This window comes from Pinus tabuliformis, chromosome X, assembly GCF_031772625.1.
Source record: "Pinus tabuliformis cultivar Carrire ecotype Pingquan chromosome X, CPIR1, whole genome shotgun sequence".
Classification (NCBI taxonomy): Eukaryota; Viridiplantae; Streptophyta; class Pinopsida; order Pinales; family Pinaceae; genus Pinus; species Pinus tabuliformis.
In genome coordinates this window covers 337,078,993-337,223,171 of record NC_142308.1, presented here as the reverse complement: position 1 = coordinate 337,223,171, position 144,179 = coordinate 337,078,993, and the positions used below count along the sequence as shown (strand labels likewise).

General features: G+C 39.5%; 2 protein-coding genes and 1 pseudogene across 2 annotated transcripts; all 3 read right to left on the bottom strand.

Annotated features, from left to right (window-relative positions):
- Positions 1–1,962: 1,962 nt before the first annotated feature.
- On the bottom strand, positions 1,963–11,191 carry LOC149139841 (DNA-directed RNA polymerases IV and V subunit 3B-like). The gene is made up of 5 exons (XM_089450832.1): positions 11,012–11,191; positions 10,064–10,125; positions 9,800–9,949; positions 2,826–3,063; positions 1,963–2,393 (listed from the first exon to the last, which is right to left on the bottom strand). The coding sequence occupies exons 1-5, from the start codon at positions 11,189–11,191 to the stop codon at positions 2,121–2,123; spliced, it is 903 nt and encodes a 300-aa protein (XP_089306958.1). The 3' UTR covers positions 1,963–2,120.
- Positions 11,192–30,495: 19,304 nt separating this feature from the next.
- On the bottom strand, positions 30,496–143,397 carry LOC149139839 (DNA-directed RNA polymerases II, IV and V subunit 3-like). Its single transcript, XM_089446602.1, has 3 exons — positions 142,527–143,397; positions 31,385–31,622; positions 30,496–30,950 (listed from the first exon to the last, which is right to left on the bottom strand). Exons 1-3 carry the CDS (start codon positions 142,958–142,960, stop codon positions 30,678–30,680), a joined length of 945 nt encoding a protein of 314 aa, XP_089302728.1. The 5' UTR covers positions 142,961–143,397; the 3' UTR covers positions 30,496–30,677.
- Positions 124,162–127,054, bottom strand: LOC149139840 (replication factor C subunit 2 pseudogene; annotated as a pseudogene).
- Positions 143,398–144,179: the final 782 nt, after the last annotated feature.

The following is a 144,179-nucleotide window of genomic DNA, read 5'->3' as shown; positions in this document are numbered from 1 at the left end:
ATTCAAATATATGGCAAAATATATATATATATATATATATATAGCTAATGTAAAAATAAAAAATGAGAGCTTAAATCGACCAATGTTTAAGGTTTAGTAGAGAATGCTAATAATCAGGATGAAGCTTTAATTTTCCCAAGGACACAAACTACAATGCGAATAAGACAGTTAAAAATTTATGTTGGTGATTCTCTAAACATTATACAATAAATGAGAAGCCTGACATTCACTAAGTCATCAAGCTTAGATGGACTGATGTTCAGAATTCGAAGGATTGCCAGGGATTTTTGCCTTATTGGAATATTTCCGTATCCTTCAGAAACATAATTCACAAGCAGATTCTTGGCAAATAAAAGCATGCTCATGAACCGGATGAGAAGTCTATCATTAGCTAAGTCATTAAGTCTAGATAGACTGATCGACAGAATTCGATTACTTTGAAATATTTCCATATCCTTCATAACTATAATTCCCAAGTAAATTCTTGGCAAAAAAGAGCATGCTCATGGAACAAGGTTTGTTGTAAAAAAAAGGGGATCCATAATTCCCGAGCAGATTCTTACAAGATAAGAGCATGCTCATGGACTAAGGTTTGTTGTATAAAAGGGGTTTCCAGGTTTGTTGGCAATAAGAGCATGCTCATGGAACAAGGTTTGTTATACAAAAGAAGCGGTCCATAATTCCCAAGCAGATTATTGGAAAATAATAGCATGCTCATGGACCAAGATTTGTTGCACAAAAGGAGTTTTCCAGGTTGATAGAGGTATGGTAATCTAGGATCGTGTGGCCGGACCCATTTCATCTTGCCTTTGTACTGGGAGGCTGAAGAGTCTTGGGATTTAGTCTTATTGGTGTTCTTATTATTCTCTTAAGAATGCTCCAGTGCAAACTATGGATGGATAACATCACCCCTGTTGTTGTGGCCCACGTGACACTAGAATTTCAAAGAATTATTCGGAGATTGGACCATAGAATTTCGAAGAATTATTAGGAGATTGAAGAGGAACTCCAAAGAACGGTCTCACAACTCAAAGGCGTGTGTATGCCCAATTTGAAGCATTGAAGGGGAAAAAAATGCAGTTTTCCAGGTGAGTGGCAGCTCAGAGAACTAAAATTGAAAGGATGACCTCTGACATAACATGTTTGTACAGCTGATTCCAGATTCTGTTAGAATCCCAAAAGCCTCAGTAGGCTCTCCCAAAAATGAAGGAATGGAGGAAGATATTGTCCATCAAGTTGTGGGAACCAGGTGAGACTGGCAGCTCAGAGCACTGAAATTGGAAGGCTGACCTCTGACATAGAATATTTGTACAGCTGATTCCAGAGTTCTGTTAGAAGAACAAAAACTTCAGTAAGCTCTCCCAAAGATGAAGCAATGAAGATAATGTCTATCATGTTCAGGGAAACATGGCAATTGAAGAAATTGATATGGACAGAAAAGCAGAGAACAATCAGAACACTTTAAAGATATTGTCCATCAAGTTCAGGGGAACATGACAATTGGAGAAAATGATATGAAAACAAAAGCAGAGAACAATCAGAACGTCCCCGCAATGGACAAATTTTCCATTAACTCTTGCCGGTTTTATGTTTTGTATAGAATTTTATGTTTGGACAGTTTGTTCGAATTCATACCACTAGGACTAATATTTTTTGAAGAATTTTAAACAACTGACATTTTTTTTGAAGTTTCAGAATTGGACACTATTTAAATTTTAGATTGTATTAATTTCTTATAAGATGCAGGAAGAACTTCCTTTTAATATAATTTTATCCATTTCAATTTTTATTTTTTATTTTTAAAGAGTAAATTTAAACATGTAATTTTCAAAAAATCATATACAATAAAATTCTCAAAATTTAGGTAAAACTTAAAAAATAAATATATATATATATATATATATATTTTGAAGAAAAACTCATATAAACTGATAAAAATAAATTAGAAGATATTGCTTTCTATATGACCACTTACTATGCCCGTTGTAGAATTAACTAATTTCCTTTCACACGCAGTACTTACAAGAACCAGCTAATTACCTTTCACACATGTTTATAAGTTTTTAAGTTTCAAACCTGTTACTAATATAATACATTAAAAGCAGCTGAATTAAGTCAATTCATTTGAAGGCATAGCCACTCATATGAGCATTGAATTCACCAAATTCCTCATCGTCTTCCAACATAGGTCGCACATTATCAAGCTTTTGCCTTAAAACACTAATAGCATTAAGAACCAACTGCGTGGCCGTAAGTACACCGGTCGTTTCAACACTGAAAACAAAATGATCTTCCTTAGCAACAATGCTAACAAGCCCTGCCACGCCCATGGCCTCTGCCTTCTTTAAAACCTCTTCATCGTAGGTGTAAGCTTCAGCATTCTCCACCTCTATCTACTTCAAAATTAGAGAACACAAGTTTAGTTTGATCAATTTAAACAAAAAAGAAAGAAAAGAATAGACGAGCTTTTGTTTAATCGTAAAGTAAGAGAAAACTAAGTTACAGAGTATAATAAGAAGTAAATAATTGATATGAATAAAAATGAGCTTACGACCTAATAAAGTTATATGATCATAAATTTTGGAGTGAACACGACCTTGTGATCTGATAAAATGGTTGATGATAAATTTTGAAGCAGGTTACATAAGATAAACTATATATATCTTCAACCATATTCACAACTATGCCAATATAACAAGTTCAACTATTATTTGGAGTTTTTGCTTGATGTGGACGACTGTAACTATAATCTGGGTATTTAATATTGGAAGAATAGAAAGAACTTGAAAAAGAAGTATAAAAGGTGAAATGGGAGTTGCACTCACCTCTTCGGTGTCGGGGTTAATATTAAAAACTTGAGTAGGACTGCTAAGCACAAATTCTTGCTTTTGCTCGAGCGTTAACGTATTTGCAAGCTCATGATTTATATGAATTTCAGGCACTGCAAGAAAGCTGACTGTTGCTGCTGGCGACCACTTTGCATGGTCCTTCCCCACCCCTTTCCTCGCTAAGCAACGCAACTTCAGTTCTTGGCCTTTGGCCAATTTGACAATGATAATCGGCCTGTACAAATTCATTTTCAAATTATTATAAATTTTATTGATATTATCTAGGCGGAGTGTCCACTCAAAACGTTGGACATTTCCAAATTTCAGACACAATTTATCTCACGAAAAAACTGCTACAGTATTTTTTTAATCTAGTATAATGGATTCTAAATTTATATCATTTTATAAACTTACACCATTTTAATATGAGTTTAGTTTATTGTCTCATATCCTTACTCCGAAAATAACGAAGGAGGTGCTATCAATTTTTCTAATTTTTTTTAAATAAAGACAATTATATTAAAATGAGGAAAAATTATCTACAATAAATTGCAACATAAACTGACATTTGATGGGTGAGTGGTAATCCTGTCGCACAAATTGATGATACGGGCCTGGGCCTTGGAATTTTGAGACTGCATGCATACAATGTATTATCCTCGTTTATTGAAAATGTTAATGTTAATAACCATATATAATATGGCAACTGTAACAACTGCCAAGTCTTGGACTTCATTCAGATTTTTTAATGCAGCAAACATCCATGGCGGATGTTTTAAAAAATTCTGGGAATGGATAGTTTTTAATCTTTTGGGTTTATTTCAGAGAGGACTGAGATTCTTCTTCAATAATGGGAACTGTGGAATAATTGAAGCAAGTTGATAACTTCTAGTTACGAAGCCCTTTACAAACAAAATGCAGACAGAATGGAGAGAACTTTAGCCTTTTAAAAACTATCAGAGATGATAAAGGAGAGTTCTTTAGTCTCCTGGGTCAATTACATGAATTTCTTTTTCAATAATTGTAACATCGGAATAATTGAAGCAAGTTGATCACTTTTCGTTAGACCTGAACTTAACCGGATAGTAGACTCCAGTCATCAGAGGGCCCAGCCACAAAGTCAAAAGTCAACCATTGACTTTTTGGCTGGACCCTCCGATGACCTAAATCTAAAATTGGGTTGATGAACGTTAGTTAGGAAGCCTACCTTTAAACTGTTGACTTCGTGGCTAAGCTCTTCGATGATCCAAATAATGACCATTAGTTAGGAAGCCTTTTAAAAACAATACCTAAAAAGAGGATGGGGAATTCTTTAGCTTTTTGAAAAAAATTAGGGATGATAATGGACAGTTTTTTAACCTGTTGGGTCAATTACAGACAGGAATGAGCTTCTTGCCCAATAATTGGAACTCTGGATTAATTGAAGCAAATTGATACTTTTAATTAGGAATCCTTTTACAAACAATATGCACAGAAAGAATGGAGAGTCCTTTAGCTTTATAACAACTTTCAGCGAGATAATGGAGAGATCTTTAGCCTTTTGGGTTAATTAATTACAGAGAGGAGTGAGCTGCTTCAATAATCAGAGAGAAGATATTTATAGTTGTAAATGTCATTTCAAGACATAAAAGAATTATGCTTGAAGCTACTTTGCTTCGCTAGTGGGCTTTGTTACCACTCAAACCAGCAGGAGACCTAAGGGGTTCCTAAGAGGGCAATTGCTAGGTTAAGGGCAATGGTAGAGGCTTAGCCCACTGTCATCACAGCTAAGTCTCCCTACTCTTTACGGACTTTCACCAATTGGAGGAGTCCCGGTAGTGTAGGGATCACTTGTAAAGTATATGTCAATGAATAAGGTGGAAGGTGACCCTAGAAACCCTTTTCCGAGGATAAAATGAAGAATGGAACTTGCTTCCTCTTTAAGCAAGGGACTTGGTCTTCCAAAGGTAAGGGGTGAGGATTGGAGGGTTGAGGGAGAAGGAATAGACTTACGGAGGATGTTCTCCATCCCTATAATCCTTGCAAAACTTGGATTCCCAAATGGTCCTTGACAAATAATTTTTATTGAGAAGTGGGACCACACAGGGCGAAGTGGACCCAGCCAAGGTTTGGGGATGGAATGCAGCAACCAATGATGTTCCTATCCTAGACAAGGTGAAGCGAAAGGACCAAACAAGAGTATTTACTTCAAAAGGTTGAATTGATCTTGTTGAGGTCTAGCCTTGGGGATGCCTAGGCGAAATTTGATCCTCGAGCTAGGGCTTGGGATTCCCGAAGATTCCACCGTTAGAATTGCCTCAAATTTGGAGGAGAGGGAGACGAGACCAAATTTTTTCCTTGGGTCACTTCACAGGAAATTGATGCCCTAAGTGACCTTTGAGGGCTAGACCTAGGAAAAAGTGATAAAAGGTGAAAAAGGTGAAGGGGATGACCACCCTTTTTAGGGATCAGTGCCTAATTCACTTTGGGATATGGAGTCAAGGATGATGATGAGTAAGAACTTGGTTTCTTGATCAAGGAGGCCCAAAAAGTCAGCTTCATCCAATGTTGAGAGAAAGAAAAGAAAAGTGACCTTCAAGCATTTATACTTCAAAGAAAACGATGCAAGCTTATCGAGACAAATAATCTCTAGGACATTTCATTCATATAACATTGACCCATACATTAAATTAGCTAAAACAAGCTCAATTCCACATTTCAATCATGTGGCAACTAGCCATAATTTTAGCAACAACAAGAATAATAACATCAAAATTTACTTACAACATTATACATTTCATTCCCATAACATTGACCCATACATTAAATTAGCTAAACCAAACTCAATTCCACATTTCAATCATGTGGCAACTAGCCCTAATTTTAGCAACAACAAGAATAATAACATCAAAATTTACTTACAACATTATACATTTCATTCATATAACATTGACCCATACATTAAATTAGCTAAAACAAGCTCAATTCCACATTTCAATCATGTGGCAACTAGCCCTAATTTAGCAGCAACAATAATAATAACATCAAAATTTACTTACAACATTATAGAGTATATCCAACCAACGTTTCATTTACAAGACAAAGCTCTAAGACAAGATAAATAGCCCAAATCCATACGTCAAAATTCATCCGTCTCCAAAAAATATCCTCCAAGGAAAAAATGTGAAGTTCTCTATGATTAGAGACATCCCAAGTCAAGTGATGATCCAAATGAATGCATCTAACATCAGTATATAGCCTTCTAAGGAGTTTGAATTAGCCTATGGGTCTACATTAGCCCATAAAGATAAAATAATATGCAAATAAAACCCGTATTGGTGACAAGCCCACCAAACTAGCTCACAAGTGTAAAAATAAGCCTCACAAGGGGCCAAATAATAATATGTACATGTCTTAAGGCCTTCCAAAGGCTCAGTAATATCTTGAAGTTCCATATTGAGGAATAAATTCCTCGGAATATGATGGACAAGGGGGTGGCCCCTTGTTCTCCAAGTAGTAGACTTGTGATACTCCTAGTGGATCTAAAGAAACATAAATGACCCCATGGGTCTCCATATGACCAACCTTACCTTGGACCCACCGATTTGCGATATCGGCGATCGACCGATCACAGACTTCGATATCTTCCATTACCACTGCTTCAGTAAAGCCCCGATTGCGATCTACAATGAGCCTGACCCTTAGCCATTTTTCCTTTTTTTTTGGCTTTTAAAGGGTATCTTCAATCTGCCCTAACATCTGATCCAAGAGTCCGTTTTTGGACTTCCACCTACAGTTGGAAAGCTTATTCCAAGCACTATCCAGTCAAGAGGGTCTGATTTAGCCTTGAGAGTTTATGTGGCTTAAAATATGGCTGCAAACTTCTATGTTCTTTGGTACTCTTTGTACAACTGGAACTCTGTTTTCAGAAGGTGACAACATTGGCTCCACCTGGGGACAGTGCCTTGCTAGCAAGGTGCTGAGAACCTGCAAACTGTGAACTTCTCCTTTGGGCATGGAGTCTTTTCTAAACAAACGATAATTTTGTGAAAGTGGAATTTTCAACATAAACTGGAAATTTCATATAACAATTACAATACACACACCGGTATCTACAATGAGTGCAAGACAGGTACCTCTAGTTTTGGAAATAGAGTTTGAGGAACTGACCATTTACCAGCAGTTCCAATGATTCACCATCCAGATTTTCAAGCAGGTACGTGTTATTTCCTCTCTCTTCCGCAATCTTGAAAGGATCGAACCATAGCGGATCAAATTTTTTGTGGTTGCCTTTGTCTTCCCCTTCAACTTCCCATTGGAGAACTAAATCTCCTAGTTGAAGAGGTTGATCCTTGGCCTTCTTGTCAAACATGGATTTCATCTTTTATTGGTGATTTTACAATTTGGCCCCCACCTGTTCTCTGTTTTCATGAAGTTCGACGAGCTGATTTATCCTTCGTATCAGGGCACTTGGCTCTTCCTCAGCGTCTTGTAGTAACTTCGCCACCGGCATAGCTAATTGGATCTGAAAGACTGCAGCGTTACCATACACTAGCTCAAAAGGTGATTTTCTAGTGGATCGTTTAGGAGTTACTCAGTTGGCCCATAGGGCGACCTTCAATTGGGAGTCTTGGTTCCTCTGATTCTCGGTGATGATCTTCTTCAAGACCTAAGCATTGTTAGTGATAATTTTGATAGGACAACCAAAGCGAGGTAATATTTTCTCCTCCATAAACTTAATTACCACTGAGTCTGTAGCGTTTCTAGCTCGAATGGCCTCTACCCACTTGGTGAAATAATCCGTGGCCGTTAATATCCATTTGTGTTGGCCACTGGACAGTGGGTTTATTTCTCCTATGAAGTCTAGTCCCCACTGTTTGAAAGGTTCTTCCACATGCACTGGAATCAAGGGGAGAGGAGAAAGCTTTTCTCTCAACAAACACTTGGCACCGTTGGCACGACTTGACCTGGGAATGAACATTTCCAAATAGTGTAGGCCAGTAGAATCCTGCCTTGAGGATTTTATGTGCTGTGGTCTTCCAACTATAATGACCTCCACAAACTCCTCCATGAAATTCCTCAATCACTTTATGGGTTTCGCCCTCTACCAAACATAACAACAATACTCCCACCGGGTCCTTCCAGTAGAGTAGACCATTGGATATGATATATTTTTGCGCTTGCAATCTCAGAGTTCGGTATTTGGATTTATCCAACCCCAGCGGGCACCTCAGGAATAAGAGATAATGAATGATATTCTTATACTAGGGTGATCCTTCTGTTATCAGGTTTATCCCTAAAGCTTGGCGATTAGACTCGGATAAAACCTTGGCCAACCCCTGGCCTTTTATGAGCTTAGTAGGATTTATGTCTAGCTCATATTCTTGTATCTTTGCTATCCACCTACCCCTTTTTCCTTCTCCTTGCACCAAGATGTCCTTGACCGCTATCATTGGGACAAATGTTGTGATTTCCGATTGTAGCACATACATATGAAATGCCTTAAAATCCTTGACTAGTGCATAGGCTTGTTTCTTTAAGATGTTATATTTCAACTCAGCATCCCTCGAGACTTGGTTGAAGAAGGAAATGGGTTGTTCATAACCATCTTTATTCTCCTGTAGCAAAACTGCGGCAATAGTATGCGGAGAAGCAAAAGAGAAGATATTAAAAGGTGTTGAATAGTCGAGGCTGACTAGTACCGAGGCTTCAGCCAAAGCTTCTTTAATTCTAATGAAACAATCTTGGGGGGCAGGGCTCCACATGACTTCATTTTCCTTCTTAAGCATGTCTGTAATACCCTTGACTATTTATGCATAGTTGGGTATGGACCTCCTCAAGAAATTTATTCTCCCCAAAAAGGCTTGGACCTCTTTCTTATTCCTGGGTAGAGGAATATGGTTGATGACTTCGACTCGTTTAGGATTGATCTTCACTCCTTCCTACGCTACTATGTGTCCTAGTAGCATAGCTTCCCTTCACTCAAGACGAACTGAGATTTCTTAGGATTCAAAGAAAGACCATACCTCCTGCATTTCTCAAAGGTGAGCTTCAAATGGAGGATGTGTTCTTCATCAGTCTTAGAAAAGACTGTGATATCGTCTAAATAAACCAGCACGCATTTGTCTTTCTCCCCTACGAAAGTTATATCCATAGCTCTCTGAAATGTGGCCCATGCCTTAATAATACCGAAAGGCATGCGAGCATACATGAATGTTCCCCACAGGGTGGTGAAAGTAATCTTCTTCTAATCATCAGGGTGGACTGCCACTTGGTTGTAACCAGAGAACCCATCCATCATGGACATTCTGACTGAGCCAACCACCTTCTGCAATATATTCTTAGGCAACAAGTAGTCATCTTTCAACGATGCCATGTTTAGGTTCTGAAAATCTACACATAGCCTTATTTCTCCGTTATTTTTCCAGACAGGGACTAAGTTGGCCACCCACTCAGAGTACCATAAAGGCACTATGAATTTTCCCTGTCAAAGCTTCCTCACTTCTTTTTCAATGGAGGGGAGTAAGAGTGGATTTATCTGCCTGAGTTTCTGCTTGCATGGTTTTATTCCACTCTTTAAAGGAATCTTATGCTGAATGATGTTAGTATCAAATGTTTTTAAATTCTCATAAGACCAAGAAAAAACATCCTTGTAGATTTTGAAAAGATTTAGGTACCTTTGTTTATATTGCAAGGGAATTCTTTTTGATAGCTTGACCATCTGGGGTTCATCCTCTAAGCCGATATTGCAATATTCTAATTGATCGTCCATCTCTCGAGCCATTGGTTTGGAGATTACGCCATCCTTATTAGAAAGTCTTTCCAGTGGGACTAGACCATGAGGAATGGTATTCCCTTTCAATTGTAGAATTTTGCGCCCAGCCATTATGTCTTCCCACGAAGTGGTTTCTTAATTTGCCTATGTTTCCTCTTCTTGATCAATGGTTGAGTTAGCGAACTCCCCAATGACTTCTATATATCTTTTCACCTACTCTCCGTCCTTGAATACACGCCAGTGCTTGACATTATCAGGTATAAAAGGTCTGTATTTGACTTCCACCTCATACCTGAGGAGCAGATTTTGAGGGGGCTTGAAACTGCTCGCTGCTACAGCAAGGGAATCAGCGATTTTGTTTCCTTCTCTGGGCAGAAATTGAATATTAAAGGCCAGGAAGAAGTTATCAATTAGATCCCACACTTCATTTCGGTAAGTCCTCAATCTGGGGCGTTTGGCCTGGCACTAATTTCTAATCTGCCTTATAACTAGCTCAGAGTCTCCATAGACCGTTCGGCATTCAATATTCATATTCTTTGTCATCTGTAGTCCAAGGAACAATGCTTCATACTCAGCAACGTTATTGGTTGCCTCAAACTCCAGCTTGAATGAGGGGTATCAGGTTGCCCTCAAGGGATACCAACAATACTCTTGCTCCATTTCCCTCTTTGGAATTTGCTCCGTCAAAGTATAATTTCCATACTTTGTTTTCATTTGCGTGCTGGTGTTCTAATTGCCTTGTTAGGTGTACTGATGTTTCTTCTAAGATGGTCTCATCTTCTTCTAGGAACAGGTAGGAGAGGTCGCTTTCTTTTCCATGCACTAGGGAGTTTTTTGAGCCTTTAGTTGGGGTCACAATTTTTACAAATTTGGACTCTCTGTACAACCTCCTTTGTTTGCCTCCAAAAGTGGGAATAGTGGCATAAGTTAGATCTAACTTGATAGAGCCCCCCACCTTGGAACCCCAAGACCTAGATAGGAGCATGCCGAACCGAGGGGGAATATTTGCCACTACTATGTCCATTACCACACTCTTCACAGGGATCTGAGCCAGGTTTACCACCAGATCTTTTATCATTCCTAAGCATTTGACCCTCTTAGAGTCAAAGGAGTATAGGTCCTTGTAGGGCCTGGTGATCTGCAAGCCAAGTTGTTCCATCACTGCTAATGGCATGAGGTTGTGTGAGGCTCCAGAGTCCAACATGCAATTATGCAATAAAAGGTCATGGATTACCAGGGTCACATAGAAGGGTGCAGTAGAAGGATCAAGTTCTTCCACATGAGGCCCAAAAACAACCATTGGCCTTTCTTCTTGAAGGTTTAAACAATCATGGGTGGGTGAAGAGGTGGATGGATGCATGAATTGAGAGACTTGAGCTTTATAAGTAGGCTGCTTTAGAAGCTCAATCAGAGGAACATGAATCTTTACCTTTTCAAGCTCCTTCTGAAGATTGAACATAGGTTGGCCTTTTTCTATACCTCCTGGCTCTGCTTCTTCTTTACCACTGGCAGTTTTTAGCAGAACCAATGCCTTCTTTTTGGTGTGTTCTTCGAAACTATTTCTCTCCTTATTTGAGGAGACTTTTGTCTTGGACAAGTCAAGATTCATCTTGCCTTTCCCTTTATCTAGTACTGGGGGAATATCTTGGGGAGCAGTTCCCTCTTGTTGTTTTGGTTCCCTCAACCTCTTTCTTGAAGATCTTAGATCATACCTTTGGTGTAGTTGTGCTTGCATGAAATCTGCAAACTGTTTACAATAATAATCTATATCCTCCTCATTTGTTGTTGCTTCTCTATCATGACTTGTCTCCTGGTGAGCCATATTTTCATGTTCTTCTTCAGAGAAAGCAGAATACAAGTTTCCCTGCATCTCATGTGTATCTGATGATTTTTCATCAGGGTCATCTTCTAAATATAGAGGATGAGGGATCTAATCAAGTTGTTCCTTTCTTTCCCTTGGAAGTATCTACAATGGAGGCCTTCTATACTATGGGTTATAACCCGAGTTGTTGCCTTGAGCATTCTGTTTAGAGAGACTCTTGTTCTGAAGTTCAAGCTTTCCAACCTGATATGATAAACTCCTGATGAGTTTATCTAGTTCATCCCACTTTAGATCCGATGATTCTTTAGCTTGACCAGAGGAGGATGCTTCTTCTTTCCCTCTTTTATTCTCAATAGGTTCCTACTTTCCTCTTGACTTCCCTGCCGAGGTGAGATTTGCTTCCACCTCAAGAGCATCGACTTGGAGTTGATCTAAAATGAGAAACTTCCTTTCTCTTAAGGTAAAACCAACGTCGGATTCAAAAGCTCCCAAAAAAACTACGCGAGCAACAGCTAGAGGAGGCTTTATCTCACCAAGCAAGTTATTATACTACTTGTTGAACCTTTTTATAAATTATGTCTTTCGGCTTCTTCCTCATGGCATTAAACTCTGTCAAGAGGTACTCATGATTTCTCTTTTCACCCCATTTTTGTGTAAAAGAGTTTTCCAGTTCCTCCCAGGTAGTGATGGAGGCATTAGGTAGGGCTTTAAACCACTTACTGGCTTCTCCATCAAGGGATTGTACAAAGAGTCTCAAGACCACATCCAGTTCTTCTACGTTTAAATTCTCAGCAAAAGCACAAAAGGTTTCAATGTGTCCCTGTGCACTATTTTTATCCTCCCCATTGAACCTAGGCAGAAGCTTTAAGTAGTCCTGAGGCATAGCACTTAGGGGCTAAGGTAAATCAAGAGGGGCATACTTATTTAGCAAAAAAACCGGAACAACCATCTGAATTAATGGAGAGGGATTGAGATTTCCCTGAGGAAATTGGGCCACAACCACAGTGGTCGAAATGGCTAGACTGAAAGCAGGGTATTTCCTAGAGGATTCCATGTGACAAGATGCAGAGCTCGACTTTGAGTTTCGGAACACCTTTCCTCTAATGGACATTCGACTTGACTTGAGAAAGCGCTAAATGAAGTACATTTCACTTTTCGAGGAATTAAAGTGCGTGTGTGGGGCACTGAAGATAGCGTGGTGCATCTGGTGAAATCTTTTCCCTTCGGCTGTGGAAAAAACATTGAAAATTTATCAAAAACAAAACCCTACACCATTTTGACTAAGCTTTGTGGTGATGGACGAACTGAAAATGGCTTGCTCTTCTGGTTAACTATTTTCTTAAAATTTCACCCGTGTTGTGGAAAAAAACTATTTGCCTAGTCTTGGTTACTCTGGTTAAAGATTTTAGCCTGTATTGTGGAAAAACTACTTGCCCTAATTATAAAAGTCGGTATGTGTGGTCTGAAGATAGCGTGGTGTTCTGGTCAAATATTTTCGCCTCCGTTGTGGAAAGAATACTAGCCTTAATTATGAAAGTCTGGATGTGTATGTGTGGCCATTTGTAGATAGCGTGGCCGTTGGGGTCAAATCTTTTCGCTGTGTCGTGGATTCTTTTAAGTCGTAATTAATCTGGTTTCAAATTTGTTTCGAAAATCATGGAAATTTGTGTAACTTTGTATAAAATTTTACATAAATCTAGATTACAATTATCAAATTTCAAAATTTTTGAGCTACTATATTTAAAAAAATAATCTGTTTTAACTGTCCCCACAAAAATGCAATTGAGTAACAGTTTTGGTAAAATATTTTCACCTTCGTTATAGAAAAAGAGTAAATATTAAAATATATAATTACTTAGACAAATAAATTAATAATTAACTTCCCATATAATATTTAACAAAAAGAACTTCCTCTCTTATCTTTAATTAGAGAAGACATCCATCCTAATAAATATCCAGTATAATTTCTCATGGAACTTTGGAATAAATATCATACATACAAAACCGAATACGCCCAATACGGAGTCAATCAAGATGCACCTGACCTAAATTTTTCCATTTGAGCTATCTGGTGGGAAGCATGGTTGGGGTTTGACAGGTCGTCCTGGGATTTGATGGGGAGACATGGTTCTCGTGGAGTATTTTGCTATTTAAATATAATTAATATTTATAGTAAATTAAATAAATTATATTAGAAACCAAGTAAAAGGTTAGCGTAATTTTTTTAATTTTTTAGTAGAGAGAATTGGTAATTTCTTGTTTAGATATATAAGTATTTATAATTTAATTACAACTGAAATTTTATGAAGTGCGAAAGTTTACTCTTTTAAATGTTAAATAGAATCTTATTATATCAACTACACATAATTCCAAATCAATTAAAATTAACATTTTAGACCTGATCTAAAAATAACAACCTATTATCTGATATGATCTATTCTGTTTATTTAATTTTATTTTTTAAATATTAATTTTTAGACCTGATCTAAAAATAACAACCTATTATCTGATATGATCTATTCTGTTTATTTAATTTTATTTTTTAAATATTTGTAATGAATTGTTATTTTTTTTGGAATGTTATTATTCCAACCACACATAATTCCCCAAAAAAAACCAATATTAATAAAAAATCATTTTAGAAACGATCTAAAATGACGACCCATTATATCATATGATATATTTTATTTATTTAAGTTGTTTTTTAAATATGTGTGATGAATTGTAATATGTTGATTTTTTTAAATATTTATGATGAATTGTTATTGAGATGGTATAATTCAAATATAATAAGAATTTAATATTATGAAATAAATATCTATAATTTTATTTTTTTTTATAAAGAAATTTTAATAATAATTTTTTTTAAAAATATAATTATATAATTTTAAATTTTTTTATTGTTAAATTATTTAGGATTTAAACTAATGACATTTTTTTTGTCACTTTTTTAATAATATACTCATTCACCTTCAATTTAAAATTTTGTGGACTAATTTAAAAAGTCATATTATAGTCAAATAATGTAAAATATATATATATATATATATAAATAAACTTTTGCATCCGCCAAAATGGAGGCTACACAGAACGAAGAATGCTCCACCATCAGTGAAATCTAAGAACCTCGGAAACTTTCAACCGTAAGATGTTTACAGAACCAGAAGATGAAACACGCGAAAACAGATTTTATATCAACAATATTATTGACTCTGTGTTATTAAATTCCGCATAGCTACATGTCTGTCTTTGTACGAAATTGACTGAGAGGAGAAATCGCTTTATATCCATTGAATCCCGGTCGATAGCTGAAGCATATTTTTTCATTTTGGGAAAAAAATGAAAAATAAACAAGAACTGTAAGATATTGTTAAAATTTCTCGCTAATTTATTTTTATGTACAGGGAAGATGAAAAGTATCAATAATCCACTGGGCCAATAAAATTCAAATCTTCAGGCCATCTGGTAATTAGCCCACTTAACCAAACAGCTGAGTATCTTCTTTCTTAATCTGTCATCTGTGAATCTAATAAGTTATTTGGAGTGGCAGGCCTTCATAGATATCGTCGGTGTCTTGGATGTGAGGGTTGTCGATGAGAATGAAGGGGGCGTTACATTTCACGCTGATTGTCTGCAGAGTTTCTCCTTTCCCAACGATGTATATCTCCTCGCAGGGCCGTTCCTTGTAAAACATCGGCCTGGCTGTAGCCAGAGCTGTCATAGACAAAATGGCAAACAAGAGGAACAAATTCAAAGCGAACGATCTCTGACTTACTGCTGCAGCTGCCATGATTATTGAAAATAAAATATATGATTACAGAGGAAAGATATACAGAATACGTAAAATCCAATTTATCTCTAAGTCTTCTAAGTCTTCCAAACCTTGTCGAAATCAGTTGCAGAGGTTCTATGAGAAGCCAAGAATATTTGTAGGCAGAGGAGGAAAAAATATGGACTGAGTCCGGGGATGAGGGTTAACGGAAACGTCCGGGCAAGAGATTAATGCGTGGACTGAGGAGGGGGAGAGTCGTTGGCTTCAACACATGTCGGGCGGCCATGGCCGAAAACGAGTCATCGAGGATTTTGCTTCGTTTGATCGGTGTTTAGGGGGGAAATCAGGATATGCACGGCACCCAGGGAGGTTGGGTTTAAGTTTGTCTCTTCTGACGTGTGGGTTTGGTTGATGATCTAAAGCTGACCATTTCATTTTTTATATTTTCTTCGCTTTGACGTTCTACCGCATTCTAGTTAGAGTTGACTTTTCAACGTATCACTTCAGGAATACGCCAGTCCGAGCGTTAGAAAGCGCTTTATGGACCCAAAGCAGTGTTTTCCGCCAAATGAATGAAGGATTTGGGGCTTACTGCTATGTAGCATTACGATTCGTATTTCGATTTCTTTCTATAGATAGATAGATATGAATGAGAATCTATATTGATTCATCTATTGGGATATATCTTCTATTTAGATACATGGATCTCTTTCATATATAGTCATATAATAATGTGTCATTTTCGCTTAGCACCTCCGCTCATTGAACGATGCTGCTGTAATGGATGACAGTGTAGTTGCTTCCACAATAGTTGTGTTCTTCTTTTCTGCTATTCCATTCTGCTCCGGATTGTAGGGCGTTGTCCACTCTCTTATGATGCCCTGCCTAGTGCAAAAATCGGTGAAGTCCTTGTCGACATACTCTCCACCATTGTCTGAGCACAACACTTTTATTTTCTTTCTTGTCAGATTCTCCACTAGAGCCTTAAACTCTTTGAATCGACATAAAACTTCATCCGTGGTTTTCAAAAAATAAATCCAAGTCTTCCTGGAGTGGTCATCGATGAAGGTGATGAAGTATTCGGCACCACTAAGAGATTTTGTAGACATCGGTCCATAGATATCTGAGTGTATCAATCCTAGTACACCCTTGGCCCTATTGTTACTTCTAGGAAACGTTGTTTTGGCATACTTGCCCAAAGCACGCCCTCTGCATACATCATCTCGTTCAGTACTAAGATCTGGAACTCCTGTTATAGTTTTCCTGAGAATTCTGCCAAAGCCCCATGGTGCAAATGTTCCATCCTTATATATATATATGTGTGTTTAAAAATAAATTAATTAATTAATTTTAAAAATATATATATTTTGGATTAAAAAAAAAAAACATTTAAAAAATAATAATAAAAACATATAGTTTCAATTTTAAAAATATAAAAAATCATTTAAAACTTTAAAAGACATATACTTATGATTAAAACTTTAAAAAACATATATGCACGCAGCTCCGCCGCCTAGGGTTGCGCCCCCACGGGCAATCGGGTCCACGGGCGGCTCTCTGATTCTCGGAATCAGATAGCGATCCCCACAGGCGGCTAAGCAGTCTTGCCACCCGTGGAGGTGGCTATCCGATTCTCGGAATTGGATAGCCACAATCCGACCGCCCGTGAGGGTGGTTATTCGATTCTCAAAATCGGATAGCCACCGCCCGGCTGTCTGGGGGGCACGACCCTGGGCAGCGAAGTTGTGTGTTGCTCCGCCGCCCAGAGTCGCACCCCCATGGGCCGTCGGGTGGTGAATCGGATAGCCACACCCACGGGCAGCCGAGCAGTGGCTATCCAATTCTCAGAATCGGATAGCCACCGCTCAGTCGAATGGGCGCGCAACCCGGGGCGGCGAAGCTGCACAAAGCTCTGCCGCCCAGAGTCGCGTCCCCACGGGCGGCCGGGGATGGCTATCCAATTCCAAGAATCAGATAGCCACCCCCACGGGTGGTCGGGAAATGGTTATCCGATTCCAAGAATCATATAACTACCCCACGAGCGGTTGGGCGGTGTTAAATATGTTAATTGTATTTTTTTTTAAATAATAATAATAATAATAATAATTTTATATATATTCGTAAAATATATATTTTTTTAATATTTTAAATGTTATTTTAAAAAAAAATCAAAAAAATATTTAACTTTTTTTTAATTTTAATGTTCTTTTAATTTAATTTCATATTTAATTCCAAAAACTTTATTGAGTTGTTTCATTGCTTCATAAAGGGTTCAATCAAGTTCTAAAACGATATGAAATCTAAAGGTCTAGAGAAATAGACATCTCTATCAACCCACATGTTATCTTTCTTATTTTCTCATTTGGCTTGCTTATCTTCATCTTTAGGTTTATACTCTTGGCCTGAAGCTATTCTATAAAGACCTTTACTTCTAAGTAAATCCATAATGTAGGATAACCATTGGAAGTAGTTGGTGTTGTCAAGAATAACTTGGCATGGACTTTCCATTTTAACATAAACTGAAGTTGTAGATGTTGAAACTAAGTGTTCCAATGGAAAGATCTCGAAAAAATAAGCCGACTTAAAAAACGGCTCTGAAAATTGTTTCTGGATGAAGAAGTTATGACTTTTTGAAGAAAAGTTGTTGAAGATGCTAACGAAAGTACATGAACGTTCGAAAGTGAACGACAATGTTATGTTTTTAAAAAAATCCCCTCGCTCTCCCCCCGCCCCTCCTTCCAAACTTAATCTAATTAGATCATCTTTTAAAAAAGATTACTCTATGAAACCCACTTTTATTAATTAGTGAAAGTCACTTTTACAATGGTACTTTATGAGCTACCCACTAAATTGTAACTTAAATAAAATATAAATTGACTTTAGAAATATAAGTTACTCATTTTATAATGGGTGAGAACACTTTTACATAAAGTAATTTTAAAACATAAGTTACATGTGTTTTTTGAAATTTTGAAAAAATAACTCAACAAAAAGAACTTGAACCCAAGACCTATATTCTCATAAAGTAACTTTGGACCAAGTGGGCTAGTTTAAAAAGTTAGTAATTTTTTGAAAACAAGAGGATTTTTATTTTTATTTTTTCACTGAAGTTTGAAGTGCGTGCTTACATGGAGAACCCCTTTTTGCCTAAAAAAAAAAACCACAAAAGCTCCTTTTTGCCTACAAAACAAAAAAAAACAACACACCCAAAACGAACATTCAAATAAAACAAGTCTTATGGCTTTAAGCTAGATTTTTCCATAAACTAAATATTTTCTTCAATGTTTCTGATTTTCCGAGATCACACTAAGGTGCGGCGGAAAAGAGCATACGCATGAGAAAAACCTTCCTTTCTGTTTCTGATTTGTCCAGATCGCACAAAGTCGTGGGGAAAAAGGCATATGCAGAAATGAAAGGTATAGATCTGGTAATAAAAACATAGAGATAAATAAAACGAAATAAACAGAGAGATAAAAAACTAAAACTACGAATACAGAGTGTATACCTCCTGATCTTAAAAATGATGTAGCTAGGGCTACCGGGAACCTTTTTGCATGAAACGAAAGGGGTTCCTCACTGGAACAGATGCTCCCAACACAATAGAATAGTCCTCTCAGCCCAAAAGCGATTAGAAACAATTGATCTAAGAAACGACAATCGAATGCAGTTTATACCGGAGTCAGATTTGGATCACCAACGAATGCGGCCCTCAAATAGCTCTGATACTATGTAGGAATTTACAGGTTAAGTTCCTTAGATAGAACAGCAAGGGACACTGCTCACAAACAAATCACAAATCAGTACACTAGTATTTTTGACGTGGTTAAAACCCTCAAAGAGGGAAACAGTCCACAACCTGAGCCAACGTAGCCACTTCAGGCAATTTATTAATGTAAAATAAAGAAAATTTACATAAGCTTCTCTCATGAACGGTCACACTACAAATGACCCTCCATGCTCTTAAAATAGAGATCATGAACCAATCGGGTGTTAAGCCACGGATCAAATGTCGTTAATACCGAGGAGAGAATGAATTGTCAGATCACTTCATGTCTAAAACATATCGTGACCGTCGGATTGTAAGTTACAAAAGTATATAGTAAAAAAACACGCTTTCCCTAAATGTACACCAAACCAAGTTATACTTAACTATTTCCTATGTGTCAGAATATCCTAACAAATGGGAATTTCCATGTCAAAATTTTAATTGGGGATATGACAGCTTCTTTCGGCTCTCTTTGGGCACATGGCAGTAAACTCTTGTCCCAAAGATGCGAAAGCGAAAAACATTAAGGTTTTCTCCTATGAAAGCTTCCTTCGGTGTGACTTGTCTAAGTACTCTGTGTGGACTCGTGTTTTGCAAAAATAATACAGTGTTGCATGCATCTGCCCACAAGAACATCGGTAGCCCCTGGTCATGCAACATGGCCTTCGTCGCTCCAACTATGTTGCAGTTCTTCCTCTCATCCACCCCATTCTTCTAAGGGTTATGGGGTGTAAGCTCTCTCCTAATTCCCTCCTTGGCACACACGTCCTTGAAAGCATTGGAAACATATTCCTTGTCATTGTCACTCCTCAATGCTTTAATATTCTTCCCGGTGTGGTTTTCTACCAAGGCCTTAAACTCCATAAACTTGGAGAAGACCTCCTCCTCCTCCTTCATAAAGAAGATTCATGTTTTTTGAGAATAATCATCTATGAAAGTAACATAGAACATGTTGTTGAGGAATCTAAGGAAAATGAAGTCAATGAGATTCTTCTAGTCATAATAACTATTTGTGAGATGTTTTTAATTTTTCTTAGTAGCACAATATTTAATATTAGAGTGTGTCTTCTTAGTTCATCAAATAGTTACCAAAACAGAGAGACAAGAATACAAGATATTGGTTTTCTGTCAGGGCCAAAACCTCTCACTCTTTTAGAGGAAAACTCACACAAAATTCTTCTTATAGAGATTCCAATTGACGAATGCCAAGACCAAGACCCTTGACCTAATAGCCACTCCAAGACCAGGACACCAATCCTCTTCTTTGTCATTGTTGAGATCACCATCACTACTGCAACACCGAGATCATCACTATTGCACCACCGAGATAATTATCGTTGTGCCCTCACCAAGATCTTCTCTATAACAACGAGATCTGAGATATATATATAAGAGTTGCACTTAGATTCACTAAGATAATTATCTTCTCCATCAAGGTCATGATTGTATCTATACTGAGACCATAATTACATCTATGTAGAGATTATGACTTCTTCTGGACTATATGCCGAGACAGAGTGTGTCATTATGAGATCGCTGAGATCCTCCTTATCACAAGTATGTAGAGACTGTAAGGAGATAGGTCCGAACTTCACTGTGAGAACAACGAGATCCTTTTCATCATAGATATGTTGAGACTACAAGGAGATAGATCTGAGCCCTTTTCTGTGGCATCCTAGGTTGCTTCTGTAGGCCAAGACTGTGATCACCGAGACGAAGAGGAGGCCGAGACTTCATCTTTGTGACACCTATATGAAACCAGAGAGATCCGAATTCTTTGAACTGTGGACAGATCTCTGAAACTTCTTCACTATGACCTCTGAAATACTTTATGTGACTGCTCCTCTGAAACTTCAGAAAGATCTGAGTTCTTCACTGTCCTTTTGCGAAGACCCTAGCTGGGTATTTATAGTAGTTCAACCCACATATTAAGCCGACATGACAGTGTCAAGAGATGTGTCTATTGATGCAAGCCGACATGATCTTCCTTTAATTCAATTTGCAGGTCAACTTCTTCAAGAGGGATTGTGCTTGTCTTTGGAGGGCTTTTAGACATTTCTATAGACTTGTATACATTGAACATAGGCTCAAGATCTCTTCATACATGACATTGACTCCTTGACTTATCAATAAATCCCAAGGCCCTCAATGGGAGCCACTAACAAATAAACCTCTTGCTCATGAAACCCATATAGCAAGGCATACAAAAATAATTTATTTCTTTTATTTCATCATTTACAAAGATCATGTCATTATGAAAACCAAACCTAGTTACACTTCCTTCAACACATGTGTCTCATGAGGGATGGAGAACAGAAGTGATCCAGGTGGATGTGGGTGGCGACCTACCTATCCCACTTGGACCCCCACAAATATCTCTTTCAGTTTTTCAGTTTCCGTAATTGTAGCACAATTTACTATTTTTAGCAGTTTTTTGGGTCCTGAACTTCTAGAGCCGTTTTGGGGCAAAACGAAGTTTTTTGGGAAATATGGGAGCCACATGGGTTCATGGACTGATGTTTTTCTTCCCAAAGTTGTAGTACTCAGATAGATCTTTCTAACGAGCTATTGTACACGTCAAACGGAGATCGTATGCCAAAGTTACGGCCCCGGGAAGTTGATATACCAATTTACCCAAACGGGGCCCACAATTTGGCGTTTCATCTTCTAGGGTTAGGTTTTTGGATGTTAAGGGTTTTTCATTGTTTCTCAACAATAAATAGCCTTTGAGCCTCATTGTAACATAGTTCAGAGGCATGTAGCCGCCACATCTCTTCTCAAAGATAAGCTACCATCGCCCTAGCTGGTTTATTTCCATTTCTGTTTGTAAGCATATTTCAGTATTTTATATTAATGAAATGAAGCATTATTTCCACTGCGTCTCTGTATTTATGGTTATCTGTGTATTTTATTGTGTTTCCTATTTAAATCCGGATCAGTGGTATTAGAGCGGTCTATTTTTTCTCTGTTTTTCTTTGCATGTCCCCAACGAGGTCGGGATATAAGGAGTTAGGGCTTGAATTGGTCGAACCTTTGCAAGACCAGCCTCACAAATCCCGACAGCCTCCCATGGCGGATGAAAAGAAAAACGAGGGGGTAAAAGATCCTATCAAAATCTTGCTCGAAGAAGCCCTCGAGCGACAAAGGAACGCGATGATGGACAGCTTTGCCCAGATCCTTCAGCAGCTACCCAGAGGCAATGCATCGGCTTCTAACAGTTACTCTGGAAACACCACACCTTTTAAGGTACAAGTTAATTTTGAAAGTCCCATCTTCGAGGGTCAAATAAACGCAGATGCCGTAGATAAATGGTTAAATCTGCTAGAAGGGTATTTTTCTGTTCATTATTTTTCGAATCGGGAAAGGATTATTTTCACTCTTCTCAAAGCAGCCCCCCACGTCAAGGACTGGTGGGAAACCTATTGCGAGCAAAAGGATGAAAGTACGAGCTCACTATTTTCAGCCACACCCACTTCGTATTCATTCTGAGATGCCATCAAGGAGCAGTACTACCCTATCAAAAGCTACGAGGACAAATACAAAAAGTGGACCATGCTGCGACAAGGGACGAACCAAGATGTGCCAGAGTTCACAAACATTTTTCATACCCTTCGCACACAGTTGGGTATCAAATATTTTGAGTTGCATCTGGTACTCAAATATCGTGGCTGCCTACACAGATACATCCAGGAAGAGATGGAGTTCCTGAACATCTCCTCGCTCAGCACGGCGTACCGATACGCTATCAAAATCGAGCAGAAGCTTAAATAGAAGAAGCGAGACTTTGGATCTGCGAATCCAAAGCAAGGGAAAGGTTTCTCCAAATCGCAGAACCAAGGACAAAGCCAAGGCGAGGCAACCCAAGGCAACCCGTCGAAGCCACAAGAAAATAACAACACCACGAAGTCGAACAAGGACACAGGAAAGTGTTGTGAGTTCCACAAGATCCCCACTCACAACACAAGTGAGTGTCGGACGAAGCAGTTGCTAGTGGCCAAGTTGAAGGCTTCCGAATCAGATGCATGTTCCGACCCAGAGTCAAAACCCAACAAGGGGAATGGAAAAGGGAAGCAGATCATTGACGCGGAGCCTAGCGCCAATGTTGCCACCGCCAAGATCCAGAGGAATGAGCCCGAAGATCCAAAGGAGGGGAAGCATCTTTTCCACTCACAGATGTGGGTGAAGGGTTCACCGCTGCAATTCATTGTTGACAGTGGGAGCCACAAGAACCTCATTTCAGCAGAGGTCGTGAAGCGGTTGGGCCTACCGACTACACCACACCCGCAGCTATACAGTATCGCGTGGCTTCACCAAGGACGAGATCTTCGAGTTTGCCAGCAGTGCCGCCTTCCCTACAGCATCAAACCCTTCACAGACGAGGTATTGTGTGATGTTACACATCTGGATGTTTGTGATGTATTATTAGGCCAGCCATACTTGTGGAGGCGACATGCTGTGTATGAGTCAAGGCCTCGCATTGTTATTATTCCTTTGGGTAATTCATTATACAGGATATCGGAGGTAGCCCCACCTACCGCCACCTCTTTGATCACTGCTAAGAAAGGCAGCAAGCTCATCTCACAGACTAGGAAAATTATTTTTTGTCTAGTTCGCTCCCAAAGTAAGGGGAAGATCGTTGCCACATCCATGACCCCCGCGAAGGGTTCCTCCACACAGCAGCAATAGCAAATGGATATGGTCATGACAGAACACAAGAACAACTTCTCCTCACCCACAAGGGTACCACACAAGTTTCAGGTGGGCGACAAAGTTTGGTTACATTTGCAGAAAGAACGCCTTACAAGAGCCCATCAGAAGCTCAGACCACTCTGACATGGTCCTTACAACATTACCAAGGTTGTGGGAAACAATGCTTTGGAGCACAACATTCCTCCATTCCTTTTCTTGCACAAAGTGTTCAATGTGGAACGCCTTCGACCATTTTTCCCACCATTACTGGACACACCAGAGATTGCAAAACAACTTACTAGGGACCAAGTTCAGCAGATGGAGGAACTCAACGCAATGGGGGCCATTACTTCCTAAGGGGGGAGGAATGATCCAGGTGGATGTGGGTGGCCACCTACCTATCCCACTTGGACCCCCACGACTATCTCTTTCAGTTTTTCAGTTTCCGTAATTGTAGCACAATTTACTATTTTTAACAGTTTTTCAGGCCCTGAACTTCCGGAGTCGTTTTGAGGTCCTAAACGACGTTTTTTTGGAAATCTAGTAGCAACATGGGTCGATGGACCAATTTTCTCTTCCCAAAGTTGTGGTGCTCGGATAGATCTTTCTAACGAGCTATTGTACGCGTCAAATGGAGATTGTATGCCAAAGTTACGACCCCAAGAAATTGATGTACCAATTTACCCAAATGGGACCCACAATTTGGCGTTTCATCTTCTAGGGTTAGGTTTTTGGATGTTAAGGGTGTTCCATTGTTTATCAACACTAAATAGGCCTTCGATCCTCATTGTAACACGGTTCAGAGGCATATAGCCACCACATCTCTTCTCATAGATAAGCTACCATCGCCCTAGCTGGTTTATTTCCATTTATGTTTGTAAGCATATTTCAATATTTTATATTAATGAAATGAAGCATTATTTCCGCTGCATCTCTGTATTTATGGTTATCTCTGTATTTTATTGCATTCCTGTTTAAATCCAGATCAAGAAGGGCCCACATACGTATGAATGTACCACCTCTAAAATCCATTTGGATCTGTTGTCTCGGCCCTAAAAATATAACTTGGCATACTTGCTAGTCAATATTGCATGGTGGTATCCCTATCGCTATATGTTGAAGGATCTTCAGTGCCCAATGATGCAAATGCCCCATGAGTCCGTGCCAAAGCTCCCCCACGTCTTTTCCATGTTCACGCCCTGCCTTGCTGCTCAAGGCTACATCTATCTCAATCTATAGCTTGTAAAGGTTCTTCTCCCTCACACCAATATGTTTCATGGCTCCAAATTCTAAGTGCTTGAGGTAGGTTGTTCCACTTCTAAAAATGACATCATAACCCTTGTCCTTTAGGGTTCCTGGAACATAGAGGACATCCTTGAGACATAGAGGGTTACCACACTCCCTCTCAAAACTAATACTACCCACACCCTTGGTCAAGTACCTGCCATCATCTCCTACCTCACTGTGAAACTGCATGTCCTCCTTCAACTAGTTGAAATATTCCTTGTTCCCATTCATGTGAAAGGACATCCCAGAATCAATGTACCACATGCTGCTACCCATTGAGCTTTCCATGCAATCTATCAATGAGAAATCCTTCTCAAATTGAGAAGTAAAATCATCTACCTCAATTTTTTTTGCCACATGATCCGTACTAGACCCTTTCTTCCGATTAGGACACTCAATAGAATAATGTTTGAACTGGTGACAAGAGAAGCATTTGATCTTGCTCAAATATTTCTTCTTTTTCCTTAGCTCTTCTTGCCCTTGGCCTTGCTTCCTTTGTTCACCAAGGCAAAGTTCTCCTCATCCTCTGTATTCACTGAAATTTTAACTCTCCTCCCCCTCTGGATTTCTTCTTGGGTACAGCCTCCCCACAACCTTTCCCAATTGGGAAGATTCTCTTTGCCACTAACTACATCCTGGAAATTCTCCCAAGACTTGTGAAATCCCAGCAATGCAAGACTCATAAGGTCGTTGTCTGCTACAGTCTTACCCACTTCATCTAGCTTGTCCTAAACCTGGGCAAACTTGGAAAGGTACGTAATGATGGTCTCTCTTTTGCTCATCCAGAGATTTCTTAGCTTGTCCTTCCTTCTTGGCATCACTGGTTCCCTAATACAAAGCCAATATGGCTTTCCACATATGGTTTGTTGTTTCTTCCCATGGAGATGAGGGATAATGTGGTCTTTGACCCCCTCAAGAATGATCTTCATGGTCTTGGTGTTATTCTTGTTATGTTGGATCAATTATTGGGCATCTGTGGGAGCAATTTGTGGGTTCTTGCCCACTCCAGCTAGCTCGTCCTAAACCTGGGCGAACTTGGAAAGGTATGTAATGATGGGCTCTCCTTTGCTCAACTAAATATTTCTTAGCTTGTCCTTCAAAAAGCTTTTTGACATCACTAATTCCCTAATACAAAGCCAACATGGCTTTCCACATATGATTTGTTGTTTCTTCCCATGGAGAAGAGGGATAATGTGGTCTTTGACCCCCTCCTCCTGGTCTTGGTGTTCTTCTTGTTATGTTGGATCAACTATTGGGCATCTATGGGAGAAATTTGTGGGTTCTTCGCAAAATCTAGCACCCCATTATCTTCCAACACTATTGAGATTTGCGCCCCCCATGAGCAGAAGTTAGAGGCTCCCTCTAAATAGTAATTTGCACTTAGTCCTTGGAATGACATATTGTTATCAAAATATTGCTCTTCAAACCTCTAGCGCAAGCCTACTAACTTATTTGCACTCTTCACTGACTGAACAATTCTAGTGTTGTTTTTATACAAAGTATGGCTCTAATACCATGTTAATTTTCTTGAAACTCTCCAACTACTTAGATGGATTCACTGAAAACCAAGTTTAACTTTCACTAAGATACAAAGTTTCTTAACTTTCAACATGTAGTGGAAAATAAATGAGATAAAAACACATGCTCACAAAATTGACATGCTTGTTTTACCCAGGAAACGCAAATAGGAAAACTTGCTTTCTTTGTTGTGGTCTTTTATTGATTTGAGCAAATGGATCTATTACAATTCACGTTGCTACTGCAGCCAACAATTTTTCATTGAGAAAGCTCTAGGCTTCTACTCACTATTCTCAGCTCTACAATTGTTGTCGGCCTGCTTTTGATCACTGTTATTGGCCCCTGAGAAGATGCTCTCATCTCTACTCGTGATGTTGGCCCTGCAAACTACTGTTCTCTGCTGAAGATAGTCTCGAATTTCTTTGAGAACCCTAATCCTTGCTCCACAATCCTTGCGCACTATTGCTCCTCAATCTATGCGCACTCCACACAAAGAATGGTCAATTAAATTGTGACTTTGTCCTTCTCTTTCAAAATAGAAATTGATGCATGCAAGGAGGCCTAGTCAAATGCCAATTCACACTAGTGTTATAAGTTTTCTTTGCAAGTTAATTGGAGAAAGTCCTAGTTACACTTGAAAGAGCTCTCTGTTAACTAGCTCGAGTTGCACATTGATCTCCTCTAGTTGTGATTCGAGTTAACTGGGGACTCAAATCATCCTCTCTTCACTTATCTCTGAAGTCTTAACTCGACTTCACTGAACTGTCCCCGAAGTCTTGACTCGTCCTAACTGGACTTGTCACTACCACATCATCCTGTAGTCACTACACATGCAAACTTGATGACCATTAAAGTAAACTGGAAATCAACTCATCAGTTGCTGAAGTCTATCTCATGAACTCACATTCATGCTAGAGAAAGACTAATTTGTATTGGCTAAGGAACAAGGTAAAAGACCTTCCTTCACTACATTTTCAACAATATATGCATTCAAAAAATCATTTATCTTCAACCATGAAGAATTAGGGGACGTGCAACCTATCACCGGAAGGGTCTTTAAATGATCCATCTATTTATAAAGGTTACCCTTCCATCTAGATTGCCTTTGACATCAATAACAACGTTTTTCAACAGTTCAATATCATTCCTCACTCTATAGGTATGTAGTTAATGTGAAACATTGGTTTCTTTTAAGACCAATCAATTTAACTATTCAAGTCTCTACTCATATTATTGGAATAGCACAACACTATTTGGAGGTAGGAATGACCAAGAGGCTGTGGATCATTGACAAGCTGATTTGGGATAAATCTTTACCTGGGGGTTTTTTGACCTGGGGGTCTTTTGACAGCGCTTTCCAGGGAAGAAATTCACAGATTAGCATAGGGGGAGTATAACATATCCAAGAGGACCATCATTTGAATTTCTGAGTGCTTGTGTGGGTATTGGCACAAACAATAAAGTAAAATTACTCGCTTTGAGAGCCTTACTGAAGCTACCTATAACAAAGCACATGACAAGGCTTCAAGGCTTCAGGGCTTTGGAGACTCATCTTTTGTAGTAAATTGGATGTTGGGAAAGCAGGTGAGACTTTAGCGAATCAGCTCAAGGAAATTTTCTAGGAATTTACTCAAATCACCTATTCTTATTTTTTCAGGAGCTGAACTGAACATGGAGGCTGATGCATTGTAAAGACAGGCTTGACACAGACATTTGGAAGAGCTTAAACATAAAAGAGACCAGGTCAGACTGGATATGCAACAAAGAATCATAGAAAGGATTTTTTATCCAGCAGGACTTGTTCTATGATGGGCATAGTTCATGCTTCTTTTGATCAAATATTATTTTTACATGATTGAATAAACAAGCAGATTGAAGCTGTAAGAGAACAATTTTGAGTTCCAGCGGAGTTGTTCTTTTAATGTGCACAATATGTAGAACATGAACATCTCATGGAGGCTTCCATTCAGAATTTTTTCTTTTCTCTTTTCTCTTTGCATATATATAACCTGCACTATTTTGTAATGTGCTTTTGCATCTGAAGTACATACTTATTATCCCTTTTAAAAATAAAAATATGCTTTTTCCTTTGATTTTCTTTTTAAAAGATTAAATTTAAATATTCAAATATATGGCAAAATATATATATATATATATATATATAGCTAATGTAAAAATAAAAAATGAGAGCTTAAATCGACCAATGTTTAAGGTTTAGTAGAGAATGCTAATAATCAGGATGAAGCTTTAATTTTCCCAAGGACACAAACTACAATGCGAATAAGACAGTTAAAAATTTATGTTGGTGATTCTCTAAACATTATACAATAAATGAGAAGCCTGACATTCACTAAGTCATCAAGCTTAGATGGACTGATGTTCAGAATTCGAAGGATTGCCAGGGATTTTTGCCTTATTGGAATATTTCCGTATCCTTCAGAAACATAATTCACAAGCAGATTCTTGGCAAATAAAAGCATGCTCATGAACCGGATGAGAAGTCTATCATTAGCTAAGTCATTAAGTCTAGATAGACTGATCGACAGAATTCGATTACTTTGAAATATTTCCATATCCTTCATAACTATAATTCCCAAGTAAATTCTTGGCAAAAAAGAGCATGCTCATGGAACAAGGTTTGTTGTAAAAAAAAGGGGATCCATAATTCCCGAGCAGATTCTTACAAGATAAGAGCATGCTCATGGACTAAGGTTTGTTGTATAAAAGGGGTTTCCAGGTTTGTTGGCAATAAGAGCATGCTCATGGAACAAGGTTTGTTATACAAAAGAAGCGGTCCATAATTCCCAAGCAGATTATTGGAAAATAATAGCATGCTCATGGACCAAGATTTGTTGCACAAAAGGAGTTTTCCAGGTTGATAGAGGTATGGTAATCTAGGATCGTGTGGCCGGACCCATTTCATCTTGCCTTTGTACTGGGAGGCTGAAGAGTCTTGGGATTTAGTCTTATTGGTGTTCTTATTATTCTCTTAAGAATGCTCCAGTGCAAACTATGGATGGATAACATCACCCCTGTTGTTGTGGCCCACGTGACACTAGAATTTCAAAGAATTATTCGGAGATTGGACCATAGAATTTCGAAGAATTATTAGGAGATTGAAGAGGAACTCCAAAGAACGGTCTCACAACTCAAAGGCGTGTGTATGCCCAATTTGAAGCATTGAAGGGGAAAAAAATGCAGTTTTCCAGGTGAGTGGCAGCTCAGAGAACTAAAATTGAAAGGATGACCTCTGACATAACATGTTTGTACAGCTGATTCCAGATTCTGTTAGAATCCCAAAAGCCTCAGTAGGCTCTCCCAAAAATGAAGGAATGGAGGAAGATATTGTCCATCAAGTTGTGGGAACCAGGTGAGACTGGCAGCTCAGAGCACTGAAATTGGAAGGCTGACCTCTGACATAGAATATTTGTACAGCTGATTCCAGAGTTCTGTTAGAAGAACAAAAACTTCAGTAAGCTCTCCCAAAGATGAAGCAATGAAGATAATGTCTATCATGTTCAGGGAAACATGGCAATTGAAGAAATTGATATGGACAGAAAAGCAGAGAACAATCAGAACACTTTAAAGATATTGTCCATCAAGTTCAGGGGAACATGACAATTGGAGAAAATGATATGAAAACAAAAGCAGAGAACAATCAGAACGTCCCCGCAATGGACAAATTTTCCATTAACTCTTGCCGGTTTTATGTTTTGTATAGAATTTTATGTTTGGACAGTTTGTTCGAATTCATACCACTAGGACTAATATTTTTTGAAGAATTTTAAACAACTGACATTTTTTTTGAAGTTTCAGAATTGGACACTATTTAAATTTTAGATTGTATTAATTTCTTATAAGATGCAGGAAGAACTTCCTTTTAATATAATTTTATCCATTTCAATTTTTATTTTTTATTTTTAAAGAGTAAATTTAAACATGTAATTTTCAAAAAATCATATACAATAAAATTCTCAAAATTTAGGTAAAACTTAAAAAAAAAATATATATATATATATATATATATATTGAAGAAAAACTCATATAAACTGATAAAAATAAATTAGAAGATATTGCTTTCTATATGACCACTTACTATGCCCGTTGTAGAATTAACTAATTTCCTTTCACACGCAGTACTTACAAGAACCAGCTAATTACCTTTCACACATGTTTATAAGTTTTTAGGTTTCAAACCTGTTACTAATATAATACATTAAAAGCAGCTGGATTAAGTCAATTCATTTGAAGGCATAGCCACTCATATGAGCATTGAATTCACCAAATTGCTCATCGTCTTCCAACATAGGTCGCACATTATCAAGCTTTTGCTTTAAAACGCTAATAGCATTAAGAACCAACTGAGTGGCCGTAAGTACACCGGTCGTTTCAACACTGAAAACAAAATGATCTTCCTTAGCAACAATGCTAACAAGCCCTGCCACGCCCATGGCCTCTGCCTTCTTTAAAACCTCTTCATCGTAGGTGTAAGCTTCAGCATTCTCCACCTCTATCTACTTCAAAATTAGAGAACACAAGTTTAGTATGATCAATTTAAACAAAAAAGAAAGAAAAGAATAGACGAGCTTTTGTTTAATCGTAAAGTAAGAGAAAACCAAGTTACAGAGTATAATAAGAAGTAAATAATTGATATGAATAAAAATGAGCTTACGACCTAATAAAGTTATATGATCATAAATTTTGGAGTGAACACAACCTTGTGATCTGATAAAATGGTTGATGATAAATTTTGAAGCAGGTTACATAAGATAAACTATATATATATCTTCAACCATATTCACAACAATGCCAATATAACAAGTTCAACTATTATTTGGACTTTTTGCTTGATGTGGACGACTGTCACTATAATCTGGGTATTTAATATTGGAAGAGTAGAAAGAACTTGAAAAAGAAGTATAAAAGGTGAAATGGGAGTTGCACTCACCTCTTCGGTGTCGGGGTTAATATTAAAAACTTGAGTAGGACTGCTAAGCACAAATTCTTGCTTTTGCTCGAGCGTTAATGTATTTGCAAGCTCATGATTTATATGAATTTCAGGCACTGCAAGAAAGCTGACTGTTGCTGCTGGCGACCACTTTGCATGGTCCTTCCCCACCCCTTTCCTCGCTAAGCAACGCATCTTCAGTTCTTGGCCTTTGGCCAATTTGACAATGATAATCGGCCTGTACAAATTCATTTTCAAATTATTATAAATTTTATTGATATTATCTAGGCGGAGTGTCCACTCAAAACCTTGGACATCTCCAAATTTCAGACACAATTTATCTCACGAAAAAACTGCTACAATATTTTTTTAATCTAGTATAATGGATTCTAAATTTAAATCATATTTCATAAACTTACACCATTTTAATATGAGTTTAGTTTATCGTGTCATATCCTTAATCCGAAAATAACAAAGGAGGTGCTATCAATTTTCCTAATTTTTTAAAATAAAACAATTACATTAAAATGAAGAAAAATTATCTACAATAAATTGCAACATAAACTGACATTTGATGGGTGAGTGGTAATCCTGTCGCACAAATTGATGATACGGGCCTGGGCCTTGGAATTTTGAGACTGCATGCTTACAATGTATTATCCTCGTTTAATGAAAATGTTAATGTTAATAACCATATATAATATGGCAACTGTAACAACTGCCAAGTCTTGGACTTCATTCAGATTTTTTAATGCAGCAAATATCCATGGCGGATGTTTTAAAAAAATTCTGGGAATGGACAGTTTTTAATCTTTTGGGTTTATTTCAGAGAGGACTGAGATTCTTCTTCAATAATGGGAACTGTGGAATAATTGAAGCAAGTTGTGGAATAATTGAAGCAAGTTGATAACTTCTAGTTACGAAGCCCTTTAAAAACAAAATGCAGACAGAATGGAGAGATCTTTAGCCTTTTAAAAACCATCAGAGATGATAAAGGAGAGTTCTTTAGTCTCCTGGATCAATTACATAGAGTGAATTTCTTTTTCAATAATTGTAACATCGGAATAATTGAAGCGAGTTGATCACTTTTCGTTAGACCTGAGCTTAACCGGATAGTAGATTCCAGTCATCAGAGGGCCCAGCCACAAAGTCAAAAGTCAAACCATTGACTTTTTGGCTGGACCCTCTGATTACCTAAATCTAAAATTGGGTTGATGAACGTTAGTTAGGAAGCCTACCTTTAAACTGTTGACTTCGTGGCTAAAGCTCTTCGATGATCCAAATAATGGCCATTAGTTAGGAAGCCTTTTAAAAACAATACCTAAAAAGAGGATGGAGAATTCTTTAGCTTTTTAAAAACTTCTAGGGAGGATAATGGAGAGTTTTTTAACCTGTTGGGTTAATCACAGACAGGAATGAGTTTCTTGCCCAATAATTGGAACTCCGGATTAATTGAAGCAAATTGATACTTTTAATTAGGAATCCTTTTACAAACAATATGCACAGAAAGAATGGAAAGTCCTTTAGCCTTCTAACAACTTTCAGGGAGATAATGCAGAGATCTTTAGCCTTTTGGGTTAATTAATTACAGAGAGGAGTGAGCTTTTTCAATAATCAGAGAGAAGATATTTATAGTTGTAAATGTTATTTCAAGACATAAAAGAATTATGTTTGCAGCTACTTTGCTTCAACAGTGGGCTTTGTTACCACTCAAACCAGCAGGGGACCTAAGGGGTTCCTAAGACGGCAACTGCTAGGCTATGGGCAACGGTGGAGGCTTAGCCCACTGTCATCACAGCTAAGTCTCCCTGCGCTTTACAGACTTTCACCGATGGGAGGAGTCCCAGTAGTGTAGGGATCACTTGTAAAGTATATGTCAATGAATAAGGTGGAAGGTGACCCTGGAAACCCTTTTCCGAGGATAAAATGAAGAATGGAACTTGCTTGCTCTTTAAGCAAGGGACTTGGTATAAGCAAGGTACTTGGTCTTCCAAGGGTAAGGGTGAGGATTGGAGGGTTGAGGGAGAAGGAATAGACTTACGGAGGAGGTTCTCCATCCCTATAGTCCTTGGGAAACTTGGATTCCCAAATGGTCCTTCACAAATAATTTTTATTGAGAAGTGGGACCACACGGGGCCAAGTGGACCCAACCCAATGATGTTCCTATCCTGGACAAGGTGAAGCGAAAGGACCAAACAAGAATATTTACTTCAAAAGTTTGAATTGATCTTGTTGAGGTCTAGCCTTGGGGATGCCTAGGCAAAATTTGATCCTCGAGCTAGGGCTTGGGATTCCTGAAGATTCCACCATTAGAATTGCCTCAAATTTGGAGGAGAGGGAGAGGAGACCAAATTTTTTCCATGGGTCACTTCGCAGGAAATTGATGCCCTAGGTGACCTTTGAGGGCTAGACCTAGGAAAAAGTGATAAAAGGTGAAAAAGGTGAAGGGGATGACCACCCTTTTTAGGGATCAGTGCCTAATTCACTTGGGGATATGGAGTCAAGGATGATGATGAGTAAGAACTTGGTTTCTTGATCAAGGAGGCCCAGAAAGTCAGCTTCATCCAATGTTGAGAGAAAGAAAAGAAAAGTGACCTTCAAGCATTTATACTTCAAAGAAAATGATGCAAGCTTATCGAGACAAATAATCTCTAGGACATTTCATTCATATAACATTGACCCATACATTAAATTAGCTAAAACAAGCTCAATTCCACATTTCAATCATGTGGCAACTAGCCCTAATTTTAGCAGCAACAAGAATAATAACATCAAAATTTACTTACAACATTAAACATTTCATTCATATAACATTGACCCAGACATTAAATTAGCTAAAACAAGCTCAATTCCACATTTCAATCATGTGGCAACTAGCCCTAATTTTAGCAGCAACAAGAATAATAACATCAAAATTTACTTACAACATTATAGAGTATATCCAATCAGCATTTCGTTTACAAGACAAAGCTCCAAGACAAGATAAATAGCCCAAATCCATACATCAAAATTCATCCATCTCCAAAAAATATCCTCCAAGGAAAAAATGTGAAGTTCTCTATGATTAGAGAGATCCCAAGTCAAGTGATGATCCAAATGAATGTATCTAACATCAATATATAGCCTTCTAAGGAGTTTGAATTAGCCTATGGGTCTACATTAGCCCATAAAGATAAAATAATGTGCAAATAAAACCCGTATTGGTGACAAGCCCACCAAACTAGCTCACAATTGTAAAAATAAGCCTCACAAGGGGCCAAATAATAATATGTACATGCCGTAAGGCCCTCCAAAGGCTCAGTAATATCTTGAAGTTCCATATTGAGGAATAAATTCCTCAGAATATGATGGACAAGGGGGTGGCCCCTTGTTCTCCAAGTAGTAGACCTGTGATACTCCCAGTGGATCTAAAGAAACATAAATGACCCCATGGGTCTCCATATGACCCACCTTACCTTGGACCCACCGATTTGCGATTTGCGATATCGGCGATCGGCCGATCACAGACTTTGATATCTTCCATTATCGCTGCTTCAGTAAAGACCCGATTGCGATTTGCAATGAGCCTAACCCTTAGCCATTTTTCCTTTTTTTTTGGCTTTGAAAGGGTATCTTCAATCTGCCCTAACATCTGATCCAAGAGTCCATTTTTGGACTTCCACCTACCGTTGGAAAGCTTATTCCAAGCACTATCCAGTCGAGAGGGTCCGATTTAGCTTTGAGAGTTTTTGTGGCTTAGAAGATGGCTGCAAACTTCTATGTTCTTTGGTACTCTTTGTACAACTGGAACTCTGTTTTCAGAAGGTGACAACATTGGCTCCACCTGGGGACAGTGCCTTGCTAGCAAGGTGCTGAGAACCTGCAAACTGTGAACTTCTCCTTTGGGCATGGAGTCTTTTCTAAACAAACGATAATTTTGTGAAAGTGGAATTTTCAACATAAACTGCAAATTTCAAATAACAATTACAATACACACACCGATATCTACAATGAGTGCAAGACAGGTACCTCTAGTTTTGGAAATAGAGTTTGAGGAACTGACCATTTTCCAGCAGTTCCAACGATTCACCATCCAAATTTTCAAGCTGGTACGTGTTATTTCCTCTCTCTTCCGCAATCTTGAAAGGGTCGAACCATAGCGGATCAAATTTTTTGTGGTTGCCTTTGTCTTCCCCTCGGACTTCCCATTGGAGAACTAAATCTCCTAGTTGAAGAGGTTGATCCTTAGCCTTCTTGTCAAACAGGATTTCATCTTTTGTTGGTAATTTGACAATTTGGCCCCCACCGGTTCTCTATTTTCATAAAGTTCGACGAGCTGATTTATCCTTCGTATCAGGGCACTTGGCTCTTCCTCAGCTTCTTGTAGTAACTTCGCCACCGGCATAGCTAATTGGATCTGAAAGACTGCAGCCTTACCATACACTAGCTCAAAAGGTGATTTTCTGGTGGATCGTTTAGGAGTTACTCAGTTGGCCCATAGGGTGACCTTCAATTGGGAGTCTCGGTTCCTCTGATTCTCAGTGATGATCTTCTACAGCACCCTCACCACAGTTTTGTTTGAGGACTCAGCTAAGCCATTACCTTGAGGATAGTAGGTAGTGGAGTGCTCGATGATGATATTGAATTTCTGGCAGAAGCTGATGAATTTGGCAGATTTGAAGACCTGAGCATTGTCAATGATAATTTTGATAGGACAACCAAAGCGAGATAATATTTTCTCCTCCATAAACTTAATTACCACTGAGTCTATAGCATTTCTAGCTCGGATGGCCTCTACCCACTTGGTGAAATAATCTGTGGCTGTTAATATCCAGTTGTGTTGGCCACTGGACAGTGGGTTTATTTCTCCTATGACGTCTAGTCCCCACTGTCTGAAAGGTTCTTCCACATTCACTACAATCAGGGGGAGAGGAGAAAGCTTTTGTCTCTCAACAAACACTTGGCACCATTGGCACGACTTGACTTGGGAATGAACATTTCCAAATAGTCTAGGCCAGTAGAATCCTGCCTTGAGGATTTTATGTTGTGGTCTTCCAGCAATGACCTCCACACACTCCTCCATGAAATTCCTCAATCACTTTATGGGTTTCGCCCTCTACCAAACATAACAACAATACTCCCACCGGGTCTTTTCAGTAGAGTAGACCATTAGATATGATATACTTTTGTGCTTGCAATCTCAGAGTTCGGTATTTGGATTTATCCAGCCCCAACGGGTACCTCAGGAAAAAGAGATAATGAATGATGTTCTTGTACCAGGGTGATCCCTCTCTTATCAGGTTTATCCCTAAAGCTTGGCGATTAGACTTGGATAAAACCTTGGCCAACCCCTGGCTTTTTATGAGCTTAGTAGGCTTTATGTCTAGCTCATATTCTTGTATCTTTGCTATCCACCTACCCCTTTTTCCTTCGTTGTCTCCTTGCACCAAGATGTCCTTGACCGCTATTGTTGGGACAAATGTTGTGATTTCCGATTGTAGCACATACATATGAAATGCCTTCAAAGCCTTGACTAGTGCATAGGCTTGTTTCTACAAGATGTTATATTTCAGCGCAGCATCCCTCAGGACTTGGTTGAAGAAGTCAATGGGTTGTTCATAACCATCTTTATTCTTCTGTAGCAAAACTGCGGCAATAGTATGCGAAGAAGCAAAAGAGAAGATATACAAAGGTGTTGAATAGTCGAGGCTGACTAGTACCGAGGCTTCAGCCAAAGCTTCTTTAATTCTAATGAAATAATCTCAGGGGGCAAGTCTCCACGTGACTTCATTTTCCTTCTTAAGCATGTCTGTAATACCCTTGAGTCTTGACTATTTATGCATAGTTGGGTATGAACCTCCTCAAGAATTTTATTCTCCCCAAAAAGGCTTGGACCTCTTTCTTATTCCTGGGTAGAGGAATATGGCTGACGACTTCGACTCGTTTAGGATTGATCTTCACTCCTTCCTGCACTACTATGTGTCCTAGTAGCTTCCCTTCACTCAAGGCGAACTGAGATTTCTTAGGATTCAAAGAAAGACCATACCTCCTGCATTTCTCAAAGGTGAGCTTCAAATGGAGGATGTGCTCTTCATCAGTCTTAGAAAAGACTGTGATATCGTCTAAATAAACCACCACGAATTTGTCTTTCTCCCCTACGAAAGCTATATCCATAGCTCTCTGAAATGTGGCCCCTGCATTAATAAGACCGAAAGGCATGTGAGCATACATGAATGTTCCCCACGGGGTGGTGAAAGTAATCTTCTTCTGATCATCAGGGTGGACTGCCACTTGGTTGTAAACAGAGAACCCATCCATCATGGACATACTGACTGAGCCAACCACCTTCTGCAATATATTCTTAGGCAACGGGTAGTCGTCTTTCAACGACGCCATGTTCAGGTTCTGAAAATCTACACATAGCCTTATTTCTCCATTCTTTTTCCAAACAGGGACTAAGTTGGCCACCCACTCAGAGTACCTTAAAGGCCCTATGAATTTTCCCTGTCAAAGCTTCCTCTCTTCTTTTTCAATGGAGGGGAGTAAGAGTGGATTTATCTGCCTGAGTTTCTGCTTGCATGGTTTTATTCCACTCTTTAAAGGAATCTTATGTTGAATGATGTTAGTATCAAATGCTTTTAAATCCTCATAAGACCAAGAAAAAACATCCTTGTAGATTTTGAATAGATTTAAGTACCTTTGTTTATATTGCAAGGGGATTCCTTTTGATAGCTTGACCATCTAGGGTTCATCCTCTGAGCCGATATTGCAATCTTCTACTTGATCGTCCATCTCCGGAGCCATTGGTTTGGAGGTTACGTCATCCTTATTAAAAAGTCTTTCCAGTGGGACTAGTCCATGAGGAATGGTATTCCCTTTCAGTTGTAGAATTTTGCGTCCAACCACTGTGTCTTCCCACGAAGTGGTTTCTTGATCTGCCTATTTTTCCTCTTCTTGATCGATGGTTGAGTTAGCGAACTCCCCAACAACTTCTATAAATCATTTCACCTACTCTCTGTCCTCAAATACATGCCAGTGCTTGACATTATCAGGTATAAAGGGTCTGTATCTGACTTCCACCTCATACCTGAGGAGCGGATTTTGAGGGGGCTTGAAACTGCTTGCTGCTACAGCAAGGGAATTAGCCATTTTGTTTCCTTCTCTAGGCAAAAATTGGATATTAAAGGCCAGGAAGAAGTTATCAATTAGATCCCACACTTCATTTCGGTAAGTCCTCAATCTGGGGTGTTTGGCCTGGCACTGATTTCTGATCTACCTTATAACTAGCTCAGAGTCTCCATAGACCATTAGGCATTCAATATTCATATTCTTTGTCGTCTGTAGTCCAAGGAGCAATGCTTCATACTCAGCCACGTTGTTGGTTGCCTCAAACTCTAGCTTGAATGAGGGGTATCAGGCTACCCTCAAGGGATACCAACAATACTCTTGCTCCATTTCCCTCTTTGGAATTTGCTCCGTCAAAATATAATCTCCATACTTTGTTTTCATTTGTGTGCTGGTGTTCTACTTGCCTTGTTAGGTGTACTGATGTTTCTTCTAAGATGGTCTCATCTTCTTCTAGGAACAGGCAGGAGAGGTCGCTTTCTTTTCCATGCACTGGGGAGTTTTTTGGGTCTTTAGCTGGGGTCATAGTTTTTGAAAATTCGGACTCTCTGTACAACCTCCTTTGTTCACCTCCAAAAGTGGGAATAGTGGCATAAGTTAGATCTAACTTGATAGAGCCCCTCACCTTGGAACCCCAAGACCTAGATAGGAGCATGCCAAACCGAGGGGGAATATTTGCCACTACTATGTCCATTACCACACTCTTCACAGGTATCTGAGCCAAGTTTACCACCAAATCTTTTATCATTCCTAAGCATTTGACCCTCTTAGAGTCAAAGGAGTATAGGTCCTTGTAGAGCCTGGTGATTTGCAAGGCAAGTTGTTCCATCACTGCTAATGGCATGAGGTTGTGTGAGGCTCAAGAATCCAACATGCAATTATGCAGTAAAAGGTCATGGATTACCAGGGTCACATAGAGGGGTGCAGTAGAGGGATCAAGTTCGTCCACATGAGGCCCAAAAACAACCATTGGCCTTTCTTCTTGAAGATTTAAAAAATCGTGAGAGGTGGATGGAGGCATGAATTGAGAGACTTGAGCAAGTAGGCCGCTTTAGAAGCTCAATCAGAGAAACATGAATCTTTACCTTTTAAAGCTCCTTCTGAAGATTGAACACAAGTTGGCCTTTTTCTATACCTCCTGGCTCTGCTTCTTCTTTACCACTGGCAGTTTTTAGCAGAACCAGTGCCTTCCTTTTGGTGTGTTCTTCGAAACTATTTCTCTCCTTATTTAAGGAGACTTTTGTCTTGGACAAGTTAGGATTCATCTTGCCTTTCCCTTTATCTAGTACTGGGGGAATATCTTGGAGAGCAGTTCCCTCTTGTTGTTTTGGTTCCCTCGACCTCTTTCTTGAAGATCTTAGATCATACCTTTGGTGTAGTTGTGCTTGCATGAAATCCGCAAACTGTTTACAATAATAATCTATATCCTCCTCATTTGTTGTTGCTTCTCTATCATGACTGGTCTCCTAGTGAGCCATATTTTCATGTTCTTCTTCAGAGAAAGTGGAATACAAGTTTCCCTGCATCTCATGTGTATCTGATGATTGTTCATCGGGATCATCTTCTAAATATAGAGGATGAGGGATCTAATCGAGTTGTTCCTTTCTTTCCCTTGGAAGTATCTGCAATGGAGGCCTTCTATACTATGGGTTATAACCCCGGTTGTTGCCTTGAGCATTCTGTTTGGAGAGACTCTTGTTCTCAAGTTCAAGCTTTCCAACCTTATGTGATAAACTCCTGATGAGTTTATCTATTTCATCCCACTTCAAATCCGATGATTCTTTAGCTTGACTAGAGGAGGATGCTTCTTCTTTCCCTTTTTTATTCTCAGTAGGTTCCTGCTTTCCTCTTGACTTCCCTGCCGAGGTGAAATTTGCTTCCACCTCAAGAGCATCGACTTGGAGTTGATCTAAAGTGAGAGACTTCCTTTCTCTTAGGGTAAAACCAAAGTCGGATTCAAAAGCTCCCAAAAAAACTACGCGAGCAGCAGTTGGAGGAGGCTTTATCTCACCAGGCAAGTTATTATACTGCTTGTTGAACCTGTTTATAAATTATGTCTTTCGGCTTCTTCCTCATGGCATTAAACTCTGTGAGGAGGTACTCATGATTTCTCTTTTCACCCCATTTTTGTGTAAAAGAGTTTTCTAGTTCCTCCCAGGTAGTGATGGAGGCATTAAGTAGGGCTTTAAACCACTTTCTGGCTTCTCCATCAAGGGATTGTACAAAGAGTCTCAAGACCACATCCAGTTGTTCTACGTTTAAATTCTCAACAAAAGCACAAAAGGTTTCAATGTGTCCCTGTGCACTAATTTTATCCTCCCCATTGAACCTAGGCAGAAGCTTTAGGTAGTCCTGAGGCATAGCACTTAGGGGCTAAGGTAAATCAAGAGGGGCATACTTATTTAGCAAAAAACCCAGAACAACCATCTGAATTAATGGAGGGGGATTGAGATTTGCTTGAGGAAATTGGGCCAAAACCACAGTGGTCGAAGTGGCTAGACTGAAAGCAGGGTATGTAAGGGTCTTAGGAGTAAATCCTGAGTAGTGAGTAACAGTAGATTGAGAGCAAGATGAGGAAGCTTCAAAGGCTGGTGAGATGGCAACACCGATAGTAGGAGTTTTCTCCTTCCAGACTTTCCTGAAAATTAATTTCTTTGTGTCAGATACAAACGGGCCTTTCTGCTGAGAGGTATTCGAGCGAGTGTGAGGCTTTTTAAAAGCCAAGGTGATAAATGATAATGGGGCTTGTGGAGTCGCCAAGGTGATGTAGATGCAATCAGAACATCTTTTCTCAACTACACAAAGAGTGCTCAACTTATCGTATCCCAAGGGAAAAATCCTTCAATAAGTTCCCCGACAACGATGCCAAAAGATGTTGTCGCTCCCAGAGAGCCTTGGATTGCTTACAAGAGGCACATCTAGATTTTGTATGTCTCAAATGATTCTCAAGAAACTGGATACATCACATATATATATATATATATATATATATATAGATAGATATATAAAAGGAATGGATTGGTTCTTTCATCCAAAGGTATAAGTCATGTATTTCTGGTACTTCTTCACATATACAAATCACATAAATATATGAATAAAATAGTGAAGGCCAAGTAGTTCAAGGAGAGAAATGAGAGAGGATAAGGAGTAAGAGTAACTCATCACGTAGAGCTTAAAGCAACAAGAATTCTACACTTAACACATAGAGCTTCAAGCATCAAGAATTTCTACATTTATCTGAGTTACAGGTAGATATAATGGACAAAAGAGAGATTGGGTGCTATGATTCATGGAGCACAATTTTAAAGATATAATCTCAATACATGCATTAATAAGTCAATACAAATGAATCTATAAGAAAGTATGAAATATTTCTAGCAGTAACGATTACATGAATTCAGAGAGGAAACATGAACAAAATGGATTTTAACAGAGGGATAACATATGTAGTACTCGAAGGGGTAATCACCACCATTTCCTTTATATTCTAAAGGATCTGTATTATAAAGCTATACAGTCTGAAAATAACAAGTAGATTTTCTTTAGGATTTTTGAACCTTTCTTAAGTGTTGCTTCCCACTATTTATCTGGAGAGGGTAGCATTGCACATTGATTACAACAAAATATCTTCAACCAAGTCTCAGTTGTCAGATCGACTAGCTGTCTTGGCCAGGGATGGCTTTGTGGCCCAAAAACATTACAAAATATTAATTGCCTCATTAAATGGCGGCACATTACAGGATAACAAAACCAATCAACAATCAGATGAACATGTCAATAAAATATCTTCGTGCCCATCCCTGTGATCGCCTCTGCTTTAGGTTGAATTTTGCTCACGGTCTGGCCCTGTGTTACTCAGCCGACTCCCGTCGCTTCGACCTTTACTGCTTGAACCATTCATCCTTTAAAGCTGGGAGTGGGCAACTATTAGTCTCATGCTGCAGTACAGAAGCAGAGGACCCCTGGGCGGTACTTGGTCTTCCCTTTGTATGGAGCACCATGCTCGATAATCAAGTCCTCCCGAGCACCCAAGTCTCCATTTACTTCTGTCAGCGTTGACCTTGGTTACGTGTCACAAGGGGCCTATCTGGGTCTGTCCATGCCGAGTTTGAATGCTCCACCTGTTTTCTTAAATGCCACAACTGCGAACCCATCACACCTTTAAATTTCTGCACTACCTAGTCATGGAGTTATCACATTGGGACTTTCCATAAAAAAATCTATACAAGATGGGGCCTTTCAATCCATTTTAGCCCTTTTTGCTTCATGTGACCGAGGGCTATGCCCAGGTGTTTAGTCCTCGAGCGCTAGGGCCTTTGGACTCCCCTACGGGGGTCTTCTTCCTTTGTTACATAGAATCCCGCACACCAGTGGCTTGCCTTTGATATCCCCCCTTGACCCTTGCAATCTCCAATCTATGGGATTGGGCCCACCCAAGGTATCGCAATCACAATACGGGAGAGAGGGCCTCTTTACCTTTTCATAGCGTTGGCCAATTGTTCGAACACGAGACTTTAAGAAAGCAGGATGCATAAACTATCGCATCCAGGAAGGTCTTTCGCATATCGCAATCACAGGTCGGAAGGGACTTCGGCGGAGGAGGGAACTTTGCTTTGTGCGATCACCAATTGCCGATTTGCGATGGGTAACGTCATCACTGCCACGTGTCACTTTGTGAGTGGTGACATGTGTCACCCAGAAATGACCCCATAGGGCCCTGAAAACGCTAGATCAGCATGCCACGTTCTTTCGTACTTCCACATCATCTTTGTACTGCCACATCATGATCACATCAGCTGTCATGTGGATTCATCAAGACCAATGGTATTTTGCCACGTGGCCCCCTGGAGGAGAGAGAAAAGGGTCCGCCTAGCCTTGGTTTTTCACTGCAATCCTTTTTTAAATGGTTTTTGGCCCCTCCCAACGCTTTACACTATATCAGGACTTTTAAACTTCACAGTCTTTTTAACACCAGTCCCGTCCAAAATCATCAATCGTCGATAAGCCGATAGACTGTGCACAGGACCTCCAATCACCAATACGTTGGACTCGCCGATTTGCGATTTGCGATATCGGCGATCGGCCGATTGCAGACTTCGATATCTTCCCTTGTCGCTGCTTCAATAAGGCCCTGATTGCAATTTGCGATGACCCTGACACTTAGCCATTTTTCCTTTGTTTTCTGGCTTTGAAAGGGTATCTTCAATCTACCCTAACTTCTGATCTAGGACTTCGTTTTTGGACTTCCACCTACGATTGGAAAGCTAATTCCAAACACTATCCAGTGGAGAGGGTCCAATTTAGCCTTGAGAGCTTATGTGGCTTGGAAGATGGCTGCAAACCTCTATGTTCTTTGGTACTTTTTGTACAACTGGAACTCTATTTTCAAAAAGTGACAACACGATCAATACAGGTGGGTGAGGGACCACATGGCTGGCTCAAGTGGCAGAGAAATGGCACAACGAGCTAGTAGGAGGTTGCAGGGGGCTTCCGGTTGATGTTCATCATGGAGAAAAATTTCTCTTGAGGATATCACCCACAAAGTGGTGGGTAACAAGCTTCATATATTATTGCATTGTTTGTATGTGAAGTCAAGGTTATAAGACATGGATTGTGGTGATTGGTGCACAATTAAGCTTCATCTACATTTGATGGTTGTCAAGCATTGAGAGGAATCAATTCTAAGTGCAGCATTTTTGAGAGTGCAAAAACTTGAGAAAAGGTTGGACTTTAAGAGATTCGATCTTCTCAATGATTGGTAATTCAAGGTTAAGATAAATCTCGGTTAGTATATTAAAAGCCAATTTAATGTCAATATTGCACTCAAATCACTTGTTACAACCTGACTTTTAAACTGTATAATGCAGCTCTTGACACAATTGGGCTCAAAGTCTCTCTGGAATGACTTTCTCTCCCACTAGACAAGGGCCGAAGGCTAACCTCCTAGGTGAAGTGCGGGAACAAGGATATAATCAGGAGCAGTCAACCATCCAGTTTTCCCTGTGATTCATATTAATATGCTCATAACATTAAATGAAAGCACAAGATTGCTAAAATGGTTAGTACTTGTTGATAGATGACCCATCTTCCTTCAAGAAGAATGCTAGATGGAAGAGAGCACTGACCAGAGCAATAGGTGGAGAGCTCTGACATAAAGCTATCTGAAGACCATCATAGGGCTGCTGGCTGGCTGGCTGTCAAATGAGGAGAAAAAAATTTCTTCTATGGGTTACCCACTTTTGGTGGGTAACAGTCACCACTAACTGAAAATGGAATTAGCCAAAGGGATTTCAGTGGCATCTGAAACATGGCCACGACATTCAATAATAAGGTTGTTGCATGTACGATGTAACTATGTTTGCAGTTTACCACACCCTAATCTTGGTGAAAACTGGGATATTAATCTGAAAGCTTAATATGTAGCTTTTGCATGGCTGTTGCTCTGCAAATTCTGTAGCATATTGTCTGTAAATTTCTTAATATCATGTTCTCGTATTTTTGTTTGTGTATTTCATTTCCTGTCATTATAATATGAGGGAAGAGCATATTTAGAGAAAAATGTACTAAAAAAGCAACCTCTGGGTCTTTGATCCAAGTGCTGCTCATCCAAAACAAAAAGGCAGATAATAGATTCTTTTCTACAAGACATTCCAGCATCATCCTCCACTTTTAGAAGATGATTTCATAGAAATCAATGATCTCACAAGCAACCTAGAGGAAAATACCTCTAGTCTAGGAAGTTTTGATGCAGCTAAACAAGTTATTTGATGCCACAGATAAGCTGATTGGTTTATTTATGCTTCAATATGTTGAATGAAATCTGCAATCCAATAGAGGGCAATTCTAATGGTTATGCTGAGTTATTGATACAAAGTGCTTACTTACATGAGTTGGTAGCGAGAATAGGCTATTCATGGGAATTGCCTTTATAGGTTGCATCTTTTGTTTTAATGGACATTATCTAATGCCTCTCTTTATGTGTTAGACACCTAATCATTAAGGATTTGGTGAGTTACGGATATTTTGTAAACATGCAAATATTAGAAATCTGAAACGTTGGAATAGGAAGAAACATTGGACACTGGAAGTTGAACTTGAAACCAAAGGTCACGACATATATATATATATATATATATATTTGCTTGGTTAATGGCAAATCAATGAAATTCAAGAGTTACCCAACCTGGCTTAACAAGGAATCAGAGCCAAGTTTTGACACTGCCCCTTGCTCAAACATATCTCGGTCTTTTTGCCATTCTAGCTTGTCATATATGTTTATTCCCTCTGCTCTCAGAAAATCCTCGCTCTTGCTGGTTTCCTTTCTATGTGTTACCACTCTCCTGCCTCTCCATCTCTCTGGTTCGCATTCCAAACAATTGCATGTAGTCCATTCCTGATGTATTATGTGGTGGAAACGCTATACTCCTTCAAGCTTTTCTTTCTTCCAAGCTTGCACTACTAGTTCCCATATGCACTTGAGCTTTAGAACCTCCATGTTGGTCTTCTCTTCTAATCATTGAAGAAAGCCCTTTAGACCTCTTCTAGAGATGCTTCAAATGGGTAATAGCGTCACAATGGCTCCTACACCTTAGATGTGAAGAAACATCTTAAATTTTCATCCACGTTAAATTTGTGGTTTAGTGATTTTATATCCCTTCTATTGGCCATCTACCCATTATCATTATTATTTTGATGCGATTGTGTACATCTCTCAACTTATGTCGATGAACGGTTGTATAATACTGTTGGGCATGTGTTATATTCTTTCCACAACTAGCTCCACGCGTTTGTTTCAAATTACATTACACCGGGCATAGTGGGGGGGTCGCAGGGGGGATGATAGCCCCCCTTGCTAGGGGTTTTGTAGGGAGCAGTAACCCCCTGCACAGGGTTTGAGGCAACGCCCCGGGAAAAAAATTTATGCGGACCCAATAATGGTTGGGTAGACCCAAGGATGGGGGCGGACACAAGGTGGGTGGACCTATGGTTTTGGGCATGGTTTTTGAGTATGATGGTTTTTTCCCATTAAACAATTGGGGCATAATTGTACATTTTATTGTTGACTATAATAGTCCTCCTATAGCTGATTTGATTCTTCTAGGCTTCTCTTTTGGATAATACAAGGACGTTAATGCAAGTTTTGAAAAAGGTTGAAGCATTCCTTTGATGCTTGTAAATAGACTTTTGTAGCAGACCTTGGTATTTTGGAGCAGACTTTTGTAGCATATCTTTGTTACTTATCAACATATTCTTGAGCATACTTTGATATTGGTTTTGAAGGAAGTCTTGAGCAGGAAGCAAACTTGTTGAAGTCTTGAAGCAAGTTGTGAAGGATAAAGTAAGGAAATCTATGGTATTGATCTGAGGGCGGCCGGGTGGTGCTAGGGAAGGAAGTTGTAGTTTCCTTCAAGTGGTTTTCGCCTCCTTCCAGTGGATATTGATAAACCAGGGGTTGTAGCTTCTTCCAATAAGGTCTAGTAAATTTCTTCGAGTTGTAGCTTCCCTTGTAATATAAATATATTGTTCATATATATCTTGTGTTCCTTTAATGTAATGTTATTGGTGTTGAATTTTTTGTAACTATGGTTGGTCTTCATAATGCATATTTGGCCATTGATGTATATTTTAAATTCTAAAGTCAAAAGAACTATATATTTTGAGTCATGTCCCATTTGAACATTTAAAAAAATAAAATTTGAATTTTTGAAATTAAAATCTTTGGCACCAAGTTTGTCAATTCGGCCTCCCTCCAAGTCAAGTCAGCCCAAGCATAGTCACACCCATTCGACTCGGTGAGTTTGCTATATAAAGACAGTTCGACCTCCTCCTCAAGGCACTAACTAGCATATCTCTCGAGCAAGTTTCTTCTAGGAAAGCAAGCGAAAGACAAGAAGGATAAGAAGGAAGAAAAGAAGGATGAAAGACATCTCTTTCTCTCTCTCTCAAGCTCACACGTGTGGCAATACTCTTTCTCACAACTCATAAATTTTTGGGCAGTTTCTATTGTAGGGGCCGAAATTTTGCTAAAATTATGGGTTTCTTGTAAAACAAGGAGGCCGAAATTCAACCTAGGGAAGATCAAAAGGCAATGTTGCTGGATTAGATTGGAAGGCTTGACTTGGAGGGTTTGACTAAGTTTGACCATAGATTTGTTGAAGGTTAGTTTGACCTAGTTGATGACTAGAAGGTATAAGAATTTCTCTATTGAAAAGGTCAATGTATTTTTCCCCTTAATGGGTTTTCCCATGGTGAATCTTGTGATCTCTTTGTGCATTGTGATCTCTGTTGTTTTACTACTTTTGTATGGCTGAATTTTTTAAGTATAATTGCTTAATGATATACTGGAAAACTTAAAAGAAGATCAACGTCATTAGAAGTAATTATCAATCTTAGAAATATTGTGCTTGTATTTATTGCACTAGAAAAATCAACATGGTATCAAAGCCTTGGTGAAGAAGAGAACATTGAGGTCACTCTTGAAGAAACCCTACATTGAAATCACTATTGTTGAAGTCCTTGTTGATTTACATTCATAGCTTCTTCTATGAAATCAGAGAACAAGTTAGAAGGAGCCTCAAATTTCAGAGCTTGGAAAACTAGGATTGATCTTATTCTTGCAAGGAACAAAGTTTTGGATATTGTGACAGGGAAAGTTGTAAAACTAGCAGATACTGCAAGAAAAGAGAAGTTCAAGGAGGATGACATCACTGCCATGAGTCTTATTGTGGATTCCATTAGAGATCATCTAATCCCCTATATTGCAAATCTTGATACTTCCAAGAAGATGTATGATGCCCTAACTAATCTATTTATTGTCAAAAATATTGGTCAAGCTATGAGTTTGAAAAATGAACTTCGTGATGTAAAGATGACAAGTGATGATATTGTGGCTTCATATTTTGTAAGAATCTCTCAAATAAGGGACCAACTTCAAGCTATTGATGAAGTCCTCTCTGAGAAGAAACTTGTGACTACAACACTCAATGGTCTACCTAGATCATAGGTATGAATTTGCAGTAGGTATAAGTAGTGGAAAGGAAGTTCCCTCTTTTGAAGAATTATTGACCTGTTGTGCACAAGAGGAATCAAGGTTTATATCAACATATAGAAAGGAAGAAGACCCTCAAGCATTTGCAACTTGATTCAAGGAGTCTAGAGGAAAGAAGAAGTTTGTCTTTCAAAACAAGAAGTTAGGAATAAGACCACTTCCTCCCCAAAAGAAGAAGGATATGTAAAAAAATCAATGCTATGGTTGTCACAAATTTGGACATTATAAGAATGATTGTCCTGAAATGGCCAATAATAATAAAAAGAGAAAAGGAAAACAAAATGCTTCCATAGCCATGGCTGCCTCTTCCAACAATGCCCTATCTAGCCTCAAGCTCAGCTTTATGCCTCTGCTCCTCCCTCCACTCATCAACAATTCGTTGATGATACCTTGTTAATGGGCCTCCCCACTATAAAAGAAGCCTTATCCTTCAAAGCCATCCTTTCCGGTTTTTTTGATGCTTTTGGCACCTCCATAAACCAGGAGAAGTCCAAACTGTTTATGTTTAACACCCCTCTAGCCATCCAAAGGAACATTGTCAGAATCATGGAATTTCAGAGATGCAACCTCCCTTCAAAATACCTAGGAGTCTCTCTTACTAACAAGCCCCTAGCTCGTTCAATATGGGAAGATCTTATCACCAAAATGGAAAAAAGACTAGCTAATGGGACCTTCAAATCTCTCAATTTAGCAAGTCGTATAGTTTTACTCAAGTCTGTGCTGCAGGTCGTTCCCCAATACTTGTACTTTGCCCTTGCGGCCCCCAAATCCATCTCCAACATTCTTAGAAACCTCTAGAGAAATTTCCTTTGGAGTGGCTCAGAGAAAAAGCAAAAGTGGGCGTTGGTGGCCTGGGACAAGTTGTGCAAACCTAAAAAAGCAGGAGTTCTTGGTTTGAGGGACCCTGAGCTAAAACGTGATGGAGATGGATTGCAAACCCAAACTCGCCCTAGGGCATCATTTGGAAAGCCAAATAAGTTCCTACCCACTCGCATGAGCATCTCATCGAGCTAAATGGGACCATCAAGGGCTCTACCATCTGGAACTAGGCTTGGGACAACTGGAAGCCTAGCAATGGCAGGGACAACTAGGGGGAATGGCTGGATGAAAAAGACTGGGACCCCCCGCCTAACCTTATGGAGTGGCAAGAGCTCTTGATCGAACTCCAGGAAAGACAAATTCAATTTTAAACAAATGAGGATAAGATCAGATGGGGGAAGAATCTAACCGGGCACTTCATTCTAAAGGATAAACATGCAAAACAAAGGCAAGAACAGGGTCAGCCACTACTGGAAGCCTAGCAACGGCAGGGATAACTGGAGGGAATGGTTGGATGAAAAAGACTGGGACCCCCCGCCTAACCTTCTGGAGTGGCAAGAGCTCTCGATCGAACTCCAAGAAAGACAAATTCAATTTTAAACCGATGGGGGTAGAATCTGTTTGGGCACTTCAATCTAAAGGAGGCTTACAACTACATTGCGCTCCACGACCAATGTCAACCAGAGAGAAAATGGAAAACTCTGTGGGAGAGGAAACACTAGCCAAAAATCACTCTATTTTTATGGCTCATCATGCACAAAAAAAATTAACCTAGGACAACTTAAGGAAGAAAGGGTTCACTGACCCCTCCAGATGCAATATTTGTGAGCAGAGTGAAGAAACAACTAACCATTTGCTGAATGAATGCCCCTTTGCGAACAAGTTGTGGAACTGGGTCTATTTAGTATTCAAAGTTTCAGATAGGGATATATCCTCCATCCTCAATACCATTGAGAATTAGAGATCCTCCTTATCCCCTAATCCTTTGGTGAATAGAGCCTGGAATCTTATACCAGGTATCATTTGTTGGGCTCTGTGGAAGGAGAGGAATGCAAGAATTTTCAGGGGAATCCACAATCCGAAAGAGGTTGTTCTATCCATAGTCAAGCAAACTATCAAGGAAACTGTGGCTTCTTCCTCTCTTGAGAGCCCCAGCGAACCTCCTAGTTGCTTAGAATAGCATATTCTAACCCTCTTGGATCTTCATCTCACCCATTACTCCAAAGCCTCAAGGTTTTCAGGTAATCAGGGAACTGCAGACCACTGGTCTCCCCCAAAGACAGGTACTCTCAAATTAAACTATGATGGGGCAGCAAAAGGAAACTCGGTAGAGCAAGCTTCGAGGATGTTTTCCAAAACACGCAAGGGGAAATCAAATGGATCTATGCGGGAAATCTTAACAACACTACCAACAACGCAGCAGAATTACAAGCCCTGGAACATGGGCTGGCCATAGCCAAACTCCACAATTTTGGGCCTCTAATCATCGAAGGGGACTCTACGCTGACAACTCAAGCCAACCGCAAATTACAACAAGGCATGGAAGTTGCTCGGGTGTCAGACAACTGGCGCCTAAACAAAATCCTCCATCGGATAAAAGGCCACATAGAGAAGGTCAGCGGGCTTCATTTCCACGCTGTCGGGCATAAATGGAATGGCCTTGCTGACAAGCTGGCAAATGAGGGTACGATGGGCAACTATCTTCTACCATCGCTGGCTTGGACTGACCTGGAGACCAGAAGGTTGCATCAGCAATGTCAGACCATCAATGAAAAGGACAATCAAAATAATGGGCTCCAACTGCTTTGATATCTCCATAATAATGATAGCAATTGCTCGGCCAGAGGCAATACTAAAGGAAATATACCCAGCGCTGCATTCCTAATGACAGCCTTGCTACGGACGCGAATAGAAGCCCTACATCCCCTCAGGGGCGTCGTCTATCCATCCCATCATCCCTCTCTTGTTCAGCCTCCCTCACCAAGACATTTTGCCCCTCGATGCTCTCCAACCCCTATGTATACCCCCTCCCCCTTGCTCCTTCCCGTCTCCCTGCCTGCTCTTGCATCTTGTTTCTCCCGACCCCCTTTTGTTGTTTTCCTGTTGATCCCCTCTCCCCCTGTCATGGCGCCTAAGCGAGGTTCTAGCCCGGCTCCCCAGCGCGATCGAGGCCGCGACAATGACCCCTCCCACTGGAACAACCTGGGTTCTCCACCTACCACCAGAGTCGAATCTTCCGCCAGGAGGGCGGCCCTGAATTATGCTATTGTTGTTAACCCTGAGACACATGAACGTATTGCTAACCTAGAAGCTCAAGCGAGGGTCCTTAGGCGTGGGGTGTCCTCTAAAGAGGTGGCAACAAAATTTGAGTGGATCCCTGACCCTACTCTCACCAAGGCTAGGGAGAATTTGTATACTCGCACAATTGACCTCTCCTGGCAGCGTAAGACGATCGTCGGTCTTGCGATGCAAGGGCAGGCAGAAATGTCCAAGGTTGTGGGAGAAAAATTTGATATGCTTATGGACAAGTTTGTCGTCTACGTGGAATCAGTGCACCACTGTCGCTTCGTTACCAAGGAATCTCCACACTATATAATGCTAAAGAAGCGAGTTGCCACGGGTGTCCGCTCGCCAGTCAATGCCTCTCCCAATGTCAAAAAGGAGGCAGTAGGCGCTTCCTCCAGTGGTCCGGTGGCCCCAATTGCGCAGGAAGGCAACGCTCAAGAGTTGCCCATCAGCCTGGACGACGACCCTGTGGAGGGCAATCCTTAGCGACCAGAGCGGACATCTTTTTTGCTATGTTACTCTCTCTAGCTCTTAGTCATTGAAGAGCTCTCAATGGCATGCAAAGTATCGACAATAAGGAATGAGATATTAGCAGCATGGCTTTTTTTGTAATTATTCTCATAACATCTCAAAAATTCTTTTTTGTAAGCTTCAACGAAAAATTGCTCCATCTAAAGCTAGGAAGGCTTGTGTTGTTGGCTCTAGTGCTGGAGCGTTTTGATCGCACTACCCAACTTTTGTAAATATAGCTTTTGTGCAATAATATAATCTATCTTATTCACAAAAAAATTTAAAAAACATGCTTCCATAGCCGACATTGATGATGAACAACCAAAAAACCTAAGGGTGACAAAGATTTCTTTTATTTTTCTGCTCTTACAGGGTCTATTGCAGATGACGATGATATGTGGCTTGTGGATAGTGGTGCTTCAAGACATATGATAGGAGATCGTGGAAATCTCTCTAGCATGATGGAAAGAAGACTATTTCAAAAGGTAGAGCTTGGAGACAACCATAGCTACTCAAGGAGTTGGAAAGGCATCCATTGAGCTGAAATTTGGAAACAATGTTCATCTTAGCAATGTACTATATCTATTGTCTCTATTTCATGTTTAGAAGATAAAGGAGAGTAGCTTTTGTTGATGGCAAAGTACTTGTATGGCCCAAGGGATTATGTATAGATGATGCTAGAGTTATTGGAATTCATGAAGGAAGGCTATATAGACTCTTGAGTCAATTAGCTCAAGCTCTAGTACACGATGAAATCAATCCATGTGAACTATGGCATACGAGATAAGGTCACCTTCATTATAGAGCATTGCCTGAATTAAGTCAAATAGTTTCAGGGGTTCCTAAATTGTTGATAGATCATAAAGGTGTATGTAAATGTTGTGCACTTGGAAATAATATCAAGAAACCATTTCCAAACAGTGACAATAGATCCAAAGAAGTTTTGGATTTGATTCATTCTTATGTATGTGGTCCTATGCCTGTGAGATCGCTTGGAGGTTCGTTATACTATGTAATGCTTGTTGATGACTTCTCTCCTACTACATGGATCTATCTCATAAAGACCAAAGATGAAGTCTTCACTGAATTTCAAGAATTCAAAGCTGAAGTAGAGAACTTGACAAGTAATGTTGTCACTCAAATTGTTCAGGCACGGTGCGACAACAACTGAGGTCAAGGGTTGTCACTCTGATCCCCAACCTCTCTGTTCTAGTTGTCTCCCAACAACAGGTTATGGGGGGTAGTGCCTATGGAAGATGGAAATGAAAGACAAGTGGGCAACCAATGAGTCCAGGAGACACAATTGAATGGCCTAGCACTTGGTTGATTTAGCAATCTTTTAGAGATTAGATTAAATTACTTGATGAGACCAATGCCTAATGGAGTCAGTTTACCTGCTTTATATCGATTAAGGACCAAGGGACCAAATGAACAATTGCTACTTAATGAATGACTATTGTATGCTATGCAAATCCTAAGACTTAGGTGTGATGCAACGATCTTGGTTACTTTTAATTAAATGCCTATTCTAGGTGTATCCTTCCTCTTAACTATTTTGAACCTAGTCTCTAGAGGAGGTTGTGAGAAAGGACAAGGGGAAGCAAGCAAAGGCTTGATTAACGATACCTCCCCTTAGGTACTAACTACCCGATGCCTCCGGCGCTGCAGACACTGTGGCTCTGACGATTGCAAAGTCATCGTGTTAACCACTAAAGAGGTGTTAGGCTCCTCAAGCTAGATAAGAAAGGTTGTCCTATTATCTTGTTGATTTCTGGTAACGTCGGATGTGCTCTAAGTCTCAAAATTTGCAGGGAGGCTTGGAGACATGTATTCCACAATACCCAAAAAACGTTTCGGAAAATTCCACCCGGAGATAGTTTTATTAAAATAATTAATTATTTTTAATGGGACCCTAAGTCTAAACTTAGGAAATTAAAATAATTAAAGGGTATTAATCTAACTGTGGGTGAAACTTCTAGAAGAAGACGAAGATCGAGTCCAAATGATCTAACCCATTGATTAGAATCTAATGTGGGTCGTTGGTTATCAACTGGAGGATTATAAGAAGGACTTCGATGGGCATTATGAAAACACACCGGGCAGATACTCAGTTACCCAAGTAAAATCAATTTTCTCAGTAGTTGATGTTCGGCAAGAGGAAATCGATTCAGAGTGAGAGTTGCAAGTGAGGACAAAAGAGAGGGTAGTAGCACCAGTCGGGAGTGCAAGAGCAGAAGACGCACAGCAAAGAAGGGACAGTGCATAAGCTATGACACAGAGGGATAGCGTAGAGGCTGACGTTGGGACTATGCAGTCCTCACGCAAAAGCTAACGCAGTGAGACGCAGAGGGGGCAGCAGGTCCTCTCCTGGATCAGAATCTCGCCAGGAAGTGTGAGAGAACTGTCAGTAAATTTCTCACAAAGATTTCTCTTCTATTCTGCTGGTTGTATCTTGTACATGAGATTTTTGCTAAAGATTAATAAAGAAACCCTCATCTGCTGCACCGGTTTTCCTGCATTGGGTTTTTCTGGAGACAGTTGTCCAAAAATAACTATCATTTTGATTGTACTTGTGCTAGTATTTTTTCTTGCATTTACTTTCAGCAGTATTTTAATTGTGAAGACTGCAGCAGAATTTATTTCGATATTTGTCGTGGAAACACTGTGAATAACTTATTTCTAAATTAATAAGTAGAAGAAATAATATCAGTCACTGCAGTTGGATTTATATCTATAAATTTTCACATGGTATCAGAGCACATCGTAAGCAGAAGAGCTCAAAAGAAGAAAGGAAAAGGATTTCGAAATTACTGCAGAGGCGGCAATTCGAAACCCAGGAGGTAGCATAGTTCGAAGGCCAAGGAGGACGCTTTTTGAGGAGAAATCGATTTCTCTGAGTGAGTCAACAAAGAAATTCGATCTCCAAATCGAATCTTACCAGAGGCAAAAGGGAGCAAGGTATTTTTCCTTGTAAAGCAGATCTTCAACTGGGATGCAGATATTTTGCAGCAATTGCTTATGCAGAAAAGCGTTAGAAATCGTTAGGAAAATAGCACAAAGGATGGAAAATCAAGATGCCTCTAGATTATCTTCTAGATTAGAATAAGAATTTGCATGCTTGGCAAGTTTATCATTAGCAAATGTTTGGTACATTGATAGTGGGGTTTCAGCTCATATGACTGTAGTACGAGAATATTTGTCGAGTTATCAAAAAGAGAAAATGGACTTCCAGATTACTATTGGAAACATAACAAAGTGTAGTCTAGTAGGGAGAGGCACCATAGCATTTCAAACGGAAGCAATGTTAAAATTTGGGTACCAGAGGACAAGCGGTTCCCTAAGGCTTTGATCTTTGGCCTAGGGAAAAGTGTCCAAATTTATTTGTATTTTTCTCCTTAAGTGACTTTATCAGTGGTAAAGTCAATTTAATTTAAAAGTGACTTTATAAGTGGTAAAGTTACATTCTAATTTAAAGGTGACTATTAAAGTTAATGAAGAATTAGAAAGTAAAAAAGTGACTATGGAAATAAAAAGCTAAGTGGGTCTTTATTTAAGTGGGTGAGTTAAAAAAATTGAAAGTGAGAATTAAATGCACATTTATTCTCATTCATTAGATCTTAGGGTAACCCAAAAGGTCATTTAGAGAGTAAAAGGAGAAGAGAAGAGGAAAAAATCAATTCATTCTTTCATGAGCATTTGAGAGAGAGAAGGGAGAGCAAGGAGAAAATTTCTGAGCAGTGAGAAAGTGAAGGAGAGCAGCAAGAAAACATTTCAGCAAACCTGGGCAGTAGCATTTATTGGAACGCATCCCAAGACACGACCATACAACAGGAGAAAGGCACAGAAATTAAGAAAGAGGGGCAGCAACAAGGGCACGAATTTCGAGGAAACCGTATTGCTGAAATCTATACAATCCATACAGTTTGTACAGCAAGTTCTGGGCATGTTTTTTGAGGCAGGTCGTACAACATCTAATGTTATTTTATTACTGGAAATTTTTGTTTTGACTGTTTGCTGATTGGCACGATTTTCGAGGTGGAGTGCAAGCACGGAAATTGAGATAAGTTGTAATTTGTGGTTGCTGAAATTTTTAATGTGTATTTCAGTTTCTCTATAAAAGAATTTTCAAAAATAAAGAAGAGCTCTCAAACTGGTTTTCTCCAAGAGTTGTTGGGGGTATTTCCAGGGTCACATTGACCAAAAATCATTGTGTTATTTTTTGTGTGTGGCTGTCATAATTTTGCTGTGTTTTATTTCTGCAATTTTAGCAGTTGTTAAATCTCTAAATTTGTGTTTTCAGAAAAATATTGTCATTTCCAGATTTTAGAATTTTTATCATTCTTGGATTTAAAACTAAATGCATGGAGTGAAAGGAAAACTGATAACCGGAGTGGGGGTTGAAATTTCTTCAAGCAGGAACCAGCATCCAAGCCACTAATGTTTTGCATGTGCCCGGGTTAGGAATGAATCTGATTTCAGTGTCCTAGTTACAAGACAAGGGATACGATACTTCATTGGAAAGAAAGTATATGTCAAACATCCAAGCTGGAAGAAGAAGAGACAAATTGGAGCTTAAAGCAACAAAGTGTATAGGTTGCAACTCGAGTCTCCAATGGCACTAATAGGCAACAATCTTAATGGTGAAAAGGGATTGGATGAACTATGGCACAAGCGAATGGGACATTTACACCATGGAGCACTAAAGATGCTCAGAGAGATTGTTACAGGAGGACAGGCACCTAGGACTAGCACAGTAACCAGTACCAATATTTCCTCAAAAGGAGGAAATCCAAGTAGTACTTAGTAGGTGGAATGACAAGAACAAGAGGGGGATTTGATCAAGCCTCCCATCACCAGTGGCAAAACCAGAAGAGAAGTACAACATACATTGAGGGACGCAGAGGAGTTTGTCGGAGCTCCTAGAACCGAGAAGAGGCAACGTAGACAGCTTGACAGGTACCAAGCCTTGGTAGCATAGGTTGAAGAACCCTCTATATTTCAGGAAGCCATACAACACCAAGTATGGGTGGATGCCATGGTAGAAGAATATAGTTTTATCATGACGAATGATGTTTGGGAAGTACTGCCTAGGCCAAATGATAGATCAGTTGTAGGATCAAGATGGATCTACAAGATCAATTATGCTACATATGGCAGTATAGAGAAGTACAAGGCTAGGTTTGTAGCAAAGGGGTACGCACAAAAAGAAGGAATAGTCTATGAAGAGACCTTCGCCCCAGTAGTCAGCTATACCTCTATCAAATCCGTTATATCCCTAGCAGCTCAAATGGGATGGGAGATTCACCAAATGGATGTCAAGATAACATTCTTGAACGGGATCGGAGATTCACCAAATGGATGTCAAGATAACATTCTTGAACGGGATGGGAGATTCACCAAATGGATGTCAAAACACATCCAGTCAAGACAACATTCTTGAACGAGGTGATAGAAGAGGAGGTGTATATAGAACAACCTGAAGGCTTCGAAACTCATGAGAAGAGAACTCATGTATGTAGATTAAAGAAAGCCCTGTATGGGCTCAAGCAAGCACCCAGAGCATGGTATGGTTGGATTGATAGTCACTTGCAGTAGTTGGGATTTGTCAAGAGTGATGTTGATCCCAATCTCTACTATCTCATGGTGGTGAATGAGCCACTTATTTTGGTATTATATGTGGATAACTTGTTTTTAACAGGGTCATCTAGGCTCATAAAGGACTGTAAGAAAAATCTTGAAGCAGAATTCGACATAAAGGATATGGGGTTGATGCATGATTTTCTAGGGTTGGAAGTATGGTAGAAGGATAGGGAGTTCTTCCTTGGACAAGGAAGATACGCTACAGAGATTCTGAAGAGATTCAGAATGCAAGATTGTCGACCCATGGCTACGCCCATGATCACCAATTAGAAGAAAATAGATGCATCAAGAGACAAGGAGGTTGACCCCACCTTGCACAGACAACTCATTGGGTCGCTCATGTATCTTGTCAACACTAGGCCAGACATTTGCTTTGCTGTCAACACCCTTACTCAATTCATGGTGGAACCGAAAAGGGTGCATTGGGCAGCTAGGCACATTCTTAGATATGTGCGTGGAACAGCGGGATATGGGTTGAAATACACCTGAGAAGATGACGTCAGATTGAATGGATTCACAGATGTAGAATGGGCAGGTAGTTCAGTAGATCGAAAAAGTACCTTCGGGCATTGCTTCAGTGTTGTATCAAGAATGATCTCTTGGTGCAGTAGGAAGCAGAAGTCGGTAGCTCTAAGCTCAGCAAAAGCTGAACATATGGCGGCTAGCACAACTACGTGTGAAGCTATATGGCTTAGAAAACTGCTTGTGAGTTTGTTCAGAAAACGATGGAGGCGACCAGTGTTTTCTATGATAATCAGAGTTATATTAAACTCTTCGAGAACCCAATATTTCATGATCGATTGAACACATTGATATCAAATGTCACTTTATCGGAGACTGTGTTCAGTGTGGGTCAGTACAGTTGCAGTAGGCCTCCACAGGAAATCAGGTAGCAAGTGTACTCACAAAAGCTATAGGAAGAGCTAATATCATCCAATTCAAGGAGAAGATGGGTATGGTAGAGAATCCCTTTCAGTAGCATAAACAAATGGTTTCTCAGTTGCAGTGGCAGAAAGTGGAGTACAAATCAATGTTGGTAGTGGCAAGGTTTGCAGCAGTAAAGATGCAGCATTTGCGTAGTAGTTGGTGGGCAGTTTTGTACAGTAGTTGGTGGGCAGTGATGTCAGAGTCTAGACATCAGCAGTGCAGAGGGAGAAGTTACAAAACATAGTGATGCTTCAACGAGGTGCATTGCTAGTCATTCCTCGCTAAGAGGGAGTGTTGATTTTTGGTAGCATCGGATGTGATCTTAGTATCAAATTTTGCAGGGAGGCTTGGACACATGTATTCCACAATACCCAGAAATCATTTTGGGAAATTCCACCCAAAGACAGTTTTATTAAAATAATTAATTATTTTTAATGGGACCCTAAGTCTAAACTTAGGAAATTAAAATAATTAAAGGGTATTAATCTAACTGTGGGTGAAACTTATAGAAGAAGACGAAGATCGAGTCCAAATGATCTGAGCCATTGATTAGAATCTAATCTGGTTCGTTGGTTCTCAACTGGAGGATTATAAGGACTTCGATGGGCATTTGGAAAAAAAACTAGGCAAATACTCAATTACCCTAGTAAAATTGTTTTTCTCACTGGTCGAAGTTTGGCAAGAGGAAATCGATTCAGAGGGAGAGTTGCAGGAGAGGGTAGCAGCATCAGTCAGGAGTGCAAGAACAGAAGACGCAAAGCAGAGAAGGGACAAGACAGAAGTTGTGACACAGAGGGGCGGTGCAGAGGCTGACATAGGGAGTGCGCAGTCCTCACACAGAAGCTGACACAGTGAGATGTAGAGGGAGCAGCGATTCTCTCCTGGATCAGAATCTCGCTAGGAAGTGTGAGAGAATTGTCAGTAAATTTCTCATAGACATTTATCTTCTATTCTACTGGTTATATCTTGTACATGAGATTTTTTTGAAGATTAATAAAAAAACCCTCATCTACTACACTGGTTTTCCCGCATTGGGTTTTTCCAAGGACAATTGTCCAAAAATAACTGTCATTTTGATTTTACTTGTGCTAGTATTTTTCCTTGCATTTACTTTCAGCAGTATTTTAATTGTGAAGGTTGCAGTAGAATTTATTTCGATATTTGTCATAGAAACACTGTGAATAACTTATTTTTGAATTAATAAGTAGAAGAAATAATATCAATCACTATAGTTGGATTTCTATCTAGAAATTTTCACATATTTATCAACCAAGCTTATGCTTGGAGGTAGGTTATTAATTGTAAGACTAGCTCAAGATGCTAATGCAAGATGAATGAGTGAGTGGTCTTGGAGTGGGGTTGTTTAAGATTCCTTCAAGTACTCAGTTATTATTTGAGTTATGCCCACAAGTACTTAACAATAGCAAGTAAAAGACAATCTCATAAACAAGAATATGTGCCAAATTCACAAGCGCCAACAAGATACCCACAAGATACAAATGCTTAAGTATAAGATAGTTGCTCTTTACAATGATCTACCAATATAGAGAGTTCATAATAGATATCTACTTACAACATGAACTATAAATCCAATGGCAATTAGAGCACTTATCACTTAGAACAAATTAGCCAATGATTCTTTGTAGACAATGTAAGAAAGAGAATGCTTGTTCAAGTATCACAATTTAGATGATTCAACAATTCTTAAAGAGATGATGACAATGCCAATTGGATGTTAATATCAGTGAAGCACCACCCGTTTGAAACACGCGGGTAAGGGCGAGTCTATGCCTGGGTCAAGTCACCCACATAAAACCCGCAGTCTGGACCCGGACTCGACGGGTTTTTCATAAGACCCAGCTACCCGCATCAAACCTGCGGGTAGCCCATGAAACCCTCATCGAACCCGTATAAGAGTTGTCAAGCATGAAAACCCACAAATTGTCCAAGATTTCGATTTTTTCTTCTTTCTTTTTTTCTTTTTTGGAAATGATGTGGAGGAAAAAGGAAATTGGAGGGAAGAAGATGCTTTATAAGCACCTCTCTCCCATCCATTTCTCATTCACTTGTCATTTGAGTGTTTGGCTAATTTGTGTGAGTGTTGAGAGTGAAGCTAAAGGAACGTGAAGAAGCAGTTGGAGGAGGCTAAAGGAGGCTTCATCGGATCAAACTAAGCTTCAGGAAGGCTTCATGAACCTAGTTAGAATGTTTTCCATGTATTCATTTTTGTTTCTTTTTTTGAATTTGTCTTTATGTTCACAAATTTTTTTTATGTTTGGGACTGTCGTAGCTGAGTTTCTCAGGCACACAACCAAAAAATATTACAAATTAAATAAATAAATAATATATATATATATATATATATATATATATATATATATATATATATATATATATATATATATATATATATATATATTTTCTTCCAGATTTTATCACCATGTCACCAAAGGGTTTCAGCCAGTCTCGTGATCTGGCATGGGCACATGGTCAATGAATCATTACCGGTAATGACCACGATATCAAGTGCAATTATTGCAATGCCACAATGCATGCAGGCATAAACAGGCTGAAATACCACCTAGCCAAAATTCCTAGGAATGGTGTGGGATGTTGTCCAAGTCATCCTGATGAAGTCACTACTGAAATGGTAGCAGCTTTGGGATCCATTAAAGAAGCAAGTTCTAAGAGGGCAAGAAGGAAGGATGAGATTGTTGGGATAGGTAGATCTTCATCTCAGAGTGAAACACAGTTTCAAAGTCCAGATGTAACTCATCTTCAAGTGTTGTGGAAAACAGGAGTATAACCTCTTCTTTCTTCAGTCCTCGTACAACTCTAGGATCTCAACCAACCTTGGACATTTTCAATGAAAATAAGAGGAAGGAGGCAGATATGGCAGTGAGGAGGCTTTGGTACCATAACAGTGTTTCATTCAACTATGCAAAGTCTTATTTTTATCAGCCCATGGTGGATGCCATTGCATGTGTTGGCCCTGGATACAAAGCCCCATATTATAATGCACTTAGGGCGAAAGAGCTAGATGAGGAGCTTGAGTGTGTCAACGAACAATTGGAGAGCATTAAAAGCTCATGGAAATTTACAAGTTGTACACTTATGTCTGATGGGTGGATAGATCAGAGGAGTAGAGCAATAATAAATTTTGTTGTACCTTGCCCTAAAGGAACCATGTTCCTAAAATCCATTGATGCATATGCAAATGTAAAAGATGCACATTTGATTTTTTCATTGTTGGCTGATGTGGTGGAGGAAGTTGGGTTTGCAAATGTTTTCTAAGTAATCACGGACAATGCAGCAAATTATGTGGCAGCTGGAAGGTTGCTTTGTGCCAAATATCCCACCATTTTTTGGACTCCATGCGCTTCCCATTGCATGGACTTGATGCTAGAGGACATTGGGAAGTTGTAGTGGGTGCCATATGTTGTGCAAGAATGTAAGCATATTACCAAGTATATTTATAAACATGCTTGGGTGTTGAACCTTATGAGGGAATTCACACAGGGTGAGCTTAGTCGCCCAACTGTCACACAGTTTGCTACAAACTTTCTTTCCCTCCAAAGCCTTTTGTATGAGTACCAAGCTTTGAGAAGAATGTTTTGCAGCTAGCAATGGGTATTCTAGAAAGATAGCACAAAACCAGAAGCAATATCTGTGAAAACATTTGTCTTTGCTAATAGTTTGTGAGACAAAGTGACTAAGATTGTCAGCTTCACTAAGCCCCTTGTGAAAGTCTTGAGATTGATGGATGGAGAGAAACCTACAATGGGATATATTTATGAGGGCATGGACAGGGCCAAAGAGGCCATCAAGACTTTCTATAAGGGAAATGAATCTAAATATCTCCCTACATGGAAAATTATTGATTTGAAGGGGGACAGGCAACTACATTCACCATTGCATGTAGCAGGAGCATATCTCAATCCGAGCTTATTCTATAATGAGGGATCTAGCATTCAAAGAGATCCTAAGGTGATGAGAGTTGTCATGATATGCATTGAGAAGATGTCCCTGGATCAAGATATTCAGGACAAAATCAACATACAACGAGATATGCACAAGGAAGCATCTGGTATGTTTTGATTCAACTCAAGCCAATGTCTCAAGGACAAGAAAATGCCTTTTAAGTGCAAATTGTTAGAACTTAGCTTGTAATTTTGCTAGTTCTCTTTTATATGTTTGCATTGCAAACTGATAATCTTTATTGTTATTTTTTTACAGCTCACTAGTGGATAGATTGTGTCATTGAGGCACCACAATTACAAGAATTCGCCATCAAAGTTCTGAGTCAACCCTGCAGTGCTTCTTGTGAGCGCAATTGGTCAGTGTTTGAGCACATCCACAGCAAAAAGAGAAATAGGTTGGAGCATGAGAGGATGGAGAAGTTGATTTTCATCTACTACAACCTTCGAATGGTCACAAAACAAGTGCAACCAAAGGATACAGATCCAATTTTATTGGATACTATTGATTTAGAGTCTGAATGGGTTGTGGAGGAGGAGGCCCCTGATTTGAGTTGGCTTGATGAAGAGACTGAGGATCTCTTTAGTTTTCCATCTCAAATGGAGACTCCAAATACAGCTTCTTCACAGTTGCTTTAGCCTTCCGATGTTACCACTAGCTCCACGAGGGCTTACTTTAGGCGTGTTCATCCATGCGTGATGAGACTCAAGATTGTTATGAGACAATCATTTATCATTTACGACATATGTATTTGAATTTTGAACTTACTGACATTTTTTATTTTAATTATGGAATCATGAGTCCTTTTCTTATTCAGTATCTAAATGTTTTGCTTACAAAAATCGAATATGTTACATTGTACTTTTATAGATATGAGATGATGTTAAGAATTATTGCATATATTGTGGTTTTTATAACTTATAAGGATTGGAATTGTCATTAGTTTCTTTTTTGTGCTTAAAATTTACCATATTTTAAGTTTTTTTTTGTATTTTGACTAGTCTTATATGAGTCTTATACGGGTCATTCCAAAGTCTTATACGAGTTGACAAGTAAATGCCATGACGAGTCTTATACGAGTACGAGTCATGTAACATTGGTTAATATGCCCAAGTTCAATGTCTCCTTTAAAACAAAACACTAGATCTTGAGATTTGTGAGAATTCTTCGATCTGATAATCTCTGGAATCCTATTGTAACCAGCTGAATCTACTTCACCTAGATTGTAAATTACATTACAAGCTTATTTTAGATTTCTTCTTGAAACAATGAAGTATATTACTTAAGCAACCTACACCAAATTAAATATGATTCTAAGACATAGAAACTGAGAAAAGAAAATAAAAACACATAAGACACCGTATTTTTGGACAATAGTCCCCGGAAAAACCCAATGCGGGAAAATTGGTGCAGCAGCTATGAGGGTTTTATTATTATGTAAGAGAAAATTTGAGTACAACTCTAGGATGCTCAACTAGCAATCCAATACAGAGAGAATATTGAACAAAAGACTAGTGAAATGATCTCCTCCTGTCACTGGGAGAATCAGTGATTGATCTTGTTGAACTGGAGGCTCTGCGTCACCCTCTGTGTGTTCTCTGCACAGAACTACGTCAGTGCCTGCAATTTCTGCTTCACCACTCCTGGGTATTACGCTGCCCCTCTTCCGGATCCTCTTTTGGCTGAGAAAATCAACCTTCTGCCTTGCAGACTCACATCCCGACTTCCGGCAACTGAAACTCGACTTCCTTAGCAGGAAACTCGACTTCCCCTCAAGGGCAGCGCTGCCTCTACGTCATCACAGCATCAACCGGCATCAACCTTCTTATGGACGTCTTTTTGTCCTCTCTCTGCCTCGTACTGTCTAGAAATTCCTTCTTCCGGATTCTCACTGCCCCTTTGCTGCAAATGATCTCCTCAATCAATTTTTCCTCTTGAGAACTTCTCACTTAAGAAAATCGATTTTCTTGATCTCTCTATGTGTTTTCCAAATGACCCTCAAGCCCCTTCTTATATCTTCCTGTTAGGCAACCAACGGCCTAGATTAAATCTTAATCAAAGGCTCAGATCGTTTTGGCTTGATCTGTCTTTTTTCTAGAAGTTTCACCCATGATTAGATTAATACCCATTAATATTTTAATTTTCCTAAGTTTAAACTTAGGAACCCCATTAAAATATTAATTATTTTAATAAAATCACTTCAAGGTGGAATTTCCCAAAACGCTTTCTGGGTTCTTTGGAATATATGTGCCCAAGCCTCCCTACAAAATTTGAGTCTTAGAGCACATCCAATGCTACCCCAAATCAACACTCCCTCTTAGCGAGGAATGTTCTCTAGCAATATACTACTGCTGCATATGGCTCTGACTCTGAAGCATCGTCCTCTGCGACGATGATGTTTGACATGTTGTCCACCAACTATTGTGCTACTGCTGCAACTATAATGTTTCCTTTGACACTGCCACTGCCAATGCTACATTTGTACTACAGCTCCCTCTCAAATGTTGCATCTGCTATGCTGCTAGCACTGCCACTGCTAACACTGCATGCGTACTGCAACTCAGTTGCTGAGAGAAGCAATTGAAAAACATCCAAAATTACTGAACTAACTGTGTTCAGTATGATACCACGTGAATGCTGGAACTAACAGTTGCTAGTCTCTGCGCTAACCCTCTGAATCTACTACGTTGTTGCTAACCTTCGCTCTGTGCCATCTGCACTATGAAAATTCCCACACTTAAGGAACCCCTACTGCAACAAATCTGAATCTACTTCACTACTTGATTTTTAACATACATTATCAAGTTATTCTTATGAATACTGAAGCAAATTACTTCTTTAGCCTACACTAATTAAATATTTGATCTCATGAAACAGAAAATAGAGCAAAGAACAAGATACATAGGACACTTATTTTTGGCCACAATAGTCCTTGAAAAACCCAATGCAGGAAAATGGGTGCAGCAGCTCTGAAGGTTTATTATTATGCAGGAAAAATATCTTAATACAAATCTAGGATGCTCATCTAGCAATCCTTTACAGAGAAAATATTGGCAGAAAATCTAAGTGAGTTTTACCTCACTTCACCCGGCAGAATTCCGGCTAATCCGACAACAAGACTGACTAACCCTAGCTACTTCTGCACTGGCACTGCATAGGCCCGGCATTAGCCTTTCAAGCTCTGCGTAAGCTTTTTTGCACACTGTGTCAACGTTCCCAGTTGTTCTGACAGTTCCAGCTTTTGCGTGGAAGATAGCTTTCTCCTCTGCGTTGGCCCTTCTGGCTTTGTGTCAACGCTGCGCGGGCCCAGACTGGCCCAGCGTCAGCTCTCCCTGCTACTGTGCTGCCTCCACAAGCTCTCTCTACCTCTCTATCAGTATTCTCCCGAAAGTCCTTCTCCTGGATTCTCTCTGCCCCTCTACTGCAAAATGATCACCTAATTCAAATTTCTCAGCTTCCTAGCCCCAGAAATCAAACTCTAGATCAATTTGTTCTCTCCGTGTGTTTTCCAAATGAACCCCAAACCTCCATCTTATACTTTTCCTTTTGAGACTTCAACGGCCTAGATTATATCTCTAATCAACGGCTAAGATTAAAACATGTCTTGATCCACCTTCTAGATCATTCTCACCCATATTTTGATTAATACCCATTAATATTTTAATTTTCCTAAGTTTAGACTTAGGAACCCCATTAAATATATAAATTATTTTAATAAAATACAATCCGGGTGGAATTTCACCAAACGGTTTATGGGTTCTATAGAACTCAAGTGCCTTAGCCTCTCCACCAAATTTCAAGACTAGTGAACTTCCGATGCTACCAAAAATTAACACTCCCTCTTAGCGAGGAAAGTGCTCTAGCAACAATGCCCAACTACATGCTGCTCTGCTTCTGAAGCACCTCCTTTCTGCATTGTTGTCACCACCAACACTGTGTTGCTACTACTACTGTACTGCTACCCATGACACTGCCACTACCACTGTTGCATCTGTACTACATCTCCCTCTCAAACGCTGCATCTGCTATGCTGCTAGCACTATCACTGCTAACACTGCATTCGTACTGTAACTCGATTGTTGAGAGAAGCAACTGAAAAACATCCAAAATTAACTGAACTTAACTATGTTCAGCATAATACCATGAATGTTGGAATCTGACTACTCTAGTCTCTGACTCTCTGAAACCTCTGCATTGTTGTTGACTTCTGCACTGTGCCAACTGCACTGTCGCCAACCTTGCTCTGCGCGGATTAGTCTCTGGTCTCAGGCTACTGCATCTGTCTCTCCAAACAATCCACTGCATCATCTGACACTAATCTTGGGCTCCCATAGCAAGGAATTGATCCAAGAGGTGGACTCCTAAGGATCCTGCCCACATGTAGTCCTCCCGACTACAGCTCAATATCACCCCATCTCCCTCCTAGAGATGCGTGGGCACTCATGGCATACTCCTCGTCAATCTTCACGGTTGCAACCTTAGGATTCTGCTTCTCATCCTTATCCTTTTGCTTCAAAGGGCACTGAGATGCAAAGTGACCCATCTCGCCACATCTGAAACATTTCACCTTGAAAATGTCCTTCTTCTGCGTCTACTTTTGTTGTCCTTTCGATGCTAAAGCTGCGTTCTCCTCCTCCTCCTTCGTCTTTGTGCCACTCCCACTACTTCCACCTAGGTTGACCTTCACTAGGTCCCTCTGTAACTCCTCCTGTTGAAGAGCCGCCCACATCTCCTCCCATGAAGTTAGTTTTTCCCTTCCCAATATACTTTGGACAAAAACTTGCCATTCATCTGAGACTCCATTTAGGCTATCGTCACCATCATGGTTGGCTGAGGAGTGGACCCCACTGCAGCAAGTTGGTCTCTAGTGTCCTGAAGATGTTGAAGATAGAGGTTCACCCCTTCTCCATTCTGCATCAAGGTTCGCTACAACTACTCTAAATAAATCTTTCGTTGTTCAGAAGAGCCTTCATACAGTGATGACAAGGCTTCCCACATCTCCTAGGTTGTATCCTTGCCCTGCAAGTGTGAGACCACATGATCTCGAACTCCATCGAGAATGGGCCTCTTTGCCTTCCCCTGCTCGACTTTGTACTTCTTCTTTTGATCGTTGTCAACAAAAACAACAACAACACTTTTGACATAGGCCTCAAGATCATATTCCTCCAAAACAACTAAGATTTTGATCTTCCATATGACATAGTTGGAGGCTTCGTCCAACCTGTCCTGATCTCTGAGCCCATGCGATGCCATCTCACCCAACTGTCGAACTGACTCCTCTAGTCACTGCTTAGCACAGCTCAGCTGCTCAGAAAGTGAGAAATTCGAAATTTCCGGCGAAAAGTTGTCTGAGGAGAAACTTCCCCTTCTATGTGTCTTCGTTCTTTTCCAGTGGATTTCTGCCCCAACAAAAACTACGCCATTCAAGCACTGCGTTGAGGCTCTGCGTCACTTGCTTTGCCTCTGCAAACTCACGATTCAATAGCGTACCTCTCTGTCATCTCTCTCAAAGAGAGATTTCCTCAGATCTGCTTCCCAGCAAGGACTGCGCAATCCCTTCAAGGGGATTCAAATTTGTTGCCAAGTGCAGCTTTCAGCTTGACTGCTCAGCACTGGATCTGCTCTTCCGTGTTTCAAAATCAATGCTTTGATACCATGTGAAAATTCCTACACTTACGGAACCCCTAGCAAATCTGAATCTACTTCACCCATTTGATTTTTAACATACATTATCAAGTTATTCTTCTGAATACTGAAGCAAATTTTGCAGCCTTCAGTAATTAAATATTTGATCTCATGAAACAGAAAACAGAGCAAAGAACAAGATACATAGGACACACTTATTTTTGGACACAATAGTCCCCGGAAAAACCCAATGCGGGAAAACCAGTGTAGCAGCTCGAGAGTTTATTATTATGCAAGAAAAATATCTGAATACAAATCTAGGATGCTCATCTAGCAAACCTTTACAGAGAAAATACTAGCAGAAAATCTAAGTTAGTTTTACCTCACTTCACCCAACATAATTCCGGTTGATCCGGCACAAGACTGGCTAACCCCAGGTACTTCTGTGCTGGCCCTGCATAGGCCCTACGTCATCCTTTCAGGCTTTGAATCAGCCCTGGGTAAGCTCTTCTACCCATTGCGTCAACTTTCCCAGAAGTTCTGGCTTTTGCATGAAAGACAGCTTTCTCCTTTGCGCTAGCCCTCTTAGCTCTGTGTCAAGGCTGCATGGACCCAAACTGGCCCATCATCAGCTCTCCCGGCTACTACACTGCCTCCACAATCTCTCTCTGCCTCTCTGTCAGTATTCTCCGAAAATTCCTTCTCCCGGATTCTCTTTGCCCCTCTACTGCAGAATGAAAACCTAGTTTGAATTTCTCAGCTTTCTAGCCCCAGAAATCGAACTCTAGATCAATTTGTTCTCTCTGTGTATTTTCCAAATGAACCCCAAGCCTCCTTCTTATAATTTTCCTGTTGAGACTTCAATGGTAGAGATTAAGTCTCCAATCAACAGCTAAGATTAAAACATGACTTGATCCACCTTCTACATCATTCTCAACCATATTTTGATTAATATCCATTAATATTTTAATTTTCAAGTTTAGACTTAAGAACCCCATTAAAAATATTAATTATTTTAGTAAAATATAAGCCAGATGGAATTTCACCAAATGATTTATGGGTTCTTTAGAACTCATGTGCCTTAGCCTCTCCACCAAATTTCAAGGCTAGAGCACTTCCGATGCTACCAAAAACTAACATGCACTGCTACCAACTCTGCTCTGCACTGCTCAGACTCTAGCGCTGCTAGCCACTACAACTATCTCCCCAACACTCCTCGGCACCATTTAACACTAGTCCATCCTGCTACTCCTGATCTGGGCTCCCATAGCAAGGTATTGATCCGAGAGGTGGACTCCTCAAGGATCCTACCCATCTATAGCTCTTTCGAACTACAATTCCAAATCAGCCCACCTCCCTCCTGGAGGTATCTCGATTGTCATGGCAAACTCCTCCTTGTCGATCTTTGCGGCTGTAACCTTAGGATCATGCTTCTCATCCTTGTCCTTTTTCTTGAAAGAACACTAGGATACATAGTGGCCCATCTCGCCACATCTGAAACATTTCACCTTGGAGACATCCTTCTTTCGTCTTTGTTGCCCCTGCTATCCCTTTGATGCAAGGGTTGTGTTATCCTCCTCCTCTACTTTGGGCTTCGACCAACTATTGATGTTGCTTTCGTCAAGTTTGATCTTGACTAGGTCTCTCCTCAACTCTTGTTTCAAAGCTTACCACATCTAGTCCCAATTTGGCAATGTTGTTATGCCCAGGATACTTTGGACAAAGACTTGCCATTCATCTGAGACAGAATTTAGAGACAATCTCACTAAATCTGAATCCTGAGGTGTATGCCTTGCAACCGACAACTCATCACAAATCTCCTTCAGTTTCGTGAGGAATGGATCCACACGTTCTCCCTTCAACATCTGCGCAGATCTCAACTTATGTTCTAAGTACATCTTCCACTTCTCGGAAGATCCTTGATACAATGTGGCCAAGGCATCCCACATCTCCTTAGCAGTCCCTCTACTAACAACGTGACATACTACATGATCCTTGACTCCATCCAGGATCATCTTCTTCGCCCTTGCCATCTCAGCTCTGTACTTCTTCAATGGATCTGCATCCGCAAGGACGGCTACCACACTATCAACATGTCTTGAGGGCATGCTCATCTAGAAGGAAAGACATTCTAGCCTTCCAAATGACGAAGTTAGAAGCTCTGTGCAACCTGTCCTGATCCCTCAAGCCACTGGTTGCCATATCCTCCGAAAAATGTCAGACAACTCCCTCTTTCTCCCTATTGCATAGCTCCTAGGTTGCTTTACGAACTCCCTGATGGAGCTAGAAAGTCTGCTACTCATCTACTGCTCAATAGCTGAGAAATATTGATTTCCTCGGCAAGAAATCGCTCAAGAAGTATTCCCTCACTATGTGATTTGCTTCCTCCTTCTGACGACTTTTCTGCCCAGCACATGGCGTGCAAAAAACTACGTCCATCTAGCTCTACGTGGCTTTGTATAAGTCACTCTACCTCGGCAAATTCTCGATCCGACATTCTTACCTCTCTGTTGGCTCACTTAGAGAGAGACACCCGCGAAAACACAACCCTCTTGGCTAGAACTCCACAATCCCTCAGGGGATTGAAACTGTTGCTTGCTGCAACAAGTTGGCCCTTGCTTAAGTGCTAGATATGTTCTTCCTGTTTCACATCAATAGCTCTAATACCATGTGAGAATTCCTAGATCTAACAATCTTTGGAATCCTACTACAACTAGCTGAATCTACTTCACCTAGATTGTAAATTACATTATAAGCCTATTTCAGATTTCTTCTTGAAACATTGAAGTAAATTAGTGAAGAAGCCTACACTAAATTAAATATGATTCTGAAACATAGAAAATGAGAAAGGAAAATAGAAACACATAGGACACCGTTATTTTTGGACAACAGTCCCCGGAAAAACCCAATGCGGGAAAACAGTGCAACAACTCTAAGGGTTTTATTATTATGCAAGAGAAAATCTAAGTATAATTCTAGGATTCTCAGCTAGCAATCCAATACAGAGAGAATATTGAACAAAAGACTAGTGAAATGATCTACCCGTAACTCGGAGAATCATTGACTGATCCTGCTGAATTGGAGGCTCTGCGTCACCCTTTGTGTGGTCTCTGCACAGAAGTGCATCACTCCCAGCAGTCTCTGTGTCACCCCTCATGGGTATTACGCTACCCCTCTTCCATATCCTCTGTTGGCTAATAAAATCGACCTTCTGCCTCCCGGAATCACACCCCAGCTTCCGGTAACTAAAACTCGACATCCCTTAGCAGGAAACTTGACTTCCCCTCAAGGACTGCGCTGCTTTTGTGTCAGCACTACATAGGCCAGCGTAAGCCTTCCTCTGGACATCTTTTTTTCCTCTCTCTGCCTCGTACACTCTGAAAATTCCTTCTTTCGGATTCTCACTACCCCTCTATTGCAAAAGATCTCCTCAATCGATTTTTCCTCCGGAGAACTTCTCACTTCCGAAAATCAATTTTCTTGATCTCTTTGTGTGTTTTCCAAATGACCCTCAAGCCCCTTCTTATATCTTCCTGTTTGGCAACCAACGGCCTAGATTAAATCTTATTGAAAGTCTCAGATCATTTTGACTTTCTCTGTGTCTTTTTCTAGAAGTTTCACCCATGATTAGATTAATACCCATTTATATTTTAATTTTCCTAAGTTTAGACGTAGGAACCCCATTAAAAATATTAATTATTTTAATAAAATCACTTCAAGGTGGAATTTCCGAAAACGCTTTCTGGGATCTTTGGAATATATGTGCCCAATCCTCCCTTCAAAATTTCAAGCTTAGAGCACCTCTGATGCCAGCCCAAATCAACACTCCCTCTTAGCGACGAATGGGCTCTAGCAATATACTATTGCTGCATATTGCTCTGACTCTGAAGCATCGTCCTCTACACTGCTAATGTCTGACATGTTGTTCACCAACTATTGCGTTGCTGCTACAATTGTACTACTTCCTTTGACACTGTCACTGCTAATGCTACATCTATACTACATCTCCCTCTCAAATGTTGCATCTGCTATGCTACTAGCACTGCCACTGCAACTCAGTTGCTAAGGGAAGCAACTAAAAAACATCCGAAAATACTTAACTAATTGTGTTTAGTATGATACCACGTGAACGTTGGAACTGACTGTTGCTAGTCTCTATGCTGACCCTCTAAATCTACTACGGTGTTGCCGACCTCTAATCTTTGGCATTTGCATTGCTGCCAACTCTGCTCTACATTGCTCAGACTCTCCTAGCCACTACATCTGTCTCCTCGACACTCCTCGGCACCATCCGACACTAGTCCATCCTGCTACCCCTGATCCATGCTCCAGTAGCAAGGTATTGATCCGAGAGGTGGACTCCTCAAGGATCCTGCCCATCTGTAGCTCTTTTGAACTACAACTCCAAATCAGCCCACCTCCATCCTGGAGGTATCTCAGTTGTCATGGCGAACTCCTCCTCGTCGATCTTTGCAGCTGAACCTTAGGATCATGCTTCTCATCCTTGTCCTGTTTCTTCAAAGGACACTGGGATGCATAATGGCCCATCTTGCCACATCTGAAACATTTCACCTTGGAGACATCCTTCTTTCGTCTATGTTGCCCCTGCTATCCCTTTGATGCAAGGGATGCATTATCCTCCTCCTCTACATTAGGTTGCTTTCGTCAAGTTTGACCTTGACCTGGTCTCCCCTCAGCGCTTCTTTTTTAAGAGCTACCCACATCTTGTCCCAATTTCGCAATGCTACTCTACCCAGGATACTCTGGACAAAGACGTGCCATTCATCCGAGACAAAATTTAGAGCCAGTCTCACTAACTCTAAATCTTGAGGTGTGTGCCCCACAGCCGACAACTCATCACGGGTCTCCTTCACTTTCATGAGGAATGGATCCACACGTTCTCCCTTCTGCATCTACGCAGATCTCAACTTTTGTTCTAAGCACATCTTCTGTTGCTCAGAAGATCCCTGATAAAATGTGGCCAAGGCATCCCACATATCCTTAGCAATCCCTCTGCTAGCAACGTGACATACTACATGATCCTTGATTCCATCCAGGATCATCCACTTCGCCTTTGCCATCTCAACTTTGTACTTCTTCAGTGGATCTACATCCGCAAGGATGGCTACCACATTATCAACATACGTCTTGAGGGTGTGCTCATCTAGAAGGAAAGACATTCTAGCCTTTCGAATGATGTAGTTGGAAGCTCCGTCTAAACTGTCTTGATCCCTCAAGCCACTGGTTGCCATATCCTCCGAAAAATGTCGAACAGTTATCTCTTTCTCCCTACAGTGTAGCTCCTAGGCTGCCTTACGTAATACCTGATGGAGCAGGTAAGTCTGATACTCCTCTGCTGCTCAGTAACTGAGAAATATTGATTTCCTCAACAAGAAATCACTAAGAAAGTATTCCCTCCTTCTGACGACTTTTCTACCCAGCGCTCGGCTTGCAAATCATTGCATCCCTTTAGCTCTGCGTTTCTCCCTCTGCCTCAACAAATTCTCGATCCGGCAGTCTTACCTCTCTGTCAGCTCACTCAGAGAGAGACACCCACGAAAATACAACCCTCCTACCTAAAACTGCGCAATCCCTCAGGGGATTCGAACTACTGCTTACTGCAACAAGTTGGCCCTTGGCTTCAGTGCTAGATCTGCTCTTCCTGTTTCACATCAATAGCTCTAATACCATGTGAGAAATCCTAGACCTAACAATCTCTGGAATACTACTGCAACCAGTTGAATCTACTTCACCTGGATTGTAAATTACATTACAAGCTTATTTCAGATTTCTTCTTGAAACATTAACGTAAATGACTGAAGCAGCCTACACCAAATTAAATATGATTCTAAAACATAGAAACTGAGAAAGGAAAATAGAAACACATAGGACACCGTTATTTTTGGACAATAGTCCCCGAAAAACCCAATGCATGAAAACCAGTGCAGCAACTCTGAGGGTTTTATTATCATGCAGGAGAAAATCTTAGTACAATTCAAAGATGCTCAACTAGCAATCCAATATAGAGAGAATATTGAACAAAAGACTAGTGAAATGATCTCACCCTGTCACTGGGAGAATCTGTGACTGATCCGGCTGAACTAGAGTCTTTGTGTCACCCTCTACGTGGTCTCTGTGCAAAACTGCGTCACTCTCTGCAATTTCTGCGACACCCCTCCTAGGTATTACGTTGCCCCTCTTTCGGATCCTCTGTTGGCTAATAAAATCAGCCTTCTGCCTCCCGGACTCACACCCTGGCTTTCGGCAACTGAAACTCGACTTCCCCTTAAGGACTACGTTGCCTCTACGTCAATGTTACTTGGGACCGAGAGCGAAAGCGAGGAGCGGAAGCGAAAACGGGAGTGGGAACGGCATTTTCAGAAGCTCCCGGTTTGGGAGCGAATCCCGAAGCATATATATATATATATATATATATCTTTTATATTTTTTATATTTTGATACATATATGTCAACAAAAACATGCAGAATAATGAATTAGATATAAAAAACATAAAAAACATAGATTGAACCATATAATAGCAATGATCTAGAAGTTATAATCTTTATCAACCATGTCCACAAGTTAGTAACATAGTAACATACAAAATATTGAGTATCATGATTCATCAATCTTAAAGTTTCAAGCTTTCAAAATTCAATATATAACATTTATCATCATTGATCACCAAAGTTGTACTTGTAAGCTAAGTGTAACCATTACAACAAATAATATCTAACATGAAATGAAATGTTATAAAATGAAATGAAATGAAACAACTTTCAACTTTCATGAAGCATCATATTCATAATTCATTACTAATGAGATATAATTGCCAACTTCAAACTTAAATTGTCATATATTGTTTAAAAAATATCATAATAAATATGAAAGAGTCAAAAGTTATAAAAACTACTAGAAACTAGAAAAGAGAAGTAAATCTATTATCTATTTCTTATGCTTGGGCCTCTTGCCACCACGAGAAATGTCTAATTTTTTAGTCTTGTTGGAAAATCAGGATCTTTGTCATTAATACCACCCTCTAAGCATTAATATCCAGAGGTATCTTTGTCATTATCTTTGTATCTGTATAGGGATCTTTGTCATTAATATCACCCTCTAAGCATTAACATAAGTTAGAAAAAGCATAGCATGTCAACTCAAGATTTTGTTTGAGTGATGCGTACATTTTTAGGAGGGTCATGATAGAGGAGTTCGACAACCAATGTCACTAACATCAAGGTACATAGAGGGATTGGTGCTCTTGATTAAATACGAGTTCCATACCCTAAAACATGACAAACTTCAATGGAAACATTGCAATCCCCCAATCCTGAAATCTTGAAAAACTGATAAATCTGTTGGATTTTGAATGAAATCTAAAATTCTACTTTCTTCATATGAAATCCAATGAGGCCAGAACCACTCTCAAACATCCTGAGTCATTTCATGGTAATGTTATAAATTTAAGTAAAAGGATGAAAATGAAGATTAAGGAGAATAGCATATCAATACTAGGGACATAGACTTGATCATTAAGCTGCCCCACTCAAAAATTATTTGTTTCTTTCAAACAAAATTGCATTTTGAACACTACTACAAAAAAAAAAAATTCAAAAAAGGCAAAACACTCCCGAAAAGGCAGGGAGCAAAAAAATTTTTAGGGAGCGCACTCCCGACCCACTCCGGAGTCGCTCCTGCCCGGAGCGCAAATTGGAAGCGGGATCAAGGGGGCGAGGGGCGCTCCCCCACAACAATGCTCTGCCTCAACACTGCGTAGACCAACATCAGCCTTCCTCTGGACATCTTTTTTTCCTCTGCCTCATACTCTCAGAAAATTCCTTCTTCCGGATTCTCACTACCCCTTTGCAGCAAAAGATCTCCTCAATCGATTTTTCCTCCTAAGAACTTCTCACTTCCGAAAATTGATTTCTTGATCTCTCTCTATGTTTTCCAAATGACCCTCAAGCCCCTTCTTATATCTTCCTATTGGGCAACCAACAGCCTAGATTAAATCTTAATCAAAGGCTCAGATCGTTTTGGCTTGATTCATGTCCTTTTTTAGAAGTTTCACCCGTGATTAGATTAATACCCATTAATATTTTAATTTTCCTAAGTTTAGACTGAGGAACCCCATTAAAAATATTAATTATTTTAATAAAATCACTTCAAGGTGGAATTTCCCAAAATACATTCGAGGTTCTTTGGAATACATGTGCCAAAGCCTCCCTGCAAAATTTGAGGCTGAAAGCACATCCAATGTTACCCCAAATCAACACTCCCTCTTAGCAAAGAATGTGCTCTAGCAATATACTGTTGTTGCATACTGCTCTGACTCTGAAGCATCATCCTCTGCACTACTGATGTCTAACATGTTGTCCACCAACTACTGCGTTGCTACTGCAACTGTATTGCTGCGTTTGACACTACCACTACCAATGCTACATCTGCACTACAGCTCCCTCTCAAATGTTGCATTTGCTAAGCTGCTAGCACTACCACTGCTAACACTGCATCCGTACTGCAACTCAATTGCTGAGAGAAGCAACTAAAAAACATCAAAAATTATAGAACTAACTGTGTTCAGTATGATACCACGTGAATGCTGGAACTCACTGTTTCTAGTCTCTGTGTCAACACTCTGAATCTACTACGTTGTTGTTGACCTCTGCTTTGTGTCATCTGCATAGCTGCTAACTCTGCTTTGCGCTACTCAGACTCTAGCGCTCCTAGCCACTACAACTGTCTCCCCGACACTCCTCGAGACCATCCGACACTACTTCCTGCTACTCCTAATCTAGGGCTCCCGTAGCAATGTATTGATCCGAGAGGTGGACTCCTCAAAGATCCTGCCCATCTGTAGCTCTTACGAACTACAGCTCCAAATCAGCCCACCTCCCACCTGGAGGTATCTCGACTATCATGGCCAACTCCTCCTCATCAATCTTTGCGACTGCAACCCTAGGATCATGCTTCTCATCCTTGTCATTTTTCTTCAAAGGACACTAAGATCCATAGTGGCCCATCTCGCCACATCTGAAACATTTCACCTTGGAGACATTCTTCTTTCGTCTATGTTGCCCATGTTATCCCTTTGATGCAAGGGTTGTGTTATCCTCCTCTACTTTGGGCTTCGACCCACTATTGTTGCTGCTTTCGTCAAGTTTTGAACTTGACCAGGTCTCTCCTCAGCTCTTCTTGTTTCAGAGCTGCCCACATCTCGTCCCAGTTTGGTAATGTTGCTCTGCCCAAGATACTCTAGACAAAGACTTGCCATTCGTTCGAGACAGAATTTAGAGTCAGTCTCACTAAATCTGAATCCTGCTCACTAACTCTGAAGCCTGAGGTCTATGCCCCATAGCTGACAACTCATCACGAATCTCCTTCAGTTTCGTGAGGAATGGATCCACACATTCTCCCTTCTACATCTGTGCTAATCTCAACTTCTTTTCTAAGCACATCTTCTGCTTCTTGGAAGATCCATGATACAATGTGGCCAAGGCATCCCACATCTCCTTAGCAGTCCCTCTGCTAGCAACGTGACATACTACATGATCTTTGACTCCATCCAGGATCATCCACTTCGCCTTTACCATCTTAGCTCTATACTTCTTCAGTGGATTTGCATCCACAGGGATGGCTACCACACTATCAATATACGTCTTGAGGGAGTGCTCATCTAGAAGGAAAGACATTCTAGCCTTCAAGCTTTCAATTCTTATATAATATTCAATATACAATTACTTGTCCTATTATGGATATTTACATGTTCCAAGTGTTTTGAAGATTACTCTGCTGCGTATATGAACGTTGTTCGTTACATTAGCATACTAGCATATCCATATCCAGGGTTTCATCATCATATACTAGAGACTTATCTCGATACTTAATTGGGTAAACTGTAGATACAAACAACAATGCATCAAAGTTAGATATACAATAGGTTTAATCAAGTTAGGGTTTCAATTATGCGGAAGAACACAAGTCTATGGTTTCATTCCTAAGACCTCATTTTAGTTATTACAAGGGTTTTCCTCATAAACCCTAATTCACCAAACCCCTAAAATCTAGGGTTTTGACTTATTAAAAAATGACAAGAGATAGTATAACGAGTAGATTCAATCTAATGATAAATCACACTAACAAGAATCTTTATGATTCAAAACCCTAGACATAAGAGAGTTATTAATACAAAGAAAATTTTAAATGAGGAAGGATCATACCATTTTGACGCAAAACTTCATACATACCTAGAGTTGCTCTTACAAACCTTGATTACTTAATGAAGGACCCCCTCTAAAACTTCTTATAAGTCTTCTTTTGGATACTTCCTCTAAATCCAATTTACTTTTTGCAAGTTTTCATTCAAAGAGAAGAATACAAAGACAAGTATAATAAAGTTAAAGAAATCAAAATCAAATACTTATCTTTTATCAAGAGAGTTTTCTTCAGAATTGCTTCATGTACCTGCAATAATTTTTCTTGACAAACACTATCAAAAGTTTGCAAGTACAAGATAATGATCTAGGGTTTTCTAGGTTCCTAGAATTAAAACCTAGACATTATTCCATTTGCCATGAAGTGATATATATAACTTAAAATAAAATAAACCTTGGATACTTATGAGTTCGAGTTTCTAGGTGAAAATAAGCAAATGAGGTTTTTCACATGTACTATTTACAACTAAGCCCCTAAGACATTAATCCTTTAACAAATGAACCGTGATATACATACCTCAAGAATTACATACCTCTACCTTCCATTCCATTTATTGTTCTCCTTGCAAACTGAAGACTTATTTGATGATTGAGAAATAAGAAACAATACTTACATGACTTTTGACAAGATCCTCAAAGTTTTTTCCACATGCTGGTGCAAAACAAGTTTGTTATGAATTAAATATATAAAATAATACAAATAATGTAAACAATAATAATAATAAATTATTATTAAATAACTGGTAATTACTTAATGAATAGGTATGTCCCTAAGGACTTGACCGTTTGGGAAGAGGTACCTGCCTAAGGTATATAAGCAGACCCTCATTCTCATATGTAATCATCACATCAATTCTTTTATACAATATTCAATATAAAATTGCTTGTCTTACAATGGATGTCTTTGTCTTTGAAGTATTCTGAAGATTATTGTTGTGTATACGAACTTTGTTCATTACATTGGTATTAAAGCCACATTCTCTAATCTCGGCCATTGGCCATTAAAGTTTTCGTCAACATAGTTGTTGTGTAATGGAAGCGTTGAGTTTGGAGTTTCACCATTTAGGCCTTTGGCCATTTAATTTAAGAAAAAAAATGGGGGGATTTAAAATTATATATATATATATATATATATATATATATATATATATATATATATTATAGAAAAAATTATATATATATATATATATATATATTATAGAAAAAATTATATTAAAAAAATAAAAGATATTATTAAATTTAAAAGAAAAACATATTAAAAGAAATTGATAAAAAAATATATAGAAAATTACAAAATAAATAAATAAATTAAAAAAAAAACCAACATATATGCCCAAATATTAAAAAAATAATAAAATAAATAACAAAAAAAGACATCATCAGATAGCCATTGGTGTTCGATTGCCATTGGTGTTCGATTGCTCTCACCTGCCTTCGAAACACCACTCCTCTACCATCCACTGATGCCATTTTTTTCTAGTCACCTCCATAATAGCTACACACAATCTCATCCCCAGCCTTAGTCGTTGCGCCACTAGACTATTGTCGTGCTCTCCCGAACTACCACAGTGCAAATTTCCCCCAAAACATCTACAACCGCTTGAGCCTATAGCTATCCAAAAATATCGATCCCTACCATCATTTGATGCAACGACAATTGTCGTCGTTGGCCTTTCCACGAGACGCAACGACAATCCACCACCACTTTTCCACCCTCACCTGTACTACACAAAATTGTCACTTCGCCACTGCCGCTAGGCATTCCACCACACACTGCCACGATCAACCAGCAATTGCATCCACACAAGCCTTGACCACCATTGTCGCACAGTCGGCCTCCTACGCAGTCACAGCGTACTAATTTCCTCTTCCCTACCACGTAGCTCTGTATAAACTTATCCATAAGCATCCACACCTGTCAAACTAATAGTTTAATCAAAGGAGTCGCCAGCTATGGAAAGTGAATACACAGTCATTCCTAAGGGCACAATTTTTCATAACACATATCAAGGAAGGGATTTAAATTCGTACATTATATAATCCAAGTACTAAAAGGTCCAACTCTTAAATATTTTATTAAATATATATAAGTGTGTGTGTATATATATATACATACTTCAATTGAGAGGAACGATTTTAAGTACTGAAGAAAAAAAATGTGGATTTATCTATATATTTTGCAAGGGAACTATAAAAAACAATATTCCCTTCCAACATTCAAAAGAATTTTAATATTAGCTCATGAGACGAAGTTAGTATTGAGTGGAATTATTAATTATTAATATTCTGGAGTTAAAGATATCCAAGATAATTAAAAGAAATCATAAAATTATCATAGTGAAGGTGTAAGGAATATTATAAAGGTTTCAAGGTAATCAAAAACAACTCCAAAGTTCCACAGAAATTAAGAAGAGGAGGATTATTACAGTTAAATATATTATTAAATTATTACTATTATAAGATTAAAGAAGGGGTTACTTTTGGACCCTAAACTATTGAACAAAACAAAAAAGAGAAAAATGAAGTCTAACTCAAAAATAAAGGAAGGAAGATTTTCCTATAAAGATCTTTCAATCACAGATTGTAGATCACATATATTAAAAGGGAACACCAAGGGAAGGAAATTAAAATCGTTATCAACCCAAGTGTTGAAGAAAATTATGTCAATGTTACTTAGTGAATCAACTATTAATTCCAAAGTCAAGCATAGGAGAAAGAATAGACATTTTTGGCAACAAAGAATATGAAATTAATGATTTACAAGTAATAACTTACCATTATGAATACATCTCTCAATTATGTGTTGTAACTATGTTTAACCCAAAAATAATCATCCTTTTTGGTCCACCATGGTTAAAAGAATTAGGGACGTTTATGTTACACTTGGAAAAGAAGATTTTGATGTTTCCTTATAAGAAGAAGATGATGAAAAGAAGATTTTGATGTTTCCGTATAAGAAGATGATCCCCTTCCAGGACATGAAAATGAAGTCAGAACCGATAATGCCTTCATCACAAGACCTTAAGGAGATTTCGAAATCAATGTTCTAAGAGATTGAATCAAAGAAGCAAAAGGATCTTGAAGAAGTCATATCTAATAATTCTGAAGAAAAATCTTGTTCAAAAATCATAATCAAAAACTACTCGAACAAGTCAAGAAGGCTAAGTCCACAAAGAAGAAACTCAAGAAATGCTTATCAGAACAAGAAGAAGAAAATTTACATTTAAAGAATCTTAATCAAACATTATTAGAACAAATCCAAAGTTTAAAAGATGAGGAGAATACTAAGAATAAAGTCAACAATCCAGAAAGCAAAGAGCTTTTACGTCTAAGGAATCATAACCAAGCCCTACTTACGCAAATAAAGAAGCTTAAAAGTGACAAGAAGTCACTAAATGACAAGTTAGAACAACTTCAAAAATAAGTATTGAAGTCTCCAGTCATTTCAGTCCAAGTTGAAGATAAAGGAATAAATACCGATCCAGTCAATATCACAACTCAAGAAGAAGAAAAACCTATAGAAGTTAGAACCAAATCAGATATTGCAGTTCAAACAATGGAAATTCCAAGTGATGATTTAGTGACCAACTCAACAAGAACAGTACCTGAAATAAATCAGGAAATTGTTGTTGAAAAGTATAACTAGGTTCGGTCTTCATAAAGACATGCAATTGTGATTTTATGTAATTGGTGCAAAGAAGAAAAATAAAATTATTATTGTAATGCTTGTCTCATGGGTTTCAAGAGCAAGGAATTGTATTTTTAGTGTGACTCCCATTATGAGTCCTTAGGATTGGTAATAAAGTCAAATTGAGTTAATGGCATGTATGAAGGACCCTTGTTGGATATGTTACATTTTTGTATGAGTCATTCAAAAATTCAAAAGACCCTCCAAGACAAGCACAAGCAACTCCTAGCAAGTCGACTTCAAAATAAATTAAATGATATCCAAGTGACATGTCGGCTCACCCTCCAACAAGTCGGCTTATTTGATGAGGAAACAACTGTATAAAGGGTAATTCGGATTTCATTTGTAGCACAGATTTTCAGTGGAGATAAGTTTGCAATAGGAAATCTGAAGTCTCATTAAGGAAGCCTCTCCCCAAGGGAAGGAAGGAAGGACTAGAAGACAAGGTTGTTTTGTGTTTGTTCTAGGGTTGTTATCACTTCACACGTGCAAGATCGTAGGATTGTCTGCTACAGGAAAAGGACCGAAATACTTCAGTCATCTAGGTAGCCGAATTGCAGAAGAATGGGAATTCGAGTTAAGCAAGGAAAGGTCTCTACCCTAAGCAAAGGAAATCAAAGTGCAAAAGAAGGCCATCTGCATGTACCAAGGCCTCTGAATTAGGGTCGAAGAGTTGCAGGTCTGAAGCAAAGACAAGTAGAGATCTATAAGGAAGTCGAGGCAAAAGTAGAAGAGCAGGCAGTTGATTATCTTGGACTCTAAATAGAGATCAAATCAAGAAGCTTGGTGTCTTGGTCTTTGAGAGGTTGAATAGGTCAAGAGTTTTGGTCTTGGTATTCATCAATTGGAGTCTCTATAAGAAGAAGAATTTGTGCAGGTTTTCCTCTCAAGTGGAGAGGTTTTGGCCCTAGCAAATAGCCTACATTCTGTGTCTCTTGTCTCTTTATTGTTTATGCATTGATAATTGTTTGATGAAAGAACACAATAATAATCTAAAGAGAAGAATCTAATCTAAGAAGGAAAAAGCATTCACAAGTAGTTATCTCTTAGAGAAATCACCTAATATTTGATGCCATGGATTTCTCAACATGGTATCAAAGCTAAGGTGAAAAAGTCAAGGAAGGGAATCTTATCAAGGGACACACAAGGATCAAATCTCGAGAAAGGCATCAAAGCAAAGATCATCTTTAAGACAAGATCTACAAAGGAAGCATTATAAGCCTAGATTAAAGGAGGAGTCTACAAAGAAGTCTTGGGATCATCGTCGAGAAAAGAAGGCCAATCAAGGTCCTTACCATTGAAGACATCACCAAGAAGTCTGTGAAAATTTCTAAATAGAAACCCAACTGCAGTGACTAATATTATTTCTTCTACTTATTATTTCATAAATAAGTTATTCACGGTGTTTCTACAACAAATATCGAAATAAATTATACTGCAGCCTTCACAATTAAAATACTGCGGAAAGTAAATGCAAAGAAAAATACTAGCACAAGTATAATCACAATGACACAGTTATTTTTGGACAATTGTCCCCAGAAAAACCCAATGTGGGAAAACCATTGCGACGGAGGAGGGTTTCTTTATTAATCTTCAGCAAAAATCTCATGTACAAGATACAACCAGCAGAATAGAAAAAGAACTTCTGTGAGAAATATTATGGACAATATTCTCACGCTTCTCAGCCAAATTTTGACTCTGGAGAGAACCTGATGCCCCCTCTACGTCCCACTGCATCAACTTTTGCATAGGGACTGTGCAGTCCCAACGTCAATACCAGCGTCAAAGCCTCAGTGTTGTCCCTCCTCTACTCTGTGTCTTCTTCTGCTCCTACACTCCTACACAACTGACTAATGTTGATGCCCTCTCTCCTTTTCACCTGCAACTCTCCCTCTAATTCGATTTCCTCTTGCCAAACTTCAACCAGTGAGAAAATCGATCTTAGTTGGGTAACTGAGTATCTGCCCGGTGTATCATCCAAATGCCCATCGAAGTCCTTATAATCCTCCAGCTGAGTAATCAACGACCCAGATTAGATTCTAATCAATGGTTCAGATCATATTGACTTGATCCTCATCTTCTTCTAGAAGTTTCACCAACAGTTAGATTAATACCCTTAAATTATTTTAATTCCCTAAGTTTAGACTTAGGCACCCATTAAAAATAATTAATTATTTTAATAAAGTTGTCTCCGGGTGGAATTTCCCAAAATGATTTATGTGTATTGTGGAATACATGTGTTCAAGCCTCCCTACAAATTTTAAGGCTTGGAGCACATCCGATGCTACCATAAATCAACACTCCCTCTTAGCGAGGAATGTGCTCTAGTAATGCAACCTGTTGAAGCATCACTCTGATTCTGCGACATCTCCCTCTGTGCTGCTGATGTCTGACACCACTGTCCATCAACTACGGCACAAATACTGCATCTGTATTGTTGCCTGTCACCACCAACATTGTATCTGTACTGAAACTCCCTCTCATTTCCCGCCACTGCAACTGAGAACCCACCTATTTCTGCTACTGAAACGGATTTCTATCATACACATCTGCTCCCTGAACTTGATGAACTTATCTCTTCCTAGAGCTTTTGTGAGTACTTTTGCTACCTAATTTCCCGTGGAGACATACTGCAACTGCACTACCCCACGCTGAACACAGTCTCTAATAAAGTGACATCTGATATCAATGTGTTTCGACTGATCATGAAATACTGGATTCTCAGAGAGTTTAATACAACTCTGATTATCGTAGAAAATATTGGTCGCTTCCATCCTCTTCCTGAACAAACTCACAAGCAGTTTTCTAAGCCATATAGCTTCGCAGGTAGTTGTGTTGGCCGCCATATATTCTGCTTTTGTCGAGCTCAGAGCTACCGATTCTTGCTTCCTGCTACACCAAGATATCATTCCTTATCCAACATTGAAGCGATACCTAGAGGTACTTTTCCGATCTACTAAACTACCTGCCCAATCTACATCTGTGAATCCATTCAATCTGATGTCATCTCCTCGAGTGTATTTCAACCCATATCCGACTGTTCCACGCACATATCTAAGAATGTGCCTAGTTGCTACCCAATGCACCCTTTTCAGTTCCACCATGAACTGACTAAGGTTGTTGATAGCAAATCAAATGTCTAGCTTAGTGTTGACTAGATACATGAGCGACCCAATGAACTGTCTGTACAAGGTGGGGTCCACTTCCTTGTCTCATGATACATCTATTTTCTTCCAGTTGGTGATCATGGGCATAGCCATGGGTCGGTGATCCTACATTCAGAATCTCTATAGCATATCTTCCTTACCCAAGGAAGATCTCCACATTCTTCTGCCAAGCTTCCAACCCTAGAAAATAATGCATCAACCCCATATCCTTCATGTCAAATTATGCTTCAAGATTCTTCTTGCAATCCTTTATGAGCCTACATGACCATGTTAGAAACAAGTCATCCACATCTAATACCAGAATAAGGGGTTCATTCTCCACCATTAGATAGTAGAGGTTGGGATCAGCATCACTCTTGACCAATGCCAACTACTGCAAGTAACTATCAATCTGATCATACCATGCTCTGGGTGTCTACTTGAGCCCATACAGAGCTTTCTTTAACCTGCATACATGATTTCTCTTTTCATGAGTTTCAAAGCCTTCGGGTTGTTCTATATACACCTCTTCTTCTATCACCCCATTCAAGAATGTTGTCTTGACATCCATCTAGTGAATCTCTCATCCCATTTGAGCTGCTAGGGATTTAACAGATCTGATGGAGGTATATCTGGCTACTGGGGCGAAGGTCTACTCATAGTCTATTCCTTCCTTTTGTGCGTACCCCTTAGCCACGAACCTAGCCTTGTACTTCTCTATGCTGCCATCTGCAGCATACTTGATCTTGTAGATCCACCTTGATCCTACAACTGATCTATCCTCTAGTCTAGGTACCATTTCCCAAATATCATTCGTCATTATAGAACTATACTCTTCTACCATGGAATCCACCCAAACTTGGTGTTGTACGGCTTCTTGAAAGCTGGAGGGTTCTTCAACCTGTGCTACGAAGGCTTGATACCTATCAGGCTGTCTACACTACCTCTTCTAGGTTCTAGGAGCTCCGACAAACCCCTCTGCGCCCCTCAACGTCTATCGTATTTCCTTGCTAGTTCTACTACTGGTGGTGGGAGGCTCAATCAAATCCCCCTCTTGTTCTTGTTGTTTATTTGCTGAGAACTGCCTGAATTTCCTACTTCTGAGGAAATATTGATGCTGGTCATTATGCTCAATCCAGGTGTCTATCCTCCTGCTTGTCCTCCTTGCTACCCCTGCTGCTGTTGGACTAATGGAACATCCACTGACTACCTTCTGTTGGCATCTCTTGAGATTTCCTGAAAGCTCTATCCTCCATGAAATTTACATCCCATCTTACTACAATCTTCCTACTACTACGAATGTAGATTTTATATGCCTTCGAAGTCTCGCTATATCCTACGAGGTACCCCTTTTCTACAGTCTGATCCAGTTTACTACTCTTCTCGTCTGGAATTTGACAATATGCCACACTTCCAAATATCCTGAGATGACTCGCCTTCGGCTTCTTCCCTGTGAAAACTCCTTCAGGCATTTTCTTCCCCAATGCTCTATGAGGAGTTCTGTTATGGATATACACTGTTGTGTTGCAAGCCTCTACCCATAAGAATCTAAGCAAGTCCTGGTCATACAACATAGCCTTTGTTGTCCCAACAATAGTTCTATTTTTTCACTCTGCTACTCCATTCTGATCTGGATTATATGGAGTTGTCCATTCTCTTTTGATGCCCTCCTTTGCGCAAAAATATGTGAAGTCTTTATTTGTATACCCTCCACCATTATCTAAGCACAATACCTTTATCTTTTTCCCTGTCATGCTCTCTACAAGAGCCTTAAACTCTTTGAACCGATCAAAGACCTCATCCTTAGTCTTTAAGAAATAGATCCAGGTTTTTCTACAGTGATCATCAATAAAGGTGACGATATTCGCCACCACTAAGAGCTCTTGTGGACATTGGGCCACAAATATCTTAGTGTATCAATACCAATACGCCTTGTACTCTGTTGTTACTTCTGGAAAAGGTTGCTTTAGCATACTTCCCTAGTATGCATCCTCTGCATACATCATCATATTCAATTGGAACTCTTGTAAGAGTCTTCTTGAGCATCCTCAGTGCTCCATGGTGTAAGTGTCCCATTCGCCTGTGCCATAGTTCATTCAGTTCCTTTTCACCATTATGATTGCTGCCTATCAGTGCCATTGGAGACTCGAGCTACAATCTATACAGTCTGTTGCTTCGAGCTCCAATTTGTCTCATCTTCTTCCAGCTTGGATGTTTGACGTATACTTTCCTTCCAATGAAGTATACATCATATCCCTTGTCTTGTAACTGGGACACTGAAATCAAATTCATTCCTAACCCGGGCACATGCAAAACATTAGTGGCTCGGATGTTGGTTCCTGCTTCCATCTGAAATGCTATGGTGCCTCTCCTTATTGGAGTACACTTCGTTTTGTTTCCCATAGTAATCTGGAAGTCCATTTGCTCTTCTTGATAACTCAAGAAATATTCTCGTACTCTGGTTATATGGGTTGAAGCCTCGCTATCAATATACCAAACATCTATTGATGCTAAACTTGACAAGCATGCGAATTCTTCTTCCAATCTGGAATATAATTCAGAGACATCTTGATTTTCCATCCTTCTTTGTGCTATTTTTCCTATCGATTTCTGACTCTATTCTGTCCCAGCAACCGCTGCAAAAAAAATTGTCTTAGTTGAAGATCTGCTCTGCAAGGAAAAATACATTGCTCCCTTTTGCCTCTGGAGATCGAATTTATCTGTCGACTCACTCAGAGAAATTGATTTCTCCTCAAAACTTTGACATTCTGGCCCAAGGGCTGCGTTGTTTGCTGGGGATTTGAATTGTTGCCTCTGCAGTAATTTTGAACTCCTCTTCCTTTCTGCTTCTGAGCTCTTCTGTTCACGATCTGTGCTCCGATACCATGTGAAAATTTCTAAATAGAAATCCAACTGTAGTGACTAATATTATTTCTTCTACTTATTATTACAGAAATAAGTTATTTACAGTGTTTCTACAACAAATATCGAAATAAATTATATTGCAGTCTTCACAATTAAAATACTGCAAAAAGTAAATGCAAGGAAAAATACTAGCACAAGTATAATCACGATGACACTGTTATTTTTGGACAATCTCCCCGGAAAAACCCAATGTGGGAAAATCAATGCAGCAAATGAGGGTTTCCTTATTAATCTTCAGCAAAAATCTCATGTATAAGATACAACCAACAAAATAGAAGAGCAATTTCTGTGAGAAGTATTACAGACGATATTCTCACGCTTCTCAGCTAACTTCCAACTCTGGAGAAGACCTGTTACCCCCTCTACGTCCCATTGTGTCAACGTCTGCGTAGGGACTACATAGTCCCCAACGCCATAGCCTCAGCGTTGTCCCTCCTCTACTCTATGTCTTCTTCTGCTCCTGCACCCCTGCCAGATATTGATGCCCTCTCTCCTTTTCACCTGCAACTCTCCCTCTAATTCGATTTCCTCTTGCCTAACTTCGACCAGTGAGAAAATCGATCTTACTTAGGTAACTAAGTATCTGCCTGGTGTGTCATCCAAATGCCCATTGAAGTCCTTATAATCCTCCAATTGGGTAATCAACGGTCCAAATTAGATTCTAATAAATGGCTCAGATCATATTGACTTGATCCCCGTCTTCTTCTAGAAGTTTCACCCACAATTAGATTAATACCCTTCAATTATTTTAATTCCCTAAGTTTAAACTTGGGCACCCATTAAAAATATTTAATTATTTTAATAAATCTATCTCCAGGTGGAATTTCCCAAAACAATTTCCGGGTATTGTGGAATACCCTCTAATTATTTTAATTCCCCAAGTTCAAACTTAAGCACCCATTAAAAATAATTATTTTAATAAATTTGTCTCCGAGTGGAATTTCCCAAAACAATTTCTGGGTATTGTGGAACACATGTTTCCAAGTCTCCCTGCAAATTTTGAGGCTTAGAGCACATTTGATGCTACCATAAATCAACAAAGTCATCATTGACCTTCATCAAAGGATCCAAAGAGATCTCACTCTCTATGGGAACAAGGATCACTTTTGAAGAAAACTACTTTCATCAAGGAGAAGTTTTCTACTCTCTATATCATCATCAAGGAAGCAGCAAGGAGAAGGAGCATCCTATCAAGTAAGTATATTTATGTCCACATCTAAATTTGTCAAAATGTCTTTTTGTAAGGAAAGCAACAAATTGGTTGGGGCTTCAAACTATCTTGCATGGAAGAAAATGACAGATCTGAATCTCATTGAAAATGAGGTGATGGAACATGTCAAAGGATCTATCGCTAAACCAGAAGAGGAAGATGCTAAAGCTCTTGCAAAGTATATGAAAGGGGAAGTTAGGGCTCAAAGGATTCTCATAGAATCCATCAAGGATCCCCTCATCCCATATGTATCTAAATTCAAAACTTCAAAAGAAAAATATGACAAACTGGTAGAGTTGTATTCCATAAGCACTACTAGAGAAATCATCTCATTAAGGCAAGAACTCTACAAGCTAAAGATGTCTAGGGAAGATGGAATAGCCTCATACTTTATGAGTATATCTGAAATCCGAGATCAACTATAAGATCTGGGAGAAGTCATGTCTGATAGAGAAATGGCTATAGTTGTATTAAATGCACTACCAGAGGAGTGGGGTAACTTTACTTCCAAGTATTTATGGGAATAAAGAAGCTACTCCATTCCAAGATCTATGGTCACCATGCAAGACTAAAGAATCTAGACTAAAGGCTAAATCTGTTGTGGGAGCAGGTGAGCAAAATCAAGCCTATGCTACAATGACAAGAAGAAAAGGAAATTTTGGGAAGTCTGATTCATATCACCAAAGAAGTGGAGGAAGCTGAAAAGGAGTCCAAGATAGAGGAAGTAAGAGATCTCTACTATGACTGATATAGCCTTCCTCACCTAAGTTCTTTTCAAATTCCTAAGTCTTCTATTGTAAGATATGGCTATCATGATTCACTAAATAGCATGCATCAAGGCATCATAGAAGCATTATGAGCAAGAGCTCGAGACATCATCATAGAGAAGCATGAAAGATGGTTAGAATCTATGAAAGTCAAGAATATAGCTCTTGGGAATCTCATTGGAAATATAAGTGGCAAGGTCATCTAGTTCAAGGTTCATCATACATCTGTCAAAAGATAACATCTGTTGATGGGGATATTTTAGGTCCTCAAGATTCTTTGATGGAATCTTCATTGAAAAGTTCATCATCACAATGGGAAGCACGTGTTTCATCAAGAATTCCAAAACTTGTGGAATTCATGATTGTATGATGACATAAAAGTGAAGCAAATCAAGGGATTGAAGCTCTTTCAATCAAGGAAGTTGTTGCAGGAAGTCTGGATGACCCAAAGGAAAAATGAGGTATGTGTGCTTACTTTTGATATTATGGAAGTAATGTCATATGGTTGCAAATATCATGCTCTATCTTGAGAGCATGATCAAAAGAAGGGATCTACTCCCTCAAAGGAATGCAAGAATGCATGGATCACACATTCACTAAATGAAACCAACATTATATGTCCTCATATGAAGTAACAATTGAGGAACTCTGATAGGAATCTCCTGGGAATGAAATGTGGGAAGAAAAGAAGGAAGAGATCATGGAATATGCAACCATGGTAAAGGAAATCAACATCCGAAAGACCAAGAAGATTTGATTAGGATATCTCCATGGAAGATATGAAGACTCTAATAGAGTCTGAAAAGGAAAGAGACCCTTGACAATATATATCTTTGGGAGATGTGCCGATATGCATGCAGGATGTGATGCAAACTAGAAGATGTCATGATGAAAGAACATCACAAAGGTAATGTTGATTTTAATGTTTATTCCTTCATTTTTGAACAAATATCTAGATGGCTTTATGCAAGGTTGCCAAGGGAAGATCTATGGATGTCTTCCACCACCGATGCACATGTAGTAGGATGAAAAATCCTTAAGTAAACATGGCATGAAGAAAGCAGCATGGCATGAAGGAAGGCCAGATATGGATTGATGGATCACTTTTCGATGATGACATGGTTTACTCATGGATAAAAGTGATGGATGGTCGGTGCCCTATGTAGAAGTCCCAAATTTGAAGACTCCTAGATAACAAAAAGAAGTCCATGACATCGTGAGGAGTTCTTCAAGCAGTTGGTTGTCCCATCATCTCCACCTGAGGAGATGTTGTAGGTCCCTAATTAAGAGGAAGCCTAGAAACAAGTTTATTACTTGAAAGAAACTTGGAAATTCCTAGGCCAAGAGGGAGCTTAGGTACATTCCTTCCGTAGGAATGAGTACATTCCTTTATTGGAATAGATATGTCCTCCCTAATTAAGAGGGATAGATAGACACATCATTCTTGTCTTCACTTGGGAAGGTAGAATGGAGGATTGGGTAAATATCTGGCATCTGATGCTCTTTGAGAATGTATTAGGGCATCCAAGATAAGAGTAGTTGTAAAGGACCGATATTCTTTAAGGACTGGGAATCCAAGATAAGAATAGTCCTGGTGGAACACACCTTCAGAACCCGAGTGAGGTATGTTCCGAGAGAGACAATGATGAGGGTGTCTATACATCATTGGTCTCACCAGCAATATGCTCAAATCTTGTGGAGAGATAGAGCTATTAGTCAAGGCGTTTCTATGTGTCAATGTTGGTTGATATGATGTTAAACATATGGGTTACCAATCTGACTCTTCTAATGAGAATTCTTCAGATTGAGAATGACCAAGTACTATTATGAATACCTCCTTAGTTAAGAAGGAGTGTTGAAAAGTGTAACTAGGTTTGGTCTTCATAAAGACATGTAATTGTGATTTTATGTAATTGATGTAAAGAAGAAAAATAAAATTATTATTGTAATGCTTGTCTCAAGGGTTCCATGAGCAAGGAATTTTATTTTTAGTGTGACTCCTATTATGAGTCCTTAGGATTGGTCATAAAGTCAAATTGAGTCAATGTCATGTATGAAGGACCCTTCTTGGGTATGTTACATTTTTGTACAAGTCATGCAAAGAGTCAAAAGACCCTCCAAGACAAGCACAAACAACTCCTAGAAGTTCGGCTTCAAGATGAATTAAATGATCTCCTCCAAGTCACATGTCGGCTCACCCTCCAACAAGTCGGTTTATTTGATGAGGAAAAAACTATATAAAGGGTAGTTCGTATTTCATTTGTAGCACCGATTTTCGATGGAGATAAGTCTACAATAGGAAATGTGAAGTCTCATTAAGGAAGCCTCTCCCCAAGTGAAGAAGGAAGGACTAGAAGACAAGGTTGTTTTGTGTTTGTTCTAGGGTTGATAGCACTTCACTTCGAGTTAAGCAAGGAAAGGTCTCTACCCTAAGCGAAGGAAATCAACGTGCAAAATAAGGCCATCTACATGTACTAAGGCCTCTGAATTAGGGTTGAGGAGCTGCAGGTATGAAGTAAAGACAAGGAAGTTGAGAGCTATAAGGAAGTCGAGGAAGAAGTAGGAGTAAATAGAGGTCTAATCAAGAAGCTGTTGAAGGAAGTGTAACTAGGTTCGGTCTTCATAAATGTACTTTTGATATTTGTACTTATTCAAGAAAAGAAATATTATTTTTATAATATATGTCAATGAGTTTCTTGCTCATTGAAGTAGGTCTAACACATGTTAAAGTGCTATAGGTAAAGTCAAACAGAGACCTTAAGGCCATGTTACACCATGTATAAATATATATTAAAGTCAAAGGGAAAACCTCCAAGCAAAGTCAAGTCTCCTCCTAAGCTAAGGCATCATCATGGCACCTTCAGAAGCTCCTTCAAACATGCTACACAACCATGGAAACTATCCGAAGTCTGCTCAACAAATCAGCCTCCAAACTGCCCTCAAAGTCGGCCTACAAACAGTTGACTAGTCGTCCTAAATGGAGGGACAGTGCTCTATTTATAGAGGTTGTCCACTTCAAATAAAAAGCACTACTTGAGCTCTAAAATCCGCAAGAGAAAGAGGATAAGAAGATCAAAGGGAACCAAGGTGATGGGGTTTACTAGGGCAGCAAGATAAGGAGGAAGAACAACGAAGTCTAAAGGACTATTTTCTAGGGTATACACAGTCACACGTGCGAGAAAGTGAAGGAAAGTATGCAGCTATATCAGCAGTGAGATCATCGTTGTATATTCTTCATTGTTTGGCTAGTAACTAGGCCTACAAGGCCTCCTACTTCAGCGTGGAAGAAAGACACTCAAGCGAAGTAGAGAAGGGCATATAAGCCTAGTAATCCTCCCACACGTGCGAGAAACTAGCGCAGCAAAATGTAGCATAAAAATTTATGCTGAAACACAAAAGACTGATAGCTTGTAGACTTGAATATAAAAATACACATAAGTATTAAATAATAATAATTTATTAATATATATAAAATGTATCAGATGATTTGAATGTACAATGAGGCCCCACTTTTATACCTCAGCAGGTGACCTTTCGTGAAAGGGCATGTCTTTTTAGACATGCCTTTTCACTTAATTTAATGACTATTTAACCTAAATAATATTTAATTATTTAATATTTATGTTTATTTTATTTATCTAATTATTATGAATTATATTCATAACAAAGCCTCTTCCTTCGGAAGCTTTGTCCTCAAAGCTATATTGCTAGCAATTGTATTTGCGATAGTTGTTTTCTCGACATCTAATCTGGGCATCGTTTCATCATGTAGCTCATCACTAATATTACCTTGGAATATATATATATATATATATATATATACTGATTTTTTTTTGACAAGTCTAAATTATTTTTTTTTCAAATTTTAATAATTTTTTTTAATGGAATTATATAAATAACATATAGTATTATTTAGCGAATATAATATATAGTTATTATGTATTAATGAATCCGGTGTGACCGAGGGGTTGCATCGTTTGACTCGTGGTCAAGAAAAACGACGGAGTGGAATTCAGGTTCAACCAATCCAAGGACATATAGCTCGCATCCATGCAGATCTTTCAATTACTTCAATACAACTTATGCAGAGTTAGACCGTTGAAGATACTTAAAATCAGGCACTTCGAGGACTGTTAATGGTCCAGTACCCTCTGGCTGGCTGGGATTTTCCAAGTCATCGTCCAGCTTCTCTACCACCTTCAGCATACTCTCCTTGCTGGATTGCACGATATATAAAACATAAAATAACGAATAAAATCCAACAACCCTAACAGCCCTCATCATCTTTTCCATTGTTTCTGTCCTCGGCCTCCGAAGCTCCAATGCAAATCGCCAGGCGGTCCCAACATCGACATAGGCCCTCATGAAGCGAACAAGGCCATTGATGCTGGAAGGGTATATGGTGAAAAATGGTTGCCTGCATGACATGTCGAAGAAAATCTCGGGGTCATCAACAGTGAACGAATAGGTCACATTGTCGCCCTCGGTAGTCGCCATGGAAACGGCCTGTCGGATTCCAGTATGGTCATTCGACAGAATCTGGAGACAGAATACCTCGATGAGATAGAGAGAAAAATTAAACTCCCCTTGAACCACTTCTCTTAAATCTTCATCAATTTCGGATTCGTCTTCGAATTCCTCACTTCTTCCCTTCTTAGGAAACACAGGAGGTTTTACTTCGAAGGGCTGATAGTTATAATGTGTTATGTCGGTAACGTAGCGGATGAAGGCCTCGAAGCTTGTCACGCCGCGGGGGCCTCTCACAGTGAAAACGCTACCCTTATTTTCATCATAAGGGGCTGACACGAAGTTGGATGTCTGTTCGTCTTCGGTACCAGATGTTGGCTTGAATTTGTTGTCATTTCCTAGAGGTCCAGTGTTCGAACACTGCTATTTTTTTCTCTTCTGCTTTCCAGTCTTTCTTCTTCGGGGTCCGACGTGGGCTTGGATTTGTTGTCATTTCCTTGAGGTCCAATGTTCGAATCCTGCAGCGGTGGCGGCCACAGTTTCCCTAGCAATGTCCTGCGAGTGAGACATGAAGAAAACCCCCAGCATTGGATACATGAAGCTTTTAAACATTTAGGGTTTGGACAGTCCAGAACTTGTGCACACTTGTCTATTTCATATGGAACGCTACAAAATGGGCAATAAATTAAATTCTCAATTTTGGCTTCAGCTAAAGCGTCTTGGGCCTGGCGATATTCATATCTTTCAACAACATCATTTGGAATAACTTTCCTAATCTCTGACAAATAAATTGATTTCTTGCAGTGACTAATACTAATGCAAGATAAAGAGCCATGTGCCCTTAGAACTCCATAAAGGATTTCATTAACTTGCTTCTCTATACATTCAAAACAAATCTGATGCCCACCCCCACACTGTACCATATTTTCAAATTGATATTCTTGATAGCAACTACATTCTATCCAAAATACACCTCCTCTAGAATTCAATGTACACAGTGATCGATAAGGCTCAACAACAATTTGAGATAATGGCAGATCAGGGAATAAATGAAACAAAGCCAATGTTGCAACTCCCTTTGACTGAATCTCACTAACCAGTTGCCCACCTTCAAACAAAAATAGCAAAATTCGGTCCTTGTGAGATTCACTATCCACATGATACGCACACATTGTCCTGTGATCATAATCATATCTCTCACTGCAAATGGCAAATGTTTGAGACACATCTTGATGGAGAATACGATAAGGATGTCCCCCAAGAGAAATTAAGGAGATGTGAAATATTTGAATGTCATCAATTGAATCTTTATGATATTGTTCATTTTTATCACTTTCATCATAACCCATCTTCACAGGAACTTCATCATTAACTTCGATTTCCACATCATTTCTAACTTCATCACTCTCACTATCAATGTCCATATTTATATTTACCGATTCTTTGTCTCCTTTTAAATCAACAATTTTGATATCTTCCCCTTCACTATCAATGGCATTGTTTCCTCCACTATTACTGTGTGAATTCATATCTTCCTCATCATCCCCTTCATCATCTATGGATTCATTTCTTCCATTGGTACTCTCTGCATCCACACCTTTTTCTCCATTATCAAAAACAACCATTTTCACTTCCTTTTTATCATCATTATCTGGATCATGGTTTTCTTCTTTAACTTCTGCAATTGACTTTTCTAAACATTGAAATACTTCTTATATACTAAATTGTTCAACATAATCAGGATATGAACGTAATGGCACATTGTGCAGCGAACTACGTTCAAAGGCCCGCATGATTATATCGTGTGCCATGGCTCTGATACCACTGTAGCATAAAAATTTATGCTGAAACACAAAAGACTGATAGCTTGTAGACTTGAATATAAAAATACACACAGGTATTAAATAATAATAATTTATTAATATATATAAAATGTATAAGATGATTTGAATGTACAATGAGGCCCCGCTTTTATACCTCAGTAGGTGACCTTTCGTGAAAGGGCATGTCTTTTTAGACATGCCTTTTCACTTAATTTAATGACTATTTAACCTAAATAATATTTAATTATTTGATATTTATATTTATTTTATTTATCTAATTGTTATGAATGAATCATATCATAACACAGAACAACAGCATTGTCATACACTCATATCTCAATAAGGATCTCGGTTGGTCAACGTGGAAGTCTACTTGAGCAAGGGATAGAGGAGGAACACCTCATCTAGAAGACTCACTCACTGAAGGACTATCTCTAGACAAGAATCATAGTAAGAGAACAAAGTGTCGAAGGAGGACGAAGTGTCAGAGAACAAAGTGTCAGAAGAAGTGTCGGGGAACAAGGTGCAAAAAGAAGGAAGGACTTGACTTGTGCTTGGAGGATATTCTTGTCAGGGGTATAGGGTTTGGCATTGATCAATAAAAGTTTCAATAAGAGAAATTCACTAAATGGTTTTCCTCTCAAGAGAAGAGAGGTTTTCAATATCTTGTGTTCTTGTTTCTTATGTTTTGGTAGCAGTTTGATGAAGTACACACATATGCACTAATAAGAAGAAGAAGAAGAATAAGCTAATAAGGAAAAGTAAAAATACTCCACAAATTGTTATCAAGTAACGAATAATCACACTACACTACTTTGCCCTAGATTCTTCAACATGGTTTCAGAGCAAAGGTAACACATCAAGGAAAGGGCAACTCAAGAACACTCATCAAGGAGAAGCATCTACAAGGTTGAAGCATCAAGCCGAGAAGTCTCAATCACTTCAAGGACAAGAAGGGTCTACAAAGCATCATTCATCAAGGAGGTCTACAAATCTAGGAGAAGAGCCTTACATAAAGGCACCTACAAAGAAGAGCAGATTGAAGCAGGACCTACACCAAGACACAAGTCATCAAGCAAATCTCATCATCTAACAAGTCCACTTGAAGAAGGCAACTTGAAGAACATCCAAATCCAAGGAAGACAAGCCATCAATCCTTCAAGGAGGAAGCAAATCCATTACATCTCAAAATATATCAAGTAAGTACATGTCCTCTTCTGAATTTACATCAATGTCTTTTGCAAGGAAAGCAATAAATTGACTCCTAGAACATGTCAAAGGGAATATCATTGTCCCTGCTAAGGAACAAACTCAAACCTTAGCCAAGTACAATAAGGATGAGACAAGAGCTCAAAGGATTCTGATAGAATCCATCAAAGACTCTCTCATTCCCTATGTCTCCAAATTTGAGACATCAAAAGAAATTTATGATAAGCTAGTAGAGCTATTCTCAGTATCCACAACCGGAGAAGTAATATCTTTGAGGAATGAATTATACAAAATGAAGATAAAAAAGGAATTAATAGCTCCCTACTTCATGAAAATCTCTTAAATGAGAGATCAACTTCAAGAGCTTGGGGAAGTCATGTCTGACAGAGAGATGACAATTGTAGTACTCAATGCTCTACCTGAGGAGTGGGGAAACTTCACATCAAGCATATATGCCAAGAAGGAAGCAACCACTCTCAGTGAAATGTGGTCTCTATGCAGAACAGAGGAAACCAGACTTAAGGCAAAGGAAGATGTGGGATCAAAGGAGCAAGCATTTGCTACCATGGCCAAGAGAAAGGGTAAATTTGGCAAGTTTGGTCCACGAAGAACTAACAACAAAGACATGTCCAAAATCCAATGTTTTGGATGTCAAGAATATGGACACTACAAAAGGAATTGTCCTAAGCTTAAGAAGGACAACAACAACAAAAGAAAGAGGGAAGAAGCTCACATAACTCAAGAGGTGAAAGAAGAAGGAAAGAAGCAAAAGAAGGAAGATCCTCCGGATATCTACTATGACTAGGTCAAACTCTTTACTTCTAGAATTCTTTCAAAGTTTTGAGTAAGATAGGAGCATGTAGGAATAGATTAAAATTGCATGGCTAGAAACATCCTCTAGACTCTAGAAGCTTGATGTACATAGAGTTCTAAGATACTCATGAAGATGTAGCATTCATGATAAGAACAAAAAATGCATGAGTAGAAATTTCTTCTAGAATATAGGAGCATGGCAGATATAGCTCAAGATATTCATGTAGAAGAAGCATACCTAGTGTAGGACCTCATCCATGATGAAAGGAAAATTGATCATAATTAAGAATCTTAGACCTCCATCATCAAAAGAAAAGAAAAATTTGCAAGGCAAAGGCTCTTTAAGATCCTTTGATGGAATCTTCAAAAGAAGGTTCATGGACCAAAGTAGATGTCTCATTGGCAAAGGCTCTTTAAGATCCTTTGATGGAAACTTCAAAAGGAGGTTCATGGACCAAAGCAGATGTCTCATTGGGAATCCCATTCATGGGATTCAAGAAAAGGATGATATGCAAGCAAGCTAAGATGACACAAGAAGGGTCGCACCAAGGTCAATCAAATGAAGCCAAGATGATCAAAGAAGAATCAAGATGAGGCATGTATGCATCAAAGTTTAAGTCATGTTATCATTTGTATGTTATTGAGTCATGGGTATTGTTTTATAACATGATCAAGCATGAAAGAATATCTTTCACCAAGAACATGCTCGAAGGCATGTACCACAATGCAATGAAGGTCAACAAAAGAATATGCTCACATAAGGAGCATAAGATTGTTGACTAAGAAGCAAGAAGAAATGTTGACAAGTCCAGAAAGAAAGCAATGAAGGAATGGTCTCTCAAGAAGCATAAGATGGTTGACCTATCTAATAAGAAGCTAATAAAGAAATAGATGAAGCATGTGGAAGAACACCATGATCACCGAGAATCACTATCCAACAAGATACTTTGAAGATATCTCCCGAAAGAAGGTAAGACAACTCTGATAAAGGAAGAAAGAACCCTTGACACCTATGAAGGCCTCGGAGATATAAAAATTGCAAATGATTGATTCTACTCTATAGAGATGTCGTGATGAAGAAGCCATCCAACAAAACAAAAGAAAAAGCAATGTTGAAGCAATATCAAGATGAAGTCATAATGGGCTACTAGGTCAAAACATGTAAACAAGCAAGTACGACGATGTATCCATGAGAAGAATATTCGGAAGCATGGACAAGATGACAACGGAGTAGCCAAGATGACAATAAAACCTGATGATTGACGAGAAAGCCACTTTCCACGAAGGAAGCAAGACATGACAACCCGGGAAGGGAAGTGATCGATGGATGGTGCCCTAGCTAAAATAAATCCGAACAAAGACTTAATGACATCAAAGAAAGGAAGGAGATCAAGCAATTGAAGGACGCACGAAGAAGAAGTTGTTGATGAATGAAAGAGTCCCTAGTTAAGAGGGAGCTCTGACAGGTCCCTGATCAAGAGGGAGTTTTGGATCAACCCTTATTACAAAGGAGTGACAATTGTGTTTTTCATTTCATGGGTCATGCACTCGACCAGGACTAACAGCCGTAAATCTAGATGAAGGCCATCAATGGAAATGTAGACACAAGATAGACACTACATTCTTGTCTTCACTTGGGAAGAAAGAATGGGAGGATTGGGTAATCATCTGGCATCCGATACTCTTTGAGGATGTGTAGGGCATCTAAGACAAGAGTAGGCAAGAGAACTGGTATTCTTTGAGGGCTGGGAACCCAAGATAAGAATAGTCCAAGAAGATCATACTCAGTGAACCCCCGGGTGGGTATGTACATTGAGAGAAAATGATGAAGGTGTCTATAAATCATTGGTCTCGTCAGCATTGTAGCTCATGGTCTCGTAAAGAGATGGAGTTGTTAGTCAAGGCCTTGCACTATGACAATGTTGATGAATATGATGCTATAACAGATGGATTGCTGATACGGTTTCTCTTATGTGAATTCTTCAAGATTAATAATAGCCAAACACCTTGTAATGTTGTATGAATACCTCCCTAGTTAAGAGGGAGTGTTGAAGGAAGTGTAACTAGGTTTGGTCTTCATAAATATACTTTTGATATTTGTACTTATTCAAGAAAAGAAATATTATTTTTATAATATATGTCAATGAGTTTCTTGCTCATTGAAGTAGGTCTAGCACATGTCAAAGTGCTATATGTGAAGTCAAATAGTCAAGAGAAAATATTGAAGGCCTTAAGGGCATGTTACACCATGTAAAAATATATATTAAAGTCAAAGGGAAAACCTCCAAGCACAGTAAAGTCTCCCCCTAAGCTAAGGCATCATCATTGCACCTTCAAGAAGCTCCTTCAAGCATGCTACACCACCATGGAAACTATCCAAAGTCTGCTCAACAAATCAGCCTCCAAACTGCCCTCAAAGTCGGCCTACAAACAGTTGACTAGTCAGCCTAAATGGAGGGACAGTGCTCTATTTATAGAGGTTGTCCACTCCAAATAGAACGCACTACTTGAGCTCTGAAATCTGCAAGAGAAAGAGGATAAGAAGATCGAAGGAAGTCGAGGTGAAGTGGTCTACTAGGGCAGCAAGATGAGGAAGAACAGCGAAGTCTAAAGGACTGTTTTCTAAGGTATACACAGTGACACGTGCGAGAAAGTGAAGGAAAGATTACAGCTATATCAACAGTGAGATCACATGTGTATATTCTTCATTGTTTGGGACAGTAACTAGGCCTACAAGGCCTCCTACTTCAGCATGGAAGAAATACACTCAAGCAAAGGAGAGAAGGGCATATAAGCCTAGTAATCCTCCCACACATGCAAGAAACTAAGGCAGCAGAACAGCAGCACTGTCACACACTCATATCTCAATAAGGATCTCGGTTGGTCAACGTGGAAGTCTACTTGAGCAAGGGATAGAGGAGGAACACCTCATCTATAAGAATCACTCACTGAAGGACTATCTCTGGACAAGAATCATAGTAAGAGAACAAAGTGTCGGAAGAAGGAGGACAAAGTGTCGAAGAACAAAGTGCAGGAAGAAGAGCCAGAAGAAGTATCGGGGAACAAGGTGCAGAAAGGACTTGACTTGTGCTTGGAGGATACTCTTGTCAAGGGTCTAGGGTTTGGCATCGATCAACAGAAGCTTCAATAAGAGAAATTCACTAAAGGGTTTTCCTCTCAAGAAAAGAGACGTTTTGGTCCTCGCAGAGATCCAATATCTTGTGCTCTTGTTTCTTATGTTTTGGTAGCAATTTGATGAAGTACACACATATGCACTAATAAGAAGAAGAAGAAAAATAAGCTAATAAAGAAAAGTAAAAATACTCCACAAATTGTTATCAAGTAACAAAGAATCACACTACACTACTTTGCCCTAGATTCTTCAACAGAAGCTTGGTGTCTTGGTCTTGGTATTCGTCAATTGGAGTCTCTATAAGAAAAAGAATTTGTGCGGGTTTTCCTCTCAAGTGGAGAGGTTTTGGCCCTAGAGAATAGCCTACATTATGTATCTCTTGTCTCTTTATCGTTTATGCATTGGTAACTGTTTGATGAAAGAAGAACACAATAATAATCTAAAGAGAAGAATCTAATATAAGTAAAAAGCATTCACAAGCAATTATCTCTCAAATAAATCACCTAATACTTGATGCCCTAGATTTATCAACAATTACCACACACATGATAAGGGAAAGTCAAACCGCAAGAATCTCTTATCGACATCTGAATCACAAGAGCAGACAACTAAGTCATCCTACATATTTGAACCATTAAGAATGTAAACAACAAATTTATGTTCCAAGGAATATTAAAGTTTGCAAAGTCCAATCCTATGATAACAATTCACTACAAATTTCCAGTCACTGGAAAGTTCCACAGAAGATTAATCTAGGATGGTTTGTTCCATTCTCAATCCAACAATTTTCTCTATCACTCAAAGAATCATATCATCTTGTATCAATGAAAATGAAATTTCAGAGACAGGAAGATATTCAAAACGGGAAAAGAGATCAAGCCCTTTCATCAGTAAGCTTTGAAGACAAAGCTTTTTGAAGAGGAAGGCAATGTTATGAGATCAATACATAAAATAATACAAATAATGTAAACAATAATAATAATAAATAATGATTAAATAACTAATAATTAGTTAATGAAGAGGTATGTCCCTAAGGACATGACCGTTGGTGAAGAGGTACCTGCCTAGAGTATATAAGCAGGCCCCCATTCTCATTTGTAATCATCACATTAATTCTTTTATACACTATTCAATATGCAATTGCTTTTCCTACAATGGATGTCTTTGTCTTCGAAGTATTTTAAAGATTATTGCTGCATATAGGAACTCTGTTTGTTACAAAGCTCTTCTTACTGCTTGATTCCTTTTAAAGATGTAGATTGTTTCCTTCCTTCAAGACAAAGATCACTATCCAGGTTCATACTTCCACAAGTTTGTGACCTCTATTTCAGGCATCTCGACTTCTAGACTGTTGCTTGGTGACAGGCCTTTCAAAACAGGCCTAAAATAATTTGGTTTTGGTTTTCTTTTAAGGAGACATGCCTCGTGCTATAGCCCTTGTTCAGGAATAACATTTGCTTGTCCATTTCTTCAACATGTAGTTCATTAAGATGCTCATCCTTCTTTATACTTATGTAATTTTGACTTGTTGCATTCATACTTCGATCCTGTAGTTACATGTTACTTTGATCCTGTGGTCACATAAAAACTTTGGACCTGTAGTCACATAATGATTTTCAGTCATATATTACTTCAGTCATGTATACAACAATTCAGTCTTGTATTTTCCACGAATTTCCTTCTCATCAAATCATGGATCAAAGATACTCAGATGCTACTCAAAGTTCCAGTCCTTTAGTCTTAAGGATCTTGAGTTCTGGTCTTCTTTTACATCACCCACGAACTTCTCTTCTTACCAAAATTGCAGATCACAGTATGTATGATAGTTTTTGCATTATTTCACATAGAACTGCAACTTTGAATTGTAAATTGCAACCTTTTCAAATGTTCTTAAGACTCTCTCAATTTTATTTGGCCTTGAGTCCATTATGTGCTCAAATCTTTGGCTCTTCTTGAAGGTGGCATTGACTAATATTTAGCCTTACCAACGTATACTTATACTTCAGAACTTTGAGGGAGGCTCGGCTCCTTTCTAGGGTGACTGAGGTTGCAAGATAAGCTTATAATGTCTCTAAACAATTTCACACTGATGTTAGTCATTTATGTGATATTCAAAACATAAATTTGGTTCCTCCACAAGTGCATATACTTCTGGAATTTTAAAGCTCTGAGATAACACCACAAATTCAGATTTTCTAATGCAGATTTTAGACCTTGATTAAACTTAGACCTTCACTCTTCTTTACCAAGAGGTTCTGCCACTGTTATTTATGCTCAGGTCTGCGGTATAGTCACTATGGAGAGATCTAGTATATACGCCCAAATTTTAGTCCTCCTTGCCCTTATTCCAAATGAAACATGCTTTTATACCATGTTGATAAATCTAGGGCAGAATGATTAGGTTTTATTTTTGATTGATTTCTCTTATATTGACAAGTTCTTGTGATGTTATATTATTTCCTTTTGTTATTATCATGTTTTTTTCATCATCAAGATAAATGTCAAACAACAAAAGAACACTAGATGTGGGCACTCAGTCGCAAAAGCCCTAAGGAGGGGAAAACCCAGTCAAACTCTTTCTTAGTATATTCATATCAAACTAACCAAATAGGGTTACAGTCCTCCCACAATTCAACCTTTGTCCTTCAATAGTAATTTCGTCCTGCAATCCTGCAACAGTAATCTTCGCCCTGCAATAGAAATTTCAACCTGTAACAGCGAGCAACCTTGGTCCTGTAGCACACCTAACTTCATTGTTCTGTAATTCATCCGAACTTCTTGACAACTTTGCAATAGGGTCGAGTTCACTTGGGTATTTATAGTTGTTTTCCCCTATATATTGAGCCGACATGAATAATAGTGGAGACCGACTTATAGAAGATCAATTTGAGGCCGAATTGATGGATGGAAGGTTTGACATGATAAATAATTTTCCTTCTTTGACATAATGAGGCCTAAAAAGGGTCTCTTACATAAAACTTTGACTTTGACTCAATAAAAGAATCCTAGAGCACTCAATGGGTGTTTTGACCTATTGACCATTGACCCAAGCATGAAACCCATGCTTCAATAAGTCAATAAAAATTATTTTCTATCTTTTGATAAATATGACTCAAATACAATTATGAAGACCGACACTGGTCACATTTTACAATAGAAAACCCTAGTTTTCACTTGATAAACCCTAACTTTCTTCTTCGTGAGGGGAGAAATTAAATAGGGCGAATCTCTTTAGGAGGTCAGCTATGGATTTCAAGGAAGACAAATTTAATATGCAATAATCAACCAATATTTCCTAGAAATAATATGCATTTAGACATGGAACAAGAAAAACCATAGCATTAGTTTATCACATGAAAAACAATAAAAATCTACAATTAAACTTACAATTCTTCCATGAAATAGCCTTCTTTGAATCTCATAAAAACATCTTGAAGTCAAAAGTCAATTTCCAATAGCAATAGCTCCAAAAAGATCACATCTCTATGAGTAGAGAATTACAACTACGCTAAGTCAAGCTCTCTAAAGGAGGATGAAATCCAAGAGTGATGATGAGAAATAAGAATGAAGTGATCCTATATTTATTTTTTTCTATGTGGTTCACAAACCCCGATGACCACTATGTCCCCAAAATATTTATACCAAGCAAATCCACAAGAAGGGATCACTTCTTGCTAGCTCAACCACGGAGCTTGACCCCGAGAGTGTCGAGAAAATTGAACCCGTGAACTCTCAATAGCAAAATCACTTTAACGATGAGGACTCGACCAATTGGAATAACCATCGGGGATAACCGATCCTCTATTTATATAAGGTCAAATCACTCTCATTAATTAGCCTAAAATCCCTATGACAAGTTCAATTTTGAGTGTACGTGAAGAAAATGGGTTATAATCCAACTCAACAGGGAAATTCAATAAAATAAGCCACTAAAGTCCACATGTGTGGGTCAAAACTCCTCTCTAGTATGATGTCGTGCCCTTTTATGGCTAATAAAGCTCAATAAAAGCAAGATGTATCTCCAACCATAATAATCAACCAAGTGCTTGAGGGGATCTCCTCAATTCAAGCCTCAATATATCTCCACTTGTCAAAAGCCAACCCTAGGTGCTTTGTGTCATCTCTAAGGGGGCCATGACGACAACGCGGTGCAATCTCTCTCAAGTATTAGGGCCTCATGTGGTGGTACAACCCTCCCTAGTCATCCCAAGGATGACCATCATAATTTGTGATTTTAATCAAGCCATTCCCTTGAAACAGTGTCAAGGCTAGCCTGGGGGCATGCTAGCTCCATTGGGTACGTCATCTAGAATCTCCAACACCAAGCAAAGTGATCTCATCGTTTCATCATTTGGGAGTGCTCTAAGGTGTCAATTGATTGTTGGAATCATCAAAGTGCCCAATGCTCTGCTATGGAAGAGAAACATTGCATCTACAAGGTCATCACTAAATTCTATAGCATGTGTAGCAGAATACCATTTTCCTGAAGTGATAATTTTTTCCTAATGATTTTCAAACAATAGTTTCCATGCCAATAATATCATTGAATAGTTACACAAAAAATCTCAATTGTAAAAGCAACAAAAACAATAATGATCAAAGAGAGACAACCCTGCACAATAGACACGGTATTTTTTACTTTGAGAAACCAATCCTTGGGAGAAAACCCATCAATCTTTTCTTAAGGAGAAATTGCCTTTCCAGCAAGGCTTACAAATAAGAAATTTGTCTAGAAATCTAAGCCAACTTTACAAGTCAAATATCAATCAAACTTGGTCAAACAATTGCAAGACAACGTTGGTCAAAACCAGTCAAAAGTCAACTTTACAATCAAACTTCATCATGGTCAAACTTGGCACTGTGGTCAACTTGGTACTGTGATCAATAGTCTACAATCAACCCACGCGTGCAACCCTGTAGTCAATAGTTTGCAATCAACCCGCATATGTGGCCCTACGATTAGCAACATATGATCAACTCACATGTGAGGCCAAATTTGTGGTCAAACTCAATCAAATAGTCGCAGTCAATGTTGGTCAAAACTTGACTATACAAATCAGTCAATGCTAAACAAACTCGGTTGTCAAAGTGCTCAACAATCAACCTCCTCACACACAACCTCCAAAAGAGAGATAGAAATGATGAAGAAAAGATGAAGATGAATAGATTTCTCCTTAGCTGAATTTCTCCTCCACTAGAAAAGATTGAATGAGCTTGTTATTGTTGATTTTTGGGTGGCATCGGATGTGCTCTAGCTCCGAAATTTTGTGGAGGGGCCAAAACACATGAGATCTCCAAGACCCAAAAGTCGTTTGGAGAAATTCCACCCGAAGGGCATGTTATTCAAATAATTATTTATTTTTAATGGTGCCTAAGTTAAAACTTAGGAAATTAAAATAATTAAAGTGAATTAATATAAATATGGGTGAGAAGCTTCTAAGAGACGAGGATCAAGTCTGATTTAATCTTAGTAGTTGATTAGAGAATTGATCACCACCGTTGATATCTCAACAGGAAAAGTATAAATGAAGACTTGAGAGTCGTTTGGAGACACACCAGGCAAATACTCGATAACCCAAGGGAGTCGATTCTCCAGAAGTAAGAATTCGATTTCAAAGGGAGAGTTGCAGGGTGGAGGAAAAGGAGGGTATCAGCATCAGTCAAAGACTGAGGAGGAAGGGACGCAGTGCATCAGAGGGACGGCGTAGAAGGAGAGCTCAGAGAGGCAACGTAGCAAAGGACGCAGTCCTCACGTAGAAGATGACGCAGAGGTGACGTAGTGGAGGCTATAGGGTCTCATGAGTGTCAGAATTTCTCCAGTGATTGGAGGTAAATTATCTCAGGTGTTTTCACAAAGGTTTCTCTATGTTTTGAAAATCATTCCTTATAAAGAGATTGTTGCCAAAGAATAACAAATAAACCCTCATCTATTGCACCGGTTTTCCAGCATTGGGTTTTTCCAAGGACTATTGTCCAAAAACAACCCTGTTGATGTGATTGATTCTTGTGCTTGTATTTCACTGTTCTTTTCTCTATGTTATTATGTGACAACTGCAGTAGAGTTTGCTTTGATGTTTACTAAAGGGTTTTGTAAATAACTTATTGCGGAAAATAAGTAGGAGAAATAAATCAGTTGCTACAGTAGAATTTCATGTTAGAAATTTTCACATGGTATCAGCGCTGAGATCGGACAACAGGATTAGAGAATCTGCAATGAGTCGTGGGCATGATGTTGCTATAGCCGCAACTCAAAGGGACTCACGCAGTTCTCCCGAGAAAGAGGAAAGCACGAAGAATATAATGGATCACGACAGTTCTGTGTTGGCTTCCAGACTGGAAGAAGAAGTCACTTGCTCATCAAGTTCTGCTTCCACTGAAGTTTGGTATATTGATAGTGGGGCTTCTGTGCACATGACAGGAATAGGAGAATGTTTCTAGAGCTATCAAGAAGAATAAATGAACTTCCAAATCATTATGGGAAATAAGGCAAAATGTACCCTCGTAGGAAGAGGTACTATAGTTTTTCAAACAGAAGCAGGGGATCGGCTTCGAGCTACCAATGTGCTGCACGTGCCTGGATTGGGAATGAACTTACTCTTTGTATCTCAGTTACAGAACAAGGGCTATGATGTATACTTCATTGAGAACAAAGTATATGTCAAACATCCGAGTTGGAAGAAGAAGGCCCAAATTGGAGTCAAAAGCAAGTTACAACTAGAGTCTCCAATGGCACTGATAGGCAGCAATGGTGAAAAAGATTTGAATGAACTATGGCACAGAAAGATGGGGCACTTACACCATGGGGCCCTAGGAATTATCAAAGAAACCATCACAAGAGTTCTAGAATTAAGCACCAAACAAGACGATGTATGCATAGGTTATGCACTGGACAAGTACGCCAAAGCGGCTTATTCCAGAAGTAACAATAGGGCGAAGATTGTTCTGGGATTAATACACTCAAATATCTGTGGACCCATGTCCACTAAAGCTCTTAGTGGTGTTGAATACTCCGTCACCTTCATTGATGACCATTCCAGGAAGACTTGGATCTACTTTCTAAAAACCAAGGATGAGGCTTTTGATCGATTCAAAGAGTTTAAAGCTTTGGTTGAGAATCTGACACAGAAGAGGATAAAAGTGTTGCGCTCAGGCAATGGTGGAGAATATATTGATAAAGACTTCATTGAGTTTTGCGCAAGGGAAGACATCAAAAGAGAATGGACAACTCCATATAATCCAGAGCGAATGGAGTAGCAAAGAGGAAGAACAAAACTATTGTTGAAGAAGCAAGGGCAATGTTGTAAGATCGGGATATGCCCAAATTTATATGGGCAGAAGTATGCAGCACAGTAGTATATGTTCAAAATAGGAGTCCTCATAGGGAATTATGTAAGATTACTCTGGAGATTGTCTTCACCAACAAGAAACCTGGAGTGAGTCACTTCAGGATATTTGGGAGCTTGGCATACTGCCATATACCCGAAGAAAAGAGGAAGAAGTTGGATCAAACTGCAAAAAAGGATATCTTGTCGATATAGCAAGAATGTTAAGGCATATAGAATCTACCTTGCAGGCAATAGAAAGATCGTAGTACGACGATATGTAAAGTTCATGGAGGATAGAGCTTTTAGGAAATCCCGAGAAATGCCTTCCAAAGAGCAATGAAAGGATGGTTCAGCCACTTCGACCAGCAACCAGCACCAGTATTTCTCCAAGGCATAAGAATCCAAAAGCATAACAACAGGTGGAATCTCAGGAGGACGAGCAAATAGATCCACCCACTACTAGTGGAAGAACGAGTCGAGAACTTCGACAGATACTATGGGACGTAGAGGATTTCATTGGAGCTCCTAGGAATGAGAAAAGGGAGCGTAGACAACCAGATAGATACCAAGCTTTGGTGGCTCAGGTTGGAGAACCCTCTATTTTTCAGGAGGTCATTTAGCATCAAGTATGGGTAAGATGCTATGGTGGAGGAATACAGTTCCATAATGACCAATGATGTCTGGGAAGTGGTACCTAGACCTCAGGACAGATTAGTTGTCAGTTTGAGATGGATCTACAAGGTCAACTATGCTGCAGATGGCAGCGTGGAAAAATACAAAACCAGGTTTGTGGCTAAGGGGTATGCTCAAAAGGAAGGGATAGACTACGCAGAAACCTTTACCCCAGTAGCCAGGTTTAGTTCCATCAGATCCGCGATACCCCTTGCAGCACAGATGGGGTGGGAGATTCACCAGATGGACACCAAGACTACATTCTTGAATGGGGTAATAAAATAAGTATACATTGAACAACCACAGGGCTTTGAGACACATGAGAAGAAAACTCGTGTATGTAGGCTGAAGAAAGCCTTGTATGGGCTTAAACAAGCTCCTAGAGCATGGTACGGTCGAATTGATGGTTACTTGCAGAAGATGGGATTCGTCAAGAGTGACGCAGATCCCAACCTCTACTATCTGACTGTAGAGAATGAGCCTCTAATTCTGGTGTTATATGTAGATGACCTTTTTCTGATAGGTTCATCTAAGCTCATCAAAGATTGCAAGGAAAACCTAGCTATAGAATTTGACATGAAGGATTTGGGACGGATGCATTATTTTCTGGGGTTGGAGGTTTGGCAGCAGAAGGGAGAAATTTTCCTTGGACAAGGGAGATATGCTACAGAAATTTTAAAGAGGTTCAAAATGCAGGATTGTAGAGCATGGCTACTCCAATGATTACCAATTGGAAGAAGATTGATGCATCTGAAGATAAAGAAGTAGATCCACCTTGTTCAGGCAGCTCATAGGGTCCCTGATGCATCTGGTCAAAGCGAGGCGAAACATTTGTTACGTTGTCAACACCCTCAATCAATTCATGGTGGAACCGAAGAGGGCACACTGGGCAACATCCAAGCATGTTCTCAGATATATACGAGGAACAGTTGAGTATGGATTAATGTACACCTCAGGCAATGATATCAGACTGAGTGGATTCACTGACGCAGATTGGGCTGGAAGTTTAGTAGATCAGAAAAGTACCATTGGGTACTGTTTCAACATTGGATCACGAATGACCTCTTGGTGCAGCAAGAAGCAGAAGTCCGTAGCTCTGAGCTCAACTAAAGCTGAATATATGGCAGCTAGCACAGCATCGTGTGAAGCCATATGGCTTAGAAAGTTGCTTATGAATCTATTCAGGAGAAGGATGGAAGCGACCAACATTCATTTTGTGTGATAATCAGAGTTGCATCAAGCTCTCTGAGAATCTAGTTTTTCATGATCAGTCGAAGCACATTGACATCAGGTTTCACTTTATCAGTGACTGTCTCCAGCGAGGTGCAGTACAGTTACAGTATACTCCTACAGGAGAACAAGTGGCAGACATCCTGACCAAGGCTTTAGGAAGAACAAAGTTTGATTACTTCAAGGAGAAGATGGGGATGATTGAGAATTCATTTCAGTAGCAAAAACAGATAATGCAGTACTCAAGAGGGAGTTGCAGTACAGATGCAGCAGTGACAATGGAAATGTCATGGGCAGCAAGTCGAGCATCAGCAAAGCAGAGGACCGATGTCGTGGATCAGTGTGATACTTCTACTGGGAAGTATTGCTAGAGCACATACCAAGCTAAGAGGGAGTGTTGATTTTTGGGTAGCATCAGATGTGATCTAGCGCCAAAATTTTGTGGAGAGGCCAGAACACATTAGATCTCCAAGACCCAGAAATCGTTTGGAGAAATTCCACCCGAAGGGCATGTTATTCAAATAATTAATTATTTTTAATGGTGCCTAAGTTAAAACTTAGGAAATTAAAATAATTAAAGTGAATTAATGTAAATATGGGTGAGAAGCTTCTAAGAGATGAGGATCAAGTCTAATTTAATCTTAGTCGTTGATTAGATAATTGATCACGACCGCTGATATCTCAACGGGAAAAGTATAAATGAAGACTTGAGAGTCATTTGGAGACACACTGGGAAATACTCAGTAACATGAGGGAAGTCGATTCTCCAGAAGTAAGAATTCGATTTCAGAGAGAGAGTTGCAGGGTGAAGGACGAGGAGAATATCAGCATCAGTCGGAGACTGAGGAGGGGACACAGTGCATTAGAGGGACATCTCAAGAGGCAAGACAGCGAAGGACACAATCCTCACACAGAAGATGACATAGAGCTGACGCAGTGGAGGCTGGAGGGTGTCTTGAGTGTCAAAATTTCTCCAGTGATTGGAAGAAAATTATCTCAAGTGTTTTCACAAAGGTTTCTCTATGTTCTAAAAATTATTCCTTGTAAAGAGATTGTTCCTGAAGAATAATAAATAAACCCTCATCTGTTGCACCAGTTTTCCCGCATTGGGTTTTTCTGGGGACTATTGTCCAAAAACCACTGCGTTGATGTGATTGATTCTTGAGCTTGTACTTCACTATTCTTTTCTCTATGTTATTATGTGACAACTGCATTAGAATTTACTTTGATGTTTACTAAAGGGTTTTGTAAATAACTTATCGTGGAAAATAAGTAGGAGAAATAAATCAATTGTTGCAGTAGAATTTCATGTTAGAAATTTTCACAGTTATGATGGTGATTCGTCTCCTCACATGCTCGTCTTTTTATAAAGAGTTCTAATGTTGAGTGGAAACCCATAAAGTGGCACCTCATCACAAGAAACCCCCACTTATGGAGCCTACATTACAACTCAACATTAGACTAGAATTGTTTATTCCATTAATGGGTAAAACCCCCATTAGATAAATAAATTAAACCTACTCTATAAAAAGCAGACCTCTCCATCCCAGAGCAAGCAATGTGTGTTGATTTTTGGGTAGCATCGAATGTGCTCTAGCTCCGAAATTTTGTGGAGGGGCTAGAACACATGAGATCTCCAAGACCCAGAAATCGTTTGGTGAAATTCCACCCGGATTGTATTTTATTAAAATAATTAATTTTTTAATGAGGTTCTTAAGTCTAAACTTAGGAAACTTAAAATATTAATGGGTATTAATCAAAATATTGGTGAGAAGCTTCTAAGTGATGAGGATCAAGTCTAATTTAATCTTAGCCATTGATTAGAGATTAGATCACGACCGTTGATTTCTCAACAGGAAAAGTATAAAGGAAGGCTTGGGGTCAATTGGAGAACACAGATAGGGAGAGCAGCACTTGGGCTAGTTCAAAATTATGGGGCGTGGTTTGCTGAGAATTTCAGAGTAAGTTTCTAGTGCAGAGAGGGGCAATTCGGCAACGGGACTTTCGTCCAAGGCCGAAAATACATAACAGAGAGCCAGAGTAGCACTAGGAAGAGACAACACAGCTCTAGGAGGGTGACGCTGAGACTGGAGGGATGACGCAGTCACTTAGAGGCAGCGCTGGGGTGTCTGTGAGGCAGATCAGGCATAAGTTTAGTAGATCGATGAGCCGGGAAGGCTCACTAGGAGGGTGATGCAGCTCCCAGAGGAGGTGACACAGTTCTAGCACAAAGTTGGGAGCAACCATCGCTGCACAACACTAGGGACATCGTAATCCCCTGTCGGGTTTGTTCATCCAGATGCTAGATCAGTCAAAATATCTGTCTCCGGATAGAGGTACTTCTGTCGGGTTTATTCTCTGTTGGGTGATCCGGATTTGGTACCCTAGTTGTATTCAGAAATTTGCATAATAATAAAACCCTCATATTTGCTCCACCAGTTTTCCCACACTGGGTTTTTCCATGGACGTTTAGTCCAAAACTAAGTGTCCTTTGTGTGTTCATCTCATTTATTTTTCAGTACTTGATCTGTATATTGGTGTAGGTTGTAGTGTATTTGCATTAATATTTTCTGAATAATTCTAAAAATAACTTGTTAAAATGAAGAACACAAGTAGGTAATGCAAATCAGTTTACTGCAGTAGGATTTTTGATTTGTTAGATTAAGAAATTTTCACAATGTGAGAATCGTGGGCCAATCTCCCCTAGCCAAATCAACATGGCTCCATGGAAGAAAGATTGCCCATGGGCCTTTCACCCCTAGCCAAATCAACATGGCGCCATGGATGAATGTACCACTCCCAACTAGTCAAATCAACATGACGCCATGGAAGAATGTTTGCCCAATGTTGCAAAAACATCAATACTCCCTCTCAAGGAGGGATACATTCTATATCACACCAAGCTTATCTCTTAAGTATACAATTTCCCCCCTAGACAGAGGCTTAGTGAGAATGCCCACAATACATTTGTTGTGGAAATGTACTGGAGCTTCACGGCTCCCTTCTGCACCATGTCTCAGATGAAGTGATTTGATCTCAATGTTCTTCGACCTAATCATGAAACACTAGATTCTCTGAAAGCTTGACACAACTTTTATTATTGCAATATATCAAGGTCCTCTTTAGCGCCTAATCAAATAGACTTGCAAACAACTTCCAAAGCCACACTACTTCTTGACTTGCAACATTGGTTGTGATATACTCCACTTCCACTGTAATGAGTGTGACAAAAGTTTACTTCCTGCTAAACCAGGATATCATAGATGATCCCACTCTGAAGCAACACCCTGAGGTGCTCTTTATGTCCACTGCACTCCTGGCCCAATCGGAATCAAAATATCCCTGCAGCCTCACTTCACGACCTGAGACATCTCATACCAATCCAATTGTACCATGACCTGAGACATATCTCATACCATATGCAACTGTACCATGCTAGTACCTCAACACATGCTTTACTACCCAATGTACATGCCTCGACTCAACCATAAACAAGTTTAAAGTGCTCACTACAAAGAAAATATTTGGCTTGGTGTTAACCAAGTACATCAAGAATCCAATCAACTTCCTATACATAGTGGGATCCACCAAATCTAAGTCTAAAGCAGAATCATTCAGCTTCTTTAGATTTGTCACCATTAGTGTATCCATGGACGTACAGTCCATCATATCGAATCTCAAGACCTGAACCGTGTACTTCCCTTGTCCAAGGAAGATCTCACCTGGTCTCTGCGACACCTCCAATCCCAAGAAATAAGGCATCAAGCCAAGATCCATCATCTCGAACTTCGAAGCCAACTCCCTCTTACACCTAACAATGAGCCTCTCTATCCTAGTGAGGAACAGATCATTAACATACAACACCAAGATCAAAGGATCACTATCAACAACCATGAAGTAAAGGTTAAGATTCACATCACTCTTGGTCAAGCCCAACCTCATCAAGTATCTATTAATCCCGGAATACCATGCCTTGGGTTCCTGCTTGAGTCCATATAAAGCCTTCTTCAATTTGCAAACATGGGACTCCATCCCATGTATTACAAAGCTCCAAGGTTGCTCTATGTACACTTTCTTAATCACACCATTGAGGAATATGGTATTTACATCCATCTTATGTAACCTCCAACCCATAACTGAAACAAGAGAAAGAATAGTCTTGATGGAAGCACACCTGGCAACTAGAGGAAAAGTCTCCTCATAGTCCTCTCCCTCTTTCTGGGAGAACCCTCTTGACACAAACCTCACTTTGTACTTCTCAATGCTACCATTTGTTGCATGATTGATCTTATATAACCACTTGGAAGTCACTATTGACTTCCCTTCTAGTTTCGGAACTCTTATACACATCATTCTTCATGATGGATTGATACTCCTCCATCATGGCATCCTTCCAAAATCTGTCAGCCTATTGTGTACTCATAACTAGAAGGTTCAAAATCAATGTGTCTCATCAATGCCATATAACTCGAAAGTACCACTAGGAGCTGCATGCCTCTATGCATCTTGTAAAGTGTCACAAAGCCATGTTGGCCTCTTCTTGGTCACTGCAACATCTCTAGGCAGGTCCATTGGCTCTGGTGGCTCTATTGAATCCTCCTAATAGTTTAAAGGATGAATAATTGGACTAGAGGGATTTGCATCCTTCAAAGCCTCCAGCTCCTCACTATCAATCTCCATATGAGACTCTATAGACCTCCTGAAGGCTACCTCCTCATCAAAGGTAACATCCCAACTAACCTCAATTTGATGTTGTCTTGGAATGTAGATCCTGTAGACATTGGAATATGTTGTTTGAAACTGACTGCACATTCAGGAGTCCATTGAAATTTTACTCCTTTTCTCTTGAATGCAATGATTAGATGTCCAATCCTTGAAACTTCTGAATGAACCTTATCTTGCTAATCCCACTAAGGATATGATTTGTCTAAAATTTTGGGGAGTGGTTCGCTCCATTATAGCCTTGATCTTCTCTGGGTCTACAACCATGCCTTCTTTTGAAATAACATGTCCTAAATAGTGAACTTAGATTTAGAAAAACTCACACTTGCTGAGTTTTTCATATGGCTTATGCTCCCTCGGCAAACGATCTTCATGCTCTTCTTTATTCTTTGAATACACAAGGATGCCATTCAAAAAACCCAGTACAAAATTATCTAATTATGGTCTAATAACATTGCTCACCAGGCACAAGAAGGTTGTTGGGGCATTTGTAACACCAAAGGGCACTACTACAAACTCATAATGGCTATATCTCATCCTGAATGCATTTTTGTGAATGTCGTCATCCTTAATCCTGACCTGGTGATAACCAGATCTCAAATCAATTTTTGAAACCACCTCTGCCTCTCTCAGTTGATCGAACAAATCATCAACCCTGGGCATCGGATAATTATTCTTCATTGTAGCCTTGCTTAACTCCCGATAATCTATACATATTCATAATGTGCCATCCTTCTTTCTAACAAAGAGTGTTGGGGATCCCCAAGGTGATACACTCAACTGAATGCAACCCTTTTCTAACATTTCTTGTAGTTGTATCTTCAGCTCCACAAGCTTTGGCATGCTCATTCGATATAGGACTCTGTTGCAAGCATTGTTCTAGGAATTAGTTCAATGGTGAAATCAATATTCATTCTGGGAAGTAGTCCTAGCAACTCATCTAGAAACACATCACCGCATTGTTGTAACACCAAGTGATCTTCAAATGGGTCTAAGTGTCCTTTTTCTTCCTTGGTCACATGGACAGCAAATAGCACACACCCTTTTATGCTACAATGCTTCACTTGAAGTGTAGTTATTTGTCTGAGCAAGATTGGGCCTTTAATTCCTTGCAATGTTTCCCTCTCACCCTCATCACTGAGACATTCCAATGCTTTCTTGTAATAGTCAACATTGCTCCTGTGGGCTGCAACCAATCCATTCTAATTAAAATGTCACAGGATCCCATTGACAACAAATATAACTTGACTACAGTGGTCATGCCACTAATTCCCACAGAGAAGGACTCAACCATCTCTTTTATTTGCCTCTTTGTTCTTGTAGCCAACTAGACCAACCATGATTCTTTATGGGGTTTCTTAGGCAATTTACATTCCTCTGCGATTCTTAAATTGACATAACTTAGATTAGTACCCAAGTCAATTAGAATTGAAACATGTTGATTGATGATTGTATATCCCATTTGATTCATTGTAGCTTGTTGGTATGCCTGCCTATTGTCTAACGCAACATAAATTTAGGGTATGCACTAGACCACATTGTTCACTATTGCTACTCCATGTACATTATATAGCATTGTGCCAACTTGTTGCTCCTTCGCAACTGGTTTTCTCCACAGGCCCAACATTCTACAAGCCCCTTTCTAGAACCTTCACCCTCCTCTCTTACTGATTTGGGAGGTTCGTTCTTGTTGGTTGTTGCAGGTTTTGTTGATATTCTTTCTCGGAAGATGCATTGAATCTCCCATTCCTTCCTCCTGACTTGTATCTTGAGAGTTTTGGCCCTTTTCCTTTAAAGCTTGCCTTATCTCTCTTCTTTCAATCTATTCAGACTTTGGCCTTGTGTCTAGACTGTTCATGACAGTACCTCATGTTTTAGATGATCTCTTTTAGGGTCTCTAGCTCATCGAACTCAGTTCTATCCCGATAAGCTTGTGGTAATCCACTGAGATACCTTCAGATTTTTTTTTCTCGTGCTTAATGTGAGGCACATACCTTAGCAGCTCCAAAAATCTATTTGTGTAGTCATCAAGTGTGAATTTCCCAAATTTGTGCTCATAGGATTCCTTGGCCTTGTTGTCATAGTACTTTTCTAATAAGTACTTATCCCGGAAATATATCTTGAACCTTCTCCAAGATAGTTCCTTCTCCCTGATGTCTTTGACATTCTTCAAGTTTGGAAAAACTCACACTTGCTGAGTTTTTCACATGGCTTATGCTCCTCAGCAAATGGTCTTCATGCTCTTCTTTATTCTTTGAATACACAAGGATGTCATTCAAAAAAACCAGTACAAAATTATCTAATTATGGTCTAAGAACACTGTTCATCAGGCACATGAAGGTTGTTGGGGCATTTGTAAGACCAAAGGGCACTACTACAAACTCATAATGGCTATATCTCATCCTGAATGCATTTTTGTGAATGTCGTCATCCTTAATCCTGACCTGGTGATAACCAGATCTCCAATCAATTTTTGAAACCACCTCTACTTCTCTTAGTTGATCAAATAAATCATCAATCCTGGGCATCGGATAATTATTCTTCATTGTAGCGTTGCTTAGCTCCCAACAATCTATACATATTCATAATGTGCCATCCTTCATTCTAACAAAGAGTGTTGGGGATCCCCAAGGTGATACACTCAACTAAATGCAACCCTTTTCCAACATTTCTTGTAGTTGTATCTTCAGCTCCACAAGATTTGGCATGCTCATGCGATATAGGCCTCTATTGCAGGCATTGTTCTAAGAATTAGTTCAATGGTGAAATCAATATTCATTCTGGGCAGTAGTCCTGGAAACTCATCTGGAAACACGTCACTGCATTTCTTTAACACCAAGTGATCTTCAAATGGGTCTAAGTGTCCTTTTTCTTCCTTGGTCACATGGACAGCAAATAGCACACACCCTTTTCTGCTACAATGCTTCACTTGAAGTGCAATTATTTTTCTAAGCAAGATTGGGCCTTTTATTCCTTGAAATGTTCCCCTTTCACCCTCATCACTGAGACATTCTAGTGCTTTCTTGTAATAGTCAACATTGCTCCTGTGGGCTGCAACCAGTCCAATCTGATTAAAATGTCACAAGATCCCAATGGCAACAAATATAACTTGACTATAGTGGTCATGCCACTGATTCCCACAAAGAAGGACTCAACCATGTCTTTTATCCGCCTCTTTGTTCTTGTATCCAACTGGACCAACCATGATTCTTTGTGGAGTTTCTTAGGCAATTTACATTCCTCTACAATTCTTAAATTGAAATAACTTAGATTAGTACCCAAGTCAATTAGAATTGAAACATGTTGATTGATGATTGTACCTTCCATTTGATTCATTGTAGCTTGTTGGTATGCCTGCCTATTGTCTAACACAACATAAATTCAGGGTATGCTCTGGGCCACATTGTTCACTATTGCTACTCCATGTACATTATATAGCATTGTGCCAACTTGTTGCTCCTTCGCAAATGGTTTTCTCCACAAGCCCCTTTCTAGAACCTTCACCCTCCTCTCTTACTGATTTGGGAGGTTCGTTCTTGTTGCTTGTTACAGGTTTTGTTGATATTCTTTCTTGGAAGATACATTGAATCTCCCATTCCTTCCCCCTGACTTGTATCTTGAGAGTTTTGGCCCTTTTCCTTTAAAGCTTGCCTTATCTCTCTTCTTTCAATCTATTCAAACTTTGGCCTTGTGTCTAGACTGTTCATGACAGTACCTCATGTTTTAGATGGTCTCTTTCAGGGTCTCTGGCTCATCGAACTCAATTCTATCCCGATAAGCTTGTGGTAATCCACTAAGATACCTATAGATATTTTTTTTCTCGTGCTTAATGTAAGGCACATACCTTAGCAGCTCCAAAAATCTATTTGTGTAGTCATCAAGTGTAAGTTTCCCTAATTTGTGCTCATAGGATCATAGAATTCCTTGGCCTTGTTGTCATAGTACTTTTCTTATAAGTACTTCTCTCAGAAGTATTTCTTGAACCTTCTCGAAGATAGTTCCTTCTCCCTGATGTCTTTGACATTCTTCAAGTCTTGCCACCATATTTTAGCTTTCCCTTTCAGACTGAAAATGGCTACGCTAGCTATCCTATTCTCAAAGTAGTTATGTACCTTGAAGTACTTCTTCACTCCCAATAGCCAAGCTTTTTCTTGAACCTTCTCCAAGATAATTCCTTCTCCCTGATGTCTTTAACATTCTTCAAGTCTTCCCACCATATTTTAGCTTTCCCTTTCAGACTAAAAATGGTTGCACTAGCCATCCTATTCTCAAAGTAGTTATGTACCTTGAAGTACTTCTTCACTCCCAATAGCCAAGTTTTTGCCTCATCGACCTTCCTCACCTCTCCATCAAATGTAGGTGGCTATGCCTTCTTAAATTCTTCAAGCATCCACTCTTTCTCTTTCCTCTTTCTCTGGTAATGGTGTCTCTTAACTACAATTTTTGAAGACTGATCAAGGCTTCTTATTTCTCTCTCTGGGGTATCGAGTAGGGTACCTCCTTTCACTGTGTCTTCATCTGCTTGTTTATCTATTTTCCTTGACTTGCTACTTCCTACCCTATTTGTGTCACATTTTTGCTTTTGAACCTCCATTAGGCTACGCTTAGACTTGTGTCTACCTAAACAGTTGGCAACGAGCTCTTATTGTTGGTGCCATCCAGCAATGATGTCACACTAACGTCATACCAGCCACGTGGCCCTCTCTAAGGATGCCATGTGTCACTCAAATTCAGGCCACTTGGCCCTCCAAAAGGCCTCTAGCACTTACCACATGTCACGCCACATATGTGCCATGTCATCACCCTCTACATGTCATGATGCCACCTCAGCTTCTGGCCTAGATTCCACTAGGTATCGACTCTCTGTGCAAAAACCACATTTTCCCATTATAACAATCTTAAGTGTTTTCAGACCCACAACATAAAAGAGCCCACACCAAAACTTCAACGCAAGTCAAAGACTTGTCATCACCTGTTGGTAATTAATCTCATTCCCCAACCCTGTTAACCTCGACCTCTTTTACCGTATGTGTTGCCACAACAAGGGACCTCGAGGTCTATGATTCTGAGACAAGAATATTCCAGTCAAGTTTCGGGGAGATTTATCGTCCCCCGAACCCATTAATCACAATTCAACTTGTATTGTGCCTTTTGTTCCACTCAAGGTCATCGTTCCCTCAATGTGAATATACCCATCTTGTAACGAACATGGCTTTCCATCAACTTCTTTTGTCTCTCGTGCCCCACCCCTCTAGCCAAAACACCAAGAAAAGTTAAGGCCCCCAAAGGACCATGACGTGACATAAATGTATATATAAATATATATGTCCACAAACGAGAACGTCCTTTAATACTTTGACAGATTTGGGACAATCCCTCTTGAGTTGCACTAATAACAAAGAACCTATTGCTTTCATAAACAAAGGCCATGATTCCATGACCTCCCTAGTCTAGAGACATGACTGCAAAGCTCAATGCAAGGCCACACATCTTAATAACCTAGGAGTACTAGTGTTATATTCTTAAGGGAACTCAACACATTGGCATATCAGTCCCTTGGTAGTGTGACAACAATTTCCACATCCATGTCATTACAGCCACATATAGAGAGGCATGATTCTTTTAAATAACTTAAGAACCAAGGCCATATGGCACAATTCAATCATTATGAAGAGTTAATCAGTGAATCAAGGAACCATATATCCCTCAACATGGCAACGCATAGGCATCAATCTCATCTAAATACACAAGAGCATACACTACTCATTAACAACCTAAGAAATTTAACTATCAACAATTAATCATTTACATTGCATTAAAAATTAAAATACACAAGGATACAAGTAGGAAACTTATCATAAGAAATAAAACACTGATAATTAAGAGTGGGACTTCAACTCTCCACCCAATCAGTTGACAAGCTGAAATGCATCGCTAACAATCAGGGGGGTCTCCTCGGTGTGAAGCCCCAATTAGACCTCACATCATTTGGGGTAGGAGCCCCATCCGATATGTGGGCCCAACTGCCACCATGAATGTTTCCGCTCTTGGCTGTTAAATGAGAAGGTGTCAGAGTGAGGATAAGAATAAAATGCCCAGACAGTGAAAACAATCAACCCAAGATTGACAAACTACAGAAAGAGGTACAAACAAGTCTTAGTAGCAATAAAAAGGGGTTTGTCATGAGAGGGATTAGTGAGCCAAACCCAATCAAACATACATAAACAAGAACATGCCCAAAGTTAATTGCAAACTAGTTCACAATAGATCACCGACATGGTGAGAAGTAAACAGAATCGAAAGCAAAACATACATGCAACAACTATGAACCAGTCCATAACATATTGTGTATATGAAAGCACACATACAAATACAGTGAAAATATCAGACAACCAATACAACCACCATGAGTAAGCATGGGAATCAGTGTCAAACATGAAGAACATCTTATTAATGTTGTTGCGACTTCAAGTACATATCTTGCAATTGACCAAAACCCAATAGTGGAACATGGGTTGTGCTCATATCAATGCCCAATGCAAACCCTAGCCTCACTACAACTCACTCTACTAGCTGCCAAGAGTTGAGTGCCTCTAGCTCTCAAGCACAAATCAGCTATCTAATCCTAGCCTCAACTCAAGTGCTAAAAGTCCCCCTGACAATGAGGCATGAGGGCAAATTTATAGAGATGAGGTGATTGTTCACCTACCGTGATCCTTGACCTCTCCTCATGACTCTTGAACTTCCTCACTTCTCTCTCATGCCTATTGTTTAGTACATGCTGAATTGATCTCAACATAATGTCGACATCATGATGAAAATATTTGCACACTGATAGAAGAGAGAATCTGACGAGAAAATAGAGGTTTTGAGAAACCCTAAGGTTGGTCCTTGTTGCCAACATTGTTGTGAAACCATGAAGACCTACATGAATGATTGAAATCCTTGCCTTCATGCCCCACTTGTATCCAGTCATCTTATGTCGTTGTGTTCCTAACATTGCCACCAGGTTTTAGGAGCCTGAATGGTTCCAGTTTCGATCTCGTTGAAACCCTGATTGTGTAGCTTTTGTGGAAACCCTAGCTCCCTTTCCTAGGTCAACATTCTCACTTTCCTTGCGATCTGCCATTGAGATTGACATAATGTCTAAGTAGCCACACAGATACAATGAGAAGCCTTGGCTTCTTCGCATAAATCAACATTCTCATCCCTTCTCTCTATCTGCAGGCGATTAACATTGGTCAAACATATTTATAAACAAAGAATGATTCTAGAAATACAATCAACTGATTGAAAGAAAAACATTAAAACAAATAATGTTAGTTTAGACCCCTATGTGGTCAGTTGCTATGCCACAGTGTTATAATGCCTGTGCAGCCTGTGTAGGATCTGTGGCCTGATTCAAGGGGTACTTTATCAACTGGTGTGAAATATCTAAGGCTTTTCCATCATCCATATACATGAAAAGTACCTTTTGGACAATGCCCTCTATCGCACATATGCTCCCTTATAATATACCATTTTCGATTGCTATCGTGGTGTTGTTTGATGCCTTAGCTTGCCCTTGCCTTTGAGTACATCGCCACATCACTATTGGAACAACATTAGCTTTACTGTTGCATATATTGATCCAATGCAAGGCGTTACTCATAATTTGGATTTTGACACACCCCTTTGTCAATGTCTTGTGCATGCAAAACACTCAGCACCACTTCTTATCCATTAACCATCCTCTGCTCTGCACTATCCTTCTGGGACTTCATAGTGTTGTTTAATAAGATGACAAAGAGAATAAGAATATGCAACCGCAGGAGATAACCCATTTGATCATGCCTCATCGCTTGACTAAGAGACAAAATGCGATGGGAATTAGGCAGGTCGCATTGGTTGTGGGTCGCAAATGTGGCCTTGAATGCAAGTCGCACACCACCTGAGGACATAGGTCAGAGTGTAGACAGATTAGTGTAGGTCGCATTTCACCAATGCCAATGAAGGGGAGGTCGTAAAGTGGCAGACTCTGGGAGGTCGTGAGGTCTGTTGGCTCAAAATCATGTGACCCTACGACTGGTCATGTTCAAGAACTGCGCCCTGTGGAGGTCACATGTTCGCATTTGACCAAAGGTCACACCTTCAGTTGCTTCTTGAGGTTGCGACTCAGCAACTGGTGAGAGAGGGTTGCAATTGAGGGTCACATTTCAGAGTGCATGGCTAGGGGAATATACCGCACCAGCGAGGGTCTGCTCACTCTATTGACGAATGACCTCATTACACAGTGTGGCGCTGCATGCATATCATATCATACTGGTTCATGTTTGAATTTGTTTCAAGAAAACATTCTTGAGACATGTCATGAAGGCATGCATCATACTGCTTGCTACATCCAGTACCTGAAAGTATTCTTCACCCTATCCACTAGTCACCATGAATTGTGAGCAGAGAATGAACTCATTAGTCAGCTATTTAGTCAAGTGTATTTCAGATCAGTAACAACATTCTTAGGTCATATTACACAAGGAGCGCATTGCATTGTTGGCTATATCAAGCAACTGTAGTTATTCATCAGCTTCGTTAATAAGGCATTTATCAGCCTCAACTAATCTCTGGGTTATTCGTGCCTTTGTCTCATCAAAAGTATCTATAGCTTGGACTACCATGTCGTATAACTAAGAAAAGATTTGGGATGTTGGTTGTCCCTCAAATATGATGTCTGAAACGTCTTTCTGCGCCAATTCAAATTAGCCAATTCTGCATGCTTGAAACAATGATTGGACCACCTCCTTTGGTACTATCCCTGAAACACTAATGACGTCGGTGTTGGAAATGGATGATCCATACAAGCGAGCAACACGTTACAAATACATGATAGTTCATCGAAGATCACCTTCAGAAATACAACTCAACATTCTCAAGGCATATGAATCAAGATGAACTCCTTCCTCTTTGCAAATAAAACAAAACCTTGTAACTTTGAAGTATGTCTCCATCGTTCGACACAAGGAATTTTGGGCATCTCCTGTCATAGAATCTGCCTCATCTAAGATGATGAGTTTGAAAGGTGGACAAAGATAACCATCGTTCATATTTCCAAAACCTACTGCAATTTCTGCAAACTCCTTTATCTTTGTGCGTACAACATTAATACCACGATCATCACTTGCATTCCGCTATAAAACTCTTGATTTGTATTCAGGCCCGAAAAGCTGGTGTGCGATTGCAAGAGTTGTAGTAGTTTTCCTTGTCCCTGGAGGACCATACTTGAAACCGTCTTCTTTGCTATCATTCTCTCAAAATACAGAGAACACTTGATTGTTTGAAAGGTTTTTGTTGTAATATGAAATTGTGGTGCCACTTCCTTTATGTATTGCGACTAATTACAACGCACCCCTTCGTGCCCCTTTAATGCCTTCCGTTATAGACAAGTACTGATGCAACACGTGGTCTTGGATGATTCAAAATAGATAAATCTCAGTGCTTCGTCATTCGGCATGATTCCAGTTATGCCACATGTGTTGGTTTCATTAGCGTATATTTTAGACAAGTTGCCAGTGCTATGAATAGGTTGATATTGTCATAGCAGGTTAGTCCTTTTATACAAGTTTGTTTAGTTCCGAACACATGCATTAACCTAACGACCAAGGTGGTGCTAACATATCAAGGGGTTCTTGCCATGATGCAGATCTAGTGTGATGTGATACACATGGGGCATAAGGGTGAGGTTGAAACATGAAGGTGACTCCCATTCTGACCATCTAGGGCTTCAAGGATGCGCATGATGAGGATAACAATACATCAACCCTCATGAATTTGGAATGGGTGAGGATGATAGTGAGGCGAAGTCATTGACAAAAGGTAATCCCATCAAGCCTAATGCTATTGATGTGATCATGCTTCACAATAAGATGAGAAGGGTGAAGATGATAAGCACCCTAAAGAATGACGATTAATTGAAAGCAGGGTTGGACCTTCAATCACATAACTCTAGGGTTACAAGGATGCAAGAGGAATATATAATTCCCGCAAACCCTAATGCACATGCTGAGGTGTAGGACCAGTCAAGGACCTAGGGTAATATGTTTTGCAATGACCCTCATCATGATGTCATGCGAATCCGATGAGAATGCAACCCTAGAGGCATGCAAATTAGGTCAATATAGGAAAGGGATTACACTTTTGCCAATTTAGGGCTTCTCTCAAACCCTAGTATGGTCAACATAACGAAAGCAAGATCGAAGTCTTGTTTGTTCACACAAGGTGCCACCACTAATTGAGCAATGAGTACTATGGAAAGTTAAGTTTTGAATTCATGGGAGACTCTCAATACATCAATGGAGAGACAAACCTTCAAAACCCTAATGCAATCAAAAGGTCAGTATCAGAGACACCACATTATGTGTGGATTCAATATGTGAAGCGTGAATGGGCACACCAACAGGGTTTGATAGGAAGGGTCGCAGAGAGTGTAACCAATTGAAGACCTTATCAAAACCCTAATAGCCTAGGGCGAGCAGAGGGGGAGCCAAAATTTTGGGTGTTGTTGTAGCGGCTACAACACAACCCTAGGCCAACTGCAACACAGTCTTTCTTGCAATTGTCCACTGCCTAGGGAAGTTTACAAGGCTTCAAGTCCAGATTTTGTTGAGGTATTGCTCAACTTTTCAGGAGTATGGGATTTCTCTGTGGGTGATTTATCAGTTGTCTTTTCAAGGCAAGCAATGCAAGTCTAGTAGCACATTATCTAAGCGGTTTATCAACTTACTAAGCAAGCAGCGGGTGGTTTATCAATCTCCTTGGAAAGCACCCAATGGTTTATCAACCCCTTTCTACAAGCACCCCCAGTGATGGCTACCCTTCCTAGTGGTTTAGCAGCCTTACAGCAAGCACCAGAGTGGTTTATCAACCTACTAGGCAAGCATTGGGTGGTTTATCAACTTCCTCAACAAGTACCCAATTGGTTTCTCAACCCCCTTTCGGCAAGCACTCGTCACCCAAATTTTCTCCACTAAGCCTCCCACTGATCCTTCCAGCTTGGGCATCACAGTCCAGCTACTCCCATGCATCAATGTTGAAGTCAACACACCTCAGTTGCGCTAATCAAAAGATTTTTTGAACTTTGTCTTGCATTTTTTTTGCCTCTCCTACACACAACCTTCTCCTCCCATCCTTGCTATGCCCTCCTTTCTCTATTATCTTGAATAACAATGCCCCCTTTCTCTGTGTCCTTTTTCGTTTTTTTCGTCCTCCCACGTGACGAGAATCATTCTCCCTTGAGGAATCTCGACGTAGCCTCTTTCCATCATCACAATTGTAACCATATGGTGGTGGGCATGTTATCATGGTAGCTCCCCCCCAATCAAAACTCTCCCTAAACCATGTATATGTCAATCCCATTACTTACACCAACCTACCACGTTTCATTAAATCATTTGCAATTATATTTAAAATTACAAAATATACCATTCGTTCATAGTCCTCTATGTTGGTGACACACTTCATCATTTGTTCATTAGAAAATAGGGGTCACGCAAGGGGTGCTACACCCCAAGAATAAAAGAGGCCGTGGGGTGAAGGATCCTCCACAATCCAAGCATACTTGGATACTAGGAAATGGAAAGAAAATATCTATTTGGGAGGACAACATCATGGGAAAGTTATCCCCTTCTCTCAAGGTAAAATTACACCCTCTAAAGCTATGGATGGATAGTGAAAATCTCAAAACCTTATTGACATTTCAAAAGTGGTTAGTGAGCTCTAATCACTAACTAGGATCGAACATAAGTACTCCTTCTGTGCACCTCGCTCATTTAGTTTCAAAGCTTACTAATGCATTAAGTGGGTGCGCATCATGGGATATCCACTTAAGAGATCATAAAAGTTGGGGGTTTGTTGATTACTCTGAAAAAAGGGGCATACGTAACTCAATTATCATATCTTCCTCTACCTTTTCAATCTCGAATCTAGATATTCATTTAGCACAATGATAGGCTTCCCAAGAGTAACATATGTTGTGGGATTATGGTACATGGAAAGCTCCTCACATCGAATAATTTGAAATAGAGAGGAAATCAAGGACCCTCATACATACCTCAGTTATCATATCTTCCTCTACCTTTTCAATCTCGAATCTAGATATTCATTTAGCACGATGATAGGCTTCCCAAGAGTAACATATGTTGTGGGATTATGGTACATGGAAGGCTCCTCACATCGAATAATTTGAATAATTTGAAATAGAGAGGAAATCAAGGACCCTCCAAGTGTAAGTTATGCCATTCTAATGAAACCCTCCAAGTTTGATTTATGCCAATCTAATGAATAATATCATCTATGGGAAATTTAAAGTCAAAAATGAATCTCAAAACAAAAAATGTACTAACAAAATTATATTTAAAATAACCAATAGGATTCAATATGAAGTCATCACTAGGAGTAAGTAGTTTGCAAGGAAAAGAAGAAAACTACTTTTTTAATTGTATTTTTGACTTATCTCCTAACAGGATTACTCAAATGTCAAGTGTATACACCTGTTGGATGCGAAATTAATTCCGCATCCAATGAGTACCCACTTTGCATACTTCTAAGTAAACCGACATCGAAAAAAATTGAAAATACATGAAAAAAACTGTTTTTTTAAATGTATTTTTAACTTATCTCCTTATAGGATTACTCAAATATCAAGTGTATACACCTGTTGGATGCAGAATTAATTCTGCATCCAATGAGTACCCACTTTGCATACTTCTAAGTAAACCCACATCGAAAAAAAAATTAAAATACATGAAAAAAAATCGATGTTGTTCTACTCTGAATATGGTTTTTTCATGTATGTCATTTTTTTCCGATGTGGATCTACTTAGAAGTGTGCATAGTGGACACTCACTGGATATGAAATTTAATTCCGCATACAATGGGAGTTTACACTTGAAATTTGAGTAAACATATAAAGAGATAAACTGAAAATACAATAAAAAAATAGTTTCATTTCTTTCTTTAAAATTTCACAACTATTATCTTACTATTTTAACTATTATTTTATTGTTTTCCTTAGAAAGCTCATTTTAGACATCAAAATTCCACTAATGTTTTTTAATATAACTATACCAAAGTAGGTCTAGATATCAACTTTTGTAGGAATTAATCATGATGTTAGAATTCCCCACACATGGAAAGAAATGTTGTCCCCGTGGGGAAATATCTATAAAGGAACAATGCAAAACAAAAATGCCTTAAAGAGAAAATGAGATGCCCTCTCTAAATATATATGTTAGGAGATATGGCTTTCTAGGAATAATGTAGTATTCAATCAGAAAAGATAAATCCAACCCTAACAACAACAAAGACAAAAGGACTCTTAGCTAAGTTGCACGAAACGGGGAAACGCGGAAGCGAAACGAAACGGGAAGCGAAACGAAACGCGACTCTACGCGATATGTGCAATCATAAAGCATGAATGATACATTTACTTACATAAACATTTAAGAAACGAGTTTCGTTTCAACGGAAGCAACTTAGACTCTTAGCAAAATATTTATTTCATAAGTCTAAAAAGGAAGAACAAGCCTTGAAAAGGATGAAGAGGCCCAACTCAATCAACTTCAAATCCAAAATGCCGCTCATCCGCCCTCCACCTTGGTCAATCCAAGGTCATCCACATTAGATAATCTGGCTATGTACTTAGGAATTCATCGACTAGTAAAGGGAATTCAATCCAAGGAAGAACAAGCCCTGAGAAGGATGAAGAGGCCCAACTGAATCAATTTGAAATCCAAAATGCCCCTCATCCCCCTCCATCTTAGTTAATCCAAAGTAATCCACATTAGATCATTTGGTAAGGTAATCAGGAATTCATTGATTAGTGAAAGGCATTAGGTAAAATCTGAGGTTTAAAATGGACATTCTACGGAAAATGATAAAATAATAATTAAAATAATAAAATAAAAATTCTAATTTTTTAAAGAAAGATAATAAAATAAAAATTCTAATTTTTTAAAGAAAGATAATAAAATAAGAGTTACGATTATTTTTTTTGTTCTGAAAAAAGGAAAAAAATGGCGCTCGCTTCTGCTAGGGTTTCGCGCTCCTTCCCCCGGCAGCTCGGCTCCTTCGCCTGGGTTCCTTCCTCTGTCGCGGTCTATGGCGGCTGGGGTTTCCTGGGTTTCGAAATCTCTAAAAAGATCATCTGCTTATGCGGCCTCAGATCGAGATCCCTGTCGAAGAGATTCTGGGAGATATGGAATGCTGCTCCGAGTTTTTCTCATGAAGGAGGGGAGCGTATGGATGATCTCTGTTTTGGGGCCAGACAAAAACCAGAGAAGGGATTTCTTGGTTTTGCTCAAAGATGCGAGCCCATAGCTGCGAAGGGTTGCTTTCACTTGCTGTTGGGGGCGTCGAAAGATGAAGACGCTGGTGCGTGGGTAACATTCCTTCCGCGGTTTTTCCTCTGCCATTGTCGATTTATTAGTTTTCCCCGAATGTGTCTGCTCTTAGCTGTGGGAAAATACGAGTATTTTTTCTTTCTGCCGCATATTTGTGGGGATTTTTCTCACCTAGATACAGTTTCAAGTTTTGTATTGGGGAGGGAAAATCGATCTGTTTTACTCCGGTTTTTTTTCAAGGGGAAGATAGGTCTGCAAGGTTGGGGCTTGGGCAGTGCTTTGTGGTTCTCGTGTTCCGCTGCCCTCCTGTTCTCATCTAATCAGATGCGAGAGCAAGATCCTCAGGCGGAGAAGACCACTAGGCTAAGGGTCATCCCCTCCAAAAGCGTCACAAATCCAGAGGACAAGATTCCCCTGTTTCGAACAGAACCTGTGGAATTTTTTCTTGAGCACAGGATAAATAGCTTTGGGGATCCTGCCCCCCTGTACGCCTCTGAGATCCAAACAGCAACAGTTTCAGGGGGAAAAAAGTCTAAGCTAGGCCTCAAGGACCCAGAACAAGATCGCATTCAAATTTTTATCAGATCCCTGTCAGGGAAATCTATCTGCAAGCAAATCTGGACAGAAACAGTGATAAAAAATTTAAAGGATGAAATTCAAGCAGATTTAGGCATCCCATCAAATCTGCTAAGCTTGTTACATGCAGGCAAAATCCTGCAGGATAATTTTACAATACAGCACTACGGCATAGGTCGAGACTCAACTATCTTTGTAAGCACAAGGCTGAGAGGAGGAAGCCCTGGTCCAGGCCCTAAAGGCATTGGTTCTTTTAAAGATGTTGCTACATCAAAACCTACAGGATCCTACCGCGACGCAGCAAAAGGGAAAGAACCCACAAAGGGGAAAGAACATTCAGCTGTTAATATACCTCCAGGGCAGTATATCGTGGATGAAGTACCAGAGAGCCCCTCCATTCCTCTGGATATCCCAGAGGTAGAGTGCATATTCTCAGATCTACAAAAAAAAGCCGTTATTTGTAGATTTAACGGCTTCTGGCCCAGAACAGATACTTTATATCAATGGATCCATACGGCCTGGACAACAAACTGCCAGATCCACCTATGCTCGAAGGGTTTCTTCATAGTAATTTTTCGCGCTGAAGAAGATAGGGAAAAAGTACTCACTGAAGGACCATGGTTCTGGGGCAGCGCCGGATTATTTGTTACCCCTTGGTTCCCGGAATTTGATCCAAATACCATGGTGGTATCAAGGATGCCGGTATGGGTAAGGCTGCACAACCTTCCGATACATTTCTGGCACTTCAAGACCTTATCAGTTATAGGGAATACTCTTGGAAAAATGTTAAAGATCGATACAGAAAGACACTTAAAAGGAATTTTTACCTTTGCTAGAATATGTGTCGAGGTTGATCTCAGCCAAGGGTTACCGGAAAGCATCATCCTGAATTTCAACAATACACAGTGGAAACAACCTCTGGACTATGAGAATACAGCATTCAGATGCAGGGGATGTCAACAAACAGGTCATCTGTTCAATGCATGCAAAAGTCTAAACAAGAGCAAGCCACAACAAAGGAAACACAAAGGATGGCAGAACATAGACTCTGTCATGAAGAAGAGAACCGCGGGAAAGAAAGCCCCCTCAGTAACAGAAGACGAAGAAACAGAAGCAGAGGAGGATGATACCACCATTGAGGAGGTTGAAATAGAGAACCAAAAGGAGAATATAGCAGTCAACAAGGATTCACAGTCACACTCAAATCAGGCAGAGACCCCGCAAAATCAGGCAGAGATGACAAGCGTGGATCAAGGCACTGGAGGCATCAAACGGCATCATCACTCAGATACTTCAGATTCAGACAAAGAAACAGGGCATCCAAATGTATCAACCCAGCTAGTCATTGCCTCGACCGAGCCCACTGTGGGTGAGTGGCGCAAGGTTGAAAAGAAAAAGGGGAGGAAAACCTGAAGCGTCCCTTCCCCCTCTCTCCTCTCTTTCTATTTCTCTTATTCTTTGTGCACGTTAGTCCTCTAACGTTGCGTGGGGTGCGAAAGCACTCAAGCCCTTGTGGCAGCTTACGGAATGCTTTTTTGCTTCTGGAAATGCTCAACATATGCAATGTAACTTTTTATTTTTTCTTAATAAAAAGTTCGCTTGAGTTACGATTTTTTAAAGAAAAAAAATGAATTCTTTATTGTATATTCAACTTATCTACTCATAGGTTCTATTCAAATGTCAAGTGTAAGCACTCAATGGATATGGAATTAAATTCTGCATTTGAGTACCCACTTTGCATAGTTTTGAGTTGTAAAGTTTTGTAGATGTTCTATGCTAAGAGCAATTTCACTTTTCTCACAGCAATCATACAAGTAGATAAGCAAAATGCAGATAGAACATATAAGCAGATCTTACAGAAGACAAATCAGAAACAAGAAAAATGTATGTGTTTGTTTCGGCGGTCAACAGGATGCTTCAACCAGCAAAGTCTCCTTTGGTCAACCAGCCCAGCATGTGTCACAACAACCCTCCAACCAGTAGATGAGTCAACCCAAGTCAGTTCTACAAAAGTCAACGTTGTCCTGAAAAGTCAACGCAGGGGCAGCAAGCTAAAAGTCAACGCAGCAGCAAAACGGTCAACCCTTTGACCTCGATTTTTGTGCCAGGTAGTATGGCCTTCAAAAATCAAACCTCCCACAAGTTTTCAGCTTGTTTGGACCAAGCGTTGACCAAAGTCAACGCTGGTCAAACTTCTGCGAAACCCTAGCAGCAGAAACCCTAGCAGCAGAAAAATCCTCTTCGTCCTTCCCACGTGTGGCTGAAATTCGTCCTCCAGGTAGCTCGTACTTTTTAGGATGAGAGAGGAAGATGTGAGTTGTTTTTGTGATCAAATTCTCTCCAACTTTTCCTGTATATATATATCCATCAATGAGGGTGTGTGACACATCTGTTGGGCATGTGAGCCTACATTACAAAACTGGCTGACCTTTGCACATATAATTTATTAAGAATAATAAATTCAAAATATAAGTTCTGTTCATCGGATTAAGACTATTTTTATATGGATTTTACACCTCTCAGAAAGAGGAATCCAACAAAAATATTAGCCTCTTAATCTGAGCATCAGAACATGGAGTTTGGACCTAGTTGTCCAAATTTAACACTCCCTCTCAACTAGGGAGAACTCCATCTATTAGTGCAATTAACATCGTGAGTCATCCCGCCGAAACTTGCTTTGCTGGCTTCTTTATTTCAGAACAGAAGTGGGTCAGTCACAAAGACATCATTCCCCGACTGACATAATCAGTCCAGAGGTCCCAGGCCTCACAAATCTTGATCCCAGATCAAGTGGTTGGACCATGCCATCCTAGATAGAGAGTACGGCAATCTCTGATGCGCCCATCAGTCTTTGCTAATAGTCTCTAGCTTTTCCACACCTCATTGGCCAAATGAGAGGTACTTCCCATGAGCCCTGAACTCAATGGGTAGGATGCATACGGGGCACAGATTAAATGAGTGGCGAACCAGCTCAATAATCACAAGGGTGGGGCAGAAGCATTATGAGTGCTTATAGCTCCGAGAAGCTATCCCCAAAGCCCCCAGAGCTCCCAGAGCTCATTGTCCAACAAGACCCACATCATAGGGTCTTTCCACGACACCAAGACTCTCACGGAAGGTTAGGAACTTGACCTTCCCCAGGGGCTTAGTGAGAATATCCGCGACCTGCTCATCAGTTCCTATATGATCGAGCCTTACGGCGCCTCGCTGTACCATATCCCGGATAAAGTGGTACCTGATATCAATATGCTTGGATCGGTCGTGGAACACAGGATTCTCAGTCATACGAATCCCACTCTGATTATCACAGAGTATTACAGTGGTATCTAGCACATGTTGGAACAGCTCACTAAAGAGCTTCCTCAACCAAACTGCTTCACAACAGGCCATACTAGCAGCAATGTATTCGGCCTCCGCAGTGCTCAAAGCCACCGACTTCTGCTTCCTGCTCATCCATGAGATCGAAGCAGAGCCAAGATTGAAACAGCATCCAGATGTGCTCTTACGATCCACCACACTGCCAGCCCAATCGGCATCAGTATATCCCCGGAGTATCACACTCCCGACAGTGTATCTCAGCCCATGGTTTATCGTGCCCCGAAGATATCTCAAAAGATTCTTGGCACCAACCCAGTGAAAATGATGAGGCTCAACCATCTGTTGACTCAAAGTATTCACTGCAAAACATATGTCCGGACGGGTGTTCACTAAGAACATCAAAGCTCCTATGAGTTGACGATACTCAGTAGGATTGGCCAAGATAGGCCCTGCAGCGCTGCCACTCAACTTCTTAAAGTTGAGTTCCATTGGTGTCGACACGGACTTACAGTCCACCATCCCAAATCTTTCCAGAAGCTTCACAATATACTTTCCTTGAGAAAGGAAAATCTCTCCAGGTCTCTGCCAGACCTCCAGGCCTAGGAAATAGTGCATCAGTCCTAGGTCTTTCATCTCGAACTCAGCAGCAAGCTCCCTCTTACATTGATGAATGAGAGGGTCATCACCTGTCAGGAAGAGGTCGTCCACATACAGCACTAGAATGAGAGGCTTTCCTTCCTCAACCTTAAAGTAAAGGTTTGGATCAGCATTGCTTCGAGTGAAGCCCAGCTTCATCAAGTAACGATCCATCCTCTCATACCAAGCTCTGGGTGCTTGCTTTAACCCATAGAGGGCTTTCTTCAACCTGCAGACATAAGTGTCTCGATCTTGAACTTCAAATCCCAGAGGTTGTTCTACATACACCTCTTCCTTTATTGCACCATGCAGAAAAGCAGTCTTGACATCCATCTGATGAAGACTCCATCCTTGTGTAGCAGCAAGGGCTATGATGGATCGGATGGTGGTATATCGAGCCACAGGTGCAAATATATCGTCATAGTCAATTCCTTCCTTTTGAGAGAAGCCACGGGCAACAAATCTTGCCTTAAACTTTTCAGCACTCCCATCAGATCCATGTTTAATCTTGTAGAGCCATTTAGCGGTGACAACAGATTTGTCCTTCGGTCTCGGGACCACATCCCAGACATCATTCTTCATAATAGCCTCATATTCTTCATGCATAGCATCCTTCCAGACTTGATGCTTGATGGCTTCTTCAAAAGATCCAGGTTCAGATTGTATAATAGTACTCATGGCAGCTAGATACCCTTGGTATCTACACGGCTTCTTGCTTTCTCGGAATGTTCCCCTTGGGGCAGCATGACCCTCAGCATCTTCGAGAGTGTCCCTGAGCCATGATGGCCTCTTTCCTAGAGAAGGGGAAGGATCAATAGGGTCCATTGGCTCTTCAACATCAGGCATAGTCTCATCCTGGGGTTCTTCCAGATTTCCAGGTCTTTCTTCATGGTTTTCTTCAGATCTAGGAAGATCTACTACTTTCTTCAGGGAAGCATCTTCGTCAAAAGTGACATCATGGCTTATCTCTACTTCCCTTTGACCAGGTACATAGACTCTATATGCCTTAGAAGTCTCACTGTAGCCCACAAACATTCCTTTCTTCCCAGTAGCGTCCAGCTTACTTCTCTTTTCTTTCGGCACATGAAAATAGACAGGACATCCAAAAATTCTAAAATGTGAGACATCGGGTTTCTTACCAGAGAAAACCTCTTCGGGAGTTTTGGAGTCCAAAGCGGAATGAGGGCATCGGTTTTGAATGTACACAGCAGTATTTGCAGCTTCTCCCCACAGAAACTTTGGAAGACCCTGGTCACATAGCATGGCACGGGCAGCTTCCACAATAGTCCTATTCTTGCGTTCAGCAACACCATTCTGCTCAGGAGTATATGCAGTGGTAGTCTCCCTCTTAATGCCAGCTTCTCTGCAAAAGTCTTTGAACTCATTTGACTCATATTCAGTGCCATTGTCAGTCCTCAAAATCTTGATCTTCTTTCCGGTCATATTTTCCACCAAGGCTTTGAAGGTACGGAACCACATGAAAGCCTCATCCTTCTTCTTCAAGAAGTATATCCAGGTTTTGCGAGAGAAGTCATCAGTAAATGTCATATAGTAAGAACATCCCCCCAGGGATGTTACAGGCAACATACCGGAAAGATCAGAATGGACCAGTTGCAATATCTCAGATGTCTTTGTGACACTTGAGGGGAAAGGTCCCCTTGTATGTTTTCCTTCAGCACAGCCCTTACATACACCTTTATGATTATTTCCAAAATCAGGCATCCCTGTCACCACCTTCCTTGCTTCGGGAAGAGCCTTGTAATGAAGGTGTCCAAATCTTCGGTGCCATAGTTCGGTTTGACGGATAGTATCACAAGTCATAGCTCCCAACGGACTCCCTCCAACCTGGTAGAGTGTACCAACTCTAAAACCAATTGAGATAGCTTCCTTGAAGCTCTTCTTCCACATGAGTACCTTTCCATCAGAGAAAGTTACATTGAATCCTTTGTCTTCCATGGCAGATACAGACACAAGGTTCTTCTTCAATTTGGGTACATAGAGTACATCTTGTAGATGGAGGACTTGTCCTTGAGACAAGTGGAGGGTCACAGTCCCGGTCCCTTTCACAGGATAAGTGGCATTATCCCCGAGGGTAATTTCTAGATTAGTATCCCTTTCAACCATGTCAGAAAGTGCTTCCTTGAATCCGGTGATGTGTCTTGAGGCACCACTATCGATTAGCCAGACATCCATAGTGTCGGGCGGAGATGCAGCTGAGAGAGCAGATATTAGAATATACTCATTTCTTTTATCAACAACATTGGACTCCTCATACCTGGTATTTCTGGTCCTTTTAGAAGGTGGATGGTTTCCTTCAAAGTGAGCCTTCCTCTTTCCTTTGGATTTGACATTTCTTTGATTCCCATTCCTTCGGTTGTTGTTGTTGTCGTCACTATCGGGAGAATTCTTCTGGAAGGGGCATTCTCTAGCATAGTGTCCAGTCCTATGGCAGGTGAAACATTTACCCTTCTTCTTTTGAGTCTTAGTCCTTCCTTTGTCCTTGGAACCACCAGAGTTCTTCTTTCCGGAATGAGCAACATAGGCAGCATTTCTTTCATTATCAAATTCCTTCATCCTTGATTCTTCTTGCATACATCTAGACAGAAGCTCATCAAAGTTAGGGATGGTATTATTGTTGAGAATGGTAGTTGTGAATACTTGCCATTCATATGGAAGTCCTCCAAGTGCAGTGAGAACCATCTCACGATCAGCTATTGTCTCCCCAATAGCTAGCAGATTGTTCCTGGTTTCGGTCAACTTCATAAAGAAAGTTTGAATAGACTCGTCTCGGCCCTTCTTCATATTCTTCAACTTGTTCTTGAGGAATAGCACTTGGTTCACATTGTTTACTCGGAACATAAGTATCAGTTTGTCATACATCTCCTTGGATGTGCCTAGTTCAGATATGTAGGCAACCAGACTCTTATTTATGGATTCCCTAATCAGCAGTTTTGCTCTGATTTCTCCCTTCTTATACTTGTGTTTAACAGCAGCAGAGGCATTTGATGGAGGTTCTTGAATCTTCCCTGTCACATGATCTAGGAGATCATGATCTTCTAATTTGAGATCTAATAACATCTTCCAGGCATGGAAGTCATCACTTCCAGTCAGCTTGTCATTCTCCCTGAATTCAAGCTTAGAGGAATCCATTTCCTTCGATGATGATTGCTATAGATAGAGTTTGTCTTCACCTCAGCTCTGATACCATGTAAAGTTTTGTAGATGTTCTATGCTAAGAGCAATTTCACTTTTCTCACAGCAATCATACAAGTAGATAAGCAAAATGCAGATAGAACATATAAGCAGATCTTACAGAAGACAAATCAGAAACAAGAAAAATGTATGTGTTTGTTTCGGCGGTCAACAGGATGCTTCAACCAGCAAAGTCTCCTTTGGTCAGTCAGCCCAGCATGTGTCACAACAACCCTCCAACCAGTAGATGAGTCAACCCAATTCAGTTCTACAAAAGTCAACGTTGTCCTGAAAAGTCAACGTAGGGGCAGCAAGCTACAAGTCAACGCAGCAGCAAAACGGTCAACCCTTTGACCTCAATTTTTGTGCCAGGTAGTATGGCCTTCAAAAATCGAACCTCCCACAAGTTTTCAGCTTGTTTGGACCAAGCGTTGACCAAAGTCAACGCTGGTCAAACTTCTGCGAAACCCTAGCAGCAGAAAAATCCTCTTCGTCCTTCCCACGTGTGGCTGAAATTCGTCCTCCAGGTAGCTCGTACTTTTTAGGATGAGAGAGGAAGATGTGAGTTGTTTTTGTGATCAAATTCTCTCCAACTTTTCCTGTATATATATATCCATCAATGAGGGTGTGTGACACATCTGTTGGGCATGTGAGCCTACATTACAAAACTGGCTGACCTTTGCACATATAATTTATTAAGAATAATAAATTCAAAATATAAGTTCTGCTCATCGGATTAAGACTATTTTTATATGGATTTTACACCTCTCAGAAAGAGGAATCCAACAAAAATATTAGCCTCTTAATCTGAGCATCAGAACATGGAGTTTGGACCTAGTTGTCCAAATTTAACATGAGTAGATCCACACCAAGATAAAGTGATACATGAAAAAATGTGTTTCTTTGAAAAATCACATTTTCTCATGTATCTTTAGTTTATCTCGGTGTGGATCTACTTAAAAGTATGCATAATGAGTATTTGTTGAATGCAGAATTTACATTTGCATCCAACAAGTGCCTAAGCTTGACATTTGAATAAATCTATAATAAGTCAAAAATATGATTAAAAAAATATTTTTTTCTTTTTCCTCCTAATATATTTACCTTTGAAATTGATATCATCTTCTTGAATTACCCCCTATGCATAGTTTTGAGTAGACTCACAATAAGATAAATTGAAGTTACATGAAAACATGTGCTTCTTGCAAGAAACACATTTTTCAATTTATTTCAATGTGAATCTACTAAAAAGAATGCATTGTGGGGATTTGGATGTATAATTTAATTCCAACAAGTATATCTATAAGGAGACAAATCCAAAATACGATTAAAAAAAAGTATTTTTCTTTTATTTTCCCTCCAAAAAAAAAATCTACCTGTGAGGTTGACATCATCTTCTTGAATCTTATTAGTTCTTTTAAAGTTGGTACATTTTTGTTTTGATGCCCATTTTGGACCCCAAAATTCCCTACAGTTAGAAATCACACGGTCTATTCTTCAATGGTGCTTCAAACAGAAATCCAAGGTGGCAGGTGCAATGAAATACTCTTTAATCCTGGGGAAATACAATGGCATTTTTTGCATGGGGCCTAGGTCATGTAACAAATAATCAAACAGAGGCTTACACCTTATTTCAAGGCATCCTCATAGCCCAGGAAGAAAGAATCAGATCATTGATGATAATTGGGGATTCTATGATAGTAATCAAAGTCATGATTGATAAAGTGACACCAATGAACAACAAATTGGCCAACATTATACCAAGGGCAAAAAGGAAGCAAGTTTCTTCTTGGATTCCTCCTTTTTGATATGTCAAAAAGGGCTTCAATTCTCTGGCTAATAAATGGACTAATTTAAACACGAGTCTTGAACCAGGAAACCTTAGGAAAAATGGGGGTAGAAACAACATTTTTTATCCCATAAAGTTCAGCTTGGATTGACATTCAATCATCATTTAATTCCCCAAGAATAAATGGACAGAGCATCATTCTCCATGCTTCAATATGGGAGCTCGGGGGACACAATATGGTACTTGTAGCATGCAAGCATTTAGACCGTCATCAATATTTAACAGCTCAGAGCTTTAGTATGCTTTCGCAGTGGGAAAATGACGAGAGCAGATGACCAAAATTGGCATCATAGTAGCCTAAATCCAATGAGTATCAACCCTTTTGTTTCACTCGAAATTTCTCTTTAGGCTATTGGTCGGGCACCATCTGTGCTAATGTGGATTTTGGATTTGCTTCCGGTGATTCGGAGTTGGAGGAAGATTTTGGTTCAAAAACTCTGTAGGCCAATCTATATAATGAGCCTAACAATAAGCTCCATTTACAACTAAATGCCTCTTTGGTCTTGCTTTGGAATTTGACTTCTAGTATCGTATGCAATTCTGTAAGTCTTAATGCTATAGAATCCGTCTCTGAATCCCTTTTCGAGCTGGTGATTTGCACCAAGGTAAGACTCAAAGGAAATTGCACTGTGGGACCAGGTTTGACATGTTTTCTTACGGCCCTATCCCTATTCTTCTTGGAATCTCGTGGAACCCTTATGTCTTTTATTAAGCTAATACTGTTAGAATTTCTATGGAAATAGTTTTTTACTCTATGTTCAGTTAGTTCAGTTAATTGTCCTGTATTTGTTAGCTTTGGTTCAGCGTCTCGTTCTGAGTTGGTAATTTGGGACAAGTCTAAAGTTCAAGGAGTCTTGTTAAGAGGTCTACTTATAGGCAATTTTATTGTTGTGTGTCTTTGTCCTCCATATTCTGAAAACTTTTTGAAGTACTCCCTTTCTTTCATTGCAAATTGGGAATCTACCCTAAATTCGAATTTCTCTAAGCACAAAAGCCACAATCCTTTTGTGCAAGGATATATGTCTTAGGGAATTAACTATGTCTCTAATCTGGACTTAACTTTTAGAATTCAAGGAATAGAAGACTTTTTCCATCAAGGATTTAAGATCCTCCTCTACAAGTCATCTCTCCAACTTTCTGGATAGCTAAACTGCACGGCATGGACAATAGGGACCTTGCGGAATTCAGAAGAATCATACCAGGCATGAGGAAAGCATCCATTTCAACAAGAAAATCTTCCTTTCAATTAAGACAAAGATCAATGGGATTGAGCTCCATTGTTTATAAGAGCGTGAAAATATAATAAACATGCTAATGCAGCAAAAGCAAAGAATCAATACTGATGCTAAATGCAACAGGGTGAGAAATTTAGCCTTTGTAAAAAATCCCTATTTTTAGCATCCAATAATCAAGCATCCGACAATTATGAAATAGAAAAAACCAGTAGCCAACTCAAGAAGCCAATGAACCTGGAAAAGCAGAGCTCCCCTTCCTTTGATGCTGGGCAAGATGACACAAATAGAAACCGGGTCTTTCATTGAATTTTATGTATTTCAAAGTCATAAGATTCTTAGGAAATTTTGTGAAGCAAACCACAAGCAAGAACTCTTGGAATGTTTTTTTTTATGTAGACTATTTTGTACTGCCATGTCTCGACTTTTGGAACTCTGAACAGCTCTATGTAATTGTTGTTAACTCCACTACATTTCACTTATTAATATACTATTTTTTTTAGTTTAAATATTTTTACTTTTTCACTATTCATGAATTATAAATAGATAAACTATCCGTGATTTTGAAAGCCGGACAGCCCCCAAAAAAAATCAAAGAAAGTTAAAAAACTATTCAGGACCCTTTTAACTAACCTCCAATCTTTAAATACTCATTCCAAAAATTCATATCTGCAATTAAAAGATGCGGACTATGTTATACAGTTCTTGTTCTCTGTGAAAATAAACAAAGAAGAGCCGAAACAGTTTGCTGTTGATCTTTCTTGGAATTTAGTAGCGTCGATGTAAATGGTTTATTCCATTATTTACAGTACATATTAAAGTTTTGGCAATTAAGACGCAGATACTAAACCGTATATGCTGTTGATGCTCCTTTATCCAAGGAGTTGTTTAAATAATTTATCTTAAAAAAAATCAATTAATTTTGTGCCAATGCTAAAAATGTTCAGGAATGGGTATAATAGTGATTTCAAATAAATTGAATTCACATGAAATAGTTTTTTTTTTAATCGGAATATAGTGATGATTTCAACCAATAATTTGATTTTTTTATTATTTAAAATATATTATTGAATATATAAATAAATTTAACACCTCAAAAATATATTTTATTATTTAAAATATATTATTGAATATATAAATAAATTTAACACCTCAAAAATATTCAAAGCATTCAAATTTTATATATCAATTCAAATTTTTTTCTACACAATATAGATATGAACTAAAATTTTTTTTAATCTTTATTAAATTAAAATTAAAATTAACCAAAAAATATCTTAAAAAAAATCATAAATTACACTATATAAAAGTTTTAAGCCTTTCCATATTAAGAAGATTAAAAGAATAGGTAATTAAGAAGATTAAAAGAATAGGTTGCTGGCCGTGTCTGTTTTCTAAATGAAAGACAAATAACAAAGGCCAAACAATCATTTAAAATATATTTTTAAAACCCTGAAAAATATCCAAGCACAAGAATCTTACCTAATTCTACAGTGTGAATCAAATTTTTTTAAATCTTTACTAAATTTTAATTGAAATTAGCCTCAAAAAATATCTTGAAAAAAAATCATGAGTTACTCTATATAAAAGCTTTAAGCCTTTCCCATAGAAATTAAGAAGATTAAAGGAATAGGTCGCTTGCAGAAGGCGAATAAAGAAGGCGAGGGAAGCTTTCGATTGCCTACGTGGTCCCTTTGCGGGTGCTGACAGGCTCCACATCAGACTCGCCCATCGACATGGACGTGAGATCGGCGGCAGTAACATCAATATTTTCATCGCCTGTGCACTTGACCTCGAGGTTGAACTCCACAGTACAACGTTCGCAGGTGCCATCGCCATCGCAGGCATCGCAGTCCCTGGCGTACAGCATGCGGAGTGCGGAGTCGCTGACAAGAGGGATGAGTCCCAACCTGTGGGCCAAGAATTCGTCCGGAAGCACGCTACTGTTGGCCGTGATATAAACCAGCTCGATGGCCACCGTGGGCACCTCCCCTATCATCACCCTGCGGAGCGCGTTGGCAATGCTCAGATCAGTACCCTTCAGATCGAATTTCATGGAATCCTCTTCCAATTCTCGGATTTCCACAGTGGGGTAGCGCTGGTAAGACACGCCCGCCATTTTCCTGTTTCTGGACCTTAACACTTACACTTCCCCCAATTTTAAATTTCGCTAATCTTGCACTTCTGTTCAAGATGGCCATTATATTTGACTAGTTCGTTATTGTGTTTCTTGTAACTGCCCTCTATATGGCTGCATGAGGTGGCATTTTTTTGTTGCAAACAAATATATTTGAGAACTAATAACGAAGTAGAACCAAAAAGAAAGAGAATCGAACGGCCGCACTGCTAAGGATCCAATCACTGCGATTTGTGTTTACGAGCTAACTTGGCTTCCATATAGTGCCGGGGTGGGTGAAATAGAAAACGCGGTTGGAAATCCCAGCAATATTTAGCTCTCGACTTTGGGAAATAGATGAAGAAGCAGTTGCAATCAACAAGCAGGCAAGTTATTAGTGCTTCCCTTTCTGGGTTTCCCGCGCTAAACCTCTCCCAACACAACGCTTCTCCAGTCCGCTCGGACAGTAGTTATAACGGCCTACTACGCCCCTTTTGCTATCAAATAGTACGCAATGGTATGTAAGTCGTTTGTTATGAGCGTTACTCCGCAATAGTATATAAGTCACTTGTTAGAAATTTGAGTATGCACTAATATATAATATCTGTGAACATGTGAGGTATGTTATTATGTGTGAATAGGTGGGAGGTATGTTATTATGTGTGAATATGTGGGGTGTGTTATTATTTATTTTTATATATAGTTTTTAGTTTATTTGGTTAAAATGATATTGAAGATGAAATTATTTAAAATTAAAAAATATTATTGAAAATTTATATATTTAAAATTTCAATTATATATTCCCAAATCAAGGTGTGTTCAGAGATCATGGGTAGTTGTTTGGGTCATATTTGTTCTATGAGCTAGGTAGTGTGGCAATGTTTGGGAGAGGGAGGTAGACATCCCATTGCTTTAAATTTCACTCATTCTTTATGGACTAGCACAAGTACGAATGGTGGAGGATCGAAGGTGAGGTTCATACCTCAATCTCTTTCAACTTTAATTCATTTGTTGTCAGTAGCTCCTTTGATGAGATATGTGTTGAGGAGGTTGGGTCTTGTTTTTTTATTTCCTGAATATTTATGCTTCGGTGTAATTGGGTCATTCAGTGGTAACGTTCTTCGTATTGTACCTACATAATCCTGATTTTACGCTGGTTTTTTAATTAGTGATCATTTTCTCATAGTTACCTTTTTTAGATATTGAGTTTCAAGGTATTTCT

What these genes read in the sequence shown, in the direction of transcription:
- LOC149139839 (XM_089446602.1), bottom strand. Translation starts at nt 142,960, where the DNA reads ATGGCGGGCGTGTCTTACCAGCGCTACCCCACTGTGGAAATCCGAGAA. An exon ending in AGCACCCGCAAAGGGACCAC is followed by an intron (nt 31,623 to 142,526) that starts GTAGGCAATCGA and finishes GAATTTGTACAG; the next exon opens with GCCGATTATCATTGTCAAAT. An exon ending in TTAACCCCGACACCGAAGAG is followed by an intron (nt 30,951 to 31,384) that starts GTGAGTGCAACT and finishes ATTTTGAAGTAG; the next exon opens with ATAGAGGTGGAGAATGCTGA.
- LOC149139841 (XM_089450832.1), bottom strand. Translation starts at nt 11,191, where the DNA reads ATGAATCTTGACTTGTCCAAGACAAAAGTCTCCTCAAATAAGGAGAGA. An exon ending in TTCAGAAGGAGCTTGAAAAG is followed by an intron (nt 10,126 to 11,011) that starts GTAAAGATTCAT and finishes CTTGGACTACAG; the next exon opens with ATGACAAAGAATATGAATAT. An exon ending in TTAACCCCGACACCGAAGAG is followed by an intron (nt 2,394 to 2,825) that starts GTGAGTGCAACT and finishes ATTTTGAAGTAG; the next exon opens with ATAGAGGTGGAGAATGCTGA.